This window comes from Pristiophorus japonicus, chromosome 20, assembly GCF_044704955.1.
Source record: "Pristiophorus japonicus isolate sPriJap1 chromosome 20, sPriJap1.hap1, whole genome shotgun sequence".
Taxonomy (NCBI): domain Eukaryota; kingdom Metazoa; phylum Chordata; class Chondrichthyes; family Pristiophoridae; genus Pristiophorus; species Pristiophorus japonicus.
This window is the reverse complement of record NC_091996.1, coordinates 90,944,876-91,087,888: the sequence shown is the minus strand read 5'-3', so window position 1 is coordinate 91,087,888 and position 143,013 is coordinate 90,944,876. Positions and strand designations below refer to the sequence as shown.

At 51.5% G+C, this 143,013-nt stretch overlaps 3 protein-coding genes across 5 annotated transcripts in view; all 3 read left to right on the top strand.

Annotated features, from left to right (window-relative positions):
- The first annotated feature begins 32,472 nt into the window (after positions 1-32,472).
- alox12 (arachidonate 12-lipoxygenase) lies at positions 32,473-99,965 on the top strand. The gene is made up of 14 exons (XM_070863146.1): positions 32,473-32,783; positions 61,362-61,560; positions 65,042-65,123; positions 72,365-72,487; positions 75,172-75,278; positions 78,630-78,799; positions 80,222-80,365; positions 82,902-83,105; positions 85,905-85,991; positions 87,787-87,956; positions 89,876-89,997; positions 92,474-92,574; positions 95,229-95,399; positions 99,130-99,965. Exons 1-14 carry the CDS (start codon positions 32,634-32,636, stop codon positions 99,307-99,309), a joined length of 2,010 nt encoding a protein of 669 aa, XP_070719247.1. The 5' UTR covers positions 32,473-32,633; the 3' UTR covers positions 99,310-99,965.
- An 8,938-nt stretch (positions 99,966-108,903) lies between these two features.
- rnaseka (ribonuclease, RNase K a) lies at positions 108,904-119,541 on the top strand. The gene is made up of 3 exons (XM_070863512.1): positions 108,904-109,047; positions 116,614-116,693; positions 119,076-119,541. The coding sequence occupies exons 1-3, from the start codon at positions 108,970-108,972 to the stop codon at positions 119,218-119,220; spliced, it is 303 nt and encodes a 100-aa protein (XP_070719613.1). The 5' UTR covers positions 108,904-108,969; the 3' UTR covers positions 119,221-119,541.
- Positions 119,542-140,360: 20,819 nt separating this feature from the next.
- Positions 140,361-143,013, top strand: part of LOC139232675 (chromatin complexes subunit BAP18-like) — a 19,005-nt gene continuing 16,352 nt past the window's right edge. The window contains exon 1 of one of the 3 annotated variants that reach the window (XM_070863144.1): positions 140,361-140,846. In XM_070863144.1, coding sequence (XP_070719245.1) covers positions 140,826-140,846 — 21 coding nt within the window. In that variant the 5' untranslated portion in view covers positions 140,361-140,825. The remainder of the gene's footprint in view (positions 140,847-143,013) is intronic. The other 2 variants (XM_070863143.1, XM_070863145.1) reach the window with 2 other exon arrangements.

Here is a 143,013-nt window from a genome sequence, read left to right as displayed (position 1 = left end):
TGTGGGTCTGGAGTCACATATCGGCCAGACCGGGTAAGGGCAGCAGATTTCCTTCCCTGAAGGGCATCAGTGAACAGTTGGGTTGTTACAACAATCCATCATTCATAAGCAGTTCCTCAGAATCGAGGAAGACTTGCTTCCTCTCTAAAAGTGAGTTCTCAGGTGGCTGAACAGTCCAATACAGGAATTACAGTCTCTGTCACAGGTGGGACAGACAGTGGTTGAGGGAAGGGGAGGGTGGGACTGGTTTGCCGCACGCTCCTTCCGCTGCCTGCGCTTGCTTTCTGCACGCTCTCGGCGACGAGACTTGTCATGTATGTAACCTTTATGTAACAACACTGTAATACTGTATATACGTAAAAAATGCATACCTTGACCACAGGGGGGTGAACTTGTGGGAGACACTCCTCACCTGGTCACCCAGGTATGTAAAGGGAGGTCCCATGCAGGGTCATCACTTTTTGGTCCTGTGAATAAAGGTTCAGGTCACGGAGTGACCTTGTCCATAGAATGTGCCTCGTGTGGATGTGTGGTATTGTGTACGGACTTTACATTGGCGACGAGAAACGGGAATCAACGACCCACGAGAATGGCCACCGGCAGCACAGGTGAACGGTACTGTGTTGGTGAGGATTTCATTGAGAGGCTCCAGCAGAGTTTTGTCACGAAAGACTGGCTGGGAGACGCAGTGGCCGACAAGCGAAGGGCTCATCTGCTGAGCAGCTGTGGACCTAAGACTTACGCGCTCATGAAAGACCTGCTCGCACCTGAGAAGCTGGTGGACAAAACCTTCGAAGAGCTCAGCAAACTAATCGGTGAGCACCTCAAACCGGCGAGCAGCGTACACATGGCCCGACACAGATTCTATACACACCGACGTCGGGAAGGACAGAGCATACCGGATTTCGTTGCGGACTTCCGGCGTTGGCCAGCCTCTGTAAGTTCACAGATGCCTGCAGGAGGGAGATGTTAAGGGATTTCTTTATTGAGGGCATTGGTCATGCTGGGATTTTCAGAAAGCTAATTGAGACCAAGGACTTGACCTTGGAAGCGGCGGCGTTGCTGGCTCAGACTTTTATGGCGGGGGAGGAGGAAACCAAAATAATATACGCGCGCAACTCTGCCTCCAACTGGATCAGGGGGCATTCTTTGAACTGAATTTGCAAATAACACAAACAGTGCATTCAGGGCATGAGCAAGTGGGAGTTGTAGTCTCTGTAACCTCTCGCATGCTGGTCTACAGCCTCGCCGCTCTCTATCTCTGTAACCTACCCCAGCCCTACACCCTCCCTATCTCTGCAACCTCCTCCAACCCCTACACCCTTCCCTATCTCTGTAACCTCCTCCGGCCCCTAACCCCTCCCTATCTCTGTAACCTTCTCCATCCCCTACACCCTCCCTATCTCTGCAACCTCCTCCAGCCCCTAACCCATCCCTATCTCTGTAACCTTCTCCATCCCCTACACCCTCCCTATCTCTGCAACCTCCTCCAGCCCCTAACCCCTCCCTATCTCTGTAACCTTCTCCATCCCCTACAGCCCTCCCCATCTCTGTAACCTCCTCCAGCCCCTACACCCCTCCCTATCTCTGTAACCTTCTCCATCCCCTACACCCCTCCCTATCTCTGTAACTTTCTCCAACCCCTACAACCCTCCCTATCTCTGTAACCTCCTCCAGCCCCTACAGCCCTCCCTATCTCTGCAACCTCCTCCAGCCCCTACACCCCTCCCTATCTCTGTACCCTCCTCCAGCCCTACACCCCTCCCTATCTCTGTAACGTTCTCCATCCTCTACACACCTCCCTATCTCTGTAACTCCCTGCAGCCCCTACACCCCTCCATATCTCTGTAACCTCCTCCAGCCCCTACACCCCTCCCTATCTCTGTAACTTCCTCCAGCCCCACAACCCTCCCTATCTCTGTAACCTTCTCCAGCCCTACAACCCTCCCTATCTCTGTAACCTCCTCCAGCTCTACAACCCTCCCTATCTCTGTAACCCCCTCCAGCCCCTAGACCCCTCCCTATCTCTGTAACCTCCTCCAGCCCCCACAACCCCCCCCCCTGAGATCTCTGCGTTCCTCCAATTCCGCCCTCTTGAGCATCCCTGATTTTAATCGCTCCAACATCGGTGGCCGTGCCTTCAGCTGCCTGGGTCCCAAGCTCTGGAACGTCCTGCCTAAACCTCACCACTCCTTCAAGATGCTCCTTTGACCAAGCTTTTAGTCACCGGCCGTAACTTCTTCTTATGTGGCTCAGTTTATGTTATGAATGCAATAAAGGTACAAACTGAGTATTGTTTAACTGAACAAGGTAGAACTTTGCTCTGCTTTAGTACGGCCCAAAGTGCCTGACTCACAAAATGGCTGGCCTTTTATACCAGAGCAGTTAGAATCAGGGGAAGTCATAACGGGGAACAAAGTAATGGCAGACCAATTGAACAAGTACTTTGGTTCGGTATTCACTGAGGAGGACACAAACAACCTTCCGGATATAAAAGGGGTCAGAGGGTCTAGTAAGGAGGAGGAACTGAGGGAAATCTTTATTAGTCGGGAAATTGTGTTGGGGAAATTGATGGGATTGAAGGCCGATAAATCCCCAGGGCCTGATGGACTGCATCCCAGAGTACTTAAGGAGGTGGCCTTGGAAATAGCCGATGCATTGATAGTCATTTTCCAACATTCCATTGACTCTGGATCAGTTCCTATCCAGTGGAGGGTAGCCAATGTAACCCCACTTTTAAAAAAAGGAGGGAAAGAGAAAACAGGGAATTATAGACCGGTCAGCCTGACCTCAGTAGTGGGTAAAATGATGGAATCAATTATTAAGGATGTCATAGCAGCGCATTTGGAAAAAGGTGACATGATAGGTCCAAGTCAGCATGGATTTGTGAAAGGGAAATCATGCTTGACAAATCTTCTGGAATTTTTTGAGGATGTTTCCAGTAAAGTGGACAAGGGAGAACCAGTTGATGTGGTATATTTGGACTTTCAGAAGGCTTTCGACAAGGTCCCACACAAGAGATTAATGTGCAAAATTAAAGCACATGGGATTGAGGGTAGTGTGCTGACGTGGATTGAGAACTGGTTGTCAGACAAGAAGCAAAGAGTAGGAGTAAATGGGTACTTTTCTGAATGGCAGGCAATGACTAGTGGGGTACCGCAAGGTTCTGTGCTGGGGCCCCAGCTGTTTACATTGTACATTAATGATTTAGATGAGGGGATTAAATGTAGTATCTCCAAATTTGCGGATGACACTAAGTTGGGTGGCAGTGTGAGCTGCGAGGAGGATGTTATGAGGCTGCAGAGTGACTTGGATAGGTTAGGTGAGTGGGCAAATGCATGGCAGATGAAGTATAATGTGGATAAATGTGAGGTTATCCACTTTGGTGGTAAAAACAGAGAGACAGACTATTATCTGTATGGTGACAGATTAGGAAAAGGGGAGGTGCAGCGAGACCTGGGTGTCATGGTACATCAGTCATTGAAGTTTGGCATGCAGGTACAGCAGGCGGTTAAGAAAGCAAATGGCATGTTGGCCTTCATAGCGAGGGGATTTGAGTACAGGGGCAGGGAGGTGTTGCTACAGTTGTACAGGGCCTTGGTGAGGCCACACCTGGAGTATTGTGTACAGTTTTGGTGTCCTAACTTGAGGAAGGACATTCTTGCTATTGAGGGAGTGCAGCGAAGATTCACCAGACTGATTCCCGGGATGGTGGGACTGACATATCAAGAAAGACTGGATCAACTGGGCTTGTATTCACTGGAGATCAGAAGAATGAGAGGGGATCTCATAGAAACGTTTAAAATTCTGATGGGTTTAGACAGGTTAGATGCAGGAAGAATGTTCCCAATGTTGGGGAAGTCCAGAACCAGGGGTCACAGTCTAAGGATAAGGGATAAGCCATTTAGGACCGAGATGAGGAGAAACTTCTTCACCCAGAGAGTGGTGAACCTGTGGAGTTCTCTACCATAGAAAGTAGTTGAGGCCAATTCACTTAATATATTCAAAAGGGAGTTAGATGAAGTCCTTACTACTAGGGGGAATCAAGGAGTATGGCGAGAAAGCAGGAATGGGGTACTGAAGTTGCATGTTCAGCCATGAACTCATTGAATGGCGGTGCAGGCTAGAAGGGCTGAATGGCCTACTCCTGCACTTATTTTCTATGTCTATGTTTCTATGTAACACCATGTGCGTGCTGCTCAGTGGCTCCAACAATGACACCATCTGGTGGCTACAACAGCATGTACATACATGACAATACCCTTCTTCTGAGATCTTATCGCAGTCTTTCACAGGTTGAGACGGTCCGGTGCTTTGCGCTCCCGTGTTGACCGTCTCAGTTCGATTCTGGCCTTCGGTGAATGTGCGGAGTCTGTTGTGGCTGGTGGCTGGATGACTGACTTGTTGGGGTGGTACAGGCCATATCAGGAATTGCAAGTCCATTTTTATTGAACAAGTCCGTGATGGAAATTCCTGGTTCACTGATGAACCTTGAGTCCACTGAAGGTTGCTGATAGGTTGGTTGGTCATCGGCGGTTTCTTCGTCCGACTGCTCTGGCTCGTCTGTCTGCCTCAGCTTTGTTTGATCCATGTGTTTCCTGCAAGTTTGCCCATTCTTGAGCTTATTAACAAATACTCTGTTGCCCTCCTCGGCCAAGACCATACCAGCGATCCATTTGGGACCCTGACCTTAATTCAACACATATACAGGTTCATTAACAGAAATCTTGCGTGACACAGTTGCGTGATCGTGGTACTCTTGTTGACTCTGTTTTCTGTATTCAACATGATTACTTAAATCCGGGTGTAGAAGAGATAACTTGGTATTAAGACCTCTTTTCATCATGAGTTCAGCAGGCGAGACCCCTGTGAGTGTGTGGGGTCTTGTCCTGTAACCCAACAGTATGCAGGACAAGCGGGTCTGCAGTGACCCTTGGGTTACTCTCCTCATGCTTTGCTTGATAATTTGTACTGCACATTCTGCTTGGCCGTTGGACGCAGACTTGAACGGTGCTGACCTTACATGTTTTATGCCGTTAAGTTTTACAAACTCCTGAAACTCCTGACAGGTGAAGCACGACCCATTGTCGCTCACCACTATGTCAGGCAGACCATGTGTCGCGAACATGACATTGAGATTCTCTATGGTTGCAGTGAACGAACTGGGTGACGTGATTATCCATTCTATCCACTTCGAATAAGTATCAACCACCACTAAAAACATCTTGTCCAGGAAGGGACCTGCAAAATCTACATGGATCATGGACCAAGGTTTGGATGGTCATGACCACCTGGGCAGGATCTGAACCAATGTCCTAGAGGGAGAGTTTGCTAGTGCTCTTGGGGAGGAGTTAAACTAATATGGCAGGGGGATGGGAACCAATGCAGGGAGACAGAGGGAAACAAAAAGGAGACAAAAGCAAAAGACAGAAAGGAGATGAGTAAAAGTGGAGGGCAGAGAAACCCAAGGCAAAAAACAAAAAGGGCCACTGAATATAAAGGGGCTGCAGGAGGGGTCAAAACTAAAAATCATGGTTTAAAAACTAGTATTAAAACACTCTACCTAAACACATGCAGCATTCGAAATAAAGTCAATGAGTTGATGGCACAAATCATTACAAATGGGTATGATTTGGTGGCCATTACAGAAATGTGGTTGCAGGGTGGCCAAGACTGGGAATTAAACATACAGGGGTATCTGACGATTCGGAAAGATAGGCAGGAAGGGAAGGGAGGTGGGGTAGCTCTGTTAATAAGGGATGATATCAGGGCAGTTGTGAGAGACGATATTGGCTCTAATGAACAAAATGTTGAATCATTGTGGGTGGAGATTAGAGATAGTAAGGGGAAAAAGTCACTGGTGGGTGTAGTTTATAGGCCCTCAAATAATAACTTCACGGTGGGGAGGGCAATAATCAAGGGAATAATGGAGGCATGTGAAAAAGGAGCGGCAGTAAACATGGGGGATTTTAACCTACAAATCGATTGGTCAAATCAAATCGCACGGGGTAGCCTGGAGGAGGAATTCATAGAATGCATACGGGATTGTTTCTTAGAACAGTATGTAACAGAACCGACAAGGGAGCAAGCTATCTTAGATCTGGTCCTGTGTAATGAGGCAGGAATAATAAACGATCTCCTAGTAAAAGATCCTCTCGGAATGAGTGATCACAGTATGGTTGAATTTGTAATACAGATTGAGAGTGAGGAAGTAGCGTCTCAAATGAGCGTACTATGCTTAAACAAAGGGGACTACAGTGGGATGAGGGCAGAGTTGGCTAAAGTAGACTGGAAACACAGACTAAACGGTGGCACAATTGAGGAACAGTGGAGGACTTTTAAGGAGCTCTTTCATAGTGCTCAACAAAAATATATTCCAGTGAAAAAGATGGGTGGTAAGAGAAGGGATAACCAGCCGTGGATAACAAGGAAATAAAGGAGAGTATCAAATTAAAAACTAATGCGTATAAGGTGGCCAAGGTTAGTGGGAAAATAGAAGATTGGGAAAATTTTAAACGACAGCAAAGAATGACTAAGAAAGCAATAAAGAAAGGAAAGATAGATTACGAAGGTAAACTTGCGCAAAACATAAAAACGGATAGTAAAAGCTTTTACAGATATATAAAACGGAAAAGAGTGACTAAAGTAAATGTTGGTCCCTTAGAAGATGAGAAGGGGGATTTAATAATGGGAAATGTGGAAATGGCTGAAACCTTAAACAATTATTTTGCTTCGGTCTTCATTGTGAAAGACACAAAAACCATGCTAAAAATTGCTGGTCACAGGAATGTGGGAAGGGAGGACCTTGAGATAATCACTATCACTAGGAGGGTAGTGCTGGACAGGCTAATGGGACTCAAGGTAGACAAGTCCCCTGGTCCTGATGAAATGCATTCCAGGGTATTAAAAGAGATGGCGGAAGTTATAGCAGATGCATTCATTATAATCTACCAAAAGTCTCTGGACTCTGGGGAGGTACCAGCGGATTGGAAAACAGTTAATTTAACGCCTCTGTTTAAAAAGGGGGGCAGACAAAAGGCAGGTAACTATAGACCAGTTAGTTTAACATCTGTAGTGGGGAAAATGCTTGAAACTATCATTAAGGAAGAAATAGCGGGACATCTAGATAGGAATAGTGCAATCAAGCAGACGCAGCATGGATTCATGAAGAGGAAATCATGTTTAACTAATTTACTGGAATTCTTTGAGGATATAACAAGCATGGTGGATAGAGGTGTACCGATGGATGTGGTGTATTTAGATTTTCAAAAGGCATTCGATAAGGTGCCACACAAAAGGTTACTGCAGAAGATAAGGGTACGCGGAATCAGAGGCAATGTATTAGCATGGATAGAGAATTGGCTGCCGAACAGAAAGCAGAGAGTCGGGATAAATGGGTCCTTTTCCGGTTGGAAATTGGTGGTTAGTGGTGTGCCACAGGGATCGGTGCTGGGACCACAACTGTTTACAATATACATAGATGATCTGGAAGAGGGGACAGAGTGTAATGTAACAAAATTTGCAGATGACACAAAGATTAGTGGGAAAGCGGGTTGTGTAGAGGACACAGAGAGGCTGCAAAGAGATTTAGATAGGTTAAGCGAATGGGCTAAGGTTTGGCAGATGGAATACAATGTCGGAAAGTGTGAGGTCATCCACCTTGGGAAAAAAAACAGTCAAAGGAAATATTATTTGTATGGGGAGAAATTACAACATGCTGCGGTGCAGAGGGACCTGGGGGTCCTTGTGCATGAATCCCAAAAAGTTAATTTGCAGGTGCAGTAGGTAATCAGGAAGCGAATGGAATGTTGGCCTTCATTGTGAGAGGGATGGAGTACAAAAGCAGGGAGGTCCTTCTGCAACTGTATAGGGTATTGGTGAGGCCGCACCTGGAGTATTGCGTGCAGTTTTGGTCACCTTACTTAAGGAAGGATATACTAGCTTCGGAGGGGGTACAGAGACGATTCACGAGGCTGATTCCGGACATGAGGGGGTTACCTTATGATGATAGATTGAGTAGACTGGGTCTTTACTCGTTGGAGTTCATAAGAACATAAGAATTAGGAACAGGAGTCGGCCATCTAGCCCCTCGAGCCTGCTCCGCCATTCAATAAGATCATGGCTTCAGAAGGATGAGGGGTGATCTTATAGAAACATTTAAAATCATGAAAGAGATAGACAAGATAGAGGCAGAGAGGTTGTTTCCACTGGTCGGGGAGACTAGAACTGGGGGGCACAACCTCAAAATACGGGGGAGCCAATTTAAAACCGAGTTGAGAAGGAATTTCTTCTCCCAGAGGGTTGTGAATCTGTGGAATTCTCTGCCCAGGGAAGCAGTTGAGGCTAGCTCATTGAATGTATTCAAGTCACAGATAGATAGATTTTTAACCAATGAGGGAATTAAGGGTTACGGGGAGCGGGCGGGTAAGTGGAGCTGAGTCCACGGCCAGATCAGCAATGATCTTGTTGAATGGCGGAGCAGGCTCGAGGGGCTAGATGGCCTACTCCTGTTCCTAATTCTTATGTTCTTATGAAACAATCCCGTATGCATTCTATGAATTCCTCCTCCAGGCTACCCCGTGCGATTTGATTTGACCAATCGATATGTAGGTTAAAATCCCCCATGATTATTGTCGTTCCTTTTTCCTCCATTATTCCCTTGATTATTGCCCTCCTCACCGTGAAGTTATTATTTGGGGGCCTATAAACTACACCCACCAGTGACTTTTTCCCCTTACTATCTCTAATCTCCACCCACAATGATTCAACATTTTGTTCATTAGAGCCAATATCGTCTCTCACAACTGCCCTGATATCATCCTTTATTAATAGAGCTACCCCACCTCCTTTCCCTTCTTGTCTATCTTTCCGAATCGTCAGATACCCCTATATGTTTAATTCCCAGTCTTGGCACCCTGCAACCACGTTTCTGTAATGGCCACCAAATCATACCCATTTGTAATGGTTTGTGCCGTCAACTCATTGACTTTATTTCGAATGCTGCGTGCATTTAGGTAGAGTGTTTTAATACTAGTTTTTAAACCATGATTTTTAGTTTTGACCCCTCCTGCAGCCCCTTTATATTCAGTGGCCCTTTTTGTTTTTTGCCTTGGGTTTCTCTGCCCTCACTTTTACTCATCTCCTTTCTGTCTTTTGCTTTTGTCTCCTTTTTGTTTCCCTCTGTCTCCCTGCATTGGTTCCCATCCCCCTGCCATATTAGTTTAACTCCTCCCCAAGAGCACTAGCAAACTCTCCCTCTAGGACATTGGTTCAGGTCCTGCCCAGGTGGTCATGACCATCCAAACCTTGGTCCATGATCCATGTAGATTTTGCAGGTCCCTTCCTGGACAAGATGTTTTTAGTGGTGGTGGATACTTATTCGAAGTGGATAGAATGGATAATCACGTCACCCAGTTCGTTCACTGCAACCATAGAGAATCTCAATGTCATGTTCGCGACACATGGTCTGCCTGACATAGTGGTGAGCGACAATGGGTCGTGCTTCACCTGTCAGGAGTTTCAGGAGTTTGTAAAACTTAACGGCATAAAACATGTAAGGTCAGCACCGTTCAAGTCTGCGTCCAACGGCCAAGCAGAATGTGCAGTACAAATTATCAAGCAAAGCATGAGGAGAGTAACCCAAGGGTCACTGCAGACCCGCTTGTCCTGCATACTGTTGGGTTACAGGACAAGACCCCACACACTCACAGGGGTCTCGCCTGCTGAACTCATGATGAAAAGAGGTCTTAATACCAAGTTATCTCTTGTACACCCGGATTTAAGTAATCATGTTGAATACAGAAAACAGAGTCAACAAGGGTACCACGATCACGCAACTGTGTCACGCAAGATTTCTGTTAATGAACCTGTATATGTGTTGAATTAAGGTCAGGGTCCCAAATGGATCGCTGGTATGGTCTTGGCCGAGGAGGGCAACAGAGTATTTGTTAATAAGCTCAAGAATGGGCAAACTTGCAGGAAACACATGGATCAAACAAAGCTGAGGCAGACAGACGAGCCAGAGCAGTCGGACGAAGAAACCGCCGATGACCAACCAACCTATCAGCAACCTTCAGTGGACTCAAGGGTCATCAGTGAACCAGGAATTTCCATCACGGACTTGTTCAATAAAAATGGACTTGCAATTCCTGATATGGCCTGTACCACCCCAACAAGTCAGTCATCCAGCCACCAGCCACAACAGACTCCGCACATTCACCGAAGGCCAGAATCGAACTGAGACGGTCAACACGGGAGCGTAAAGCACCGGACCGTCTCAACCTGTGAAAGACTGCGATAAGATCTCAGAAGAAGGGTATTGTCATGTATGTACATGCTGTTTGTAGCCACCAGATGGTGTCATTGTTGGAGCCACTGAGCAGCACGCACATGGTGTTACATAGAAACATAGACATAGAAAATAAGTGCAGGAGTAGGCCATTCAGCCCTTCTAGCCTGCACCGCCATTCAATGAGTTCATGGCTGAACATGCAACTTCAGTACCCCATTCCTGCTTTCTCGCCATACTCCTTGATTCCCCCTAGTAGTAAGGACTTCATCTAACTCCCTTTTGAATATATTAAGTGAATTGGCCTCAACTACTTTCTGTGGTAGAGAACTCCACAGGTTCACCACTCTCTGGGTGAAGAAGTTTCTCCTCATCTCGGTCCTAAATGGCTTATCCCTTATCCTTAGACTGTGACCCCTGGTTCTGGACTTCCCCAACATTGGGAACATTCTTCCTGCATCTAACCTGTCTAAACCCATCAGAATTTTAAACGTTTCTATGAGATCCCCTCTCATTCTTCTGATCTCCAGTGAATACAAGCCCAGTTGATCCAGTCTTTCTTGATATGTCAGTCCCACCATCCCGGGAATCAGTCTGGTGAATCTTCGCTGCACTCCCTCAATAGCAAGAATGTCCTTCCTCAAGTTAGGAGACCAAAACTGTACACAATACTCCAGGTGTGGCCTCACCAAGGCCCTGTACAACTGTAGCAACACCTCCCTGCCCCTGTACTCAAATCCCCTTGCTATGAAGGCCAACATGCCATTTGCTTTCTTAACCGCCTGCTGTACCTGCATGCCAACCTTCAATGACTGATGTACCATGACACCCAGGTCTCGCTGCACCTCCCCTTTTCCTAATCTGTCACCATACAGATAATAGTCTGTCTCTCTGTTTTTACCACCAAAGTGGATAACCTCACATTTATCCACATTATACTTCATCTGCCATGCATTTGCCCACTCACCTAACCTATCCAAGTCACTCTGCAGCCTCATAACATCCTCCTCGCAGCTCACACTGCCACCCAACTTAGTGTCATCCGCAAATTTGGAGATACTACATTTAATCCCCTCATCTAAATCATTAATGTACAATGTAAACAGCTGGGGCCCCAGCACAGAACCTTGCGGTACCCCACTAGTCATTGCCTGCCATTCAGAAAAGTACCCATTTACTCCTACTCTTTGCTTCTTGTCTGACAACCAGTTCTCAATCCACGTCAGCACACTACCCTCAATCCCATGTGCTTTAATTTTGCACATTAATCTCTTGTGTGGGACCTTGTCGAAAGCCTTCTGAAAGTCCAAATATACCACATCAACTGGTTCTCCCTTGTCCACTTTACTGGAAACATCCTCAAAAAATTCCAGAAGATTTGTCAAGCATGATTTCCCTTTCACAAATCCATGCTGACTTGGACCTATCATGTCACCTTTTTCCAAATGCGCTGCTATGACATCCTTAATAATTGATTCCATCATTTTACCCATTACTGAGGTCAGGCTGACCGGTCTATAATTCCCTGTTTTCTCTTTCCCTCCTTTTTTTAAAAGTGGGGTTACATTGGCTACCCTCCACTGGATAGGAACTGATCCAGAGTCAATGGAATGTTGGAAAATGACTATCAATGCATCGGCTATTTCCAAGGCCACCTCCTTAAGTACTCTGGGATGCAGTCCATCAGGCCCTGGGGATTTATCGGCCTTCAATCCCATCAATTTCCCCAACACAATTTCCCGACTAATAAAGATTTCCCTCAGTTCCTCCTCCTTACTAGACCCTCTGACCCCTTTTATATCCGGAAGGTTGTTTGTGTCCTCCTTAGTGGATACCGAACCAAAGTACTTGTTCAATTGGTCTGCCATTACTTTGTTCCCCGTTATGACTTCCCCTGATTCTAACTGCTCTGGTATAAAAGGCCAGCCATTTTGTGAGTCAGGCACTTTGGGCCGTACTAAAGCAGAGCAAAGTTCTACCTTGTTCAGTTAAACAATACTCAGTTTGTACCTTTATTGCATTCATAACATAAACTGAGCCACATAAGAAGAAGTTACGGCCGGTGACTAAAAGCTTGGTCAAAGGAGCATCTTGAAGGAGTGGTGAGGTTTAGGCAGGATGCTCCAGAGCTTGGGACCCAGGCAGCTGAAGGCACGGCCACCGATGTTGGAGCGATTAAAATCAGGGATGCTCAAGATGGCGGAATTGGAGGAACGCAGAGATCTCAGGGGGGGGGGGTTGTGGGGGCTGGAGGAGGTTACAGAGATAGGGAGGGGTCTAGGGGCTGGAGGGGGTTACAGAGATAGGGAGGGTTGTAGAGCTGGAGGAGGTTACAGAGATAGGGAGGGTTGTAGGGCTGGAGAAGGTTACAGAGATAGGGAGGGTTGTGGGGCTGGAGGAAGTTACAGAGATAGGGAGGGGTGTAGGGGCTGGAGGAGGTTACAGAGATATGGAGGGGTGTAGGGGCTGCAGGGAGTTACAGAGATAGGGAGGTGTGTAGAGGATGGAGAACGTTACAGAGATAGGGAGGGGTGTAGGGCTGGAGGAGGGTACAGAGATAGGGAGGGGTGTAGGGGCTGGAGGAGGTTACAGAGATAGGGAGGGTTGTAGGGGTTGGAGAAGGTTACAGAGATAGGGAGGGGTGTAGGGGATGGAGAAGGTTACAGAGATAGGGAGGGGTGTAGGGGCTGGAGGAGGTTACAGAGATGGGGAGGGGTGTAGGGGATGGAGAAGGTTACAGAGATAGGGAGGGGTTAGGGGCTGGAGGAGGTTGCAGAGATAGGGAGGGTGTAGGGGATGGAGAAGGTTACAGAGATAGGGATGGGTTAGGGGCTGGAGGAGGTTGCAGAGATAGGGAGGGTGTAGGGGATGGAGAAGGTTACAGAGATAGGGAGGGGTTAGGGGCCGGAGGAGGTTACAGAGATAGGGAAGGGTGTAGGGGTTGGAGGAGGTTGCAGAGATAGGGAGGGTGTAGGGCTGGGGTAGGTTACAGAGATAGAGAGCGGCGAGGCTGTAGACCAGCATGCGAGAGGTTACAGAGACTACAACTCCCACTTGCTCATGCCCTGAATGCACTGTTTGTGTTATTTGCAAATTCAGTTCAAAGAATGCCCCCTGATCCAGTTGGAGGCAGAGTTGCGCGCGTATATTATCTTGGTTTCCTCCTCCCCCGCCATAAAAGTCTGAGCCAGCAACGCCGCCGCTTCCAAGGTCAAGTCCTTGGTCTCAATTAGCTTTCTGAAAATCCCAGCATGACCAATGCCCTCAATAAAGAAATCCCTTAACATCTCCCTCCTGCAGGCATCTGTGAACTTACAGAGGCTGGCCAACGCCGGAAGTCCGCAACGAAATCCGGTATGCTCTGTCCTTCCCGACGTCGGTGTGTATAGAATCTGTGTCGGGCCATGTGTACGCTGCTCGCCGGTTTGAGGTGCTCACCGATTAGTTTGCTGAGCTCTTCGAAGGTTTTGTCCACCAGCTTCTCAGGTGCGAGCAGGTCTTTCATGAGCGCGTAAGTCTTAGGTCCACAGCTGCTCAGCAGATGAGCCCTTCGCTTGTCGGCCACTGCGTCTCCCAGCCAGTCTTTCGTGACAAAACTCTGCTGGAGCCTCTCAATGAAATCCTCACCAACACAGTACCGTTCACCTGTGCTGCCGGTGGCCATTCTCGTGGGTCGTTGATTCCCGTTTCTCGTCGCCAATGTAAAGTCCGTACACAATACCACACATCCACACGAGGCACATTCTATGGACAAGGTCACTCCGTGACCTGAACCTTTATTCGCAGGACCAAAAAGTGATGACCCTGCGTGGGACCTCCCTTTACATACCTGGGTGACCAGGTGAGGAGTGTCTCCCACAAGTTCACCCCCCTGTGGTCAAGGTATGCATTTTTTACGTATATACAGTATTACAGTGTTGTTACATAAAGGTTACATACATGACAAGTCTCGTCGCCGAGAGCGTGCAGAAAGCAAGCGCAGGCAGCGGAAGGAGCGTGCGGCAAACCAGTCCCACCCTCCCCTTCCCTCAACCACTGTCTGTCCCACCTGTGACAGAGACTGTAATTCCTGTATTGGACTGTTCAGCCACCTGAGAACTCACTTTTAGAGAGGAAGCAAGTCTTCCTCGATTCTGAGGAACTGCTTATGAATGATGGATTGTTGTAACAACCCAACTGTTCACTGATGCCCTTCAGGGAAGGAAATCTGCTGCCCTTACCCGGTCTGGCCGATATGTGACTCCAGACCCACAGCAATGTGGTTGACTCTTAACTGCCCCTCTGAAATGGCCCAGCGAGACACTCAGTTGTACCGAACCGCTGCGACAAAGTCAGCGCTGTGTGGGAGCACCTTCACCACACGGGACTGCAGCGATTCAAGAAGGCGGCTCACCACCACCTTCTCAAGGGGCAATTAGGGGATGGGCAATAAATGCCAGCGATGCCCGCATCCCGTGAATGAATTTTTAAAAAGCTATTTTGTGTCCTCTCCAGTGTTCGTGGCCAATATTTATCTCCCAATCAACGTCACTCAAAACCAGACATGACCTGGCTCATTATCACATTGCCGTTTGTGGGAGCTTGCTGTGCGCAATTTAGCTGCTGCGTTTCCTACCTCACAACAGCGACTTCAAAAAGTACCTTCCTTGGCTGTAAAGCGCTTTGGGACGTCCTGAGGTTGGAATAGACGTTACATAAATTATTTTTTCTGTTTTACCCAAGGCTGGGACCCCCCCCCCCCTGCACCCCCCAGCATTGATGTCTCCTTTTCGCAAGCCCACCGAGAGAGTGGGGGGGGTGCTGGGGAGTAGGACCCCCTAGGGGCGGCCGGACTCTTTTAAATATGTGAGGTGCTTTTTTTATTTATTGTGCTGTGTTTCGGTGTTTTAGGGGGTTATACGATAATGAGGGGGCTCGTCAAGGTGGGTGCAGAGAGGATATTTCCACTCATTGGGGAAACTAAAACTAGGGGACATAGTCTCAGAATAAGGGGCCGTCCATTTAAAACTGAGATGAGGAGGAATCTCTTCTCTCAGAGGGTTGTAAATCTGTGGAATTCTCCGCCCCAGAGAGCTGTGGAGGCTGGGTCATTGAATATATTTAAGGCTGAGATAGACAAGAATTATGAGCGATAAGGGAGTCAAGGGTTATGGGGAGCGGGCAGGGAAGTGGAGCTGAGGCCAAGATCAGATCAGCCATGATCGTATTGAATGGCGGAGCAGGCTCGAGGGGCCGAATGGCTGACTCCTGCTCCTATTTCTTAAGTTCTTATTCTCATTGATCGAGCTCCCCAGTCTTCTTCGCAATAGTGGCTGCGGGATCCTTTACCTCCATCCGAGAGGGCAGTTGGGGCCTCGATTTAACGTCTCATCTGAAAGACGGCACCTCCGACAGTGCGGCGTTCCCTCAGCGCTGCGAGAGTCAGCCTAGATTTTTGTGCTCGAGTCCCTGGAGTGGGACTCGAACCCACGACCTTCTGACTCAGAGGCGAGAGTGCTGCCCATTATTATCAATGAGAATACTAGATGGTCCAGGCCCAAGTGACTCCGACATAGACGTCTGTCCATGGAAGACAGATCCCCGTGCGCTACGCATTGAATGAAGACCTTCGACCGGAAGCCTACGCTTCTCCGGGACCATCAGGTAGTTTCGTAGATATTTTTTCGGGTGGGAGGCATTCGTAAGAAGGAAGCCTCCAACTGCAATTTCCTCCCCCTGTTAAATCTTGAGGCTGGTACTGTTAGTGGTGGTTTTCAGGGGGTCAGCTTTCCCTTCTGACCTTATATGAGCGGTTCCGAATCGCTCCCACACCCTTGGTTCTAGACACTGGAATTATGAAGGGACTGTGACAGACTTGGACAGTCAATCGGTTTCAAGGTAGGAAGCAGGTATGGCTTTATTGTGCCTAAAAAGAAGTAATAACACACACACAATATTAATACCAATACACACTGAGGGGTACAACACATTGAATACAATGTCAAATTACAGCCTGTGGGGAAAAGAATACAGCTTAAACTCTAAATGGGGTAAAAAGGAGAACGCAGATACATTTACACAAGTTATCCCAGCCTCCCCCCTCCCAATTCCCCGAACTAACTAAGTTCTAGCTCTGGGGGGGGTTCAGGGTCTGTGCTCACCAATCCCCTTTTTGACAGTTCCAACTCTGGGGTTCGCCTTAGCTGTCCCTGGGGTTCGCGTTAGTTGTCCACGTTCTGCAGTCTGTACCCCTTGGTAGCGTAGGACCGGCTTGTAGAGTGGAAAAATCTTCGCTTTTTCTTCGGTTTTGTCGGGTTGGCTCCGGTTGACTGCTTGATCGGGTCGCGGTGGTCCTGAAACGTTCCGATAGTCGTTTTGCAAACCTGTTTGCTGTCGTGGTGCTGTCCTTCTGGGTTTTGGAGATTCCTTTCGCCCATGTTTCGGGGTCCCACTTTTCGAGGCTGGTGCAGAACTTATGCAACGAGACTGCTAACTTAATAGTGTCTCTAGAGACACACCTGACTGCCCGAACAGGCCTTCAATTATACTAAAACAGGCTTCCTTATCTTTGCGCCAAATCAGTTCTTGGGCTTTGTTTAAACTGTTCTGTCCATTGTGCTTGACTGGGTAATTTGATTATCGCTTAGGGGGTGAATTAGTGTTGCATAGTTCCCCAGACAGTCTGGGATCCTTAATACACGAATTTGCTTCACAGAGGTTACCCCCACCTCCTGTATTCGGTTATTCTTTTTCGCAGCCAAAATGTTGTAGAATCTTAAAATTGATATGCTCCTTCCCCGAGATGTTTAGGGGATCTCAGGCTTCTGTAATTTAGGTCCATTTTGAAATCTCGTTTCAAAAAGTCCAAACACTGAGGGGGGGGTCTCCATGAACGCATCCCCCTTTATCCCCTGTAGGCTTCATCTGCCCCTTGAAACTCATTTTAAAAGTCCAGGAAGGGATTCTTCTCCTCTGCAGGGGGAAAAGTACCAGGAATCTTTGCGAAATATTGGTAAATTCTACAGTACGATGAGTAACAAATAGTTTGACTCCATTGAAGTATCTGCATAAAGGCACGTTGTCAGTGCTGCGTGATACATAGGGTTCAATAGTACTGAGGTGCACCAACTACCTATTCCCCATATGGCAAGGCCACAGTGGGATTTGAAAATAAGGAAGAGGCTTTTAAAATTGAGAAAAAAACCTGGCATTTATATAGCGCCTTTCACAACCACTGGACGTCTCAAAGCGCTTCACAGCCAATTAAGTACTTTTTGGTGTGCAGTCACTGTTGTAATGTAGGAAACGCGGCAGCCAATTTGCTCACAGCAATCAACAATGTGATAACGACCAGATAATGTTTTTAGTGATGCTGTTTGAGGGGTAATCGCTGGAGAAATACGATGTCTCTGCAAGATCCTGCAAATCCCCTGGGAGGACATTGTCATGTATGTACATTCTGTTTGTAGCCACCAGATGGCGTCATTGTTGGAGGCCACTGAGCAGCGCGCACATGGTGATGCTCTGGTATAAAAGGCCAGCCTTTTGGAGAGTCAGGCACTTTGGGCCTAAATAAAGCGGAGTCAAGGTTGTACATTGCTTGGTTAAACAGTACTCAGTTTGAACCTTTATTGCAAACATAACAGACGGACACACCAACCTCGATCAGGCCAACATCCCCAGCATCGAAGCACTGACCACACTCGAGCAGCTCCGCTGGGCGGGCCACATTGTCCCGCATGCCCGACACGAGACTCCCAAAGCAAGCGCTCTACTCGGAACTCCTACACGGCAAGCGAACCCCAGGTGGGCAGAGGAAACGTTACAAGGACCACCCTCAAAACCTCCCTGATAAAGTGCAACACCCCCACCGACACCTGGGAGTCCCTGGCCAAAGACCAGTCCGCCCTAAGTGGAGGAAGTGCATCCGGGAGGGCGCTGAGCACCTCGAGTCTCGTCGCCGAGAGCGTGCAGAAAGCAAGCGCAGGCAGCGGAAGGAGCGTGCGGCAAACCAGTCCCACCCTCCCTTTCCTTCAACCACTGTCTGTCCCACCTGTGACAGAGACTGTAATTCCCATATTGGACTGTTAAGTCACCTGAGAACTCACATTTAGAGTGGAAGCAAGTCTTCCTCGACTTTGAGGGACTGCCTCTGATGATGAAATATTGTCCAGGATAACTCCCCCTACTCTTCTTCGAACTAGTGCCTTGGGATCTTTTACCTCCACCTGGGAGGGCAGTCAGGGACCTCGGTTTAACATCTCATCCAAAAGACGGCACCTCCGACAGTGCGGGGCTCCCTCAGCACTGCACTGGGAGTGTCAGCCTAGATCTTTGTGCTCGAGTCTCTGGAGTGGGACTTGAACCCACGACCTTCTGACAGGCGATAATGCTGCCCACTGAGACATGGCCGACGCTGTTTTGAGGCGTTGTTGGACCAGGTCAGCAAGCACAGGGGTGATATGCGGGCGGGACTTGGCGTCAGTTAAGATATGGGCAGTAGAGTTCTGGATGAGCTCTTGTTTGTCGAAGATTGTGCTCGGAAGCACCCCCAAACCAGTGACCTCTAGCACCTAGGTCATCATCATCGGAGACAGTCCCGCAGTCCCTCAGTATCGAAGAAGACTCTGAAAGTGAGTTGTCAGGTGGCTGAACAGTCCAATATGGGAACCACAGTCTCTGTCACAGGTGGGACAGACAGTGGTTGAGGGAAGGGGAGGGTGGGACTGGTTTGCCGCACGCTCCTTCCGCTGCCTGCGCTTGCTTTCCGCGTGCTCTCGGCGACGAGACTCGAGGTGCTCAGCGCCCTCCTCTATGGCTCAGAGACGTGGGCCGTGTGCAGTCAACACCTCAAATCGCTGGAGAGAAATACCACCAACGATGTCTCCGCAAGATCCTGCAAATTCCCCTGGGAGGACCGCCTAGAAGGACAAGGGCAGCAGGCGCATGGGAACACCACCCCCTCCACGTTCCCCTCCGAGTCACACACACCGTCCCGACTTGGAAATATATCGGCCGTTCCTTCATCGTCGCTGGGTCACAATCCTGGAACTCCCTCCCTAACAGCATTGTGGGAGCACCTTCACCACACGGGACTGCAGCGGTTCAAGAAGGCGGCTCACCACCACCTTCTCGAGGGGCGATTAGGGGATGGGCAATAAATGCCGGCCTTGCCAGCGACACCCACATCCCAGGAACAAATATTAAACAAAAGTATCTTTATAAGCAAAATATTTTAATTGCAGGAAATGAGAAAGCGGATCCATATAAGGGCATCTTATCTCACCAGCCGATAGCTTTCTTGTGGTAAGGAGTGGCAGCAGTCTTGTTTAAGCATTAATCTTTAAGCATTCCAGTTAGAAAGCCCCAGCAAAGTCGATTGAACGCTGGAATGCCTGCAGGCAGAGAAAGATTGCCGTGGTCAATCAGTGCAACTCCGTACCTGGACCAACCTGTCCCACAGCCACGGAGGAATGGATGACTGACCAATCCCTTAAGGACAACCCAGGTCAATAGTTGTGGGGGTTGGTGCTGCCGTCCATGTTGGCAATAGGAAGCGAAAGCTAAAACCCAGTGCTACCTTAAAGAGAGAATCTCGCCTCACCGGAATTAACACGTGGCCGGTTACACGCAGAAATTTCACAGTCAGAGTAAAGAAAACACGTGATATGCCCATCGGCTTTGACAGTTTTGGGGCAGGAATGGTGGCGGGGCAAGATCTCGCCGCAAGATCCTGACAATCCCCCCCGGAGGACAGACGTTAGCGTCCTCGACCAGGCCAACATCCCCGGCATCGAAGCACTGACCACACTCGACCAGCTCCGCTGGGCAGGGCCACATTGTCCGCATGCCCCAGACACGAGACTCCCCAAAGCAAGCACTCTACTCGGAGCTCCTTCACGGCAAGCGAGCCCCAGGTGGGCAGAGGAAACGTTTCAAGGGACCACCCTCAAAGCCTCCCTGATAAAGTGCGGCATCCCCACCGGCGCCTGGGAGTCCCTGGGCCAAAGACCAGTCCGCCCTCAGTGGAGGAAGTGCATCCGGGAGGGCGCTGAGCACCTCGAGTCTCGTCGCCGAGAGCGTGCAGAAAGCAGGCAGCGGAAGGAGCGTGCGGTAAACCAGTCCCACCCTCCCCTTCCCTCAACCACTGTCTGTCCCACCTGTGACCGGGACTGTAGTTCCTGTATTGGACTGTTCAGTCATCTGAGAACTCACTTTTAGAGTGGAAGCAAGTCTTCCTCGATCCCGAGGGACTGCCTCTGATGATGGTCTCGGGGCGGTAATGGTGGCAGGGCGGTAAAGTTAGCGCCCGGGAACAGTTTGCGCCTCAGTGGGTGAGTTTGGGCAGCTGGGCCCTGAGTCAGGGGGGGCGCAGGGCTAAGGGAGGCGTTGTGCACCTCTCTCGGGGCGATAGCGCGGGAAGCTCCCGAGCAAAAGAGCCGGGCCGGGAGCGCTCCCAGAGGGCGAAAAAAAACATTCCCACGACACAGCCCCACGCCACCACAACCATAAATCACGATAAGGATTAAAAGACCAACCGATCGCCCTTACCTCAGGAGTCCGTCGCTCACCTCTCCGCTGTCGGGATGGTGGGCCCGCCCCGATTTCCCAGGCGGTCGCTGCGGGGCGGGCGGGAGACAAAACTGCCGCCCGGTGTCGCCACCAGGGGGCGTTGCACACACACTGGGCGGTGCTGCTGCGCGCCGCGGCTAAACCCAACCCCGAGGATCGCCGCGGGGCGCTGGAGGCGGACCTCCCGCCCGGAAGACCTCACCCCCCCCGCCATTGCCGCCGCTCCGGGGCGTAAAACAGTCGGGGGGGGCGGAGAGGAGCCGGAAATCCAGCCCTCGATCATTTGTACCATGTTCCACAATGCGAGGGATTTTCTCTGGGCCGGCCTCTCACTCTCGCGATTCACATCATGTTTATTTGCTCGGTGTCAACCTAGGCTCAGTGGTGACCACGTTCACTCGCCTCCAGGTCAGACAGTCCCGTGGCTTCATAGTCCCCCCTCCAGAGACCTGAACACTTAATGCAGGGGCAGTGCTGAGGGAGTGCCGCACTGTCGGAGGTGCCGTCTTTCGGATGAGACGTTAAACCGAGGACCCGTCTGCTCTCTCGGGTGGACGTATAAGATCCCGCGGCACTACTTCGAAGAAGAGCAGGGGGAGTTAACGTGAGCCAACATTTATGGCCGCCTTTACTGGCAACAGAAACATGCTCTGATTGGGTCCGCTTGATCACATGACCTGATTGCTGATTGGTCCCCTTGGAGGATAAGTCACACCCAGCAGTTTCTCCAGAATGTGTTATTAGAACCGCCCTGCCTACGTAACCAGTGACTTTGCAAAGTGTAATTCGAGCCATTCTGACTGCTGACTCCGGCATGGAGAGAGCTCACTCTCACAGGTTATGACCACAGCCCAAGTTCCTGCCCCATTCCCCAGCCCAAGATCCTGACCTTAACCCCCGCTGCGCCACAGATGCTGCATTGTGTGTGGGTCACGGATTGTTAACAGGTTTGTTGGGTATGAATAGTGACGGTGACATGACTTCCGGGTTTCAACAACAATGTCCCTTGTCACACACAAACCAAGCTTTCAGAGCCATCGGGTGTGGGTGTAATGGGGGTCGGAAGAACGTGATCCATCTTCCCTGAGTTCTCTCTCTCTCTCCTCCAATACCCTCTACCAGTCTCCCTCCCCCTCCCCAGTCTCTCTCTCTCTCCCCTGTCTCTCTCTCTCTCCCCTGTCTCTCTCTCTCTCTCCAGTCTCTCTCTCTCTCTCTCCAGTCTCTCCCTCCCCAGTCTCTCTCTCTCTCTCCAGTCTCTCTCTCTCTCTCTCCCCTCCCCAGTCTCTCTCTCTCCCTGCCCAGTCTCTCTCTCTCTCTCTCTTTCTCTCCATCTGTAATCTCTTCCAGGCCTACAACTCCCGAGATGTCTGTGCTCCTCTAATTCTGCCCTCTTGAGCATCCCTGATTATAATCGCCCCACCATCGGTGGCCGTGCCTTCTGTTGTCTGGGCCCCAAGCTCTGGCACTCCCTCCCTATACCTCTCTACCTCTCTTTCCTCCTTCAAGACGCTCTTTAAAATCCACCTCCGACGACAACGCCTTTATGTCGTCCCAGTCACATCTGATTTTCTCCAACCAGAACCAGTTCTTGCCGAGCAGCATTGGATCATTGCCTGGAACAATCCATAGCGGTAACTCGTGAACCGCACCGTTGTCCGACACATTAATTTGTGCACTGCGAATCACCTTTATCAGTTCTTTGGTATACGTGCACAGCTTGGCGTTAACAGGGCTCAGCCTGGACCTCACAGTTGTAGTGTCTCACAGCTTGTTAAATGCCCTCTTGTTCATGATCGATTGACTCACCCGTGTCCAGTTCCATCGATACCGGTAAACTTCACGTTAGTCAAAATTGGTTTACTCTTCGTTATGAAGGAGTACAGTCCATACACTTCCTCCTCTGGCATCTCGGATTGCGTATCCGGATCCATGCTAGTCTGACTCTCATCCTCCACGTGGTGTGTCGCAGCTCGCTTGCTCATCTGCGGACACTTGCGCTGGAGCTGCCCCACTCTCGGACAGACTTTGCAACTACATTGCTTAAATCGGCACTGCTGGTGCCGATGATATCCCCCACAACGCCAACATGGAGAAGTCGGATACATTCTCGCTGGCGGACTTTGGGCAGCCACAGGTTTCGCGAACGCAGCCGGATAGGCCCTGCCATGTGCCGCTCTGCCGAACACCGAATCAATCGCATTGACAGTACTTGCTGAGGCTCGGTTCTTCACCGGTATTTGCTTTAAACGTCTGTCCGTCGTCACACATGATTGAGCGATCTGGATGGCCCTTTTTAAATCCAACTCCTCCACCGCCAGAAGTTTGCACAGGATCACCTCGTGGTTGATACGGGTAACAAAGAAGTCCCGCAGCATGTCTGCCAACACCGTCCCGAACTTGCACGGCCCCGCTAGACGTCTCAGGTCGGCAACGAATCCCGCCGCGCTCTGGCCCTCCGATCGAACGCGTGTATCAAACCTGTATCTTGAGCTGATGATGCCGTTTTCTGGCTTGAGGTGCTCCCACACCAATGTACACAACTCCTCGTACGTTTTCTCTGTTGGATCACTAGGCATGAGTAGATTCTTTATCAGACCATTGATTTTTGAACCGCACACAATGAGGAACACGGCCACACGCCAATCTGCATCGACGACCCCTTTCGTTTTGTTGGCCACGAAGTACTGGTTCAAACAGCTCACAGAGTCTGCCCAATCTTCTCCCTCCACGAATCGCTCTAAAAATCCAATACTGCTCATTTTGCAAATAAAGGTTCTTGTATTCTCGTCGGCAAATGTTATGTATGGAATAAAGGTTCAAACTGAGTACTGTTTAATTAAGCAAGGTACAAGCTTGGCTGCTTTATTTAAGCCCAAAGTGCCTGACTCACACAATGGCTGGCCTTTTATACCAGAGCAGCACCATGTGCACGCTGTTCAGTGGCCTCCAACAATGACACCATTTGGTGGCTACAAACAGCATGTACATACATGACAAAACTAAAACTGCACGCAGTACTCCAGGTGTGGCCTCACCAATACCCTGTGTAATTGTAGCAAGACTTCACTGCTTTTATACTCCTTCCCCTTTGCAATAAAGGCCAATATTCCATTGGCCTTCCTGATCACTTGCTGTACCTGCATACTAACCTTTTATGTTTCATGCACAAGTACCCCCAGGTCCCGCTGTACTGCAGCACTTTGCAATCTTTCTCCATTTAAATAATAACTTGCTCTTTGATTGTTTTTTGCCAAAGTGCATGACCTCAGGGGTACTGAAGTTGAATGTTCAGCCATGAACTCATTGAATGGCGGTGCAGGCTAGAAGGGCTGAATGGCCTACTCCTGCACCTATTTTCTATGTTTCTATGTTTCTCACATTATACTCCATCTGCCAAATTTTTGCCCACTCAGTTGAACCACTGCACATGCTATTGAGAAAAGGCAACAACTGGGTGTGGGGCGCATTGCAAGACAGAGCTTTCGAGAAAGCCACCAATCTGCTTTGCTTGAACAAGCTGCTGGTACATTATGACCCATGTAAATGGTTAATTTTGGTCTGTGATGCATCGTTATATGGAATTGGTTGCGTGATACAACAAGCCAATGAGTCAGGGAAACTTCAACCTGTCGTGTATGCATCCAAAAGTTTGTCTAAAGCAGAAAGAGCCTACAGTATGGTAAAAGAAAGAAGCTTTAGCGTGTGTGTACAATGTTAAAAAGATGCATCAATACCTATTCGGAGTGAGGTTTGAATTAGAGACTGATCACAAGCCGCTCATTTTGTTGTTTTCCGAGAGCAAAGGTATCAATACCAATGCTTCATCCAGCATCCAAAGGTTGGGAACTGACATGCTCTGCCTATGATTACGTCATTCGCCACAGATCTGGCACAGAAAATTGTGCCGATGCTTTGAGCCGGTTGCCGTTGCCCACACCGGAGGTGGAAACGCCACAACCGGCAGATTTAATGTTAATCATGGATGCTTTTGAGAGTGAAGGCACCCCGGTCACAGCTCAACAAGTTAAGACCTGGACCAGCCAGGACCCGATATTATCGGTGGTAAAGGGTTGCATCCTCAAAGGGGATTGGTCTGCCATACCTAAGCAAATGTGTGAGAAGGATAAACCGTACATTCATCGCAAGGACGAACTGACTATTCAAGCAGATTGCATATTTTGGGGCAATCGAGTTGCAATGCCTAAGAAAGGGAGAGAGAAGTTTGTGCGTGAGTTACACAACACACATCCTGGTATAGTGATGATGAAGGCCATCGCCAGGTCCCACGTATGGTGGCCAGGAATTGATTCTGAGCTGGAAGCATGTGTGCATCAGTGCAACACCTGCATGCAGCTCAGCAAAGCACCAGCGGAATCGCCGCTGAGTCTGTGGTCATGGCCATCCAAACCTTGGTCCAGGATCCATGTAGATTTTGCAGGTCCCTTCCTGGGCAAGATGTTTTTAGTGGTGGTGGATACTTATTCGAAGTGGATAGAATGGATAATCACGTCATCCAGTTCGTTCACTGCAACCATAGAGAATCTCAATGTCATGTTCGTGACACATGGTCTGCCTGACATATTGGTGAGCGACAATGGGTCGTGCTTCACCTGTCAGGAGTTTCAGGAGTTTGTAAAACTTAATGGCATAAAACATGTAAGGTCAGCACCATTCAAGCCTGCGTCCAACAGGCAAGCAGAACGTGCAGTACAAATGATCAAGCAAAGCATGAGGAGAGTAACCCAAGGGTCACTGCAGACCCGCTTGTATTGCATACTGTTGAGTTACAGGACAAGACCCCACACACTCACAGGATCTCGCCTGCTGAACTCATGATGAAAAGAGGTCTTAATACCAAGTTATCTCTTGTACACCCGGATTTAAGTAATCATGTTGAATACAGAAAACAGAGTCAACAAGGGTACCACCATCGCGCAACTGTGTCACGCGAGATTTCTGTTAATGAACCTGTATATGTGTTGAATTATGGTCAGGGTCCCAAATGGATCGCTGGTACGGTCATGGCCAAGGAGGGCAACAGAGTATTTTTTATTAAGCTCAAGAATGAGCAAACTTGCAGGAAACACATGGATCAAACAAAGCTGAGGCAGACAGACGAGCCAGAGCAGTCGGACGAAGAAACCGCCGATGACCAACCAACCTATCAGCAACCTTCAGTGGACTCAAGGTTCATCAGTGAACCAGGAATTTCCATCAGGGACTTGTTCAATAAAAATGGACTTGCAATTCCTGATATGGCCTGTACCACCCCAACAAGTCAGTCATCCAGCCACCAGCCACAACAGACTCCGCACATTCACCCAAGGCCAGAATCGAACTGAGACGGTCAACACGGGAGCGTAAAGCACCGGACCGTCTCAACCTGTGAAAGACTGCGATAAGATCTCAGAGGAGGGTATTGTCATGTATGTACATACTGTTTGTAGCCACCAGATGGTGTCATTGTTGGAGGCCACTGAGCAGCGCGCACATGGTGCTGCTCTGGTATAAAAGGCCAGGCATTTTGTGAGTCAGGCACTTTGGGACTAACTAAAGCAGAAGCAAGGTTGTACCTTGCTCAGTTAAACAGTACTCAGTTTGAATCTTTATTGCATACATAATTGCACCCATATTTACAAAAGGATATATTTGCTTTGGAGGCAGTTCAGAGAAAGTTCACTAGGTTGATTCCGGGGATGAGAGGGGGTTGACTTATGAGGAAAGGTTGAGTAGGTTGGGCCTCTACTCATTGGAATTCAGAAGAATGAGAGGTGATCTTGTCGAAACGTTTCAGATTATGAGGGGGCTTGACAAGGTGGATGCAGAGAGGATGTTTCCACTGATGGGGGAGACTAGAACTAGGGGGCATAATCTTAGAATAAGGGGCCGCCCATTTAAAACTGAGATGAGGAGGAATTTCTTCTCTCACAGTGTTGTAAATCTCTGGAACTCGCTGCCTCGGAGAGCTGTGGAAGCTGGAACATTGAATAAAGTTAATACAGAGATAGACAGTTTCTTAACCAATAAAGGGATAAGGGGTTATGGGGAGCGGGCGGGGAAGTGGAGCTGAGTCCATGATCGGATCAGTCATGATCATATTAAATGGCGGAGCAAGTTCGAGGGGCCGTATGGCCTACTCCTGCTCCTATTTCTTATGTTCTTATGTACCGCCTCCAAGGCAAGTATATCCTTCCTCAGATAAGGAGACCAAGACTGTGCACAGTACTCCAGGTGTGGTCTCACCAAGGCCCTGTACAATTGTAGCAAGACTGCCTTACTCTTATCCGCCAACCCCCTTGCAATAAAGGCCAACGTGTCATTTGCTTTCCTTATTGCTTGCTGGACCTGCGTGCTAGCTTTCTGTGTTTCTTGCCCAAATCTCTCACCCAAAACTATCGAAGCCTTATAACATTTTTAAACACCTCGTCAGATCACCCCTCAATTTTCTAAACACAAGGGAATAGAAGGCAGGTTTGACTACACTTTGACAACAGTGACTACACTCCGACAAAGTACTTCATTGGCTGTAAAGCCGCTTTGAGACGTCCGGTGACCGTGAAAGGCGCTATATAAATGCAAGTCTTTCTTTGTGCAACCTGTGCCCATAATTTAACCCCTTCAGCCCCGGTATAATTCCGGTGCATCTGCTCTGCACGCACTCCGAGGCCAATATATCCTTCCTCAGGGCCGGGGCCCAGAAGTGTACGCAGTTACTCCAGCGGGCATCCGACCGTGTCTCTCTACAACTGAAGCATCACTTCTCCCCTCCCCAACCCACATTGCATAATTCAGCTCCGCTTGAGATCAAGGGCCCCCCATGTCAATCAAGAGGGTGTCACTCGAGAGCGCCAGTCAAGAGAGGGTGGTCCGACAAGCTGGCAGCCTCCAGTTATCGGGACCCCTCCCCTGTACTTCGGAAAGGACACTGGCTTTCACCTCGACTCTCTCAAAAGCTGTAGGTGATACCAATGTGTGTGTTGACTATTTCGCTATAACACAGAGGTTTGCAACTAACTTATAAGGTTCACGGATTGGTCAGAACAAAGACACAAATGACTGTAATTTAAGGCAAACTAGTTTATTATCAGCACCTTAAGGTTACACACATGTAATGCAAAAGCTGTATTTCTACTGTATTATATTATCCGGTCCCGGGAGTTGATCAGGTTACGCTCCGGTTGGTAGCTTCGAACTCTTAGCCCGAGGTCCCTCTGTCGGATGTTGGTCCCCACTAACCCTGTTTGTAGGGGTCCCAGGTCTCACCCAGTCTGTGGGGGGGTCCCAGGTCTAACCCAGTCTGTGGGGGGTCCCAGGTCTAACCCTGTCTGTGGGGGTCCCAGGTCTAACTCTGTCTGTGGGGGTCCCAGGTTCCCGCTAAACCTGTCTGTGGGGGTCCCAGGTCTAACCCTGTCTGTGGGAGTCCCAGGTTCCTGCTAACCCTGTCTGTGGGGGTCCCAGGTCTAACCCTGTCTGTGGGGGTCCCAGGTTCCCGCTAACCTTGTCTGTGGGGGTCCCAGGTCTACCCTGTCTGTGGGGGTCCCAGGTTCCTGCTAACCCTGTCTGTGGGGGTCCCAGGTCTAACCCTGTCTGTGGTGGTCCCAGGTCTAACCCGTTCTGTGGGGGGGGTCCCAGGTCTCCACTAACCCTGTCTGTGGGGGTCCCAGGTCTAACCCTGTCTGTCGGGGTCCCAGATCTAACCCTGTCTGTCGGGGTCCCAGATCTAACCCTGTCTGTGGGGGTCCCAGGTCTAACCCTGTTTGTGGGGGTCCCAGGTCTAACCCTGTCTGTGGGGGTCCCAGGTCTAACCCTGTCTGTGGGGGTCCTATCTTTCCCCTAGGGTCTTCGATAGCCCCCGGCCTTGCCTGAGATACTGGTGCCTGAGTTATTCTTGTCTTACAGCGGTTATTACATTCCTTGCTTAGGTCTGTTTGTCAACGGTGGCAGATTAATTGCTCAGAATCAGCACAGTTAGGGTGTGGTGTCCTTCCCTCACGTATCTTTTACAAGAACATGCTGTTTAGATAATCTCAGGCTTTAGCCCTTGAAACACACCACCTGATACTGGGTGATAACATTCAATTGCCGAGGTGGCAGTTCCTTAGCTTATTTCCATAGCGTGACTGATCCCAACCAAGCGCATGTTGTGTGAAATGATTAATAGTTATTCCTTATTATCCGTGGCTCAGTGGGCAGCACACTCGTCTCTGAGTCAGAAGGCTGTGGGATTCAGGTCCTACTCCAGGGACTTGAGCACAAAAATCTAGCTGATACTCCCAGTGCAGTGCTGAGGGAGCACCGCACTGTCGGAGGTGCCGTCTTTCAGATGAGACATTAAACCGAGGCCCCGTCTGATCTTTCAGGTGGACGTAAAAGATCCCGCGGCATTATTTCGAAGAAGAGCAGGGGAGTTCTCCCCGGTGTCCTGGGGCCAATATTTATCCCTCAATCAACATCGCTAAAACAGATTATCTGGGTCATTATCACAATGCTGTTTGTGGGAGCTTGCTGTGCGCAAATTGGCTGCCGCGTTTCCCACAGTGACTGCACTCCAAAAAGTACTACATTTGGCTGTAAAGCGCTCCAGGACATGCGGAGGTCGTGAAAGGCGCTATATAAATGCAAGTCTTGCTTTTATTTGGGCTCCCTTGCTGGGTCACATTTGCCCAAGTTTAATTCGCAGAGACGTGGGTCAGCATGTGACACAGGTAGGGCGGTTGGCAAAACTAGCTCACGGACACTTAGCGGGCCCTCGGGGAATAAAAGCTCACGCCAGCGTTACGACCTGGTTGAATCTTAGCTGCCCGCAAGACCATCGGCAGGCCGGGGCCATTGGAGGGAGCAGCGTGCGGCGACATACCACGGCAGGGAGCAGCGCGTGCTGCCGCAGGAGGGCGAGGGCTGACTGCAGCGCGGGCAGGCACAGCGGGAGTGGCGAGGTCGGGGGCCCAGGAGAGGCGCGAGTTCGGAGGTCCAGAAGAGGCGAGGGGTCCAGGGGGCAGCACGGGCCCAGCCCACACTGTGCGATATGTGCGCGCACTGGGTCCGTGCAGCAGAGCAGGTCTCCAGTCGTCCTGGTTAACCCTCGCCACTGGACCAAGACCTAGCTCTGTCAAGCCCCGTGTGGTGGCTGGTGTGCAACGGTCACCCCACGTTAAAAAAATCCACCCACAGGCATCTTCCACCCTTCGGGATGTAGTTCGGGATCTGGAATATTAGGTCCTTCATTGAAACACCTGTGAACTCGTCCCTTTTTGGCGAGGAAGCAAGTCATCCTCGCTTCGAGGGACCGCCTATGATGATGATGATCACTGTCGATTAAACGGAAGCGCCGTGGCAAACGGAATTCAATCCGGAGAAGTGTGAGATAACGGATTTGGGGAGGGCTAACAAGGCAAGGGAATCTCCTCTTCTGAGGCAGTCCCTCGGAGCTAAGGATGACTTGCTCCCACACTAACACCAGTTCTCAGGTGACTGATGGGACCAATGCGGGACCCACAGTCTCTGTCACAGGCGGTGTCTGGGGCAGACGGTGGTTGGAGGGACGGGATGGGTGGGGGTGGGGGGCTTGGGTTGACGTACGCTCCTTCCGCTGTTTGCGCTGGGCTTCCGCGTGCTCCCGGCGAAGAGGCTCGAGGTGTTCGCCGCCTTCCCGGATGCTCCTCCTCCACTTTGAGCGGTCTTGGGCCAGGGATTCCCAAGCGTCGGTGGGGGATGTTGCACTTTGCCAAGGAGGCTTTGAGGGCGTCCTTGAAGCACCTCCTCTGCCCCACCTGGGGTTCACTTGCCGTGTCAGAGCTCTGAGTAGAGCGCTTGTTTTGGGAGTGGAGTATCGGGCATGCGGGCGATGTGGCCCGCCCATCGGAGCTTATCCAGCCTGTCTGTGGGGGGGGGGGGGTCCCAGGTCTCCGCTAACCCTGTCTGTGGGGGTCCCAGGTCTAACCCTGACTGTGGGGGTCCCAGGTCTAACCCTGTCTGTGGGGGTCCCCTGGTCTCCGCTAACCCTGTCTGTGGGGGTCCCAGGTCTAACCCTGTCTGTGGGGGTCCCAGGTCTAACCCTGACTGTGGGGGTCCCAGGTCTAACCCTGTCTGTGGGGGTCCCTGGTCTCCGCTAACCCTGTCTGTGGGGGTCCCAGGTCTAACCCTGTCTGTGGGGGTCCCAGGTCTAACCCTGACTGTGGGGGTCCCAGGTCTAACCCTGTCTGTGGGGGTCCCTGGTCTCCGCTAACCCTGTCTGTGGGGGTCCCAGGTCTAACCCTGTCTGTGGGGGTCCCAGGTCTAACCCTGTCTGTGGGGGTCCCAGGTCTAACCCAGTCTGTGGGGGTCCCAGGTCTCCGCTAACCCAGCCTTCTGACTCAGAGGCGAGTGTGCTGCCCACTGAGCCACGGATAATAAGGAATAACTATTAATCATTTCATACAACATGCGCTTGGCTGGGATCAGTCACGCTATGGAAATAAACTAAGGAACTGCCACCTCGGCAATTGAATGTTATCACCCAGTATCAGGTGGTGTGTTTCAAGGTTAAAGTCTGAGATTGTCTAAACAGCCTGTTCTTGTAACATGTTCAGCATGGTCAATGCTTCGATGCTGGGGATGTTGGCCTGAGCGCGGACACTGACGTTGGTGTGCCTATCCTTCCAATGGCAGTGTTGGTGGTACTTCTCCAGTGCTTTGAGGTGCCCGCTGTACATAGCCCATGTCTCTGAAGCATATAGAACACACATTTGATGGTAGGACACTGAGACGTGTAGAGGAACAAAGGGACTTTGGAGTGCATGTCCACAGATCCCTGAAGTTAGCAGGCCAGGTAGACCAGATGGTTATGAAGACACAAGGAATACTTGCCTTTATTGGCCGAGGCATAGAATAAAAGAGCAGGGAGGGTTATGCTTGAACTGTATAAAACACTGGTTAGGCCACAGCTAGAGTACTGCGTGCAGTTCTGGTCACCGCATTACAGGAAGGATGTGATTGCACAAGAGAGGGGGCAGAGGAGATTTACGAGAATGTTGCCTGGACTGGAGAATTTTAGCGATGAGGAAAGATTGGAGATGGTGGGGTCTGTTTTCTTTGGAACAGAGGAGGCTAAGGGGAGACCTAATTGAGGTGTATAAAATGATGAGGGGCCTGGATAGAGTGGATAGGCCGGACCTGTTTCCCTTAGCAGAGAGTTCAACAACCAGGGGGCATAGATTTGAAGTAATTAGGGGGAGGTTTAGAGGGAATTTGAGGGAAAATGTTTGCACCCAGAGGGCGGTGGGGGTCTGGAACTCACGGCCTGAAAGGGTGGTAGAGGCAGAAACCCTCACCACATTTAAAAAGTACTTGGATGTGCGCCTGAAGTGCCGTAACCTGCAGGGCTACGGACCGAGAGCTGGAAAGTGGGATTGGGCTGGGTGGCTCTTTGTCGGCCGGCGTGGACACGATGGGCCGAATGGCCTCCTTCCGTGCGGTAAATTTCTTCGATTCTGTGCAACTTCCCAGTGAATTTTCCACCACTTTGAGTGGCAGATGGCCTTTTAAACGGGGAAGGCTAATCCTCCAATCCAGGAATTGTGGTGGGTGTCTCATGTTGCAGTACAAAGCAGTGCCTGTCCCAACAGGTACGCAGCTCGCATCAAACCTGGAATCTGTCCAATGGTTGATAGCCCTGCCAATTGAAGCTTTGCCCAGTAATATTATCCAATGCTGGCTGTGTGTGAATTAGCCTCACCCTCTCCCGTGCTGATTCATTCTGGAGCTGCCCGTACTGGGACCAGGAGCTCTTTGCTGCCCTTCTCCACACTGTGTGGAAATGCTCACCTACAGGGTCACAGTGGCCACAGGCACGTCGTACTACTCGGGAACCAACAACTACATCTATGTCACGCTGGTCGGAGAGGGCGGAGCGAGCCAGAGAACAAACCTGGATAAATGGCTACAGAACGACCTGGAGAGGGGAAGTGTAAGTGTGCATCAGATGTGAGTGTGTCTGTGAGTGTGCGTCAGTGAATGTATCCATGAGTGTGTGTGTGTGTGTCTCTGTGTGAGAGAGTGTGTGTGTGCGCGCGTGTGTGTGTGCGCGAGCGAGTGAGTATGTGCGCGCGTGTGTATGTGTGAGCGAGTGAGTGTGTGCGCGCGTGTGTGTGTGTGAGCGAGTGAGTGTGCGCGCGCGTGTATGTGTGCGAGCGAGTGAGTGTGCGCGCGTGTGTGAGTGAGTGAGTGTGTACGGGAGTGTGCGTGTGGGTGAGTGTGTGTTTGAGGATGTGTGAGTGAGTGTGCGCGGGTGTGTGTGTGTGGGTGATTGTGTGTTTGAGCATATGTGAGTGAGTGTGTGCAAGAGTGTGCGTGTGGGTGAGTGTGTGTTTGAGCATGTGTGAGTGAGTGTGTGCAAGAGTGTGCGTGTGGGTGAGTGTGTGTTTGAGCATGTGTGAGTGAGTGTGTGCGGGTGATTGTGTGTTTGAGCATGTGTGAGTGAGTGTGTGAGTGTTGGTGAGTGTGTGTTTGAGCATGTGTGAGTGAGTGTGTGCGGGTGTGTGCGTGTGGGTGAGTGTGTGTTTGAGCATGTGTGAGTGAGTGTGTGCGGGTGTGTGTGTGTGGGTGAGTGTGTGTTTGAGCATGTGTGAGTGAGTGTGTGCGGGTGTGTGTGTGTGGGTGATTGTGTGTTTGAGCGTGTGTGAGTGAGTGTGTGAGTGTGTGTGTGGGTGAGTGTGTGTTTGAGCATGTGTGAGTGAGTGTTCGAGTGTGTGTGTGGGTGAGTGTGTATTTGAGCATGTGTGAGTGAGTGTTCAAATGTGTGTGTGGGTGAGTGTGTGTTTGAGCATGTGTGAGTGAGTGTTCGAGTGTGTGTGTGGGTGAGTGTGTGTTTGAGCGTGTGTGAGTGAGCATGTGTGTATGTGAATGTGCGTGAGTGTGTGTGTGCATGAATGTTTGCGTGAACTTAGTGTGTACGAATGTGTTTACGACAGCATGTGGGTGTGTGTTTGAGCGTGTGTAAATGTGTGTGTGTGCGCGTGAGAGTGTTTGAACTTGTGTGTGAGTAAGTGTGTGAAGTGTGTGGGTGAGTGTATGTTTGAGCATGTGTGCGTGAGAGTGTTTGAGTGTGTGTGAGTGGGTGTGTGCGAGAGTGCGTGTGTAAGCGAGTGTGTGCATGTGCATGAGAGTGTTTGAGTGTGTGTGAGTGAGTGTGTATGCGAGTGGAGCGAGGAGGAGGAGCGGCGAGAAATTGTGGCGGAGATGCGCCAAATGAGGGTACGGGGCCCAGAAGAGGCGAGGGCCCAGGGGCAGCACGGGCCCAGCCCACACTGTGCGATATGTACGCGCACTAGGTCCGTGCAGCAGAGCTGGTCTCCAGTCGTCCTGGTTAACCCTTGCCACTGGACCAAGACCCGGCTCTGTCAAGCCCCGTGTGGTGGCTGGTGTGCAACGGCCAACCCACGTTAAAAAAATCCACCCACAGGCATCTTCCACCCTTCAGGATGTAGTTTGGGATCCGGAATATTTGGTTCTTCATTGAAACACCTGTGAACTTTTTGCCGTGGAAGCAAGTCATCCTCGATTCGGGGGACTGCCTACGATGATGAGGATGATGTGCGTGAGAGTGTTTGAGCGTATGTGAGTGAGTGCATGTGTGTGCGTGTGTAAGTGGGTGTGTGTGTGTGTGTGAGTGTGTCTGTGTGTGTGAGTGTGTGTGTTTGTGTGTTTGTGTAAGTGTGTGTGTGCATAAGTGAGTGTGTGAGTGTGTAAGTGAGTGTGTGTGTAAGTGAATGTGTCTGTGTGTGAATGTGTGTATGTGTGAGTATGTCTGTGTGTGCGTGTGTGTGTGCGTGTATGTGTGTGTAAGTGAGCGTGTGTGTGTGTGTATGTGTAAGTATGTGTGTGTACACGTGAGTGTGAGTGTGTGTGTGTGTACAAGTGAGTGTGAGTGTGTGTGTGTAAGTGTGTGTGTGGTGGCTATACTGTGTGTGAGTGTGTGTAATGATAGCATCTTTAGTACTGAACTTTCAGTCTTGTTCATCTTTCCGCAGCTCAGTGTGGGAGAGGAAAGGGTTACTATGTGGAGCAAACTTGGTGCAATCATACTAATTTAACTAATTTACATGTTTAACTAATTTACTGGAATTCTTTGAGGATATAACGAGCATGGTGGATAGAGGTGTACCGATAGAAACATAGAAAATAGGTGCGGGAGTAGGCCATTCGGCCCTTCTAGCCTGCACCGCCATTCAATGAGTTCATGGCTGAACATGCAACTTCAGTACCCCATTCCTGCTTTCTCGCGATACCCCTTGATTCCCCTAGTAGTAAGGACTACATCTAACTCCTTTTTGAATATATTTAGTGAATTGGCCTCAACAACTTTCTGTGGTAGAGAATTCCACAGGTTCACCACTCTCTGGGTGAAGAAGTTTCTCCTCATCTCGGTCCTAAATGGCTTACCCCTTATCCTTAGACTGTGTCCCCTGGTTCTGGACTTCCCCAACATTGGGAACATTCTTCCTGCATCTAACTTGTCTAAACCCGTCAGAATTTTAAACGTTTCTATGAGGTCCCCTCTCATTCTTCTGAACTCCAGTGAATACAAGCCCAGTTGATCCAGTCTTTCTTGATAGGTCAGTCCCGCCATCCCGGGAATCAGTCTGGTGAACCTTCGCTGCACTCCCTCAATAGCAAGAATGTCCTTCCTCAGGTTAGGAGACCAAAACTGTACACAATACTCCAGGTGTGGCCTCACCAAGGCCCTGTACAATTGTAGCAACACCTCCCTGCCCTTGTACTCAAATCCCCTCGCTATGAAGGCCAACATGCCATTTGCTTTCTTAAGCGCCTGCTGTACCTGCATGCCAACCTTCAATGACTGATGTACCATGACGCCCAGGTCTCTTTGCACCTTCCCTTTTCCTAATCTGTCACCATTCAGATAATAGTTTGTCTCTCTGTTTTTACCACCAAAGTGGATAACCTCACATTTATCCACATTATACTTCATCTGCCATGCATTTGCCCACTCACCTAACCTATCCAAGTCACTCTGCAGCCTCATAGCATCCTCCTCGCAGCTCACACTGCCACCCAACTTAGTGTCATCCGCAAATTTGGAGATACTACATTTAATCCCCTCGTCTAAATCATTAATGTACAGTGTAAACAGCTGGGGCCCCAGCACAGAACCTTGCGGTACCCCACTAGTCACTGCCTGCCATTCTGAAAAGTACCCATTTACTCCTACTCTTTGCTTCCTGTCTGACAACCAGTTCTCAATCCATGTCAGCACACGACCCCCAATCCCATGTGCTTTAACTTTGCACATTAATCTCTTGTGTGGGACCTTGTCGAAAGCCTTCTGAAAGTCCAAATATACCACATCAACTGGTTCTCCCTTGTCCACTCTACTGGAAACATCCTCAAAAAATTCCAGAAGATTTGTCAAGCATGATTTCCCTTTCACAAATCCATGCTGACTTGGACCTATCATATTACCTCTTTCCAAATGCACTGCTATGACATCCTTAATAATTGATTCCATCATTTTACCCACTACCGATGTCAGGCTGAACGGTCTATAATTCCCTGTTTTCTCTCTCCCTCCTTTTTTAAAAAGTGGGGTTACATTGGCTACCCTCCACTACATAGGAACTGATCCAGAGTCAATGGAATGTTGTAAAATGACTGTCAATGCATCCACTATTTCCAAGGCCACCTCCTTAAGTACTCTGGGATGCAGTCCATCAGGCCCTGGGGATTTATCGGCCTTCAATCCCATCAATTTCCCCAACACAATTTCCCGACTAATAAGGATTTCCCTCAGTTCCTCCTCCTTACTAGACCCTCCAACCCCTTTTATATCCGGAAGGTTGTTTGTGTCCTCCTCAGTGAATACCAAACCAAAGTACTTGTTCAATTGGTCCGCCATTTCTTTGTTCCCCGTTATGACTTCCCCTGATTCTGACTGCAGGGGACCTACGTTTGTCTTTACTAACCTTTTTCTCTTTACATATCTATAGAAACTTTTGCAATCCGTCTTAATGTTCCCTGCAAGCTTCTTCTCGTACTCCATTTTCCCTGCCCTAATCAAACCCTTTGTCCTCCTCTGGATAGAGGTGCACTGATGGATGTGGTGTATTTAGATTTCCAAAAGGCATTCGATAAGGTGCCACACAAAAGGTTACTGCAGAAGATAGAGGTACGCGGAGTCAGAGGAAATGTATTAGCATGGATAGAGAATTGGCTGGCGAACAGAAAGCAGAGAGTCGGGATAAATGGGTCCTTTTCGGGTTGGAAATCGGTGGTTAGTGGTGTGCCACAGGGATCGGTGCTGGGACCACAACTGTTTACAATATACATAGATGACCTGGAAGAGGGGACAGAGTGTAGTGCAACAAAATTTGCAGATGACATAGAAACATAGAAACATAGAAAATAGGTGCAGGAGCAGGCCATTCAGCCCTTCTAGCCTGTACCGCCATTCAATGAGTTCATGGCTGAACATGAAACTTCAGTACCCCCTTCCTGCTTTCTCGCCATAACCCTTGATCCCCCGAGTAGTAAGGACTTCATCTAACTCCCTTTTGAATATATTTAGTGAATTGGCCTCAACTACTTTCTGTGGTAGAGAATTCCACAGGTTCACCACTCTCTGGGTGAAGAAGTTTCTCCTCATCTCGGTCCTAAATGGCTTACCCCTTATCCTCAGACTGTGACCCCTGGTTCTGGACTTCCCCAACATTGGGAACATTCTTTCTGCATCTAACCTGTCTAAACCCGTCAGAATTTTAAACGTTTCTATGAGGTCCCCTCTCATTCTTCTGAACTCCAGTGAATACAAGCCCAGTTGATCCAATCTTTCTTGATAGGTCAGTCCCGCCATCCCGGGAATCAGTCTGGTGAACCTTCGCTGCACTCCCTCAATAGCAAGAATGTCCTTCCTCAAGTTAGGAGACCAAAACTGTACACAATACTCCAGGTGTGGCCTCACCAAGGCCCTGTACAACTGTAGCAACACCTCCCTGCCCCTGTATTCAAATCCCCTCGCTATGAAGGCCAACATGCCATTTGCTTTCTTAACCGCCTGCTGTACCTGCATGCTCACCTTCAATGACTGATGTACCATGACACCCAGGTCTCGTTGCACCTTCCCTTTTCCTAATCTGTCACCATTCAGATAATAGTCTGTCTCTCTGTTTTTACCACCAAAGTGGATAACCTCACATTTATCCACATTATACTTCATCTGCCATGCATTTGCCCACTCACCTAACCTATCCAAGTCACTAAGATTAGTGGGAAAGCGGGTTGTGTAGAGGACTCAGAGAGGCTGCAAGGAGATTTGGATAGGTTAAGCGAATGGGTTAAGGTTTGGCAGATGGAATACAATGTCGGAAAGTGTGAGGTCATCCACCTTGGGGAAAAAAACAGTAAAAGGGAATATTATTTGAATGGGGAGAAATTACAACATGCTGCGGTGCAGAGGGACCTGGGGGTCCTTGTGCATGAATCCCAAAAAGTTAGTTTGCAGGTGCAGCAGGTAATCAGGAAGGCGAATGGAATGTTGGCCTTCATTGCGAGAGGGATGGAGTACAAAAGCAGGGAGGTCCTGCTGCAACTGTATAAGGTATTGGTAAAGCTGCACCTGGAGTACTGCGTGCAGTTTTGGTCACCTTACTTAAGGAAGGATATACTAGCTTTGGAGGGGTACAGAGACGATTCACTAGGCTGATACCAGAAATGAGGGGGTTAGCTTATGATGATAGATTGAGTAGACTAGGTCTTTACTCGTTGGAGTTCAGAAGGATGAGGGGTGATCTTATAGAAACATTTAAAATCATGAAAGGGATAGACAAGATAGAGGCAGAGAGGTTGTTTCCACTGGTCGGGGAGACTAGAACTAGGGGGCACAGCCTCAAAATACGGAGGAGCCAATTTAAAACCGAGTTGAGAAGGAATTTCTTCTCCCAGAGGGTTGTGAATCTGTGGAATTCTCTGCCCAAGGAAGCAGTTGAGGCTAGCTCTTTGAATGTGTTCAAGTCACAGATAGATAGATTTTTGACCAATAAGGGAATTAGGGTTACGGGGAGAGGGCGGGCAAGTGGAGCTGAGTCCACGGCCAGATCAGCCATGATCTTATTGAATGGCGGAGCAGGCTCGAGGGGCTAGATGGCCTGCTCCTGTTCCTAATTCTTATGTTCTTATACCCTGGGGAGGTGGGAGGGGTGATGAATTATCTTTCCTATCAATGTATAACATGCAGCAGAAGGTATGTCTGTGAAAGTTACCCGTTTGCTAACGGGCTGTTAGTTATGCAGCAATCTCTGTCTTTTAGTTTGATTCCTCCCTGCCGAGTGTTGCTTCCTGGTAACCACAGGGCCGTTGTAAGCCGTATTGTAGTCCTGTTTTGTTACTGTACGGGTGCCAATTTGGCACTGCACTCGGGCATTGCCCGTACCCCGGAGGTGGCTGGGAGCCCGGTTTTTGCCTCATCCGTCGAGAGAGTAGGGGGCAACTCGTGCCAGTCACACCCACCCTGGGCTGGCCGCTTGTCGCAACAGCCGGTGATTGAGTATAATGTGGGAAACTGTGAGGTTAACCACGTTGGTCTGATAAATTTAAAAAATGCAAATAATTATTTCAATGAGGAGAGCCTACAAAGTGCCTGCGGTACAGAGGGACCTGGGAGTCCTTGTGCATGAAACACAAAATTGTTGGTATGCAGGTACAGCAAGTGATCAGGAAGGCAAATGAAATGTTGGCCTTTATTGCAAGGGGGATGGAGTATAAAAGCAGAGAAGTCCTGCTGCAACTGTACAGGGTATTGGTGAGGCCACACCTGGAATACAGTTTTGGTCTCCTTATCTACGAAAGAATATACTTGCTTAGGAGGCAGTTCAGAGAAGGTTCACTCAGTTGATTCCTGAGATGAGGGGGTTGTCATATGAGCAGGTTGAGCAGATTGGGCCGAAACTCATTGGAGTTTAGAAGAATGAGAGGTGGTCTTATTGAAACGTGCAAGATTCTGAGGTGGCTTGACAAGATAGATGCAGAGAGGATGTTTCCCCTCATGGGGGAATCTAGAACTAGGGAGCATAGTTTCAGAATAAGGTGTCGCCCATTTAAAACTGAGATGAGGAGGAATTTCTTCTCTGAGGGTTGTGAATCTTTGGAATTCTCTGCCCCAGAGAGCTGTGGAGGCTGGGTCATTGAATATATTTAAGGCGGAGATAGACAGATTTTTGAGCAATAAAGGAGTGAAGGGTTATGGGGAGCGGGCAGGAAAGTGGAGCTGAGTCCATGATCAGATCAGCCACGATCTTATTGAATGGCGGAGCAGGCTCGAGGGGCCGAATGGCCGACTCCTGCTCCTGTTTCTTCTGTTCTTATTATTATGTTCAGAATAACTCCACAAGACTGTTCCCAATCATTGCCCTCAACAAATCTCTCAAGAATACCAACGGCAGCCATTACCGCGTGAAAGTTCGTGATTTGTAACTCGTCGCCAATTATTATGTTCAGAATAACTCCACAAGACTGTTGTGAGCTCAAACCATTGTGACCTTGGTCTCTTTAATGTAACTCCAAAGTGAGGAGGCAGCCTGGTGGATTGCCTTTTATTCCCGCTTGCCCAGGGTGCACAGGTGACCCTTAGGTCTCCCACAGGTGCGCCCCCTGGTGGCAATCTTACACGTTGGTGAGGTTTGCATATGTAACACTTATGTTGAATGCCCCCTCTCCCTTTGATTGTCATGGCCGCCTTTATCATCAAGATGCAGGAAGAATGTTCCCAATGTTGGGGAAGTCCAGAACCAGGGGTCACAGTCTAAGGATAAGGGGTATGCCATTTAGGACCGAGATGAGGAGAAACTTATTCACCCAGAGAATGGTGAACCTGTGGAATTCTCTACCACAGAAAGTTGTTGAGGCCAATTCACTAAATATATTCATAAAGGAGTTAGATGTAGTCCTTACTACTCGGGGGATCAAGGGGTATGGCGAGAAAGCAGGAATGGGGTACTGAGGTTGCATGTTCAGCCATGAACTCATTGAATGGCGGTGCAGGCTCGAAGGGCCGAATGGCCTACTCCTGCACCTATTTTCTATGTTTCTCGGAATGGGGAGGAAGTGAATCTTCAGCTGTACACAGCCACGGTCTTGTCTCCATCAGGAGTAACTGCCTTCAGCTCTGGAGACTGCAACTCAGGAAGGGTGTATTGACGCTTGACGGAGAAAACGAATGGCAGGGCTGCGGGGGAAAGAGCGGGGGGAGTGGGGCTAACCGGATCACTCTTCGAGCCTGCGCAGATTCGACGAGCCGAGTGGCCTCCTTCTGTGCTATAGTATTCTGTATTGGCCTTGGTATATGCGGTACAGATTTACAGTATGATACACGGTCCGAAAGGGCTTAAATGATGAGGATAGGTTGCGTACATTTGGCTTGTATTCCCTTGAGTTTGGCCGACTGAGGCGTGATCAGACCGCGGTTTTGAAAATGTTAAAAGGATGCAATCGGGCTAGATATGGAGCAACAGTTGCCTCTGGTGCGGGAATCCGGAACAGAGGGGTGTCATCTAAACATTAGAGCCAGGCTGTTTCAGAGTGACATCAGGAAGCCCTTGTTCACACAAAGGGCTGTGGACAACTGGAACCCTCTCCCCTAAAAGGCTGTGTGTCAAGGGATACAGAGGACAATCGGCGTGGTCCCAGCCTGCAAGACCATCGACGAGAGTTCGTAGAGAGATGTGATCGGGGGCCCGGGAGAGGCGAGAGTTCGGGGGTCCAGAAGAGGCGAGGGCCCAGGGGCAGCACGGGCCCAGCCCACACTGTGCGATATGTGGGTCCGTGCAGCAGAGCTGGTCTCCAGTCGTCCTGGTTAACCCTTGCCACTGGACCAAGACCTCGCTCTGTCAAGCCCCGTGTGGTGGCTGGTGTGCAACGGTCACCCCACGTTAAAAAAATCCACCCACAGGCATCTTCCACCCTTCAGGATGTGGTTCGGGATCCGGAATATTAGGTCCTTCATTGGCACACCTGTGAACTCATCCCTTTTCGGCGTGGAAGCAAGTCATCCTCACTTCGAGGGACCGCCTACAATGATGGTGACAGAGGAAAATGGAGTTAAGATACAGTCCTGCCATGATTTAATTGATTGGCGGGAACAGGCTAGAGGGGATGAAGGCCTTTGACTGTGAAATGTTGGAGTGGATCTTTGGTAGAGTGCTTCCTTAAACATTCACTCCCTCCACCACCGGCGCCCCCTGGCTGCAGTGTGCACCATCGACAAGATGCACTGCAGCAACTCGCCAAGGCTTCTTCGGCAGCACCTCCCAAACCCGTGACCTCTACCCCCTAGAAGGACAAGGGTAGCAGGCGCATGGGAACACCACCATCTCCACGTTCCCCCTCCCAGTCACACACCATCCCGACTTGGAAATATATCGGCCGTTCCTTCATCGTCGCTGGGTCACAATCCTGGAACTCCCTCCCTAACAGCACTGTGGGAGCACCGTCACCACACGGACTGCAGCGGTTCAAGAAGGCGGCTCACCACCACCTTCTCAAGGGGCAATTAGGGACGGGCAATAAATGCCGGCCTTGCCAGCGACGCCCACATCCCAAGAATAAACAGGACTTCCATGTGACGTAAGCTCGGCAGGGTTTCAAAGAGTGAATTACAAAGGCCGGTATCTTTATTGCCGGTTGCAGTTTGATCAAACTTGTTTGCGTATCTGGGTGTGCCCTTTCAAATGCTGCATCAACCCAACATCCAAGTGGAGCTAGGGACTTAATGAAAGGGAATGGAGACAAGTTCATTTCTGCACTGATGAGAGACTCCTCAGAGTGGGTACGAGTCCAAAATCGATTCTTCAAAAAAAGTACTCTGAGGTACAAAGACTGCCCCCCACTCTCTTTCACCGCCCGCCCCCTCCCCCGCACTTTCAAGTTGGTCCGAGATCTCTGAGCTCCTCCAATTCCGGCCCCTAGTGCTGCCCCGATTTCGATCACCATGGGTGGCCGTGCCTTCAGCTGCCTGGGCCCCGAGCTCTGGCACTCCCTCTCTAAACCTCTCTGCCTCTCTCTCCTCCTTCAAGACAGGGCAGGTGTGACTGCACTGGAGAGGGGCCAGAGGCGATTTACCAGGAAGTTGCCAGGACTGGAGAATTTTAGCGATGAGGAAAGATCGGATAGGCTGGGCTCTGTTTTCTTTGGAACAGAGGAGGCTGAGGGGAGATCTGATTGAGGTGTGTAAAATGATGAGGGGCCGGGATAGAGTGGGTAGGCAGGACCTGTTTCCCTTGGCAGAGGGGTCAACAACCAGGGGGCAGAGATTTAAAGTAATTGAGGGGAGGTTTAGAGGGGATGTGAGGGGAAATTTGATGGGGGTCTGGGGCAGAACTCACTGCCTGAAAGGGTGGTAGAGGCAGAAACCCTCACCACATTTAAAAAGTACCTGGATGTGCGCCTGAAGTGCCGTAACCTGCAGGGCTACGGACCGAGAGCTGGAAAGTGGGATTAGGCCGGGTGGCTCTTGGTCGGCCGGCGCGGACACGTTGGGCCGAAATGGCCTCATTCTGCGCTGTAAATTTCTATGATTCTATGAAGACGCTCCTTAAAACCTACCTTTTTGACCAAGCTTTTGCCCATCTGTTCCCCCAGTATTTCCTTTTGTGGTTCGGTGTCATCCTGATCTTTGGGCACCCTGTGCGGAGGGGAGCGGGGCAGGTCGGAAGGCCTCTTCGTGGGCCTGCTCCTGGGCCTGGCCAAGGGGGCCATCAGCCGGTCCAGGCAGCGGGCGGTCGAGGGGGTCGTTCAGCCCGACTGCCTGCCTCTCTTCCGCGGTTACATCCGGGCCAGGGTGTCCCTGGAGATGGAGCACACGGTGTCCACCGGTACGCTCGCGGCCTTCTGCGAGAGGTGGGCGCCGGAGAGACTGGAGTGCATCATCACCCTCGGCAACCAAACTCTAATTTGATTCTTGAATGTTAAAAGTTTAATTTGATTAAATTTAGTGGCCTCCTTTAGTAAGAGGAGCACTTGATTTATAGTTTCAACAAAAATAGTGCGGCTCGATGTCAATTTTGGCTTGGTTATGATCTGCTAAAATGCCGAGGGATGGTTTGTGACGTTAAAAGCAGCACATAAAATGTTAGTTCTTTCTTGCTTTAAACTTCTATGCGTCAATTGTGTGATTGACACACTTACAGACACTTACAGGCTGGAAGGAATTCAGGGTTGTTCTTCCTTCCAGCCTAATTATTATATGGATGAACCGTGACCAAGGCTGTGTACAGGAGTGGCCCCTGTACACGGTTGAGTGCCTGGATACCAGCCCCTGCAGCCGCACACAGGCCGACCTATCGAGACATGTTTGACAAAGCCTCCGAGCCAAACGTTAAACAGGCTGAACAGAAACTTACTGTGCGCAGCGAAAAAACCTTCCCGATCCGCCTTCGGGAACATTCTGCTCCCTGTGGGAGCTGTTTAAAGAGAAGACCCACAGTGTACGGCGTCTCAAAGAATCAATTGGTGAAACGCTCTACCCGGCCTTAAACAACAACAAACTGCAATTATATAGCGCCTTTAATGCCCCAAGGAGCCTCGCAGGAGTGATTATCAAACAAACTTTGAGCCACATCAGCTGATATTAGGGGCAGATGATCAAACGCTTAGTCAAAGAGGTAGTGCCTTAAAGGAGGAGAGAGATTTAGAGAGGCGGAGGGGTTTAGGGAGGGAATTCCAGAGCTTGGGGCCCAGGCAGCTGAAGGCACGGCCACCGATGGTGGAGCGATGGAAATCGGGGAATGCTCAAAAGGCCAGAATTGGAGGAGCGCAGAGGTCTCGGAGGGCTGGAGGGACGGAGTGGGGTTATAGAGAAAGGGAAGTGGGGTGAGGCCATGTAGGGATTTGGAAACAAGTCCAGGTTCAATGTCCCGAATCCGGCTGTCCGAAAACTGGACATTTTTGAGGTGGCCAAGGTGGCAACATCGGGCAGTGAGGGACGAGGAAACTGGTAAAATCCGGTAAAAAACGCAGTGCCAAGGGGGCCGCAGGTGGTGAGAATCGGTGGGAATTGGCGGGCTGTGAGGATCGGTGGGAACTGGTGCGTGATAAGGATCGGTGAGGATCGGTGGGCGGTGAGGATCGGTGAGGATCGGTGAGGATCGGTGGGCAGTGAGGATCGGTGAGGATCAGTGGGTGGTGAGGATCGGTGAGCAGTGAGGATCGGTGAGGATCGGTGGGTGGTGAGGATCGGTGAGCAGTGAGGATCGGTGAGGATCGGTGGGTGGTGAGGATCGGTGAGCAGTGAGGATCGGTGAGGATCGGTGGGCGGTGAGGATCGGTGAGGATCGGTGGGTGGTGAGGATCGGTGAGCGGTGAGGATCGGTGAGCGGTGAGGATCGGTGGGCGGTGAGGATCGGTGAGCGGTGAGGATCGGTGAACGGTGAGGATCGGTGAGCAGTGAGGATCGATGAGCGGTGAGGATCGGTGAGCGGTGAGGATCGGTGAGCGGTGAGGATCGGTGAGGATCGGTGGGCGGTGAGGATCGGTGGGCGGTGAGGATCGGTGGGTGGTGAGGATCGGTGGATGGTGAGGATCGGTGGGCGGTGAGGATCGGTGAGCGGTGAGGATCGGTGAATGGTGAGGATCGGTGAGGATCGGTGAGCGGTGAGGATCGGTGGGCGGTGAGGATCGGTGAGCGGTGAGGATCGGTGAGTGGTGAGGATCGGTGAGTGGTGAGGATCGGTGAGGATCGGTGAGCGGTGAGGATCGGTGGGGATCGGTGGGCGGTGAGGATCGGTGAGGATCGGTAGGCGGTGAGGATCGGTGAGCGGTGAGGATCGGTGAGCGGTGAGGATCGGTGAGCAGTGAGGATCGGTGGGCGGTGAGGATCGGTGAGCGGTGATGATCGGTGAGCGGTGAGGATCGGTGGGTGGTGAGGATCGGTGAGGATCAGTGAGGATCGGTGAGCGGTGAGGATCGGTGAGCGGTGAGGATCGGTGAGCGGTGAGGATCGGTGAGCGGTGAGGATCGGTGAGCAGTGAGGATCGGTGGGCGGTGAGGATCGGTGAGGATCGGTAGGCGGTGAGGATCGGTGAGCGGTGAGGATCGGTGAGCGGTGAGGATCGGTGAGCAGTGAGGATCGGTGGGCGGTGAGGATCGGTGAGCGGTGAGGATCGGTGAGCGGTGAGGATCGGTGAGGATCAGTGAGGATCGGTGAGCGGTGAGGATCGGTGAGCGGTGAGGATCGGTGAGCGGTGAGGATCGGTGAGGATCGGTGGGCGGTGAGGATCGGTGGGTGGTGAGGATCGGTGAGGATCAGTGAGGATCGGTGAGCGGTGAGGATCGGTGAGCGGTGAGGATCGGTGGGCGGTGAGGATCGGTGAGGATCGGTGGGCGGTGAGGATCGGTGAGCGGTGAGGATCGGTGGGCGGTGAGGATCGGTGAGCAGTGAGGATCGGTGGGTGGTGAGGATCGGTGAGGATCAGTGAGGATCGGTGAGCGGTGAGGATCGGTGAGGATCGGTGGGCGGTGAGGATCGGTGAGGATCGGTAGGCGGTGAGGATCGGTGAGCGGTGAGGATCGGTGAGCGGTGAGGATCGGTGAGCAGTGAGGATCGGTGGGCGGTGAGGATCGGTGAGCGGTGAGGATCGGTGAGCGGTGAGGATCGGTGAGCGGTGAGGATCGGTGAGCAGTGAGGATCGGTGGGCGGTGAGGATCGGTGAGCAGTGAGGATTGGTGGGCGGTGAGGATCGGTGAGCAGTGAGGATCGGTGAGCGGTGAGGATCGGTGAGGATCGGTGAGGATCGGTGAGGATCGGTGGGTGGTGAGGATCGGTGGGCGGTGAGGATCGGTGAGTGGTGAGGATCGGTGAGCAGTGAGGATCGGTGAGGATCGGTAGGCGGTGAGGATAGGTGAGCGGTGAGGATCGGTGGGCGGTGAGGATCGGTGAGCAGTGAGGATTGGTGGGCGGTGAGGATCGGTGAGCAGTGAGGATCGGTGAGCGGTGAGGATCGGTGAGGATCGGTGGGTGGTGAGGATCGGTGAGGATCGGTGAGGATCGGTGAGGATCGGTGGGTGGTGAGGATCGGTGGGTGGTGAGGATCGGTGGGCGGTGAGGATCGGTGAGCAGTGAGGATCGGTGAGGATCGGTAGGCGGTGAGGATCGGTGAGCGGTGAGGATCGGTGGGCGGTGAGGATCGGTGAGCAGTGAGGATCGGTGAGCGGTGAGGATCGGTGGGCAGTGAGGATCGGTGAGCACTGAGGATCGGTGGGCGGTGAGGATCGGTGGGTGGTGAGGATCGGCGAGGATCGGTGGGCGGTGAGGATCGGTGGGTGGTGAGGATCGGTGGGCGGTGAGGATCGGTGGGCGGTGAGGATCGGTGGGTGGTGAGGATCGGCGAGGATCGGTGGGCGGTGAGGATCGGTGAGCGGTGAGGATCGGTGGGCGGTGAGGATCGGTGAGCAGTGAGGATTGGTGGGTGGTGAGGATCGGCGAGGATCGGTGGGCGGTGAGGATCGGTGGGCGGTGAGGATCGGTGAGCGGTGAGGATTGGTGGGTGGTGAGGATCGGTGAGCGGTGAGGATTGGTGGGTGGTGAGGATCGGCGAGGATCGGTTGGTGGTGAGGATCGGTGAGCGGTGAGGATCGGTGGGCGGTGAGGATTGGTGGGTGGTGAGGATCGGCGAGGATCGGTTGGTGGTGAGGATCGGTGGGCGGTGAGGATCGGTGAGCGGTGAGGATCGGTGGGCGGTGAGGATCGGTGAGCGGTGAGGATCGGTGGGCGGTGAGGATCGGTGGGCGGTGAGGATCGGTGGGCGGTGAGGATCGGTGAGGATCGGTGAGCGGTGAGGATCGGTGAGCGGTGAGGATCGGTGAGGATCGGTGAGCGGTGAGGATCGGTGAGCGGTGAGGATTGGTGGGCGGTGAGGATCGGTGAGCGGTGAGGATCGGTGAGGATCGGTGAGCGGTGAGGATTGGTGGGCGGTGAGGATCGGTGGGCGGTGAGGATCGGTGGGCGGTGAGGATCGGTGAGGATCGGTGAGCGGTGAGGATCGGTGAGCGGTGAGGATCGGTGAGGATCGGTGAGCGGTGAGGATCGGTGAGCGGTGAGGATCGGTGGGCGGTGAGGATCGGTGAGCAGTGGGGATCGGTGAGCGGTGAGGATCGGTGAGCGGTGAGGATCGGTGAGCGGTGAGGATCGGTGAGCAGTGAGGATTGGTGGGTGGTGAGGATCGGCGAGGATCGGTGGGCGGTGAGGATCGGTGAGCGGTGAGGATCGGTGGGCGGTGAGGATCGGTGAGGATCGGTGAGCGGTGAGGATCGGTGGGCAGTGAGGATCGGTGAGCAGTGAGGATTGGTGGGTGGTGAGGATCGGTGGGCGGTGAGGATCGGTGAGCGGTGAGGATCGGTGAGGATCGGTGGGCGGTGAGGATCGGTGAGCGGTGAGGATCGGTGAGCGGTGAGGATCGGTGGGTGGTGAGGATCGGTGAGGATCGGTGGGCGGTGAGGATCGGTGAGCAGTGAGGATCGGTGAGCGGTGAGGATCGGTGAGGATCGGTGGGCGGTGAGGATCGGTGAGCGGTGAGGATCGGTGGGTGGTGAGGATCGGTGAGCGGTGAGGATCGGTGAGCAGTGAGGATTGGTGGGTGGTGAGGATCGGTGAAGATCGGTGGGCGGTGAGGATTGGTGGATGGTGAGGAATGGTGGGTGGTGAGGATTGGTGGGTGGTGAGGATCGGTGAGCGGTGAGGATCGGTGAGCGGTGAGGATCGGTGAGCAGTGAGGATCGGTGGGTGGTGAGGATCGGTGAGCGGTGAGGATCGGTGAGGATCGGTGGGCGGTGAGGATCGGTGAGCGGTGAGGATCGGTGAGCAGTGAGGATCGGCGAGGATCGGTGGGTGGTGAGGATCGGTGTGCGGTGAGGATCGGTGAGCAGTGAGGATCGGTGGGTGGTGAGGATCGGTGAGCGGTGAGGATCGGTGAGGATCGGTGGGCGGTGAGGATCGGTGAGCGGTGAGGATCGGTGAGCAGTGAGGATCGGTGGGTGGTGAGGATCGGTGAGCGGTGAGGATCGGTGAGCAGTGAGGATCGGTGGGTGGTGAGGATCGGTGAGCGGTGAGGATCGGTGAGGATCGGTGGGTGGTGAGGATCGGTGAGCGGTGAGGATCGGTGAGCAGTGAGGATCGGTGGGTGGTGAGGATCGGTGAGCGGTGAGGATCGGTGAGGATCGGTGGGCGGTGAGGATCGGTGAGCGGTGAGGATCGGTGAGCAGTGAGGATCGGCGAGGATCGGTGGGTGGTGAGGATCGGTGAGCGGTGAGGATCGGTGAGCAGTGAGGATCGGTGGGTGGTGAGGATCGGTGAGCGGTGAGGATCGGTGAGGATCGGTGGGCGGTGAGGATCGGTGAGCGGTGAGGATCGGTGAGCGGTGAGGATCGGTGGGTGGTGAGGATCGGTGGGTGGTGAGGATCGGTGAGCGGTGAGGATCGGTGGGCGGTGAGGATCGGTGAGCGGTGAGGATCGGTGGGTGGTGAGGATCGGTGAGCGGTGAGGATCGGTGAGCAGTGAGGATCGGTGGGTGGTGAGGATCGGTGAGCGGTGAGGATCGGTGAGGATCGGTGGGCGGTGAGGATCGGTGAGCGGTGAGGATCGGTGAGCAGTGAGGATCGGCGAGGATCGGTGGGTGGTGAGGATCGGTGAGCGGTGAGGATCGGTGAGCAGTGAGGATCGGTGGGTGGTGAGGATCGGTGAGCGGTGAGGATCGGTGAGGATCGGTGGGCGGTGAGGATCGGTGAGCGGTGAGGATCGGTGAGCGGTGAGGATCGGTGAGGATCGGTGGGCGGTGAGGATCGGTGAGCGGTGAGGATCGGTGAGCGGTGAGGATCGGTGGGTGGTGAGGATCGGTGGGTGGTGAGGATCGGTGAGCGGTGAGGATCGGTGGGCGGTGAGGATCGGTGAGCGGTGAGGATCGGTGGGTGGTGAGGATCGGTGGGTGGTGAGGATCGGTGGGCGGTGAGGATCGGTGAGCGGTGAGGATCGGTGAGCGGTGAGGATCGGTGAGCGGTGAGGATCGGTGAGGATCGGTGGGCAGTGAGGATCGGTGAGGATCGGTGGGCGGTGAGGATCGGTGAGCGGTGAGGATCGGTGAGTGGTGAGGATCGGTGAGTGGTGAGGATCGGTGAGTGGTGAGGATCGGTGAGTGGTGAGGATCGGTGAGCGGTGAGGATCGGTGAGGATCGGTGGGCAGTGAGGATCGGTGAGGATCGGTGAGCGGTGAGGATCGGTGAGCGGTGAGGATCGGTGAGTGGTGAGGATCGGTGGGCGGTGAGGATCGGTGAGGATCGGTGGGCGGTGAGGATCGGTGAGCGGTGAGGATCGGTGAGTGGTGAGGATCGGTGAGCGGTGAGGATCGGTGAGCGGTGAGGATCGGTGAGTGGTGAGGATCGGTGAGCGGTGAGGATCGGTGAGCGGTGAGGATCGGTGAGTGGTGAGGATCGGTGAGCGGTGAGGATCGGTGAGCGGTGAGGATCAGTGAGTGGTGAGGATCGGTGAGCGGTGAGGATCAGTGAGCGGTGAGGATCGGTGAGTGGTGAGGATCGGTGGGCGGTGAGGATCGGTGAGGATCGGTGGGCGGTGAGGATCGGTGAGTGGTGAGGATCGGTGAGAATCAGTGAGGATCGGTGAGCGGTGAGGATCGGTGAGCGGTGAGGATCGGTGAGCGGTGAGGATCGGTGGGCGGTGAGGATCGGTGAGCGGTGAGGATCGGTGGGCGGTGAGGATCGGTGAGCGGTGAGGATCGGTGGGTGGTGAGGATCGGTGAGGATCAGTGAGGATCGGTGAGCGGTGAGGATCGGTGAGGATCGGTGGGCGGTGAGGATCGGTGAGGATCGGTGAGCGGTGAGGATCGGTGAGCGGTGAGGATCGGTGAGCAGTAAGGATCGGTGGGCGGTGAGGATCGGTGAGCGGTGAGGATCGGTGAGCGGTGAGGATCGGTGAGCGGTGAGGATCGGTGAGCAGTGAGGATCGGTGGGCGGTGAGGATCGGTGAGCAGTGAGGATTGGTGGGCGGTGAGGATCGGTGAGCAGTGAGGATCGGTGAGCGGTGAGGATCGGTGAGGATCGGTGAGGATCGGTGAGGATCGGTGGGTGGTGAGGATCGGTGGGCGGTGAGGATCGGTGGGCGGTGAGGATCGGTGAGCAGTGAGGATCGGTGAGGATCGGTAGGCGGTGAGGATAGGTGAGCGGTGAGGATCGGTGGGCGGTGAGGATCGGTGAGCAGTGAGGATTGGTGGGCGGTGAGGATTGGTGAGCAGTGAGGATCGGTGAGCGGTGAGGATCGGTGAGCAGTGAGGATCGGTGAGGATCGGTAGGCGGTGAGGATCGGTGAGCGGTGAGGATCGGTGGGCGGTGAGGATCGGTGAGCAGTGAGGATCGGTGAGCGGTGAGGATCGGTGGGCAGTGAGGATCGGTGAGCAGTGAGGATCGGTGGGCGGTGAGGATCGGTGGGTGGTGAGGATCGGCGAGGATCGGTGGGCGGTGAGGATCGGTGGGTGGTGAGGATCGGTGAGCGGTGAGGATCGGCGAGGATCGGTGGGCGGTGAGGATCGGTGAGCGGTGAGGATCGGTGGGCGGTGAGGATCGGTGAGCGGTGAGGATCGGCGAGGATCGGTGGGCGGTGAGGATCGGTGAGCGGTGAGGATCGGTGGGCGGTGAGGATCGGTGAGCAGTGAGGATTGGTGGGTGGTGAGGATCGGCGAGGATCGGTGGGCGGTGAGGATCGGTGGGCGGTGAGGATCGGTGAGCGGTGAGGATTGGTGGGTGGTGAGGATCGGTGAGCGGTGAGGATTGGTGGGTGGTGAGGATCGGCGAGGATCGGTTGGTGGTGAGGATCGGTGAGCGGTGAGGATCGGTGGGCGGTGAGAATCGGTGGGTGGTGAGGATCGGCGAGGATCGGTGGGCGGTGAGGATCGGTGAGCGGTGAGGATCGGTGGGCGGTGAGGATCGGTGAGCGGTGAGGATCGGTGGGCGGTGAGGATCGGTGGGCGGTGAGGATCGGTGGGCGGTGAGGATCGGTGAGGATCGGTGAGCGGTGAGGATCGGTGAGCGGTGAGGATCGGTGAGGATCGGTGAGCGGTGAGGATCGGTGAGCGGTGAGGATTGGTGGGCGGTGAGGATCGGTGAGCGGTGAGGATCGGTGAGGATCGGTGAGCGGTGAGGATTGGTGGGCGGTGAGGATCGGTGGGCGGTGAGGATCGGTGGGCGGTGAGGATCGGTGAGGATCGGTGAGCGGTGAGGATCGGTGAGCGGTGAGGATCGGTGAGGATCGGTGAGCGGTGAGGATCGGTGAGCGGTGAGGATCGGTGAGCAGTGAGGATCGGTGAGGATCGGTGAGCGGTGAGGATCGGTGAGGATCGGTGAGCGGTGAGGATCGGTGAGGATCGGTGAGCGGTGAGGATCGGTGAGCAGTGAGGATCGGTGAGCGGTGAGGATCGGTGAGCGGTGAGGATCGGTGAGCAGTGAGGATTGGTGGGTGGTGAGGATCGGCGAGGATCGGTGGGCGGTGAGGATCGGTGAGCGGTGAGGATCGGTGAGCGGTGAGGATCGGTGGGTGGTGAGGATCGGTGAGGATCGGTGGGCGGTGAGGATCGGTGAGCGGTGAGGATCGGTGGGTGGTGAGGATCGGTGGGTGGTGAGGATCGGTGAGCGGTGAGGATCGGTGAGCAGTGAGGATTGGTGGGTGGTGAGGATCGGTGAAGATCGGTGGGCGGTGAGGATTGGTGGATGGTGAGGAATGGTGGGTGGTGAGGATTGGTGGGTGGTGAGGATCGGTGAGCAGTGAGGATCGGTGAGCGGTGAGGATCGGTGAGCAGTGAGGATCGGTGGGTGGTGAGGATCGGTGAGCGGTGAGGATCGGTGAGGATCGGTGGGCGGTGAGGATCGGTGAGCGGTGAGGATCGGTGAGCGGTGAGGATCGGTGAGGATCGGTGGGCGGTGAGGATCGGTGAGCGGTGAGGATCGGTGAGCGGTGAGGATCGGTGGGTGGTGAGGATCGGTGGGTGGTGAGGATCGGTGGGCGGTGAGGATCGGTGAGCGGTGAGGATCGGTGAGCGGTGAGGATCGGTGAGGATCGGTGGGCAGTGAGGATCGGTGAGGATCGGTGGGCGGTGAGGATCGGTGAGCGGTTGGGATCGGTGAGTGGTGAGGATCGGTGAGCGGTGAGGATCGGTGAGTGGTGAGGATCGGTGAGTGGTGAGGATCGGTGAGTGGTGAGGATCGGTGAGCGGTGAGGATCGGTGAGGATCGGTGGGCAGTGAGGATCGGTGAGGATCGGTGAGCGGTGAGGATCGGTGAGCGGTGAGGATCGGTGAGCGGTGAGGATCGGTGAGTGGTGAGGATCGGTGGGCGGTGAGGATCGGTGAGGATCGGTGGGCGGTGAGGATCGGTGAGCGGTGAGGATCGGTGAGTGGTGAGGATCGGTGAGCGGTGAGGATCGGTGAGCGGTGAGGATCGGTGAGTGGTGAGGATCGGTGAGCGGTGAGGATCGGTGAGCGGTGAGGATCGGTGAGTGGTGAGGATCGGTGAGCGGTGAGGATCGGTGAGCGGTGAGGATCGGTGAGTGGTGAGGATCGGTGGGCGGTGAGGATCGGTGAGGATCGGTGGGCGGTGAGGATCGGTGAGTGGTGAGGATCGGTGAGCGGTGAGGATCGGTGAGCGGTGAGGATCGGTGAGCGGTGAGGATCGGTGAGTGGTGAGGATCGGTGAGCGGTGAGGATCGGTTAGGATCGGTGGGCAGTGAGGATCGGTGAGGATCGGTGAGCGGTGAGGATCGGTGAGCGGTGAGGATCGGTGGGCGGTGAGGATCGGTGAGCAGTGAGGATCGGTGGGTGGTGAGGATCGGTGAGGATCGGTGAGCGGTGAGGATCGGTGGGTGGTGAGGATCGGTGAGGATCGGTGAGCGGTGAGGATCGGTGAGCGGTGAGGATCGGTGAGCGGTGAGGATCGGTGAGGATCGGTGAGCGGTGAGGATCGGTGGGCGGTGAGGATCGGTGAGGATCGGTGAGCGGTGTGGATCAGTGAGCAGTGAGGATCGGTGGGCGGTGAAGATCGGTGGGCGGTGAGGATTGGTGGATGGTGAGGATTGGTGGGTGGTGAGGATCGGTGGGCGGTGAGGATCGGTGAGCAATAAGGATCGGTGAGCGGTGAGGATCGGTGAGGATCGGTGGGAGGTGAGGATCGGTGAGCGGTGAGGATCGGTGAGCAATGAGGATCGGTGAGCGGTGAGGATCGGTGAGGATCGGTGGGCGGTGAGGATCGGTGAGCGGTGAGGATCGGTGAGCGGTGAGGATCGGTGAGCAGTGAGGATCGGTGGGCGGTGAGGATCGGTGAGGATCGGTGAGCAGTGAGGATCGGTGGGCGGTGAGGATCGGTGAGGATCGGTGGGCGGTGAGGATCGGTGAGCAGTGAGGATCGGTGGGCGGTGAGGATCGGTGAGCGGTGAGGATCGGTGGGCGGTGAGGATTGGTGGGTGGTGAGGATTGGTGGGTGGTGAGGATCGGTGAGCAGTGAGGATCGGTGAGCAGTGAGGATCGGTGAGGATCGGTGGGCGGTGAGGATCGGTGAGCGGTGAGGATCGGTGAGCAGTGAGGATCGGTGGGCGGTGAGGAGCGCCAACAGTGAGATTCGAAACCCGGTAAAATCCTTACACCATCGTGGTCTCGGTCCCGAGGTTGGCGGATTTCAGACGCTGTACCCGTATCACCAACACTTCGCCTTTCTGTGTTACACATGGAATCCTGCACAAACAGGAATTGGTTTGGTCTGTTTGGAAATCTGTGCTTACTTTGTGGCCGGATGTTGTTCCATGGAGCTTAATTTGTAACATAGGAGGACTGACATTTTAAAAGCGTCTTGTGACGTCTCGGAAGCATTTTAGTCTCCAACTGCTTCACATTTATCTACTATAAGTATTAAAGTCTAGTGAACACCATACTCCAGGCACCGCAGTCAAAAGTGTCACACTCCAGGGTGTCACAGTGCTGTGGTCACGGTCCAGGGCGTTATGTATTTGCTCCATGGGCTCTTTGCTTAACACATTGCTTTTAAGAACTAGTTGGTTTATTAGCAAAGGTTTAACAATCACACGACACATTAGCAGTTCATCCACCAGGCTCACAACCAGCTGCCCCACCGTGGATCCCCCGAATCCAACTGGCCGGGGTTTTATTCAGTCTTGTGGACATCACATGACTGGCTAAGCCACTCCGAAGGCAACAGCTCTACAAACCTGTGAGCATGCTCACCAGTGCGTATATTACACAGGGTGTCACACTCCAGGGTGTCACAGTCCTGGCATCACACGCTATTGGTGTCACTCTCTCGGTGTCACACTCTCAGTATCATGCTCTGCGTGTCACGCTCTCGGCGTCACGCTCTTTGTGTCACCGACCCATGAGAGACTCAGCCCCGCTGCCGTTTTGGGTGGGGCAGGCACGACGGCAGGGGCGTGCCAGGGGGAGCGGGCAGGTCGGAAATTGAGGGCCCGACCTGCATGCCAGCACGCGAGGGTGTGCCACATGCTTAGACAGGAGGGTGATTCTCAAGTCACTTTCGAAAGGAATGTTAATTGCACCAGACTTGCCCGCGGGTAAGGATAGTTGCACAAGAGAGCAAAAGTAATTGTTAGCTGTTTGTAAACTACTTAGCTCAATTGAGAAGCTAACTGGTTACCATCGTTGGTGGTATTTCTCCAGCGATTTGAGGTGTCTGCTGTATATGGCCCACGTCTCTGAGCCATACAGGAGGGTGGGTATCCTTACAGCCCTGTAGAACATGAGTTTGGTGCCAAATTTGAGGGCCTGATCTTCGAAAATTCTCTTCCTCATTCGTAATAAGGTGGACGAATTAACTGCACAGGCAGCAATTAACGAATATGATATAATTGGCATTACGGACACATGGCTCCAGGGTGACCAAGGCTGGGAACTCAACAGCCAGGGGTATTCAACATTCAGGAAGGATAGACAGAAAGGAAAAGGAGGTGAGGTGGCGTTGCTGGTTAAAGAGGAAATTAACACAATAGTAAGGAAGGACATTAGCTTGGATGATGTGGAATCAATATGCCTGGAGCTGCAGAATATCAAAGGGCAGAAAACGCTAGTGGGAATTGTGTACAGACCAACAAATAGTAGTAGTGAGGTTGGGGACAGCATCAAACAAGAAATTAGGGACGTGTGCAATAAAGGTACAGCAGTTATCATGAGCGACTTTAAGCTACATATTGACTGGGCTAACCTAACTGGTAGCAATGCGGTGGAGGAGGATTTCCTGCAGTGTATTAGGGATGGTTTTCTCCAACTGGCTCATTTATCCCATTGCTGTTTGTGGGGGCATGCTGCATGCAAATTAGACCGAATTCACGGCTCAGCAACGGACTATTCGGCCCCTGTGGAATTGGATCAACATCAGCAGTTGCAATACCACAGTAGGTCCACTAGGCGGCGCAGTAATCCACTGGGCGGTGCTACATTGCATCACCGGAACACCATGGGCCAGGCTTTCAGCTTCATTGTCGCCGATTTTCCTCGGCGTCGCAGCTGGTTTTTGCCGAGAGTTTGCACGTAAGTTTCTTCCTGGGTATCGCCTACACCTGAAGTCGCCCGCCGGGACCAAACCGCCCGCGTCCAACGGCGAGAACAATCGCCAGGGCCTAAGTTTGGGCTCAACCGCCGACGTCTAGATCGTCGAGAGACCCGCCCTGTAAAAGCTGCAATTAGGCCTAAAACTGTCTTGGGGACGCTTTGTATGTGTTTTTTATTTAATGATCATTTTTTTTCTTTAGCTTTTCCATCCTCCGTAGGCCCAACCACAGCCTCGGCCTAAATTTTTGCACTTACCGTCCATTCCGATAATGACCACCCATTTGGCTAACTTTGCACTTACCAGCCGAGAAAACGGCCCCAAAATGAGCGTGCAAAGGCGATTTTCTTTCCGCCGGGCGGCCATTTCTACACGCCTTTACCCTCAAAATGGAAATTCTCGCCCCGCTTTTTTCACCGAGCGTTAACAATCCTTCTCAGCGGGCAATCGGAGGTTGAGGGCCTTTATGGAAAGTCTGGCTCCATATCCCTCTATTCCTTTCTCCCTCACGTGTTTGTCCAGTTTCCCCTTAAATCCATCGAACCTATTCGCCTCAACCCCTCCCTGTGGCAGCGAGTTCCACATTCTCACAGCTCTGTGGGTAAAGAAGTTTCTCCTGAATTCCCCCATTGGATTTATTGGTGGCCGTCTTATACTGATGGCCTCTAGTTTTTTGGCTCACCCACAAGTGGGGACACCTTCTCTACATCTTCTTTTCCTCTTCTGAGGCAGTCCCCCGGAGCCGAGGATGACTTGCTTCCACGTTGACATGAGTTCGAAGATGACTGAGGGATATACTTGCATTGGAGACAGTTCAGAGAAGGTTCACCAGGTTGATTCCTGAGATGAGGGGGTTGCCTTATGAAGAAAGGTTGAGCAGATTGGGCCTGTACTCATTGGAGTTTAGAAGAATGAGAGGTGATCTTATTGAAACGTAGAAGATACTGAGGGGGCTCGACAGGGTAGATGCAGAGAGGATGTTTCCAATTGGCGGAGCAGGCTCGAGGGGCTAGATGGCCTACTCCTGTTCCTAATTCTTATGTTCTAATTGTGGGGGAATCTAGAACTAGGGGGCATAGAATAAGGGGTTGCTCATTTAAAACTGAGACGAGAAGGAATTTCTTCTCTCAGAGGGTCGTAAATCTGTGGAATTCTCTGCCCCAGAGAGCTGTGGAAGCTGGGTCATTGAATATATTTAAGGCGGAGATAGACAGATTTTGAGCGATAAGGAAGTGAAGGGTTATGGGGAGCGGGCGGGGAAATGGAGCTAAGTCCCTGATCGGATCAGCCATGATCTTATTCAATGGCAGAGCAGGCTCGAGGGGCTGTATGGCCTACTCCTGCTCCGATTTCTTCTGTTCTTATGAGACCAATGCAGACCAGGTTCCGAACTTCATTTTAGAGGGTGGAAATTGGCTGGGCTTGAATTTCTTTTAACGTGGGGTGGCCGTTGCACACCCAGCCGCCACACGGGCTTGACAGAGCTCGGTCTTGGTCCAGTGGCAATGGGGTCAGAGATGACTGGAAAACCAGGCTCTGCCGCATGGGCTTAGCCCATGCAAACACACGCGCGCACACATACACACGGTCATGTTCCTACTGACCTCCTCCCTCTCTCCCTCAGGGCCTCGCTCCCTGGTTTTCAGCGATCGCTGCGTAGGTGGGCCCACCTCCCACCCCCTCCCCCCCCCCCCACCCCGGGCTCCAGTGCGCCACTCTCCATTCACAGGGTCCGCTGCGATTTTCCACGCTCTCTCTCCGTGCTTTGGCCGTTGGTCACCACGCGCGTTCTGGCCTCGTCTCCCGACCTCGCTGCTGGCCTCGTCTTGACGTCCATTCCTTCCGAATTTCGAAGACCTCCATCAGGTCATTCCCCCCCCCCCCCCCCCACACCCCTCACCCCCCCCCCTAATGTTCCCCCTGAGGCCACGCACCCATCGGGGGAGGGAGAGCGGTCAATGCGCAGGCCGCTCACCGGCTGTCTGTCGAGGCAGATAACCCCCGCGCGCGCGCGGACGCACGGCACGGTTAAAGGGACGCCGTATCTCGGGCCGGATTTTCGGGGTCTTTCGGCGACTACGGCAGCGACGCGTGAGATTTACCGTTTGCGCTGCGCCACCGTCTTTAGCCCGGACTGTCGGCCTTTAGGCGCATCGGTAAAGGGGGAGAGGGGGGGGGGGGGGGAGGGGGCGGGGCGTTGGGCACAAAACCGCGCATTTCCCCAAATTTAGCCGGGGGCCGGGAGCGCTGCGAGAGAGGCCTTGGGAGGACGGGGGTGGGGGGGGGCGGAGTAAGCCAAAGTAAATTCCATAAAAACATATACACAAGGTCCTTGTCTATCGACCCGCGGGGGGGGAAAAGTAAAAAAATAAATAAAACCTTTCACTTGCCTTTTTCCACGGGCTTTCATACTTACCACGGCTGGCGGGGCTGCACCGGCAGGTTTGAACCCTGTCGCTGTTCTGGGCGTACGGGTCGAGAGAGCCGTAAGTCTGCCGCAAACACAACCGGCGCCCTTGCGCGTCAGCGCGCCTCGCCTCCCCGGCGGTACGTGGCAGCGCCGCCGCAGAGAGGTGCCCGGGGATCCCGCCCGACCGGGCTTCGCGAACGGCTTTTCTCCGCGGAGGGCCAAGTCGGCTGTGAGGCTGCAGAGCGACTTGGACAGGTTAGGTGAGTGGGCAAATGCGTGGCAGATGAAGTATAATGTGGATAAATGTGAGGTTATCCACTTTGGTGGTAAAAACAGAGAGGCAGACTATTATCTGAATGGTGACAGATTAGGAAAAGGGGAGGTGCAACGAGACCTGGGTGTCATGGTACATCAGTCATTGAAGGTTGGCATGCAGGTACAGCAGGCGGTTAAGAAAGCAAATGGCATGTTGGCCTTCATAGCGAGGGGATTTGAGTACAGGGGCAGGGAGGTGTTGCTACAGTTGTACAGGGCCTTGGTGAGGCCACACCTGGAGTATTGTGTACAGTTTTGGTCTCCTAACTTGAGGAAGGACATTCTTGCTATTGAGGGAGTGCAGCGAAGGTTCACCAGACTGATTCCCGGGATGGCGGGACTGACCTATCAAGAAAGACTGGATCAACTGGGCTTGTATTCACTGGAGTTCAGAAGAATGAGAGGGGACCTCATAGAAACGTTTAAAATTCTGACGGGGTTAGATGCAGGAAGAATGTTCCCAATGTTGGGGAAGTCCAGAACCAGGGGACACAGTCTAAGGATAAGGGGGAAGCCATTTAGGACCGAGATGAGGAGGAATTTCTTCACCCAGAGAGTGGTGAACCTGTGGAATTCTCTACCACAGAAAGTTGTTGAGGCCAATTCACTAAATATATTCAAAAAGGAGTTAGATGAAGTCCTTACTACTAGGGGAATCAAGGGGTATGGTGAGAAAGCAGGAATGGGGTACTGAAGTTGCATGTTCAGCCATGAACTCATTGAATGGTGGTGCAGGCTAGAAGGGCCGAATGGCCTACTCCTGCACCTATTTTCTATGTTTCTATGTTTCTATGAAAACCCAGGCGGGCAACTTCTCGAAAATCCGGCCCGACGAGTGCAAATTATCGTCATCATCAGAGGCAGTCCCTCGGGATCGAGGAAGACTTGCTTTCACTCTAAAAGTGGGTTCTCAGGTGGCTGAACAGTCCAATACAGGAATTACAGCCTCTGTCACAGGTGGGACAGACAGTGGTTGAGGGAAGGGGTGGGCGGGACTGGTTTGCCGCACGCTCCTTCCGCTGCCTGCGCTTGCTTTCTGCACGCTCTCGGCGACGAGACTCGAGGTGCTCAGCGCCCTCCCGGATGCACTTCCTCCACTGAGGGCGGACTGGTCTTTGGCCAGGGGATTCCCAGGTGTCAGTGGGGATGTTGCACTTTATCAGGGAGGCTTTGAGGGTGGTCCTTGTAACGTTTCCTCTGCCCACCTGGGGCTCGCTTGCCGTGAGGAAGTTCCGAGTAGAGCGCTCGCTTTGGGAGTCCCGTGTCGGGCATGCGGACAATGTGTCCCTGCCCAGCGGAGCTGGTCCAGTGTGAAGGAACATTTGTCACACCCGAGTCTTCTCTTTCTTAGAAGGAAAATGAGCCCCAGTCTTTTCTGATAGTTATACCTGTGGAAATTAATAGTAATTATCAGTAATGCCGTCTGACTCTTGTGCTAGTGGGCGTTAGACTGTTCCCTGCATCTTTTGTCATCTTGTTAATATTGAGAATGTCGAGAAATTGTTGAGCGACGTGATCGGGGGCCCAGGAGAGACGCGAGTTCGGGAGCCCAGAAGAGCCGGGGCCCCAGGAGAGGCGAGAGTTCGGGAGCCCAGAAGAGGCGAGAGCCCAGGGGCAGCACAGGACAGCCCACACTGTGCGATATGTGTGCGCGCACTAGGTCCATGCAGCGGAGCTGGTTTCCAGTCGTCCTGGTTAACCCTTGCCACTGGACCAAGACCCAACTCTGTCAAGCCCCGTGTGGTGGCTGGTGTGCAACGGCCACCCCACGTTAAAAAAATCCACCCACAGGCATCTTCCACCCTTCAGGATGTAGTTCGGGATCCGGAATATTAGGTCCTTCATTGAAACACCTGTGAAAAGTCCTTTTTGGTGGCAGCGGGTCATAGAAACATATAAAATAGGTGCAGGAGTAGGCTATTCGGCCCTTCGAGCCTGCACCTCCATTCAATAAGATCATGACTGATCATTCACCTCAGTACCCCTTTCCTGCTTTCTCTCCATACCCTTGATCCCTTTAGCCGTAAGGGCCATATCTAACTCCCTCTTGAATAATAGAATCCTCGATATGATGGACCACCTAAGAAGACCTGTACCTTCTCACTTCTGGTATCATCCTTGTAAATCTGGGGGGTATTTCTCCTGTGCCTTTACATTCTTTTTTTTCTTAACATGTCCTCTGCTTTGATTGGCCAGGTGGACGAATACGACGTCAGCAGTGAGACGGACCTGGGCTCCATCTGGTGGGTGCTGTTGGAGAAAGTCAAGTTCCTCGTGGAGGACGACTGGTTTTGCCGCTATGTCACGGTGCAAACGCCCTCGGGGAAAACACACCACTTCCCCTGCTACAGGTGGCTGAGTGAGAATGTCACCATCTGCATTCGCGAAGGAACAGGTAAGCTTGTGAACGCACAGACTTGCATTTATATAGCGCCTTTCGCGACCACCGGACGCCTCACAGCGCTTTACAGCCAATGAAGTACTTTTTTTGGAGCGTAGTCACTGTTGCAATGTGGGAAACGCCAATTTGCGCACAGCAAGCTCCCACACACAGCGATGTGATAATGGCCCAGATCATTTGTTTCTTTGTAATGTTGATTGAGGGATAAATATTGGCCCCAGGACACCGCGGATAACTCCCCAGCTCTTCTTCAAAATAGTGGCCATGGGATCTTTTACCTCCGTATTTACGAAAGGATACACTTGCTTTGGAGGCAGTTCAGAGAAGGTTCACTAGGTTGATTCTGGGGATGAGGGGGTTGACTTATGAGGAAAGGTTGAGGAGGTTGGGCCTCTACTCATTGGATCCGGAAGAATGAGAGACGATCTTATCGCAACGTATAAGATTATGAGGGGGCTTGACAAGGTGGATGCAGAGAGGATGTTTCCACTGATAGGGGAGACTAGAACTAGAGGGCATAATCTTGGGATAAGGGGCCGCCCATTTAAAATGGAGATAAGGAGGAATTTCTTCTCTCAGAGGGTTGTGAATCTGTGGAATTCGCTGCCTCAGAGAGCTGTGGAGGCTGGGACATTGAATAAGTTTAAGACAGAGATAGACAGTTTCTTAACTGATAAGGGGTTATGGGGAGCGGGCGGGGAAGTGGAGCTGAGTCCATGATTGTATTAAATGGCGGAGCAGGCTCGAGGGGCCATATGGCCTACTCCTGCTTCTTACGTCCACCTGAGAGAGCAGACGGGGCCTTGGTTTAACGTCTCATCCAAAAGACAGCCCCGCCAACAGTGCAGCGCTCCCTCAGCACTGGGAGCATCGGTCTGGATTTATGTACTCAAGTTCCTGGAGTGGGACTTGAACCCACAACCTTCTAATTCAGAGGCGAGGGTGCTATCCACTGAGCCATGGCTGACACTTGCAAACCAGTGTCTCTCTCCCTCTTTTTTAGGCGGTCCCTCATATCGAGGATGACTTGCTTCCACGCCAAAAAGGGATGAGTTCACGGATGTTTCAATGAAGGACCTAATATTCCAGATCCCGAACTACATCCTGAAGGGGTGGAAGATGCCTGTGGGTGGATGTTTTTAACGTGGGGTGTCCGTTGCACACCAGCCACCACACGGGGCTTGACAGAGCTCGGTCTTGGTCCAGTGGCAAGGGTTGACCAAGACGACTGGAGACCAGCTCTGCTGCACGGACCTAGTGGGCGCACACATATCGCACAGCGTGGGGCCCCAGCCTGCAAGGAACCCTCTGCGGCAGGTCTGGGCGATAAAAGGAGCGGAGGTGTGGAGGCATATCACTGCAAAATACTGCGCGAGCCGGTTCGGCGGTGGGGGGGGGAGGGGAGGCGACGCCTCGGAGGAGGACAACTGGATTGGCCGTCAGCAAAATCCAGGTCGCTGATTGGAGCGTGGGCAGGTGCAGCAGAAGCGGCGAGGTTGGGGGCGAAGGAGCGGCGAGAGATTGTAGAGGGATGTGAACGGGGCCTAGGGGAGGCGTGAGTCCGGGGCCCAGGAGAGGCAAGAGCCCAGGGGCAGCACACGCCAGACCAGTGTGGGACTACTTTTATGTCTGTAGTGTACTTATCAATGACTCCACGAGGCAATGTGCTGTACTCAAACTGTAGTGACTTTGGTCCTTTACTCCTCACTCCAGAGTGAGGCACAAGCAGGGTGGCTCCCCTTTTATACAGCTCCTGCCACCAGGGCCGGAAACCCCGGTCTCCACCAGTTGCACCCTCTAGTGGTGCCAGCACGTATATACACAGTGCAAACCTTATCGATAGTACATCAGGTAAACAAGTCTCCATCTTAAGCAACTATACAGTGACTACACATTGCATATATAACAATTACAGACACAACAACTTATGTTTACACAGCGCTTTTTAACTTGGTAAAACATCCCAAGGTGCTTCACAGGGGCGATTATCAAACAGAATTTGACACCGAGCCACATAATCAGGTTAGGGCAAGTTGGTCAAAGAGGTAGGTTTTAAGGAGCAGCTTAAAGGAAGAGAGAGAGGTCGGGAGACAAAAAGGTTTAGGGATGGAATTCCAGAGCTTAGGACGGAGACAGCAGAAGGCACGGCTGCCAGTTGCAGAGCAATTAAAATCGGGGAAGTTTAACAGGCCAGAATTAGAGGAGCGCCGAGATGGCGGAGGGTTTTAGGGTTGGAGGAGGTTACAGAGATAGGGAGGGGTGTGTATTATAGAGAATAGCAGCCCCTGTGTACATTGTAGAGAATAGCAGTCCCTGTGTATATTATAGAGAATAGTGCCCCCCTGTGTATATTATAGAGAATAGCAGCTGTGTATATTATCGAGAATAGCAGCCCCTGTGTATATTATAGAGAATAGTGCCCCCCTGTGTATATTATAGAGAATAGCAGCTGTGTATATTATCGAGAATAGCAGTCCCTGTGTATATTATAGAGAATAGTGCCCCCCTGTGTATATTATGGAGAATAGCAGCCCCTGTGTATATTATAGAGAATATTAGCCCCTGTGTATATTATAGAGAATAGCAGCCCCTGTGTATATTATAGAGAATAGCAGCCCCTGTGTATATTATAGAGAATAGCAGCTCCTGTGTATGTTATAGAGAATAGCAGCCCTTGTGTATATTATAGAGAATAGCAATCCCTCTGTATATTATAGAGAATAATACCTTGTGTGTATATTATAGTGAATAGCAGCCCCTGTGTATATTATAGCGAATAGCAGCCCCTGTGTATATTATAGAGAATAGTGCCCCCCTGTGCATATTATAGAGAATAGCAGCCCCTGTGTATATTATAGAGAATAGTGCCTCCCTGTGTATATTATAGAGAATAGCAGCTGTGTGTATATTATAGAGAATAGCAGTCCCTGTGTATATTATAGAGAATAGCAGCTCCTGTGTATATTATAGAGAATAGCAGCCCTTGTGTAAATTATAGAGAATAGCAATCGCTCTGTATATTATAGAGAATAACACCTTGTGTGTATATTATAGTGAATAGCAGCCCCTGTGTATATTATAGCGAATAGTTGTCCCTGTGTATATTATAGAGAATAGCAGCTCCTGTGTATATTATAGAGAATAGTGCCCCCCTGTGTATATTATAGCGAATAGTTGTCCTTGTGTATATTATAGAGAATAGCAGCTCCTGAGTATATTATAGAGAATAGCAGCCCTTGTGTATATTATAGAGAATAGCAATTCCTCTGTATATTATAGAGAATAGCACCTTGTGTGTATATTATAGTGAATAGCAGCCCCTGTATATATTATAGAGAATAGCGGGCCCTAAATATATACTACTAGCAGTCCCATTTTATAGGGAATAGAGTCCCTGTATATTAATAGCAGTCCCTCTGTATTAACAGCAAGCCCTGTGTACGTTATAACTCGAATAATCCTTTGGTTTTCACAGCCAAGCGACCCTCCGATGACAAGTTAGCCGTACTTCAGTCCCATCGTCAGACGGAACTGGAGGAGAGACAGAAGCTGTACAGGTAATGGTGATCGGTGGGACTGATAGCCTGTGGGATCGTTGGGAACCGGGACAATGATGACCCCCGTCAGTATTTACAGTAACTTGATTCCGGCATCTGCTCGCCTGGTGCTACAGGCGGGAGAGCCCAGTTTCACGTTGTGTCCAGTCCAGACTGATGGGACGGGAATCTCCTCTGTCCGACAAGCACCCCCAGTATCGGGCAGCCTGAACTCAGTGTGTACAAGTCCATCATCATCGTCATCACAGGCAGTCCCTCGAAATCGAGGAAAACTTGCTTCCACTGTAAAAGTGAGTTCTCAGGTGATTGAACAGTCCAATATGGGAATTACAGTCTCTGTCACAGGTGGGACAGACAGTGGTTGAGGGAAAGGGTGGGTGGGGAGTCTGGTTTGCCGCACGCTCCTTCCGCTGCCTGCGCTTGCTTTCTGCACGCTCTCGGCGACGAGACTCGAGGTGCTCAGCGCCCTCCCGGATGCACTTCCTCCACTTAGGGCGGACTGGTCTTTGGCCCAGGGACTCCCAGGTGTCGGTGGGGATGTTGCACTTTATCAGGGAGGCTTTGAGGGTGTCCCTGTAACGTTTCCTCTGCCCATCTGGGGCTCGTTTGCCGTGAAGGAGTTCCGAGTAGAGCGCTTGCTTTGGGAGTCTTGTGCCGGGCATGCGAACAATGTGGCCCGCCCAACGGAGCTGGTCGAGTGTGGTCAGTGCTTCGATGCTGATGATGCTGGCCTGATCGAGGACACTAACGTTGTTGCGTCTGTCCTCCCAGGGGATTTGCAGGATATTGCGGAGACATCGTTGGTGGTATTTCTCCAGCGATTTGAGGTGTCTACTGTACATGGTCCATGTCTCTGAGCCATACAGGAGGGCGGGTATCATTACAGTCTGTAGACCATGAGCTTGGTGATAGATTTAAGGGCCTGGTCTTCGAACACTCTCTTCCACAGCACCAAACGATGGCACAAGTTAACGCTGAGAATCGCTCTGAGAGTCTCCCAATCTAGCCAGTGTTGGGTAACACTTTGGGAGACGGTATCTGAGTAATTTGAGACAAGACGTGTGCTAAGTGTAGCATGCTTGGGAGTGCCTGTGTATATTTTAGAGAATAGCAGCCGCTGTGTATATTATAGAGAATATTAGCCCCTGTGTATATTATAGAGAATAGTGCCCCCCTGTGTATATTATAGAGAATAGCAGCCCCTGTGTATATTATAGAGAATAGCAGCTCCCGTGTATATTATAGAGAATAGCAGCCCCCGTGTATATTATAGGGAATAGCAGCCATCGTGTATATTATAAGAGAATAGCAGCCCCCGTGTATATTATAGAGAATAGTGCCCCCGTGTATATAGCGATAGTGATAGGGGATTCAATTGTAAGGGGAATAGATAGGCGTTTCTGCGGCCGCAACCGAGACTCCAGGATGGTATGTTGCCTCCCTGGTGCAAGGGTCAAGGATGTCTCGGAGCGGGTGCAGGACACTCTAAAAAGGGAGGGAGAACAGCCAGTTGTCGTGGTGCACGTTGGTACCAACGACATAGGTAAAAAAAGGGATGAGGTCCTACGAAATGAAATTAAGGAGCTAGAAGCTAAATTAAAAAGTAGGACCTCAAAAGTAGTAATCTCGGGATTGCTACCAGTGCCACGTGCTAGTCAGAGTAGGAATCGCAGGATAGCTCAGATGAATACGTGGCTTGAGCAATGGTGCAGCAGGGAGGGATTCAAATTCCTGGGGCATTGGAACCGGTTCTGGGGGAGGTGGGACCAGTACAATCCGGACGGTCTGCACCTGGGCAGAATCGGAACCAATGTCCTCGGGGGAGTGTTTGCTAGTGCTGTTGGGGAGGAGTTAAACTAATATGGCAGGGGCATGGGAACCAATGCAGGGAGATAGAGGGAAACAAAAAGGAGGCAAAAGCAAAAGACAGAAAGGAGATGAGGAAAAGTGGAGGGCAGAGAAACCCAAGGCAAAGAACAAAAAGGGCCATTGTACAGCAAAATTCTAAAAGGACAGAGGGTGTTAAAAAAACAAGCCTAAAGGCTTTGTGTCTTAATGCAAGGAGTATCCGCAATAAGGTGGATGAATTAACTGTGCAAATAGATGTTAACAAATATGATGTGATTGGGATTACGGAGACGTGGCTCCAGGATGATCAGGGCTGGGAACTCAACATCCAGGGGTATTCAACATTCAGGAAGGATAGAATAAAAGGAAAAGGAGGTGGGGTAGCATTGCTGGTTAAGGAGGAGATTAAGGCAATAGTTAGGAAGGACATTAGCTTGGATGATGTGGAATCTATATGGGTAGAGCTGCAGAACACCAAAGGGCAAAAAACGTTAGTGGGAGTTGTGTACAGACCTCCAAACAGTAGTAGTGATGTTCGGGAGGGCATCAAACAGGAAATTAGGGGTGCATGCAATAAAGGTGCAGCAGTTATAATGGGTGACTTTAATATGCACATAGATTGGGCTAACCAAACTGGAAGCAATACGGTGGAGGAGGATTTCCTGGAGTGCTAAGGGATGTTTTTTTAGACCAATATGTCGAGGAACCAACTAGGGGGGAGGCCATCTTAGACTGGGTGTTATGTAATGAGAGAGGATTAATTAGCAATCTCGTTGTGCGAGGCCCCTTGGGGAAGAGTGGCCATAATATGGTGGAATTCTGCATTAGGATGGAGAATGAAACAGTTAATTCAGAGACCATGGTCCAGAACTTAAAGAAGGCTAACTTTGAAGGTATGAGGCGTGAATTGGCTGGGATGGATTGGCGAATGATACTTAAGGGGTTGACTGTAGATGGGCAATGGCAGACATTTAGAGACCGCATGGATGAACTACAACAATTGTACATTCCTGTCTGGCATAAAAATAAAAAAGGGAAGGTGGCTCAACCATGGCTATCAAGGGAAATCAGGGATAGTATTAAAGCCAAGGGAAGTGGCATACAAATTGGCCAGAAATAGCAGCGAACCTGGGGACTGGGAGAAATTTAGAACTCAGCAGAGGAGGACAAAGGGTTTGATTAGGGCAGGGAAAATGGAGTATGAGAAGAAGCTTGCAGGGAACATTAAGACGGATTGCAAAACTTTCGATAGATATGTAAAGAGAAAAAAATTAGTAAAAATAAACATAGGTCCCCTGCAGTCAGAATCAGGGGAAGTCATACCGGGGAACAAAGAAATGGCGGACCAATTGAACAAGTATTTTGGTTCGGTATTCACGAAGGAGGACACAAACAACCTTCCGGTTATAAAAGGGGTCGGGGGGTCTAGTAAGGAGGAGGAACTGAGAGAAATCCTTATTAGCCGGGAAATTGTGTTGGGGAAATTGATGGAATTGAAGGCCGATAAATCCCCAGGGCCTGATGGACTGCATCCCAGAATACTTAAGGAGGTGGCCTTGGAAATAGTGGATGCATTGACAGTCATTTTCCAACATTCCATTGACTCTGGATCAGTTCCTATAGAGTGGAGGGTAGCCAATGTAACCCCACTTTTTAAAAAAGGAGGGAGAGAGAAAACAGGGAATTATAGACCGGTCAGCCTGACATCGGTAGTGGGTAAAATGATGGAATCAATTATTAAGGATGTCATAGCAGTGCATTTGGAAAGAGGTGACATGATAGGTCCAAGTCAGCATGGATTTGTGAAAGGGAAATCATGCTTGACAAATCTTCTGGAATTTTTTGAGGATGTTTCCAGTAGAGTGGACAAGGGAGAACCAGTTAATGTGGTATATTTGGACTTTCAGAAGGCGTTCGACAAGGTCCCACACAAGAGATTAATGTGCAAAGTTAGAGCACATGGGATTGGGGGTAGTGTGCTGACATGGATTGAGAACTGGTTGTCAGACAGGAAGCAAAGAGTAGGAGTAAATGGGTACTTTTCAGAATGGCAGGCAGTGACTAGTGGGGTACCACAAGGTTCTGTGCTGGGGCCCCAGCTGTTTACACTGTACATTAATGATTTAGATGAGGGGATTAAATGTAGTATCTCCAAATTTGCAGATGACACTAAGTTGGGTGGCAGTGTGAGCTGCGAGGAGGATGCTGTGAGGCTGCAGAGTGACTTGGATAGATTAGGTGAGTGGGCAAATGCTTGGCAGATGAAGTATAATGTGGATAAATGTGAGGTTATCCACTTTGGTGGTAAAAACAGAGAGACAGACTATTATCTGAATGGTGACAGATTAGGAAAAGGGGAGGTGCAAAGAGACCTGGGTGTCATGGTACATCAGTCATTGAAGGTTGGCATGCAGGTGCAGCAGGCGGTTAAGAAAGCAAATGGCATGTTGGCCTTCATAGCAAGGGGATTTGAGTACAGGGGCAGGGAGGTGTTGCTACAGTTGTACAGGGCCTTGGTGAGGCCACACCTGGAGTATTGTGTACAGTTTTGGTCTCCTAACTGAGGAAGGACATTCTTGCTATTGAGGGAGTGCAGCGAAGGTTCACCAGACTGATTCCCGGGATGGCGGGACTGACCTATCAAGAAAGACTGGATCAACTGGGCTTGTATTCACTGGAGTTCAGAAGAATGAGATGGGACCTCATAGAAACATTTAAAATTCTGACGGGGTTAGACAGGTTAGATGCAGGAAGAATGTTCCCAATGTTGGGGAAGTCCAGAACCAGAGGTCACAGTCTAAGGATAAGGGATAAGCCATTTAGGACCGAGATGCGGAGGAACTTCTTCACCCAGAGAGTGGTGAACCTGTGGAATTCTCTACCACAGAAAGTTGTTGAGGCCAATTCACTAAATATATTCAAAAATGAGTTAGATGAGGTCCTTACTACTCGGGGGATCAAGGGGTATGGCGAGAAAGCAGGAATGGGGTACTGAAGTTGAATGTTCAGCCATGAACTCATTGAATGGCGGTGCAGGCTAGAAATGCCGAATGGCCTACTCCTGCACCTATTTTCTATGTTTCTATGTTTCTAATAGCAGCCCATGTGTATATTATAGAGAATTGCAGCCCCTGTGTATATTATAGAGAATAGCAGCTGGTGTGTATATTATAGAGAATCACAACCCCTGTGTATATTATAGAGAATCGCAACCCCTGTGTATATTATAGAGACTCACAACCCCTGTGTATATTGTCGAGAATAGCAGCCCCTGTGTATATTGTCGAGGTAGGAAGCACTGTGTAAATTGGGAAGAACTGGTGACTTTGGACCTGTGGTTCCCAAAGGTCTCTACTGCTGTGTAATGTATTTGCTTCATGGGATCTTTGCTTAAGAATTCATAGCAACACATTGCTATTAAGAACTAGTTGGTTTATTAACAAAGGTTTAACAATCATACTACACATTACCAGTTCATCCACTATGACCAAGACCCAACTGGCCGGGGTTTTATTGACTCTTGTGAACATCACGTGACTGGCTATGCCACTCACAATGAAACAGCTCTACAACTATTTTAAATTGGATGATAAAGCCGAGTGCCCCAATATTAAAGGGACACTAGAACCCACAAATTAACAATAAAACTTTAAACTTAGCAGTTCAAATTAAAATTCTGCTCCCGGGGGCGATGATGCACTCCAGTCCCTCCGGCGCCCGCCTCTCGCGGAAGGCCGCGAGCGTACCGGTGGACACCGCGTGCGCCATCTCCAGGGACACCCCGGCTCGGATGTAACCGTGGAAGAGAGGCAGGCGGTCAGGCTGAACAACCCCCTCGACCGCCCGCTGCCCGGACGGGTTAATGGCTACTTTGGCCATGCCCAGGAGCAGTCCTACGAGGAGGCCTTCGGACCTGCCCGCTCTCTTCCGCACAAGGTGCCCAAAGATCAGGAGTGTGGGACTGAAGTGCAAGCAGAATTTGAGGAGCAGCCCCTTCAAATAATGGAAGAGGGGCTGCAACCTCACACATTTAACATAGACATGGAACACGGACTCCTCCAGACCGCAGAAATTGCTTTTGAGGTAGAGAATTCCAAAGATCCACCACCCTCTGAGTGAAGAAGTTTCTCCTCATCTCCGTCCTAAATGGCCGACCCCTTATCCTGAGACTGTGACCTCTGGTTCTAGACTCCCCAGCCCAGGGGGAAACATCCTCCCTGCACCTACCCTGTCAAGCCCTGTAAGAATTATGTATGTTTCAATGAGATCACCTCTCATTCTTCTAAACTTTAGTGAATATAGGCCTAGTCTACTCAATCTCTCCTCATCGAACAATCCTCCCATCCCAGGAATCAGTCTGGTGAACCTTCGTTGCACTCTCTCTATGGCAAGTATATCCTTCCTTAGGTAAGGAGACCCAAACCGTACACAATACTCCAGGTGTGGTCTCACCAAGGCCCTATATAATTGCAGTAAGACATCTTTACTCTTATACTCAAATCCTTGTACTAAAGGCCAACATACCATTTGCTTTCTTAATTGCTTAGTGTACCTGCATGTTAACTTTCAGTGATTGGTGTACAAGGACAACCAGGTCCCTCTGAACACCAACACTTCCCAATCTCTCACCGTTTAAATAATACTCTGCTTTTCTATTTTTCCTACCGAAGTGGATAATGTCACATTTCTCCACATTATATTCCATTTGCCATGTTCTTGCCCACTCACTTAGCCTGTCCATACCCCCTTAAAGTCTCTTTGCATCCTCAAACAGATCAAATTTTGATGGGACTGGACAGTTTAGATGCAGGAAGAATGTTCCCAATGTTGGGGAAGTCCAGAACCAGGGGTCACAGTCTAAGGATAAGGGGGAAGCCATTTGGGACTGAGATGAGGAGAAACTTCTTCGCCCAGAGAGTGGTGAACCTGTGGAATTCTCTACCACAGAAAGTTGTTGAGGCCAATTCACTAAATATATTCAAAAAGGAGTTAGATGTAGTCCTTACTACTAGGGGAATCAAGGGGTATGGTGAGAAAGCAGGAATGGGGTACTGAAGTTGCATGTTCAGCCATGATCATATTGAATGGCGGTGCAGGCTCAAAGGGCCGAATGGCCTACTCCTGCACCTATTTTCTATGTTTCTATGTTTCCTCACAACTTACAGTCCCACCTAGCTTTGTATCATTCGGGTCGGAGGCAGCGAAGGCCATTCTATGAAGCCCTCCGGGAACATGTCCAACCAGAGTTGCTCACCCGAGGGTGGGAGGAACCATGGCGGTCGTCCCACAGCCCCGCCCCTCAGGATCGCTGGTATTCGGGGGGGGGGGGGGGGAGTAAACGTGCACCCATTGCCCACAGAATGTGCTGACATGGCTTCCTTCATGTACTGTAGGTGGAAGGTCTGGAAACCAGGTGTGACCAAATGCATTGACGCCGAGACAGAGGATGACCTTCACCAAGATGTCAAATTTGATAATGACAAGCGTTTGGACTTTGAGAACTCCTTGCACGTAGCGTGAGTATCATGGTCACGCAGTGCGCCCCCTTCAGGTGGCCGTCAGAATGCAGAAGCAGGGACAACAACAACAACTTGTATTTATATAGCACCGTTAACGTAGTGAAACATCCCAAGGTGCTTCACAGGAGTATTATGCGATAAAAATTTGACACCGAGCCGCATAAGTAGAAATTAGCGCAGGTGACCAAAAGCTTGGTCAAAGAGGTCGGTTTTAAGGAGCGTCTTGAAGGAGGAAAGAGACGCGGAGAGATTTAGGGAGGGAGTTCCAGAGCTTGGGGCCCAGGCAACAGAAGGCACGGCCACCGATGGTGGAGCGATTATAATCAGGGATGGTCAGGAGGGCAGAATTAGAGGAGCACAGATATCTCGGGGGGGGTTGTGAGGCTGGAAGAGATTACAGAGATAGGGAGGGGCGACGGCCATGGAGGGATTTGAAAACAAAGATGAGAATTTTGAAATCGAGGCGTTGCTTAAACGGAAGCCAATGTAGGTCAGCGAGCACAGGGGGTGATGGGTGAGCGGGACTCGGTGCGAGTTAGGACACGGGGCAGTGAGCACAGGGGGTGATGGGTGAGCGGGACTCCGTGCGAGTTAGGACACAGGGTCAGTGAGCACAAGGGATGATGTGGGAGCGGGACTCGGTGCGAGTTAGGACATGGGGCAGCGAGCACAGGGGGTGATGGGGGAGCAGGACTCGGTGCAAGTTAGGACATGGGGCAGCGAGCACAGGGGGTGATGGGTGAGCGGGACTCGGTGCGAGTTAGGACACGGGGTAGTGAACACAGGGGGTGATGGGTGAGCAGGACTCGGTGTGAGTTAGGACAGGGGCAGCCGAGTTTTGGATCACCTCTAGTTTACGTTGTGTAGAATGTGGGAGGCCAGCCAGGAGTGCACTGGAATAGTCAAGTCTAGAGGTAACAATGATGTTACAGGCAGGGAGTGATAAAGAAAGAAAGACTTGCATTTATATAGCGTCTTTCATGACCTCATGACATCCCAAAGCGCTTTACAGCCAATTTTTGAAGTGTAGTCACTGTTGTAATGTGGGAAATGCCAATTTGCACACAGCAAGCTCCCACACACAGCAATGTGATAGTGACCAAATCATCTGTTTTTCATGATGTAAGTTGAGGGATAAATATTGGCCACAGGACACCGGGGAGAACTTCCCTGCTCTTCTTCAAAATAGTGGCAACAGGATCTTTTGCGTCCACCTGAGAGGGCAGACGGGGCCTCGGTTTAACGTCGCATCCGAAAGGCGGCACCTCCGACAGTGCAGCACTCCCTCAGCACTGCTCTGGGTGTGTCAGCCTGGGTTTTGATCTCTAGGGTGGAACTTGAACCCACCGCCTTCTGACGAGCTGCGCATTGAGCCAAGACTGGCACTGTCAAGACCCTGATTTGCCCAAAGGCTTTTGGGGAAACAGCCCAGAATGGCTCAATGGATCCAGGCATGAACTCAGCCATGTGGATGAGGAAGGGCCCAGGTTCAATGGTGGGTTGGCTGACCTCCATCAAAGCGGCACTTGCAGTGCTACGCTTGGCCTCAGCACCCCTTTCCTCGGGAGGGGGTTCACCACTGGTGAGCAGTGAGGAGGAGAGTGATAGACTTCAAGAGGACATAGACAGGCCGGTGGAATAAGCGGACACGTGGCAGATGAAATTTAACGCAGAAAAGTGCACAGTGATACAGTTTGGTAGGAAGAAAGAGGAGAGGTAATATAAACTAAAGGTACAATCCTAAAGGGGGGTGCATGAACAGAGAGACCTGGGCACAAATCGTTGAAGGTGGCAGGGCAAGTTGAGAAAGCCGTTAAAAAAGCTTACGGGATCCTGGGCTTCATAAATAGAGGCACAGAGTACAAAAGCAAGGAGGTTATGATGAAACTGTATAAAACGCTGGTTCGGCCCCAACTGGAGTATTGTGTCCAATTCTGGGCACCACACTTTAGGAAGGATGTGAAGGCCTTAGAGAGGGTGCAGAAACATTTACAAGTAAGATTCCAGGGATGAGGGACTTCAGTTACGGGGATAGACTGGAGAAGCTGGGGTTGTTCTCCTTGGAGCAGAGAAGGTTGAGAGGAGATTTGATCGAGGTGTTCAAAATCATGAGGGGTCTGGGCAGAGTAGATAGAGAGAGACTGTTCCCATTGGTGGAAGGGTCAGGAACCAGAGGGACACAGATTTAAGGCGATTGGCAGAAGAACCAAAGGCGACACGAGGATAAACCTTTTTACGCAGCGAGTGGTTAGGATCTGGAATGCGCTGCCTGAGAGGATGGTGGAGGCAGACTCAGTCGTGGCTTTCCAAAGGGAATTGGATAAGTACCTGAAGGAAAAACAATTTGCGGGGCTATGGGGAAAGGGAGTGGGACTGGCTGAAGTGCTCTTGCAGAGAGCCGGCACAGGCTCGACAGGCCGAATGGCCTCCTTCTGTGCTGTAACCGTTCTGTGATTCCATGATCAGTGCAAGGTATCTAGATGTTGAGCTCTGTGTTGGGTCCTTCTATGGTCAAACAGCCTGACGACTATCTAGCCACACACTTGCAGCCTGGCCATTTTGGGTGAGGTATTGGAGGAAGAGAGACACATGAGGCAAGCATCCTTGGGGACAGGTGGTAAAGTGCCAGGTAGGGTGTAAGATGAGGTGCTGAAGAAGTTAATCACTGTCCGTTTGCTCAGTCTAGGGGAACTTTTCCTGAAGAAGTTTGTGAACATGTTTGGATACACCTGGGATAATCTGGAAAGTTTTCAGAGGATCTTCTGGAGAGTTAAGAGTCCTGTAGGAAGTAAGAGATTGGAATTTGTACAGACTAATGCAACGGGCAAGATTTGGAATTCTACAGACTAACGCAATGGGCGAGATTGGGAATTCTATAGACTAATGCAACGGGCGAGATTGGGAATTCTATAGACTAACTCAATCGCCAGAAATTGGGAATTCTATAAACTAACAAAATGGGCCAGAGATTAGGAATTCTATAGACTAACACAATGGGCCAGAGATTGGGAATTCTATAGACTAACGCAATGGGCCAGAAATTGGGAATTCTATAAACTAACAAAATGGGCCAGAGATTAGGAATTCTATAGACTAACACAATGGGCCAGAGATTGGGAATTCTATAGACTAACTCAATGGGCCAGAAATTGGGAATTCTATAAACTAACAAAATGGGCCAGAGATTAGGAATTCTATAGACTAACACAATGGGCCAGAGATTGGGAATTCTATAGACTAACTCAATGGGCCAGAAATTGGGAATTCTATAAACTAACAAAATGGGCCAGAGATTGGGAATTCTATAGACTAACGCAATGGGCGAGATTTGGAATTCAATGGCCTCAAGTTTCCTTGCGGATTCTACCCTAACTCCGACAGGAGACCAGGGAAACCCGTGTGAGAATTCCAGGGACAATGTCCTCAACCATCTCTGCTCTATGGCCCTCAGTTCCTCTCTTTCTCTCACAACCTATCTTATCTCGCTCTCTATTTTAACAACCCTATCGTTTTATCAAACCTGTCGTTTTATCAAACCTATCGTTTTAGCAACCCTATCATTTTATCAACTATATCATTTTATCAGCCCTATCATTTTATCATGGGTACAGTAGCATACTGGTTATGTTACTGGGCTAGTAATCCAGATGCCTGTGGTAATAATACAAAGACATGAGTTCAAATCCCACCATGGCAACTGTTAATAAAAGAAAATCTGAAATTAAAAAGCCAGTGTCAGTAATGGTGACCGTGAAACTACCGATTGTTGTAAAAACCCATATGATTCACTAATGTCCTTCAGGGAAGGAAATCTGCCGCCCTTACCCGGTCTGGCCGATATGTGACTCCAGACCCACAGCAATGTGGTTGACTCTTAACTGCCCCTCTGAAATGGCCCAGCGAGGCACTCAGTTGTAACAAACCGGTAATGACAAAGTCAGCACTGTGGGAGCACCTTCACCACACAGGACTGCAACGGTTCAAGAAGGAGGCTCACGACCACCTTCTCAAGGGGCAATTAGGGACGGGCAATAAATGCCGACCTTGCCAGTAATGCCTACATTCTGTGAACTTATCAAAAAACAACTAGAGTCATCTCTCTGAACTTTCCTGTCTTGTTCCTCCTAAACTCCAAATCTCCCCACCCTACGGGGTTGATTTATGAAGAAAGGTTGAGCAGGTTGGGCCGATTCTCATTGGATTTTAGAAGAACGAGAGGTGGTCTTGTTGGATTCTGAGGGGGCTCGACAAGGTAGCTGCAGAGAGGATGTTTCCCCTCAAGGGGGAATTTAGAACTAGGGGGCATAGTCTCAGAATAAGGGACCACCCATTTAGAACTGTGATGAGGAGAAATTTCTTCTCTCAGAGGGTTGTAAATCTGTGGAATTCCCTGCCCCAGAGAGCTGTGGAGGCTGGGTCATTGAATATATTTAAGGTGGAGATCGACAGATTTTTGAGTGATAAAGGAGTAAAGGGTTATGGGGAGCGGGCGGGGAAGTGGAGCTGAGTCCCATGATCAGATCAGCCATGATCTTATTGAATGGCGGAGCAGGCTCGAGGGGCCGAATGGCCGATTCCTGCTCCTGTTTCGTATGTTCTTATTTTCTACACACTCTTCCTTCTCCCTGGATCCTCACTCAGTTAAAATCAAGACGCATTGCACCGTCTCCAATGTGTTCTTTCCTAGAATCTCAAACCTCACTGCTCCCTTCATCCTACAATTGACAGGCCTTTGAAACCCAACTTTGGAGTCATCTAACCACGGCCTCATCTTCTCATCAACTATTGTTGACCTCGGTGTCCTAAGAACATCAGAAATAGGAGCAGGAGTCGGCCATTTGGCCCCTTAAGCCTGCTCCGCCATTCAATGAGATCATGGCTGATCTGATCATGGACTCAGCTCCACTTCCCCGCCCGCTCCCCATAATCCTTCACTCCCTCAACGCTCAAAAATCTGTCTATCTCCGCCCTAAATATATTCAATGACCCAGCCTTCACAGCTCTCTGGGGCAGAGAATTCCACAGATTTACAACCCACTGAGAGAAGAAATTCCTCCTCATCTTGGTTTTAAATGGGCGGCCCCTTATTCTGAGACTATGTCCCCTAGTTTTAGTTTCCCCTATCAGTGGAAATATCTTTTCTGCATCCACCTTGTCGAGCCCCCTCATTATCTTATATGTTTCGAAATGATCACCTCTCATTCTGCCGAAATTCCAATTTGTATAGGCACAACCTACTCAACCTTTCCTCATAAGTCAACCCCCTCATCTCCAAAATCAACCGAGTGAACCTTCTCTGAATAGCCTCCAATGCAAGTATACCCTTCCTTAAATACAGAGACCAAAACTGTACGCAGTACTCCAGGTGTGGCCTCACCAATACCCTGTACAGCTGTAGCAGGACTTCTCTGCTTTTATACTCCATCCCCCTTGCAATAAAGGCCAACATTCCATTGGCCTTTCTGATCACTTGCTGTACCTGCATGCTAACTTTTTGTGTTTCATGCACAAGGACCCCCAGGTCCCTCTGTATTCCAGCGCTTTGCAATTCGTTTGTTCTACACTAAGGGTCTTGGCTGTTCACCTGGGCTTCACCAAGAAAGGGAATATGGACGAGCGAGGCCTGGACACAGTAAGAGGACATTGTTGAGAGTGGAGAAGTCTACCAACAATGCCTGTGGCTCCATGAAGCTCCACACAAAATGGCCGACTCTAACCAGTGCTACGCGACAACAGAGATCCCCAGGGGGGCGATTTTAACCCTACTCGCTCAGCAGAAACCTGGCGGGCAGTCAGTCAAAATCGCCCCCCGGCTCTTAACCTGTCCGCAAGCAGCCGCGATCGCAACATCTGCAATTTTAACGGGCTCTCCTGAGCCGGGCAGCAAGGACACCCGCCCAGAGCCAACAGGGTCCTTCTTTACCGTAGGCATGTTGCAACCCGATGAATCATTGAGCCGCGACTGTAATTTTAACTCGGGCCTGAGCGGTGAGTCCACCTGGAGTTAAAATCAGGGGTGGGTGGCTTTATCTCTTCCTTGCATTTGGGGGCCATTTGCCAATTCAGTAGAATGTACTTCTTCTTGAAGGAATATTGCTGCTTTAATGACTTTATTTTTCCCCACTCCTTTCCCGCCCAGACTTTGTGCTGAGTCACTGGAAGGAAGACTGGTTTTTTGGGTACCAGTTCAAAAACGGCAGCAACCCATGCTTGATCGAGAGATGCAAGGAATTGCCAAATAAGTTTCCGGTAACAAATGATATGGTCCACAAGTCACTCGGGGGATCCTCGCTGCAGAAGGAAATGGAGGTTTGTGTGGGACGTCGCGTTTCCGACCTTCCGGCAGTGGCTACACTTGGGGAAATAAAAAGTACTTGATTGGCTGTAAAGCGCTTTGGGATGTCCTGGGGTGGTGAAAGGCGCTACATAAAAGCACAAGTCTTTCCTTTTCTTTACAGTGCCAGCTGTGGCTCAGTGGGTCGCACTCTTGCCTCTGCGTTAGAAGGTAGTGGGTTTGAGTCCCACTCCAGATTTAGGCTGGCACGCCCAGTGCAGTGCTGAGGGAGGGCTGCACTGGCGGAGGGGCCGTCTTTCAGGTGAGACGTTAAACCCAGGCCCCGTCTGCTCTCTCGGGCGGACGTAAAAGATCTGTTTCGGAGACGAATAGGGGAGTTCTGCCTGGTGTCCGTGACCAATATGTCTCTCTCAACCAACATTGCTAAAACAGACCATCTGGTCATTATCACATTGTTGTGTGTGGGATCTTGCTGTGCGCAACTCGGCTGCGGCATTTTCTACATCGCAACAGTGGCTGAGATCGTGAAAGGCACTTTATAAATACAAGTCCTTCTTTTTCGTTCCTACTCTGGACTTATATAGAAACATATAAAGTTAATGGGCAGGAAAAGACAAGCTGGTGCATCAGCCTGGCCAACACCATTATTTATTTAACATCTTTCACATACTCAGGATGTCCCAACGCCCTTCACCGCCAATAAATTTGATTATTATCATCAAAGGACATTGGCAAGACCTAAGTCATCCTCTTGATAGATGCTCCCTCTACACTGTCCCATCAACTACTCCCAGGGCAGGTACAGGGGGTTAGATACAGAGTAAAGCTCCCTCTATACTGTCCCATCAAACACTCCCAGTGCAGGTACAGCACGGGTTAGATTCAGAGTAAAGCTCCCTCTACACTGTCCCATTAAACACTCCCAGGGCAGGTACAGCACGGGGTTAGATACAGAGTAAAGCTCCCTCTACGCTGTCACATCACACACTCCCAGGGCAGGTACAGCATGGGGTTAGATACAGAGTAAAGCTCCCTCTACACTGTCCCATCAAACACTCCCAGGGCAGGTACAGGGGGTTAGATACAGAGTAAAGCTCCCTCTACACTGTCCCATCAAACACTCCCAGGGCAGGTACAGCACGGGGTTAGATACAGAGTAAAGCTCCCTCTACACTGTCCCATCAAACACTCCCAGGGCAAGTATAGCACGGGGTTAGATACAGAGTAAAGCTCCCTCTACACTGTCCCCTCAAACACTCCCAGGGCAGGTAAAGCACGGGGTTAGTTAATTTTATCACCCTGAATACCGATATGCGCAAAGTTCTGTACGAGGATTGCTAAAGGCAAAAATTCATCCGGTCTTCTCCATGTTGGTGAATCCTGCCTCACCCCTGCTCAATGTACAAATGGTCTGGACATTCTGTTGTTCGTTGCAGAAAGGAAACATTTACATCGTGGATTACAAGATCTTGGATGGAGTTCCTGGCAATGTGATTAAAGGAAACCAGCAGTACATAGCAGCACCAATCTGCCTGCTGTACCAGGATCCCGAGAACAAGTTACTGCCCATCGCTATTCAGGTAGGTGGGGGTACGCATTGGGATTCTTAAATGTCATTCCCTTCTCCACCAGGCTCGCCACAGGTGGGCCTCTCTGTATCCTCCACAGTGTCGACCTTCAGGTAAAGGGATAGACAGATAGAAGGACACAGAGCGAGAGAGAGAGAGACACAGAGAGGCAAGAAACACAGAGAGTTAGTGTCATGTATTCAACCAGCATTGTAACCCATGTATAATCTGACCTAAGTTGTACACTGTGAGAACAATGACCACTAGTTGGTGAACTTGTGGGAGACACTCCCAACCTGGACCTTCAGGTATAAAAGGGGAAGCTCCACCCAATTCCAGCATTGAGTGCTAAGGAATAAAGGACAGGTCACAGGCTGACCTTCTCTCAAGCATGGGCCTCGTGTGCATTTATACTGTGTCGTAAGGACGTATCAGTTAGAAAGACTCAGAACGAGAGAGAGAGACACAGAAAAACAAGAAACACCGAGAGTTAGCATGCAGGTACAGCGGGCAATAAGGAAGGCAAATGGCATGCTGTCCTTTATCGCAAGGGGGTTGGAGTATAAGAGTAAGAAGTCTTGCTACATTTGCTGCAGACCTGAGCCTTTAATCTCCTTTTACACGTCCTTCTCCCGCTTTTCCTCTCTGTCCCTCAATGGTCAATATCCAACGTGTTGTAAAATTGTTGTGATGTGCTTTGGGACGATAAATGCGCTATATAATTAAAAGTTATTATTATTATTTGTACAGGGCCTTGGTGAGACCGCACCTGGAGTACTGTGCACCGCTCTGGTCTCCTTATCTAAGGAAGGATATACTTGCCTTGGAGGCGGTATAACAAAGGTTCACTAGATTGATTCCTGGGATGAGGGGGCTGACTTATAATGAGATTGTGTACATTGGGCCCTTACTCTCCGGAGTTTCGAAGAATGAGAGGTGATCTGATTGAAACATACAAGATACTGAGGGGGATTGACAGGGTAGATGCAGGGAGGATGTTTCCCCCCGGGCTGGGGAGTCTAGAACCAGGGGTCACAGTCTCGGGATAAGGGGTCGGCCATTTAGGACTGAGATGAGAAGGAATTTCTTCACTCAGAGGGTGGTGAATCTTTGGAATTCACTGCCCCAGAGGGCTGTGGAGGCTCAGTCTGTGAGTATATTCAAGGCTGAGATCGATAGATTTTTGGATTCTAGGGGGAATCAAGGGATCGGGCGGGAAAGTGGAGTTGAGGTCGAAGATCAGCCGTGATCTTATTGAATGGCGGAGCAGCCTCGAGGGGCCGAATGGCCGACTCCTCCTCCTATTTCTTATGTAGAAAGTGGGACAGATAGATATACCAAGAAATAGAGAGAGAGAGACACCGAGATAGAAAGACAGAGAGAGAGAGATGTACAGAGAAAGAGACAGACGTGCAGAGAGAAAGAGGGACAGGGAGAGCAGGGAGAGAGAGACGGACATACGGAGAAAAAGAAACAGAATTAGATAGGCAGAAAGAGAGAGAGAGGTAAATAGACAGAGAGAGGGAGAGATAGAAATAGAAAGACAGGCAGAGCAGAGAGAGAGAGACAGACAGACATAGGGAGAAAGAGAAACAGAAAGAATTAGATAGAAAGGCAGAGAGAAAGAGAGAGACAAATAGACAGAGAGAGGGAGAGATAGAAATAGAAAGACAGGGAGAGCGAGAGAGACATAGAGAAATAGAGAGAGCAAGAGAGACAGATCGACATACAGGGAGAAAGAGAGGGAGAGAGAAATACTGAGATAGAAAGGCAGGGAGCGAGAGAGACAGACTTGCAAAAAGAGAGAGACTGAGATAGACAGACAGAAGAGAGCGGAGAGAGAGAGAGAGAGAGAGAGACATATACAGAGGGAGAAACAGACAGACAATAGACAGAAAGAGAGAGTGACAGATAGAAAGACACATACGGGGCAGAAAGAAAGAGAGAGAGCGAGAGAGATAGAAAGACACAAAGATAGTGGAGAGGGGGTGGGGGGAGAGAGAAAAAGAAAGACAGACACATACGAGGAGATATATGCAGGCACAGGTCACATAGAGTGAGACAGAGAGAGACAGGGAGAGGGAGCACACACATGACGCAGGGAATGAAAGCAGATGAGAAGAAAAAAACAGGAAAACCGTTCAGAAAACGGAAGGAGGAAAAGAGAGCGGGATAGACAGCTAGAGAAAGAGAGAATGTGTGTGTCAGCACGTTCAGGAAGAGCAAAGATCGACAGGGGGAGGAGGAGAGGGGGAATCTGTCATTCAAATTGTCATGTATCTTACATTATTCTATATAACTGTATCCTAACATGCTATACATGACTGTAATAAGATATGACCTGTAACCACCAGCATACCTTACCACCAGGGGTGCACTTGCAAGAGACAGGTATATAAGGGCAGGTCTCAGGCAAGTGCAGCGTTCCAGAGCTGTGAAATAAAGGTGCAGGCCCAGAGTGACCTTGACTTCACGACATGCCTCGTGTGAACCTGTACTGAGGGGACAGGACTTTACACAAATTCACTTATTTCTCGCACACCAACAGCTCGGCCAAGTCCCGGGAATCAACAATCCCATTTTCCTGCCCTCGGATCCGGAAAACGCCTGGCTCCTGGCAAAGATTTGGGTGCGGAGTTCTGACTTCCAACTTCACCAGATTGTCTACCACCTGTGCGCCACTCACCTGCTGGGGGAGGCCTTCTGCATCGCCACCTTGAGGCAGCTGCCTGCAGTGCACCCCATCTTCAAGGTAAGGTCGGGCCCCGAGACGCCCGTGGGATCCAAGTGCGGTTCCCGCCGGTTTTTTTTTTGTGGAGGCGGTGACACCGGCTGAGCGCTGGTTTTACCGCCGGCCGGAAGGTGCCGCCTCAAACGGTGTCCAAAAAAAAATCCAGTTTTTAACCGTCCGGTTACCGCCGCTACCCCAGAGCTACCTCCGCGCGCGGCCTAGGGAGCGGCAAACGGTGGGGAGATAGGCCGGAATCGTGGTTCTGCCCCGGGTGGGCAAACAGTAGCCAGTTGTGGGCTCGCTAGGACCAAGGGGAGGGACACTCAGGTCGGGTGGTAAACCAAGAGTAGGCCTCCAAATTTCAACGCCTTATCCGGCACTTTTGAAGAAGAATATCCCATCCCCTCGGGTCAGAAAGAAGAAAGACTTGCATTTATATAGCGCCTTTCACGACCACCGGACGTCTCGAAGTGCTTTACAGCCAATGAAGTACTTTTTGGAGTGTAGTCACTGTTGTAATGTGGGAAACGCGGCAGCCAATTTACACACAGCAAACAGCAATTGTGATCCTGACCTAGATAATCCATTTTAGTGATGTTGATTGAGGGTTAAATATTGGCCCCAGGACACCGGGGAGAACTCCCCCTGCTCTTCTTCGAAATAGTGGCCGCGGGATCTTTTACATCCACCTGAGAGAGCAGACGGGGCCTCGGTTTAACGTCTCATCCGAAAGACGGCACCTCTGACAGAGCGGCGCTCCCTCAGTACCGCCCCTCCGACAGTGCGGCGCTCCCTCAGTACCGCCCCTCCGACAGAGCGGCGCTCCTTCAGTACCGCCCCTCCGACAGTGCGCCGCTCCCTCAGTACTGCCCCTCCCCCTCGGTACCGCCCCTCCAACAGTGCGGCGCTCCCTCGGTACCGCGCCTCCGACAGTGCGGCGCTCTCGGTACTGCCCCTCCGACAGTGCGGCGCTCCCTCGGTACCACCCCTCCGACAGTGCGGCGCTCCATCAGTACCGCCCCTCCGACAGTGCGGCGCTCCCTCAGTACCGCCCCTCCGACAGTGCGGCGCTCCCTCGGTACCACCCCTCCGACAGTGCGGCGCTCCATCAGTACCGCCCCTCCGACAGTGCGGCGCTCCATCAGTACCGCCCCTCCGACAGTGCGGCGCTCCCTCAGTACCGCCCCTCCGACAGTGCGGCGCTCCATCAGTACCGCCCCTCCGACAGTGCGGCGCTCCATCAGTACCGCCCCTCCGACAGTGCGGCGCTCCCTCAGTACCGCCCCTCCGACAGTGCGGCGCTCCCTCAGTACCACCCCTCCGACAGTGCGGCGCTCCCTCAGTACCGCCCCTCCGACAGTGCGGCGCTCCCTCGGTACCGCCCCTCCGACAGTACGCCGCTCCCTCAGCACTGCCCCTGCGGCGCTCCCTCAGCACCGCGCCTCCGACAGTACGCCGCTCCCTCAGCACTGCCCCTCCGACAGTGCAGCGCTCCCTCAGCACCGCCCCTCCGACAGTGTGGCGCTCCCTCAGTACTGCCCCTCCGACAGTGCGGCACTCCCTCAGTACCGCCCCTCCGACAGTGCGGCGCTCCCTCAGTACTGCCCCTCCGACAGTGCGGCGCTCCCTCAGTACCGCCCCTCCGACAGTGCGGCGCTCCCTCAGCACCGCCCCTCCGACAGTGCGGCGCTCCCTCAGCGCCGCCCCTCCGACAGTGCGGCGCTCCCTCAGCGCCGCCCCTCCGACAGTGCGGCGCTCCCTCAGCACCGCCCCTCCGACAGTGCGGCGCTCCTTCAGTACCGCCCCTCCGACAGTGCGGCGCTCCCTCAGTACTGCCCCTCCCCCTCGGTACCGCCCCTCCAACAGTGCGGCGCTCCCTCGGTACCGTGCCTCCGACAGTGCGGCGCTCTCGGTACTGCCCCTCCGACAGTGCGGCGCTCCCTCGGTACCACCCCTCCGACAGTGCGCCGCTCCCTCAGTATCGCCCCTCCGACAGTGCGGCGCTCCCTCGGTACCGCCCCTCCGACAGTACGCCGCTCCCTCAGCACTGCCCCTGTGGCGCTCCCTCAGCACCGCGCCTCCGACAGTACGCCGCTCCCTCAGCACTGCCCCTCCGACAGTGCGGCGCTCCCTCAGCACCGCCCCTCCGACAGTGTGGCGCTCCCTCAGTACTGCCCCTCCGACAGTGCGGCGCTCCCTCAGTACCGCCCCTCCGACAGTGCGGCGCTCCCTCAGCGCCGCCCCTCCGACAGTGCGGCGCTCCCTCAGCACCGCCCCTCCGACAGTGCGGCGCTCCCTCAGCGCCGCCCCTCCGACAGTGCGGCGCTCCCTCAGCGCCGCCCCTCCGACAGTGCGGCGCTCCCTCAGCACCGCCCCTCCGACAGTGCGGCGCTCCCTCAGCGCCGCCCCTCCGACAGTGCGGCGCTCCCTCAGCACCGCCCCTCCGACAGTGCGGCGCTCCCTCAGTACCGCCCCTCCGACATTGCGGCACTCTCTCAGCACTGCCCCTCCGACAGTGTGGCGCTCCCTCAGCACTGCCCCTCCGACAGTGCGGCGCTCCCTCAGTACCGCCCCTCCGACAGTGCGGTGCTCCCTCAGCACTGCACTGGGAGTGTCAGTCTGGATTTATGTCCCTGGAGCGGGACTTGAACCCACAACCTTCTGGCTCAGAGGCGAGTGTGTTGCCCACTGAGCCACGGCTGTCACAGCCAGAGGGAGACTTGAGTTGTGAGGAAAGATTGCAGTTATAAAAGTGGTCCGCGAAGTTGCTCTGGATTAAGCTGACCTCATGATTCTTCCTTGGCTCTTGGCTGTTTTCAGCTCCTCACTCCCCACACGCGTTACACGCTGGAGATAAACACCCGGGCCAGAAGCGACCTCCTGGGCAAGAATGGCGTCATCGCCAGAGTAAGTCACTCCTTTTCCTCTTCTGTAGAATGTATGGAGTACCCTTTGATTTTCCCTTTAACTTAGGGTAAGAGAATTGGAATCTGACACTAAGTATGGTGGCAGAAATAATCGAAAAGCAAATTATAATTTAAATGGAGAAAAATTGCCGTGTGCTGCAGTACAGAGGGACCTGGGGGTCCTTGTGCATGAAACACAAAAGGTGAGTATGCAGGTACAACAAGTGATCAGGAAGGCCAATGGAATCTTGGCCTTTATTGCAAAGGTGGGATAGAGTATAAAAGCAGAGACGTCCTGCTACAACCGTACAGGGTATTGGTGAGGCCACACCTGGAGTTAGATATGGCCCTTACGGCTAAGGGGATCAAGGGGTATGGAGAGAAAGCAGGAAAGGGGTACTGAAGTTGCATGATCAGCCTTGATCTTATTGAATGGCGGTGCAGGCTCGAAGGGCCAAATGGCCTACTCCTGCACCTATTTTCTATGTTTCTATGTACTGCGTGCAGTTTGGCCTCCGTATTTAAGAACATAAGAACATAAGAAATAGGAACAGGAGTAGGCCATATGGTCCCTCGAGACTGCCTCGCCATTCAATAAGATCATGGCTGATCTGATCACGATTATCTGATCATCCCCATAAGGAAGGATATACTTGCATTGGAGGCAGTTCAGAGAAGGTTCACTCGGTTGATTGCGGGGATGAGGGGGTTGACTTATGAGGATCGGTTGAGCAAGTTGGGCCTCTACTCATTGGAGTTCAAAAGAATGAGAGATGATCTTATTGAAACTTACACGATAATAGGGGAGCTCGACAAGGTGGATGCAGTGAGGATGTTTCCACCGATAGGGGAAACTAAAACTAGGGGACATAGTCTCAGAGTAAGGGGCAGCCCATTTAAAACAGAGATGAGGAGAAATTTCTTCTCTGAAAGGGTTGTGAATCTGTGGAATTCTCTGTGTTGTATATGTATATACCCTGTACACTCAATGTACAGTTACAAAAGACCAATGAGTATATCTTCACACTGTATACACTATGCCTGTACCACTAGAGGGTGTAACTGGTGGAGACCTAGGGGTCACCGGTACACGACAGGTAACCAGGTATAAAAGGGAGCTCATCTTACTGTACCCTCATTCAGGAGCTGCAATAAATGGACTAAGGTCACAAGAGTTCAAATATAATACCTTACCTCATGGAGTCATTACTAGAGTGCTTACAGACATAATATAACACTCTGCCCCAGAGAGCTGTGGAGGCTGGGTCATTGAATATACTTAAGGCGGAGATAGACAGATTTTTGAGCGATAAGGGAGTGAAGGATTATGGGGAGCGGGCAGGGAAGTGGAGCTGAGTCCATGATCAGGTCAGCCATGATCTTATTGAATGGCGGAGCAGGCTCAAGGGGCCGAATGGCCGACTCCTGCTCCTATTTCTGATGTTCTTATGAACCTATTATTGTGTTTGACCATGGCGGCCGTTGGTGTGGCAAGGTCACCAACAGGTCGCCCGGCACCCCCTCTTGGGTTTACGCATGTGCGGGCAACAAAAGTTGTCCGATCTACTGCCTAATAAAACGGTGAGCGCCGATAGCCTCACCATTGGTCCTGTCGGAAAACCCGCGCCATTATTGTCTAGCGACAGTCCAATGCCACAAGCCATCCACAACTTAAAAGGAAAGCCTAAACCTTAATCACGTGAGATTATATCAAATCCTAATCCTCTGTGCACGTGTACACGCGAGTAGGGTCTCTATCTTACACTATTCTTTTCCCTTCCACTTCCGTTCTCAAGGTAGTTGCCTCGGGAGGATCTGGTCAGTTTGTGATTGCACAGAGAGCGTTTCAGTCGTTCACCTACAGGGCCATGTGTCTGCCAGATAACCTGATGGCACGTGGGCTCGAGGGGTTGAAAGAATACTATTACCAAGAGGACGGCCTCAAGCTCTGGTTTGCAATAAACAAGTAAGTTCCTTCCAAGACTCGGGTAGATGGAATATTTCTTAATTTGGGATGTTTATATGGCAAGGCCGGCATTTATTGCCCGTCCCAAACTGCCCCTTGAGAAGGTGGTGGTGTTGCCGCCTTCTTGAACCGCTGCAGTCCCGTGTGGTGAAGGTGCTCCCACACAGTGCTGTTAGGGAGGGAGTTCCAGGATTGTGACCCAGCGACGATGAAGGAACGGCCGATATATTTCCAAGTCGGGATGGTGTGTGACTGGGAGGGGAACGTGGAGGTGGTGGTATTCCCATGCACCTGCTGCCCTTGTCCTTCTAGGGGGTAGAGGTCGCGGGTTTGGGAGGTGCTGCCGAAGAAGCCTTGGCGAGTTCTGACACTCCCAGTGCAGTGCTGAGGGGTTAAATGGCCCATTCCTGTTCGTCCAGCTCTACCAGGGCGGTGCAAAGTGCTGAAGAGCCGGGGGGGTCGAGGGGGGGGCAGCGGGGGGATGGGGGAGGGGGACTTTTTTCTACTTGTGCGGTGAGGAAGAAGAAAGGAAAAGAAAGATCTTGCATTTATATAGCGCCTTTCATGACCATCGGACGTCTCAAAGCACTTTACAGCCAATGAAGTACTTTTTGAAGTGTAGTCACTGTTGTAATGTAGGAAACGCGGCAGCCAATTTGCGCACAGCAAGCTCCCACAAACAGCAATGTGGTAATGATCAGATAACCTGTTTTAGTGATGTTGATTGAGGGATAAATATTTGCCCATTTGCCATGGGACCTTTCACGCCCACCTGAGAGAGCAGACGGGGCCTCGGTTTAATGTCTCATCCGGAAGACGGCACCTCCGACAGTGCGGCACTCCCTCAGTACTGCCCCTCCGACAGTGAAGCGCTTCCTCAGCACTGCCCCTCCGACAGTGCGGCGCTCCCTCAGCACTGCCCCTCCGACAATGCGGCGCTCCCTCAGTACTGTCCCTCCGACAGTGCGGCACTCCCTCAGTACTGCCCCTCCGACAGTGAAGTGCTTCCTCAGTACTGCCTCTCCGACAGTACGGCACTCCCTCAGCACTGCCCCTCCGACAGTGCGGCGCTCCCTCAGTACCACCCCTCCGACAGTGCAGCACTCACTCAGTACTGGCTCTCCGACAGTGCGGCGCTCCCTCAGCACTGCCCCTCCGACAGTGCGGCGCTCCCTCAGCACTGCCCCTCCGACAGCCCGGCGCTCCCTCAGCACTGCACTGGGAGTGTCGGCCTGGATTTACGTGCTCAAGTCTCTGGAGTGGGACTCGAACCCACGACCTTCTGACTCAGAGGCGAGGGTGCTGCCCACTGAGCCACAGGATGCCAGCCCCACAACTTAAATGCCCTTGTGAAACTCATCGTTAGCCATGTGGGTGAGGATGAGGTCTAATAGTACCTATGGAGGGCCTCCCCCTCCCCTCCACCCCAGGAAGGGTCGGTGCTGGGCGAGTGGGAGATAATCGGAGAAAGAAGGAAAGACTTGCATTTCTATAGCGCCTTTCACGACCACCGAAGGTCTCAAAGCGCTTTACAGCTTATGAAGTACTTTTCTGGAGTGTAGTCACTGTTGTAATGTAGGAAACATGGCAGCCAGTATGCGCACAGCAAGCTCCCACAAACAGCAATGCGATAATGACCCAGATAATCTGTTTTTTTGTTATGTTGATTGAGGGATAAATATTGGCCCCAGGACACCGGGGAGAACTCCCCAGCTCATCTTCGAAATAGTGGCCGTGGGATCTTTCACGCCCACCTGAAGGGCAGACGGGGCCTCGGTTTAACGTCTCATCCAAAAGACGGCACCTCCAACAGTGCGGGGCTCCCTCAGCACTGCCCTGGGAGTGTCGGCCTAGATTTCTTTTTGTGCTCAAGTCCCTGGCCGTGGGAGGAAAAATCTAACAGATGTGGCGTTCTCCAGGTACGTCAAAGGCATTGTGGGACTCTACTACAAAAGTGACCAGGACGTGCTCGAGGACATTGAGCTGCAGGCTTGGCTTACGGACCTCGTCCAGGAGGGATTTGCGGACCTGCCAGGAATTGGTAAGGGAAGGCAACTGGTTGAAGAACAGCTAGCAAGAGGAGCGAATGCGTGCAGGTTAGCGAGGCACCGTGTGAACAAGGGGATAGTGAGATCGGCGTGATTTGAGGAGCGGGTTTAGCTCTCCGTCAGTACCTCCGGGGTTAGATGTAGAGGTACTGACGGAGAGCTAAATGTCACCGATGCATCCCCAGGACAGAATGCTGGCTTTTATTGCAAGGGGGATAGAGTATAAAAGCAGGGAAGTCCTGCTACAACTGTACAGGGTGTTGGTGAGGCCACACCTGGAGTACTGCGTGCAGTTTTCCTCTCCGTATTTAAGGAAGGATATACTTGCATTGGAGGCTGTTCAGAGAAGGTTCACTCGGTTGATTCCGGAGATGAAGGGGGTTGACTTATGAAGATAGGTTGGGCCTCTACACATTGGAGTTCAGAAGAACGAGAGGCGATCTTATCGAGACATATAAGATAATGAGGGGGGCTCGACAAGGTGGATGCAGAGAGGATGTTTCCGCTCATAGGGGGAGACTAAAACTAGGGGGCATAGTCTCAGAATAAGGGGCCGCCCATTTAAAACTGAGATGAGGAGGAATTTCTTCTCTCAGTGGGTCATGAATCTTTGGAATTCTCTGCCCCAGAGAGCTGTGGAGGCTGGGTCATTGAATATATTTACGGCGGAGTCAGACACATTTTTGAGCGATAAGGGAGTGAAGGGTTATGGGGAGCGGGCGGGGAAGTGGAGCTGAGTCCATGATCGGATCAGCCAATGATCTTATTGAATGGCGGAGCAGGCTCGAGGGGCCGAATGGCCGACTCCTGCTCCCAGTTCTTATGTATTCAGGCTCCTGTGTGAAGCATGGCCATTTGGGCGAGGTATTGGAGAACGGCCAATGCATGTGGAACAAGAGGTATAGGCAGCATGTATCTCTGGGGGAGGGCAAAGGTTTGAATATGTATTTGCCAGACCAAAAAAAAAACGAATGGGAATTTAACAGTATCCCTTCTCTTTGGCAATCCCTCGAAGTAAGGTACAAACAGAAGCATTAGTGTTAAGTATCGAACAACTCCACGAGGCTAAGTACGGTGAGCTAGTTCAGGCATGACCTTACTCCAGTTTATTTATTCTCAAAGTGAGAATTCAACATGGCTGCCAACATGGCTTGCACGTGTCTGCCAGTGACCATTAGGACTCCGACAGTTGCGCCCTCCGGTGGCAGGTCAAACCCAATTAACATACATAGCAGTCAGTCCTCCGATTAATCCAACGGTTCAAATAAATAACAGGAACTTGTATTTATATAGCGCCTTTTACATAGTTAAAACGAACCAAGGCGCTTCACAGGAGTGATTATTTGACACCGAGCCACATAAGGAGATATTAGGACAGGTGACCAAAAGCTTGGAGGGAGGGAGGGAGCGAGAGACAGAAAGAAAGAGAGACAGAAAGAAACAGAGACAGAAAGAATGAGAGACGGAAAGAAAGAAAGAAAGGCTTGCATTTATATAGCGCCTTTCACGACCACCGGACGTCTCAAAGCGCTTTACAGCCAATGAAGTGTAGTCGCTGTTGTAACGTAGGAAAGAGGTAGATGTTAAGGAGCGTCTTAAAGGAGGACGGAGCGGCGAAGAGGCTTAGGGAGGGAATTCCAGAGCTTGGGGCGGCCGAAGGCACGGCCGCCAATGGTGGGGCGATTAAAATCGGGAATGGGCAGGAGGTCAGAATTGGAGGGGCGCAGAGATCGCGGGGCGATGGGGGAAGGCCCAATGGCAAAGGGAAAACAATTCTGTGCGATATAAACTGTCCCGCGCCAAGTCCAAATGCCGGTTATTTTTTGCCAGCCTATCAATAACTTGGCTACTCGTTGCCGCAACATCCCGGTGAGCATTCGGACACGGCAACCCGACTAATGGGTTTCCACATCGCGGAACTCACGCACTCTGGTAGAATGTGCGCTGTTTACGTGTTCTGTCGCGTGATCTCATGCCTGCTTTTAAAAGGAGTGGTTCTTGTTTATAAAAAGAAGCTACAAATTTCAGAGTGAGGCGAGGCGTTTGAACTCGTTTTCACTTGCGGGCAAGCCCAGAGCCAAAGGGCCCCTAAATATAAGACAGTCACTAATAAATCCAGTGGGAATGCAGGAAAAACGTCTCGACCCAGAGAGGGGTGAGAATGCGGAACTCGCTGCCACAGGGAGGGGTTGAGGCGAATAGTATCGATGCATTTAAGGGGGAGGCTGGATAAACACATGAGGGAGAAGGGAATAGAGGGTTATGCTGATGAGGTGAGACAAAGGGGGCTCGTGTGGAGCATAAACATCGGCACGGACCTGTTTCTGTAAATTCGATGTAGTTCTAAATAACAAAGAAAACGCAAACCAAAAGGATTTGCGCCAACTGGGTCCCTTAAGAGAGGCCCTCATGTCTCCTCCGATTCGATCGTCGTTGCATCTCGTCTAACGTAGCTTTATGTCGTTTCAGAAATCCCAGTGACTTTTCGCTCCAGAGAGGAGGTGATCAAGTTCCTCACCATGGTTATCTTCACATGCTCCGCTCAACATGCTGCAGTGAATAACGGGCAGGTAACGGCTTTCGAGGGAGGGCAGAGGGATGAGGAGGGGGCAGGGAGGAGCGGAGGGGTAGGAGGGAGGAGAGGACGAGGGAGGGGGGAGGGGGAAGGGAGTGGCGAAGGTGGGAGGAGAAGGGGAAGGAGGGAGGGGAGGAGATGGGGGAGGGAGTGGGGGAAGGAGAGAAGGAGCGAGGGGAGGAAAGAGGGAGGGAGGGGAGAAGGGGTGGGGGAGGGGAGGAACGAGGGGATGAGGAGAGGAGATGGAGGGAGTGGGAAATGAGGGGAGGGGAGGGGGGGGGAGGAGAAAGGGAGGGAGAGAAGAAGGAGGGAGTGGGGAAGGAGTGTGGGGAGGGAGGAGGAGAAAGGGAGGGAAAGGAGAAGGAGGGGAGGAGAGAAGGAGGGGAGGAGCGAGGGGAGAAGGAGAAAGGGAGGGAAGGGAGAAGGGGCGAGGAAAGGGAAGGAGCGAGGGGCGGGGGGGAGGGGAGGAAAGAGGGAGGGAGGGGAGAAGGAGTGAGGGAGGGGAGGAACGAGGGGATGAGGAGAGGAGATGGAGGGAGTGGGGAAGGAGGGGAGGGGAGAGGGGGGGGAGGAGAAAGGGAGGGAGAGAAGAAGGAGGGAGTGGGGAAGGAGTGAGGGGAGGGAGGAGGAGAAAGGGAGGGAAAGGAGAAGGAGGGGAGGAGAGGAGAGAAGGAGGGGAGAAGGAGAAAGGGTGGGAAGTGAGAAGGGGTGAGGAAAGGGAAGGAGCGAGGGGAGGAGGAGGAGATGGAGGGAGCGGGGATGGAGGGAAGCAGCCAGGGGGGAGGATAAAGGGAGGGGGAAGGGAAGGAGCGGGGGGAAGGAGAAGGGGGGAGGGAGGGGAGGAGGAGGGAGCAGGGAAGGAGATGGGGGGGAGGGAGGGGAGGAGGAGGGAGCAGGGAAGGAAATGGGGGGGAGGGAGGGAGCTTCTCAATCCAACCACCCCAGCACCTCCCACCCCCCACGGTGGGTCTGAATGAAAGCGTTGACTTAACTCCCCCCGCCATTGGCCCTTGTTGGGCAGTACGTTAGCCCAACGTGGAAATGATACAGCATTCCCCAAGGTCCCGGGTTCGAGCCCATGGTCCATGCTGAGCTGTCTGATCCCAGTCTGGAGGTAGGCAGCAGTTTGGGGTGCCTCGATCGCCCTCAGCACCATTACACCAGGGAGGGTGAATCCAGCCAGGGTTAGGACTCTTGGCCACTTGCCGGTGACCCCTGACGGAATTGCGCGGGCTGACGCACAATCAGGCGCGGCTGTGAAGCCCCTCTCCCCACCACCGGTCGAGTAGTCCGTCGATAACTCTGGAGTGGGCGAAGTGCGGGACGGCTTTGGGCACCGGGGGGAGCACAGCCCAGCATGGAGACAATGGGTTTCCGCTTTCCCGGGTCCTGTAGCAACGTCTGGGCACGGAGGGCGGAGCAAAAAAAAGGTGGATGCCCTTGTGGGTATGTGCGTCTCCGCTCCGTCCAGTCTCACCCCGTGCTTCACCCAGGCACCAATCAGAGAGAGGGTGAGAGTGAGGTGAGGGTGGGTGGGTGAGGGGAGGGTGAGGATGAGGGAGGGTGAGGGTGAGGGAGGGTGAGATGAGATGTGGGGGAGGTGAGGTGAGGGGTAGTTGAGGGAGGGAGTGTGAGAGGGCTGAGGGGTGGGTGAGGGAGGATGAGGTGAGGGAGGGAGGATGAGGTGAGGGATGGGAGAGGGGTGAGGGGTGGGAGAGGGTGGATGTGAGGGAGGGACAGTGAGGTGAGGGATGGGAGAGGGGTGAGGGGTGGTTGAGGGAGGGAGGGTAAGGTGAGGGGTGAGTGAGGGGAGGGAGGGCGAGGGAGGGAGGGTGAGGTGAGGCGTGGGTGAGGGGAGGGAGGGTGAGGTGAGGGGTGGGTGAGGTGAGGGAGGGCGAGGTAAGGGGTGGGTGAGGGAGGGAGGGTGAGGTGAGGGGTGGGTGAGGGGAGGGAGGGTGAGGTGAGGGGTGGGTGAGGGAGGGAGGGTGAGGTGAGGGGTGGGCGGGGGGAGGGAGGGTGAGGTGAGGGAGGGAGGGTGAGGTGAGGGGTGGATGAGGGGAGGGAGGGTGAGGTGAGGGGTGGGTGAGGTGAGGGGTGGTTGAGGGAGGGTGAGGTGAGGGGTGGGTGAGGGGTGGGTGAGGGGAGGGAGGGTGAGGTGAGGGGTGGTTGAGGGAGGGAGGGTGAGGTGAGGGGTGGGTGAGGGGAGGGAGGGTGAGGTAAGGAGTGGGGGAGGTGAGGGAGGGTGAGGTAAGGAGTGGGGGAGGTGAGGGAAGGCGGGGTGAGGGGCAGGATCAAGTTGAGGACAAGGGAGGAAGAAGAGGTGGGATGGCGGGGGGGGGGATATCAGACCCTAAGTGCCACTTGTTGGCAGAAAATCCGAGAATCCTATAACACAGAAAGAGGCCACTCAGCCCCTCCTACCCGTGCCGGCTCTCTGAAAGAGCGTCCATTCTCCTAACCGTTGCCATCGGTCGTGTGATGATGTGAGATTGATGCCCTCGAGTTACTGACTCACCGATCAGCGTTTTCCCTCCCAGTTTTACCTCATCAAAATCCCGTATAATTTTGGGCACCCCCCCCCCAGTTAGATTTCTTAGCGCGGTTGCTTTACCCTATGACCCTTGACCTTTCACTCCCTTCTCCTGGCAGTATGACTGGTGCTGCTGGGTGCCAAACAGCCCGTGTACCATGCGGCAGCCACCCCCAGCCGCCAAGGATGACTTCACCATCGAGTACCTCATGGAAAGCTTACCCGACATGAGCCAGTCCGCCATCCAGATGGCTTTCACTTGGCACCTTGGCCGTCCGCTGCCCAACAAGGTGAGGAACCCTCGAGGCGACAAGAAATGGCGTCTCTCAATGGAACCGCTCATGGGCGTATACACACACCGCGTGTACACACACCACGTGTACACACTCCACGTGTACACACATCGCATATACACACTCCGCGTGTACACACTCCACGTGTACACACACCCCGTGTACACACTCCACGTGTACACACTCCACGTGTACACAACCACGTGTACACACACCGCATAGACACACACCGCATATACACACATCGCGTGTACACACTCCACATGTGCACACTCCACATGTACGCATACCGCGTGTACACACTCCACATGCACACACTCCAAATATATATATATATATATATATACACACCACATATATACACACACCTTCTTGGCAACTGAGCAGCTCGCTGGGCCATTAAGAGTCAACCAACTTGCAGTGGGTTTGGAGTCACCTATAGGCCAGACCGGGTAAGGGCGGCAGATTTCCTTCCCTAAAGGACATGAGTGAACCAGATGGGTTTTTACGATAATCTGGTAGATTTGGTTTTACTTACAGGTTTAGTTAAGTAACTGAATTTAAATTCCCCAGCTGCCGTGCAGGGATGTAAACTCACGTCTCTGTCCAGGGTCTGGGTTACTGGTCCAGTGACACAGCCACTGCGCCACCGTATCCTGTTAAATGATACACGCACATAGGAAGGGAGGCTTACATTTATATAGCACCTGTCACGACCACCAGACGTCTCAAAGGACTTTACAGCCAATGAAGTAATTTCTGACGTGTAGTCACTGTTGTAATGTGGGAAACACAGCAGTCTATTTGTGCACAGCAAGCTCCCACACACAGCAATGTGATAATGACCCGATAATCTGTTTTTGAGGGATAAATTTTGGCCCCAGGACAACGGGGTTAACTCCCCTGCTCTTCTTCGAAATAGTGGTCATGGGATTTTTACGTCCACTTGAGAGAGCAGACGGGGCCTCGGTTTAACGTCTCATCTGAAAGATGGCACCTCCGACAGTGCTGCGCTCCCTCAGCACTCCCCTCCGACAGTGCGGCGTTCCCTCAGTACCGCCCCTCCGACAGTGCTGTGCTCCCTCAGTACCGCCCCTCCGACAGTGCGGCGCTCCCTCAGTACCGCCCCTCCGACAGTGCGGCGCTCCCTCAGTACCGCCCCTCCGACAGTGCGGCGCTCTCTCAGTACCGCCCCTCCGACAGTGCGGCGCTCCCTCAGTACTGCCCCTCTGACAGTGCGGCGCTCCCTCAATAGCACCCCTCCGACAGTGCGACGCTCCCTCAGTACCGCCCCTCCGACAGTGCAGCGCTCCCTCAATACTGCCCCTCTGACAGTGCGGCACTCCCTCAGTACGGCGCTCCCTCTGTACTGCCCCTCCGACAGTGCGGTGCTCCCTCTGTACTGCCCCTCCAACAGTGCGGCGCTCCCTCAGTACCGCCCCTCCGACCCTCCCTCAGTACCGCCCCTCCGACAGTGTGGCGCTCCCTCAGTACCGTCCCTCCGACAGCGCGGCGCTCCCTCAGTACCGTCCCTCCGACAGCGCGGCGCTCCCTCAGTACTGCCCCTCCGACAGTGCGGCGCTCCCTAAGCACTGCTCCTCCGATAGTGCGGCACTCCCTCAGTACCGTCCCTCCGACAGCGCGGCGCTCCCTCAGTACTGCCCCTCCAACAGCGCGGCGCTCCCTCAGTACCGTCCCTCCAACAGCGCGGCGCTCCCTCAGTACCGTCCCTCCGACAGCGCGGCGCTCCCTCAGTACTGCCCCTCCGACAGTGCGGCGCTCCCTAAGCACTGCTCCTCCAACAGCGCGGCGCTCCCTCAGTACTGCCCCTCCAACAGCGCGGCGCTCCCTCAGTACCGTCCCTCCAACAGCGCGGCGCTCCCTCAGTACCGTCCCTCCAACAGCGCGGCGCTCCCTCAGTACCGTCCCTCCAACAGCGCGGCGCTCCCTCAGTACCGTCCCTCCAACAGTGCGACGCTCCCTCAGTACCGCCCCTCCGACAGTGTGGCGCTCCCTCAGTACCGCCCCTCCGACAGCGCGGCGCTCCCTCAGTACTGCCCCTCTGACAGTGCGGCGCTCCCTCAATACTGCCCCTCTGACAGTGCGGCACTCCCTCAGTACGGCGCTCCCTCAGTACTGCCCCTCTGACAGTGCACCGCTCCCTCAATACTGCCCCTCCGACAGTGTGGCGCTCCCTCAGTACCACCCCTCCGACACTCCCTCAGTACTGCCCCTCCGACAGTGCGGCGCTCCCTCAGTACTGCCCCTCCGACAGTGTGGCGCTCCCTCAGTACCACCCCTCCGACAGTGCGGCGCTCCCTCAGTACTGCCCCTCCGACAGTGCGGCGTTCCCTCAGTACTGCCCCTCCGACAGTGTGGCGCTCCCTCAGTACCGTCCCTCCAACAGCGCGGCGCTCCCTCAGTACCGTCCCTCCAACAGCGCGGCGCTCCCTCAGTACCGTCCCTCCAACAGCGCGGCGCTCCCTCAGTACCGTCCCTCCAACAGTGCGACGCTCCCTCAGTACCGCCCCTCCGACAGTGTGGCGCTCCCTCAGTACCGCCCCTCCGACAGCGCGGCGCTCCCTCAGTACTGCCCCTCTGACAGTGCGGCGCTCCCTCAATACTGCCCCTCTGACAGTGCGGCACTCCCTCAGTACGGCGCTCCCTCAGTACTGCCCCTCTGACAGTGCACCGCTCCCTCAATACTGCCCCTCCGACAGTGTGGCGCTCCCTCAGTACCACCCCTCCGACACTCCCTCAGTACTGCCCCTCCGACAGTGCGGCGCTCCCTCAGTACTGCCCCTCCGACAGTGTGGCGCTCCCTCAGTACCACCCCTCCGACAGTGCGGCGCTCCCTAAGCACCGCCCCTCCGACAGTGCGCCGTTCCCTCAGCACTGCCCCTCCGACAGTGCGGCGTTCCCTCAGTACTGCCCCTCCGACAGTGCGGCGCTCCCTCAGTACCACCCCTCCGACAGTGCGGCGCTCCCTCAGCACTGCCCCTCCGACAGTGCGGCGCTCCCTCAGTACCGCCCCTCCGACAGTGCGGCGCTCCCTCAGTACCGCCCCTCCGACAGTGCGGCGCTCCCTCTGCACCGCCCCTCCGACAGTGCGGGGCTCCCTCAGCACCGCCCCTCCGACAGTGCGGCGCTCCCTAAGCACCACCCCTCCGACAGTGCGGCGTTCCCTCAGTACTGCCCCTCCGACAGCGCGGCGCTCCCTCAGCTCCTGCCCCTCCGACAGTGTGGCGTTCCCTCAGTACTGCCCCTCCGACAGCGCGGCGCTCCCTCAGCACCGCCCCTCCGACAGTGCGGCGTTCCCTCAGCACCGCCCCTCCGACAGTGCGGCGTTCCCTCAGCACCGCCCCTCCGACAGTGCGGCGTTCCCTCAGTACTGCCCCTCTGACAGCGCGGCGCTCCCTCAGCACTGCCCCTCCGACAGTGTGGCGTTCCCTCAGTACTGCACCTCCGACAGTGCGACGCTCCCTCAGTACTGCACTGGGAGTGTCAGCCTAGATTTGAGCTCAAGTCCCTGGAGTGGGACTCGAGCCCACAACCTTCTAACTCCGAGGCGAGAACGAGAGTGCTACCCACTGAGCCACAGCTGACACGTGCAAGTACAAAGCGGAGGGTCCTTTGACTGATGCTGGAGCAGTGCGGTTTATCAAACACTGAAGCATCGGGGGTTGGGAAGTGTTTGATTAACCAGATCCATCCAATGTCTCTTCAGCTGCTGCTGAGCCACTTTGAGGAGGAATACTTCACCGAGGAAGGCGCCAAGGAAGTCATTGCGGAGTTTCAGGAGGAGCTGAAACAGATTGAGAAGCAGATCCGGGAGCGGAACGAGGGCCTGGCCCTCAAGTACCAGTACCTGCAGCCTTCCAACGTTGAAAACAGCATCAGCATCTGAGCAGGGTGGAGGTGGCTTGGCACCACTCACTGGGGCCTTCACTGCATCGCCTGGCAACCCAACGAGCAACTCTTCACACACACACACACCAACATCAGGAGCAATAGTGTACACGTCCCATCCCCCGGGGCTACAGGGAAAGGACGAGGGCGGTGTGGGAGGGGGGGGCGGGGGGTGGGTTGGGACTAGCTGAGGCGCTCTCGCAGAGAGCCGGCACGGGCTCGACGGGCCGAATGGCCTCCTTCTGTGCGGTAACCCCCCCCCCCCTACGGTTCTATAGCCAACACCACCTGAAGATAAAGGACGCGAGCCAAAAGTCCCGATCTTTCAAAACGGCCTCAGCGTTTCGAACACACAACGATGGCTGCACTTCACGGCCTTTGCACAGCGGTTTTGGCGAGGTTTGTGATCAGACGATATGGAATCGTGACGTCTTTCCACTATCAATCAGGAAATCAATCCCCTATACTTACAGAACAATAAGTGTTAATGTGACCTAATGCACAGATACTTCAGTGATTTTTTTTTCAGTACGATTAACATGGACTTAGAAGGTATCTGTGCAAGAAATGTTGATTTAAGTATACCATTGACTGTGATTTACCACTCTCTTTGCTTTCTGCACTCTTGATCATCAATAAAGTACAGAATTAGAACTGTTGTTGTCTCTGACTGAAGGTGATGTGAAACTGTGGCCCTCCCGATACCACAAATCCTGTAATATGCCTTTATAAATCACCTCCGCTGGAGTACTGTGTCCAATTTTGGGCACTGCACTGCAGGAAGGCAGTCAAGGCCTTAGAGGGGGTGCGGAGGAGATTTACTTGCATGGCACCAGGGGGCGAGCGACTTTAGTTGTGTGGGGGGGACTTGGAGAAACTGGGGTTTTTCCCCTCCGAGCAGGGGAAGAATTAATCGAGGTGTTCAAAGTTAAATAGGGCTATTGATAGAGTAGATCGAAAGAACCTGTTTCCACTGGCAGAGGGGCGGGGGACGGGGGTAGGGGCCGATAACCAGAGGGGACACAGATTTAAGATCACTGGCAAAAGAACCAGAGGGGGCAGACGAGGAGAATGTTTTTACGCAGCGAGTTGTTGTGATCGGGAACGCGCTGCCTGAAAGGGCGGTGGGAGCAGATTCAATCGTAACTTTCAAACGGGGAATTGGATCAATACTCGAAAAGGAAAGATTTGAAGGGCTCTGGGGGTGGGAGGGAGTGCAACTAATCGGATAGCTCCGCACAATAATTTTATTAAACTGACCTATTCAGTTGATTTTTTTAATACATTTGAAATGTCTTTCTGATGGTTTTCGGTCGCAGGTTTATCCCTGAATTAAAAGCCCAAGACTTAGATTTTGCTTGTTTCCCAGTCCCTGGGTGGAGAGAGACAGACTACAACTCCCAGAGTGCACCAGTGTCCCCCTGGAAGACCACAACTCCCAGAGTGCACCATCATCATAGGCAGTCCCTCGTATCGAGGATGACTTGCTTCCACGCCAAAAAGGGATGAGTTCACAGGTGTTTCAATGAAGGACCTAATATTCCAGATCCCGAACTACATCCTGAAGGGTGGAAGATGCCTGTGGGTGGATTTTTTTAACGTGGGGTGGCCGTTGCACACCAGCCACCACACGGGCTTGACAGAGTGAGGTCTTGGTCCAGTGGCAAGAGTTAGCCAAGACGATTGGAGACCTGCTCTGTTGCACGGATCTACTGCACACACATATCGCAGTCTGATAGTCTGCATCCCAGAGTACTTAAGGAGGTAGCCCGAGAAATAGTGGATGCATTGGTGATCATTTTCCAACAGTCTATCGACCCTGGATCGGTTTCTATGGACTGGAGGATAGCTAATGTAACACCACTTTTTAAGAAAGGAGGGAGAGAGAAAATGGGTAATTATAGACCGGTTAGCCTGACATCAGTAGTGGGGAAAATGTTGGAATCAATTATTAAAGTTGAAATAGCAACGCATTTGGAAAGCAGTGACAGGATCGGTCCAAGTCAGCATAGATTTACGAGCTGGACGGAGAAGGAAGCGCTGCAAAAAGGAGAGCGGTCCTCCTCACAGTCTGCGGGGCACCGGCCTGCAGCCTCATGAAGAATCTTCTGGCTCTGGTGAAACCCACAGATAAGTCGTATGAGGAACTGTGTACACTGGTTCGGGAGCATCTTAACCCGACGGAGAGCGTGCTGATGGCGAGGTATCGGTTCTACACGTGCCAGCGATCTGAAGGTCAGGAAGTGGCGAGCTACGTTGCCGAGCTAAGGCGACTTGCAGGACAATGTGAGTTTGATGGCTACCTGGAGCAAATGCTCAGAGACTTTTTTATACTGGGCATTGGCCACGAGACCATCCAACGAAAACTTTGACTGTCGAGACACCGACCCTCAGTAAGGCCATTGCGATAGTACAGGCGTTTATGTCCACCAGTGATAACACCAAACAAATCTCTCAGCACACAAGTGCTTGCAATGTTCATAAATTAACTGGAACTGTGTTTGCGAGCAGAAATGTACAGGGCAGAACCCACGAGTCTGCAACTGCCAGCAGGTCTCAGGTGACCCAGATGACTCAGGGTCCCCAACAAAGGATGAATGCAAGGCAATTCACACCTTGTTGGCGTTGTGGAGGCTTCCATTCAGCCTATTCATGCCGCTTCAAAGGGTATATTTGCAAGAGCTGTGGAACAATGGGGCACCTCCAACAAGCTTGCAGATGAGCTGCAAGCTCTGCAAAACCTGCTAACCACCACGTGGCAGAGGAAGATCGGTCCATGGTGGATCAAAGCAATTTCGAGCCACAGAGAAAGGAGGCAGATGCTGAAGTACAGGGGGTGCACACATTTTCGACGAAATGTCCACCTATAATGCTAAATGTAAAATTGAATGGCTTACCCGTAGCCATGGAACTGCACACTGGCGCTAGCCAATCCATCATGAGTAAAAAGATGTTTGAGAGACTGTGGTGCAACAAGGCATTCAGACCAGCCCTGAGCCCCATCCACACAAAACTGAGAACGTACACCAAAGAGCTTATCACTGCCCTGGGCAGCGCCATGGTCAAGGTCACCTACGAGGGCACGGTGCACGAACAGCCACTCTGCATTGTCCCGGGCGATGGCCCCACACTGCTTGGAAGGAGCTGGCTGGGCAAAATCTGCTGGAACTGGGATGATATCCGAGCGCTATCACATGTTGATGAGGCCTCATGTACCCAGGTTCTTAATAAATTTCCTTCCCTTTTTGAGCCAGGCATTGGAAACTTTTCCGGGGCGAAGGTGCGGATCCACTTGGTCCCAGAGACATGACCCATTCACCACAAGGCGCGAGCGGTACCTCACATGATGAGGGAGAGAGTGAAAATCGAACTGGACAGGCTACAATGCGAGGGAATCATCTCCCCAGTGGAATTCAGCGAGTGGGCCAGCCCAATTGTTCCAGTACTCAAAAGTGATGGCACGGTCAGGATTTGCGGCAATTATAAAGTAACTATTAATCGTTTCTCGCTACAGGACCAATACCCGCTACCTAAGGCAGACGACCTATTTGCGACGCTGGCATGAGGCAAGACGTTCACCAAGCTCGACCTGACTTTGGCCTACATGACGTAGGAGCTGGAGGAGTCTACGAAGGGCCTCACCTGCATCAACACGCATAAGGGATTGTTCATCTACAACAGATGCCAGAGAAACATGGAGAGCCTACTCAAGTTGGTACCACAAATGGTGGTCTTCCAGGACGACATATTGGTCACGGGTCAGGATACCGCCGAGCACCTACAAAACCTGGAGGAGGTCCTCCAGCGACTGGATCGCGTAGGGCTGCGGCTGAAGAGGTTGAAATGCGTCTTCATGGCAACAGAAGGGGAGTATTTGGGGAGAAAGATCGCGGTGGACGGCATTCGGTCCACAGACGCAAAGACAGAGGCTATCAGGAACACGCCCAGGCACAGAACATTACGGAGCTGCGGTCGTTCCTGTGACTCCTCAACTATTTTGGTAACTTCCTACCGGGGTTAAGCACCCTTATAGAGCCCCTATATGTGTTATTGCGCAAAGGTGAGAACTGGGTATGGGGAAAAAAACAAGTAATTGCTTTTGAGAAAGCCAGAAACATTTTATGCTCCAACAAGCTGCTTGTATTGTATAACCCGTGTAAAAGACTTGTGCTAGCATGTGATGCGTCATCGTACGGAGTCGGGTGTGTACTACAACAAGCTAACGTTGCGGGGAAGTTGCAACCTGTCGCCTATGCTTCCAGGAGCTTGTCTAAGGCCTAGAGGGTCTACAGCATGATTGAGAAAGAGGCATTAGCGTGTGTGTTCGGGGTAAAGAAAATGCATCAGTACCTGTTTGGCCTCAAATTTGAGCTGGAAACTGATCACAAGCCCCTCATATCCCTGTTCGCTGAAAACAAGGGGATAAGTACTAATGCCTCAGCCCGCATATAAAGGTGGGCACTTGCGCTATCAGCGTATAACTATACCATCCGCCACAGGCCAGGTACCGAGAACTGTGCGGATGCTCTGTCGGCTACCATTGCCCACCACGGGGGTGGAAATGGCGCAGCCTGCAAACTTGTTGATGGTGGCGCAGCCCGCAGACTTGTTGATGGTCATGGAAGCGTTTGAAAATGATAAATCACCTGTCACGGCCCGCCAGATTAGGACTTGGACCAGCCAAGATCCTCTGCTGTCCCTAGTAAAAAACTGTGTACTGCATGGGAGCTGGGCCAGCATCCCCGTTGAAATGCAAGAGACCATCAAGCCGTTCCAGCGGCGAAAGGATGAGCTGTCCATTCAGGCAGACTGCCTGTTGTGGGGTAACCGCGTAGTGCTACCCAAAAAGGGCAGTGAGACGTTCATCTCAGATCTCCACAGCACACACCCGGCTATAGTAATGATGAAAGCGATAGCCAGATCCCATGTGTGGTGGCCCGATATCGACTCTGACTTAGAGTCCTGTGTATGACAATGCAGCGTATTTGCTCAGTTGAGCAACGTGCCCAGAGAACCACCACTAAGTTTGTGGTCCTGGCCCTCCAGACCATGGTCGAGGATCCATGTCGACTATGCGGGCCTGTTTCTTGGTAAAATGTTCCTGGTGGTGGTGGATGCTTTTTCAAACCGGATTGAACGTGAAATAATGTCAGAAAGCACCGCCACCGCCACCATTGAAAGCCTGAGGGCCATGTTTGCCACCCACGGCCTGCCTGACATACTGGTCAGTGACAACAGTCCATGTTTCACCAGTGCCGAATTTAAAGAATTCATGACCCGCAATGGGATCAAACATGTCACCTTGGTCCCGTTTAAACCAGCCTCCAATGGGCAGGCAGAGAGGGCAGTACAAACCATCAAACAGAGCCTTAAAGGAGTCACAGAAGGCTCACTCCAAACCCGCCTGTCCTGAGTACTGCTAACCAATGCACGAGATCCCACTCGCTCACAGGGGTGCCCCTGGCTGAGCTACTCATGAAAAGGACACTTAAAACCAGACTCTCGCTGGTTCACCCCAACATGCATGATCAGGTTGAGAGCAGGCAGCAGCAACAAAATGTAAACGATGGTCGCGCCACTGTGTCATGGGAAATTGATCTGAATGACCCTGTGTATGTGCTAAACTATGGACATGGTCCCAAGTGGATCGCAGGCACGGTGATAGCTAAAGAAGGGAGTAGGGTGTTTGTAGTCAAACTAGACAATGGACAAATTTGCAGAAAGCACCTGGACCAAACGGGGCTGCGGTTCAGAGTCTGCCCTGAACAACCCACAGCAGACACCACCTTTTTTGAGCCCACAACACACACCCAAAGGATCAACGACACCACCCCGGACCAGGAAATCGAACCCATCACGCCCAACAGCCCAGCAAGGCCAGGCTCACCCAGCAGCCCTGCAGGGCCAACAGCACGCCAGCCCAGCGAGGGCACAGCCAACACACCAGAACAGACATTTGTACCGAGGCGGTCCACCAGGGAAAGAAAGGCTCCCGACCGCCTCACCTTGTAAATAGTTTTCACTTTTACTTTGGGCGGGCAGGTGATGTTATGTATCTGTAAAGCATGCACTCCCATATTCTGCCACCAGGGAGCTCATCCCCTGAAGTCCCAAGGGATCCCAGCATCCCTTGGGAGCACTGTATATAAGCCGGCCCCTAAGGCCTGTTCCTCACTCTGGAGTGTCTTATTAAAGACTGAGGTCACTGTTGCTTTAACCTCCCTGTGTGCAGTCTCATCTGTGTTAGGAACACAATATTATCATCATCATAGGCAGTCCCTCGGAATCGAGGAAGACTTGCTTCCACTCTAAAAATGAGTTCTTAGGTGGCTGAACAGTCCAATACGAGAACCACAGTCCCTGTCACAGGTGGGACAGATAGTCATTGAGGGAAGGGGTGGGTGGGACTGGTTTGCCGTACGCTCCATCCGCTGCCTGCGCTTGCTTTCTGCACGCTCTCGGCGACGAGACTCGAGGTGCTCAGCGCCCTCCCGGATGCAGTTCCTCCACTTAGGGCGGACTGGTCTTTGGCCCAGGGACTCCCAGGTGTCGGTGGGGATGTTGCACTTTATCAGGGAGGCTTTGAGGGTATCTTTGTAATGTTTCCTCTGCCCACCTTTGGCTCGCTTGCCGTGAAGGAGTTCCGAGTAGAGCGCTTGCTTTGGGGGCTCAACAAGTTGGATGCAGAGAGGATATTTCCACTCATAGGGGAAACTAAAACTAGGGGGCATAGTCTCATAATAAGGGACCACCAATTTAAACTGAGATGAGGAGAAATTTCTTCTCTCAGAGGGTTGTAAATCTGTGGAATTCTCTGCCCTCGAGAGCTGTGCAGGCTGGGTCATTGAATATATTTAAGGCGGAGATCGACAGATTTTTGAGCGATAAGGGAGTAAAGGTTTATGGTGAGCGGGCAGGGAAGTGGAGCGGAGCATGATCAGATCAGCCCTGATCTTATTGGATGGCAGAGCAGGCTCGAGGGGCCGAATGGCCGACTCCTGCTCCTATTTCTTATGTTCTTAAGAGTGAAAAAAATTCTCCTTACCTCAATCTTACTTGGCCGACCCTTTATCCTGAGACTGTGACCCCTGGTTCTAGACTCTCCAGTCCGGGGGGAAACATCCTCCCTGCATCTACCCTGTCAATCCCCCTCAGAATCTTAGATGTTTCAATGAGATCACCTCTCATTTTTCTAAACTCCAGAGAGTATAGGCCCAACCTGCTCAGTCTTTCCTCATAGGACAGCGTTCTCATCCCAGGGATCAGTGTGGTGAACCTTCGTTGCACCGCCTCCACGGCAAGTATATCCTTCCTCAGTGTGGACTCAATAGTGATATGTGTGTGCACTGGGTCCGTGCAGCAGAGCAGGTCTCCAGTCGTCTTGGTTAACCCTTGCCACTGGACCAAGACCTAGCTCTGTCAAGCCCGTGTGGTGGCTGGTGTGCAACGGCCACCCCACGTTAAAAAAATCCACCCACAGGCATCTTCCACCCTTCAGGATGTAGTTTGGGATCTGGAATATTAGGTCCTTCATTGAAAAACCCGTGGCGTGGAAGCAAGTCATCCTCGATACGAGGGATCGCCTAAGAGAGAGAGAGAGAGAGCCACTGGTCTGTGAGTGTCAGCTGTGGCTCAGTGGGTAGCACCCTCGCCTCTGAGTCAGACGGTTGTGGGTTCAAGTCGAACTTCAGCATGTAAATCCAGGCTGACACTCCCAGTGCACTGCTGAGGGAGCGCCACACTGTCGGAGGCTCCGTCTTTCGGATGAGACGTTAAACCGAGGCCCCGTCTGTCCTCTCAGGTGGATATAAGAAGCTAGGAGTAAGCCATACAGCCCCTTGAGCCTGCTCTACCATTTGATCCGATCATGGACTCAGGTCCACTTCTCTACCCACTCCCCATAAGCCCTTATTGTTTAAGAAACTGTCTATCTCTGTCTTAAATTTATTCAATGTCCTGGCCTCCACAGCTCTCTGAGGCAGTGAATTCCACAGATTTACAACCCTCTGAGAGAAGAAATTCCTCCTCATCTCAGTTTTAAATGGTGTCCCCTTATTCTGATTATGCCCTCTAGTTCTAGTCTCCCCCCATCATCTTGTCCAGCACCCCCTCAGAATCTTACACGTTTCAATAAGATCAACCACTCATTCTTCTAAACTCCAATGAGTATCGGCCCAACCTGCTCATATGATAACCCCTTCATCTCAGGAATCAACCGAGTGAACCTTCTCTTAGATGTGGCGCTTACGGCAAAAGGGATCGAGGGGTATGAAGAGAAAGCAGGAATAGGGTACTGAAGTTGCATAATCAGCCATGATCATATTGAATGATGGTGCAGGCTCGAAGGGCCGAATAGCCTACTCCTGCACCGATTTTCTGTGTTTCTATGTTTCTCTGAACTGTCTCCAATGCGATATGTGCGTGCACGAGGTCCGTGCAGCAGAGCAGGTCTCCAGTCGTCCTGGTTAACCCTTGCCACTGGCCCAAGACCTAGCTCTGTCAAGCCCGTGTGGTGGCTGGTGTGCAACAGTCACCCCACGTTAAAAAAATCCACGCATAGGCATCTTCCGCCCTTCAATTGGAGTTCAGAATCTGGAGTATTAGGTCCTTCATTGAAACACCTGTGAACTCATCCCTTTTTGGCGTGGAAGCAAGTCATCCTCGACTCGAGGGACTGCCTATGATGATGATCCTTCCTCAGATCAGTGGAGCAAAACTGTGCACAGTACTCCTGGTGTAATCTCACCAAGACCCTGTACAATTGTAGCAAGACTTCTTATACTCCAACTCCACTTGCAATAAAGCCCCTTTATCACTTACTGTTAGACTGAAAACAGACCACAATTTTTCGCAAAGGAAAAGACAGATCTCACCAAAAAAACACAGGACAACAGATTATGCACAGAATTCTGTTTCACTGTGGTAAAATCTTGAAGAGAGATAGGAAAATATGTTTCTTGAATCAATTGGAACTCATCAACATGTTCTTCCTATGAAGAGAAGGCGGGAGTGGGGTACTGAAGTTGCATGATCAGCCATGATCATATTGAATGGTGGTGCAGACTCGAAGGGCCGAATGTCCTCCTCCTGCACCTAGTTTCCATGTTTCTATGTTTCCTGTGAGCTCTAGAAATTTGGTCTATTGACAATAATTATTTAATTTAAAAAAATGAACAGAGCAAATATAACTAATATTAAAATGAAATAAGCATGCTTATTAAAAAAAAAGTAAAGAATCCCATCCCCTTCCCTTTTACAAAGCCTCAGCTTCCCAAACCCACCATTCACCCTTTAAATATCACATGACAGCTTCCTGGATCATGTGATTCAGGCTAGGACTGTACCACTTTGCAGGCAGGGAGGGGGAAGAGTGGCCCAATGCAACATCAATTCAGGCGGGGAAATGAGGTTTCTTGAAGAAAATAATTGATATGCAAAGGAGTGCTATTGTGAATAGATTCAATGGGAGCTGTGTTGGTGAGGGAGAGTGGCTTTGTTGTTGTTGTGTGTGTGTTCTTGCTGGTGAATCTCCCCCCCCCCTTCTCCTGTGTCAGTGGGTGGCGCCAGGGGTGATACATTTCACAATCAGCTGGAGCTTGTAGCAATTTCAATCCAGGAAGTAGCAGTGGGACTGGAACTGTGGCTGGGTAACTGAGAGATGGCGTCTTTGCTGTGTTGTGGACCCAAGCTGGCAGCCTGTGGCATTGTCCTCAGCATTTGGGGAGTGATCATGCTGGTGAGTCCATTGCACACTCCACCCACCACATTGTGGGAGGGAACTGACTTTAGGATGGGCCCCAGTCCTGTGTCAATTTAACTTCTTCCCCCCCCCCTCTGCCTTACCTTGTCCCCTACTGACCTCACCATTTTGGTCTTTTCCCTGCAAGGGTCTGGGTAACCACAAACTGATGGCTTAGAAGCCAAACCCAGAGGCAATCTGCCCCGATCGGGGACGTAATGGCGAGGGCCCAGGGGCAGCACGGGCCAGCCCACGCTGCGATATGTGTGTGCACGCGCGCGCGCACGCATGCTAGGTCCGTGCAGCAGAGCTGGTATCCAGCGGTCTTGGTTAACCCTTGCTGCTGGACCGAGACCTAGCTCTGTCAAGCCCGTGTGGTGACTGGTGTGTAACGGTCGCCACACTTTTTAAAAAAAAAATCCTTCAACATGTAGTTTAGGACCTGGAATATTAGGCCCTTCATTGCAACACCTGTGAACTCAACCCTTTTTTGACATGTAAGCAAGTTATCCTCGCTACGAGGGACTGTGTAGTAGTAGGAGGAGGAGGAGGAGGAGGAGGAGGAGGATGATGATTGGTCATAAACGAGATTGAAATAACAAACCTCATACAGGCCAAATCGGATAAAATTCTTACAGGGCTTGACAGGGTAGATGCAGGGAGGATGTTTTCCCCCCGTGCTGGGGAGTCTAGAACCAGGGGTCACACAGTCTCAGGATAAGGGGTTGGCCATTTAGGACTGAGATGAGGAGAAATTTCTTCACTCAGACGGTGGTGAATCTTTGGAATTCTCTGCCCCAGAGGGCAGTGGAGGCTCAGTCTTTGAGTATATTCAAGGCTGAGATCGATAGATTTTTTTTGCATATTAAGTAAATCAAGGGATATGGGGATGGTGTAGAAAAGTGGAGTTGAGGTGAAGCTTAGCCATGATCTTGTTGAATGGTGGAGCAGGCTCAAAGGGCTGAATGGCCAACTCCTAATCCTTATGTTCTTAAATCGACCTCCTGATTGCCCAGGATTTTAAGGTCGATTTGTCCTGTGGCTTTTCAGTGTTGTTTCCCCTGATTTATTTCCATTATTGGTGCGATTTAAGAACTGTGTGAAATTTGAGGGAGCTAGGGTAGCTAGTGTGTCTGATGCGAATAGAACTGTTAGTGCCTAAACCTACCAAATGCCAGGTTTGATCAATTATTGGGGGTTAATCGAGTTCTGTACCACAAACTGTACACTATATGTCATTAAATAGTGGATTGTAAAATTCTTACCAGCCCGAGATAGACTTCTTTTAACATCAGTAAATTAGGGGTTAAAAAATATTATATAATGTTGATTTATAAATATATGTGGGCTAAGAGTAATTATGTAATGAATTAGTTGACTTTACTGAAATGGGGACTAATCATAGTATGTTATATAATTGGGGAATATAGAAACATAGAAAATGGGTGCAGGAGTAGGCCCTTCGAGCCTGCACCACTATTCAATAAGATCATGGTTGATCATGCAACTTCAGTACCCCATTCCTGCTTTCTCTCCATACCCTTTGATCCCTTTAGCCATATGGACCGCATCTAACTCCATTTTGAATATATCCAACGAACTGGCCTCAACAACTTTCTGTTGTAGAGAATTCCACATGCTCTCAACTCTCCTCATCTCGGTCCTAAATGGCTTACCCCTTCTCTTTAGACTGCGACCCCTGGTTCTGGACTTCCCCCAACATCAGGAACATTCTTCCTGCATCTAACCTGTCCAATCCCGTCAGAATTTTATTTGTTTCGATGAGATCCCCTCTCATTCTTCTAAATTCCATTGAATACAAGCCTAGTCGATCCAATCTTTCTTCATATGTCAATCCTGCCATCCCGGGAATCAGTCTGGTGAACCTTCGCTGCACTCCCTCAATAGCAAGCACATCCTTCCTCAGATTAGGAGACCAAAACTGGTCTCACCAAAGCCTTGTACAACTGCAGTAAGACCTCCCTGCTCCTATACTCAGAAAATGAATATTAAACATAGTAAATGTAATGAGGATCGGGTAATTCTATTAATGGTGATTATACATATGGGTAGCATGTGGTATATTAGGGAATGTGGGCTATATCGTGTGTGTGTGTGTGTGTGTGTGTGTGTGTGTGTGTGTGTCACAGGGGAGTGTTGCTTGTTACTATACATCGAGCTTGCTGGATGTGGGAGGTGTTCCTGTCCTGGGTGAGGTGGGCGCAAATTGGGAGCCAAGTAGTGAATCCAAATGTACCTCGTTGGCTGTGAAGGGCTTCGGGAATTCCTGAGGCAGTGACGGTCATATAAATGCAAGTTTGTTCTTTCCCTTTCCGTGCCGATGGGATCCGCTCCCAATCGTGCCGACCGCCCTCTGGTGCCTTTCTCCCCTCCTATCCCCCTTCTGTGCATTGGTCAGCTGTTCGACTGTGGAGGCTGTCGCAGCTAAGCCCAATCCTGCCTTTGGCTCGTGTCTACACCTGCTGGTTGGGTGGAGGATGAGCAGGACTGGCTGGTCCTTTTCCTACCCCAATTGCTGCCCTCCACTGCCGCTTACCAGGCCTCTCCTGAATAAAGCCGCTAAATCGTTCTTCTGCTGGCGTGCCCAGCTGACACTCCCTGAATATAACAACAACTTGCCTTTATATAGCACCTTTTTTAATGTTGCAAAACGTCCAAAGGTGCCTCGCAGGAGCGATTACCAAACAAACTTTGACAGCGAGCCACAGAAGGAGATATTAGGGGACGGGTGACCAAAAGCTTGGTCATAGAGGCAGTTTTAAGGAGCGTCTTGAAGGAAGGGCAAGGGAGAGGTGGCGAGATTTTGGGAGGGAGTTCCAGGGCTTGGGGGCCCAGGCAGCTGAAGGCACGGCCGCCAATGGTGGAGCGATGAAAATCGGGGGATGCTCAACCGGCAGAATTGGAGGTGCGCAGAGATCTTGGAGGGTTGTATGGCTGGAAAAGGAAGACTTGCATTTATATAGCGCCTTTCACGACTACCTGGACGTCTCAAAGCGCTTTACAGTCAATGAAGTACTTTTGCAGTGTAACCACTGTTGTAATGTGGAAAGCGCGGCAGCCAATTTGCGCACAGCAAGCTCCCACACACAGCAATGTGATAATGACCCAGATAATCTGTTTTGGTGATGTTGATTTGAGGGATAAAATATTGGCCCCAGGACACCGGGAATAACTCCCCTGCTCTACTTCGAAATAGTGGCCGTGGGACCTTTTTTATGGAATCTCTGGAGGAGATTAGAGATAGGGAGCGTGGAGGGATTTGAACATGAGGATGAGAATTATAAAAATGAGGTGTTGCCGGACTGGGTGCAGTGTAGGTCAGCGAGCACATTGAGCATTAGGCAATATCTGTGGAGGCGTGGGGGGAAATAGGTTAACGTTTCAGGTCAGTGACCCTTTTGAGACCTGGGGGTCCTTGTGCATGAAACACAAAAAGTTAGTATGCAGGTACAGCAAGTGATCAGAAAGGCCAATGGAATGTTGGCCTTTATTGCAAGGGGGATAGAGTATAAAAGCAGGGAAGTCCTGCTACAACTGTACAGGGTATTGGTGAGGCCACACCTGGAGCACTGCGTACAGTTTTGGTCTCCATATTTAAGGAAGGATATACTTGCATTGGAGGCTATTCAGAGAAGGTTCACTAGGTTTGTTCTGGAGATGAGGGGGTTGACTTATGAGGAAAGGTTGAGTAGGTTGGACCTATACAAATTGGAGTTCAGAAGAATGAGAGGTGATCTTATTGAAACTTGTAAGATGATGAGGAGGCTCGACAAGGTGGATGCAGAGAGGATATTTCCACCGATAGGGGAAACTAAAACTAGGGGACATAGTCTCAGAATAAGGGGCTGTCCATTTAAAACTGAGATGAGGAGGAATTTCTGAGGGTTGTAAATCTGTGGAATTCTCTGCCCCAGAGAGCTGTGGAGGCTGGGTCATTGAATATATTTAAGGTGGAGTTGGACAGATTTTTGAGCAATTTTAAAGGGTTATGGGGAGCGGGCAGGGAAATGGAGCTGAGTCCATGATCAGATCAGCCATGATTGTATTGAATGGCGGAGCAGGTTCGAGGGGCCAAATGGCCTACTCCTGCTCCTAGTTCTTGTGTTCTTGTATTCCCCTGTCCTAATATCTCCTTCCTTGGCTTGGTGTCAATTTCTTTTTCTAATTTGCTCTACTGTGAAGTTTCTTTCGTCTCTCTCCAGAGAAAGAGTTCCTCTTTAATGTTAGTTTCTGTTCTTCATTCTTAATGTTCCTCAAGCCTGTGTTTAGTCCCGGCCGGGCCTGTGTGGGATCAAATCTGGGCAAGGATTAACACAAGAAGATAAGAAATAGGAGCAGGAGCAGGCCATACGGCCCCTCGAGCCTGCTCCGCCATTTAATAAGATCATGGACTCAGCTCCACTTCCCTGTCCGCTCCCCTTATCCCCTTATCGGTTAAGAAACTGTCTATTTCTGTCTTTAAATTTATTCAATGTCCCAGCTTCCACAGCTCTCTGAGGCAGCGAATTCCACAGATTTACAACCCTCAGAGAGAAGAAATTCCTCCTCATCTCAGTTTTAAATGGGCGGCCCCTTATTCTAAGATCATGCCCCCTAGTTCTAGTCTCCCCCCATCAGTGGAAACATCCTCTCTGCATTCACCTTGTCAAGCCCCCTCTATAATCTTGTACGTTTTCGATAAGATCACCTCTCATTCTTCCACATCTTCCTGTTCAGCCTGGTTCACCACCCCCCCCCCTCCCCCCCCCCCCACACATTCACTGATAATACTCTTGTGTGTTTACTGTAAAGTCCCTGCCTGCCCAGGCTGGCTTCGACTACCCTTCCAACAGCAGGGGGCACCTTGTCGCTCAGAGTCTGGCAACTTCACCTCGGAGGACAACCTGCTCCCCGCCCAGCACCCGCCCGATCCTTCAATCCAAACCGTAAGAGGCCAACGCGACACAAAACAGTGTCAGCACTTCAAAAGGACTTCATTGGCTGTGTTGCGTATGTATATACCCTGTACGCTCAATGTACAGTTACATAAGACCAATGAGTGTATCTTTACACTGTATACAATATGCCTGTACCACCAGAGGGTGCAACTGGTGGAGACCTAGAGGTCACCTGCACACCGCAGGTAACCAAGTATAAAAGGGAGCTCACCTTACTGTAACCCCATTCAGGAGCTGCAATAAATGGACTAAGGTCACAACAGTTCAAGTGCAATATCTTGCCTCGTGGAGTCATTACTAGAGTACTTGCAGACACCACAATTGGCGACGAGGATGGGATGTCCACACGAAAAATGACTAAACCTTGGCAACTTTCAACAATTCTCTGATGGGGAAGATTGGGATGCCTCTGTGGAAAGGCTCGAACACTGCCTTCATCGCGAACGACCTGGCTGGAGTCACACCGACCTGGCTGGCTGATAAGTGCCGGGCCATCCTGCTCAGCAGTTGTGGGCCCCACCGTCCATGGCCTTGTCGGGGACTTGCTAGCCCCAGAGAAGACGACAACGGAAACGTTCGCCGAGCTCGTAAAGCTGACACAGGAACAGCTCAAGCTGAAAGAGAGCATCCTCCCAGCCAGACACCGGTTCTACACACACCGAAGGCGAAGAAATCTCAAAATATGCTGCGGACCTGAGATGATTGGCTGCACCGTGTGATTTTGGCGACCGCTGTTTTGTTTTGTTTTGGGATGTCCTGAGGTTTATTTCACGCTCTCGCTCTCACGCGCTCTTTCTCTCTCTCTCTCTCTCTCTCTCTCGCTCGCTGGCTCTCTCTCTCGCACTGTGTCTGTCTCTCTCTCTCTCTCTCTCTCTCTCTCTCTCTCTCTCGCTGTGTCGCGCTCTCTCTCTCTCTCCTCTCTCTCTCTCTCTCTCTCTCCTCTCTCTCTCTCTCTCTCTCTCTCGCTGTGTCTCTCTCTCGCTGTGTGTCTCTCTCTCTCTCTCTCTCTCTCTCTCTCTCTCGCTGTGTCTCTCTCTCTCTCTCGCTGTGTCTCTCTCTCTCTCTCTCTCTCTCTCTCTCTCTCTCTCGCTGTGTCTCTCTCTCTCTCTCTCTCTCTCTCTCTCTCTCGCTGTGTCTCTCTCTCTCTCTCTCTCTCTCTCTCTCTCTCGCTGTGTCTGTCTCTCTCTCTCTCTCTCTCGCTGTGTCTGTCTCTCTCTCTCTCTCTCTCTCTCTCTCTCTTTCCCCCCCCCCCCCATATAGATCCAAGTCTTTCTTTCCTTTAATGGCAGAGCAGGCTCTGGCAGCCATAGGGTCTACTCCTGCTCGTGGTTCTTATGTGGACCACTGTCTGATCTCGGTGGAGATGCCAGCTTGATATGTAGACAGTTTGTTGCCCTACCCTCCGGTCTACCTCTTGTTTTCCCTTGCTCCACCCCCCACAAGCAGAATGTCGGGGGTGGAGGGCTGGCCGGGCCAGGGGCAGCTGAGGAGGGGGTGTGGGGAGGGGAGGGGGGCTGGTTTGTGTGTGCATTAAACCCCAGGGATTTTTATGTAGGTGCCATGAGGGGGGGGGGGGAAACCTTTTTTATGCAACAAGTGGTTAGGATCTGGAATGCCCTGCTGGATAGGGTGGTGGAAACAGATTCAATTGTAGCCTTCAAAAGGGAATGAGATAAATACTTGGAGAAAAAATTGTAGGGTTATGGGGAAAGAGTGGGGGGAGTGGGACTGACTGAATCGCTTTTCAAAAGAGCAGGTGCAGACTGGATGGGCCGAATGGCGGCCTCCTGTGCTGTATTAGTCTATGGTTCTAAGTATTTTTATTCGTTCCTGGCATGTGGGTGTCGCTGGCAAGGCCGGCATTTATTGCCCGTCCCTAATTGCCCCTTGAGAAGGTGGTGGTGAGCCGCCTTCTTGAGCCGCTGCAGTCCCGTGTGGTGAAGGTGCTCCCACAGTGCTGTTAGGGAGGGAGTTCCAGGATTGTGACCCAGCGACGATGAAGGAACGGCCGATATATTTCCGAGTCGGGATGGTGTGTGACTGGGAGGGGAACGTGGAGGTGGTGGTGTTCCCATGCGCCTGCTGCCCTTGTCCTTCTAGGGGGTAGAGGTGGCGGGTTTGGGAGGTGCTGCCGAAGAGGCCTTGGCGAGTTGCTGCAGTGCATCTTGTCGATGGTACACACTGCAGCCAGGGGGCGCCGGTGGTGGAGGGAGTGAGTGTTGAAGGTGGTGGGTAGCGTGGCCCATCAAGCGGGCTGCTGGGTTATGAAGAAGGGGCGGGGTGGTGATGGGACTAATTGGATCGTTCTTCGAAAGAGTCGGAACAGACGTGATGGGCCGAATGGCGGCCTCCTGTGCTGGTTTTCTTAAATGTTGTTGATAAGATGGTGCGGTCCATGGCCGGGGGGCGGGTGTTTAAGATGGTACTGTCCATGTGGGCGGGTTAAGATGGAGCTGTCCATGGGGGTGCGGGGGGGGGGTTTAAAATGGTACTGTCCACGAGGTGGGTGTTTAAGATGGTGCGGTCTATGGGGTTGGGACTGTTTTGCTGTGCTGTCTGAGCCGACCGGTTAACGGGGTCTGTGTTTTTCACCGCCGTATTCTAGGTCCTTCTGGGGATCTTCTTTAATATCCACTCGGCCGTTCTGATCGAAGATGTTCCGTTCACCGAGGAGGACTTTCACGAGTAAGTGTGGGGTGGGGCAGTTGGAGGGGGTGGGGCAGGGGGAGGGGAGGGGCGGGGTGGCAAGATTCTGGGCAGGATTGGGCTTGACTGAGGCACCCCATGGCCGAATAGTCTGCTGATTAGTTGTTGGGACTCAATTGTGAATTTTATGGGCAGGTACCTGAAGGTATGGGGGCGGAGGTGAAGGGGGGTGGGGGGGGGGGGGTGACAGATTGGAATGATGCACGGTTACAAAAAGCAATCAGAAAGGCTGATGCCATGTTAGCCTGTATCTCAAAGGGGCAGAAGTTCTCCTACGGTTATATAAAGCTCGGGTCAGACCCCGATCGGGAGTAACTGGGTCCCGTTCTGGGCCCCGCCCCTCAGGGAGGATATATCGGCGAGGGGGAGGGGGGGAGGGGGAGAGGGGGAGGGGGAGGGGGAGGGGGAGGGGGAGGGGGAGGGGGAGAGGAGCGCAGATTCCCCCGAATGGTACGGGGGCTAACGGGGTTAAATTACCAGGACCGGTTGTGCAGACTGGGCTTGCGTTCGGAATCGAGGTGTTTAGGATGATTTAAAGGATTCGACTGGGTGGATCGAGAGAAACTATCTCCTTTTTGGTGAGGGTGTGACTCTAAAATTAGAGCCAGGCTGTTCGGGGCTGATGTCAGGAAGCACTTCTTCACACAAAGGGGGGTGGAATCTGGAACTCTCTTTCCCCCCCCCTCCACCCCCTAAAATGCTATTGAGGCTGGAGGGTCAATTGGAGCTTTCAAGACTGAGATCAATTGATTTTTGTTCTGCGAGAGTATCCATAACAACAATAATAATTTGTATTTATATAGCCCCTTTTACGTAGTAAAACGTTCCAAGGTGCTTCACAGGCGTGTTGCAAGACCCCCAAAAAAAGTTATTTGACACCACGCCAGTTAAGAAGAAATTAGTGCAGGTGACCAAAAGCTGGGTCAAAGAGGTCGGTTTTAAGGAGTGTCTTGAAGGAGGAGAGAGAGACGGAGCGGTTTAGGGAGGGAGTTCCAGAGCTTGGGGCCCAGGCAACAGAAGGCACAGCCACCGATGGTGGAGCGATTTACAATCAGGGATGCTCAAGAGGGCAGAATTAGAGGAGCGCAGATATCTCTGGGTGGGGTTGTGGGGCTGGAGGAGATTAGAGATTGGCGAGGGCCATGGAGGGATTTGTAATGAAGGGATACAGAACCAAGGCGGGTAAGCCACGATTTAACGGAATGGCGGAACAGGCTCGAGGGGGCTTCATGGCCACCCTGTGTTTCCTTATGTTTTGGTGGAGTGTGGGGGCGGTGGGAGGGGGAGAAGGGGAAGAGATTTGTAATATAGCGTCACCTAGTGGACTACTGCTCCACCTGGTGGACTACTGTGGTAATGCAGCCACAGATTAGGAAAAGTAGGGGTGCAACGAGACCTGGGTGTCATGGTACATCAGTCATTGAAAGTAGGCATGCAGGTACAGCAGGCGGTGAAGAAGGCAAATGGCATGTTGGCCTTCATAGCGAGAGGATTTGAGTATAGGAGCAGGGAGGTCTTGCTGCAGTTGTACAGGGCCTTGGTCAGGCCTCACCTGGAATATTGTGTTCAGTTTTGGTCTCCTAATCTGAGGAAGGACATTCTTGCTATTGAAGGAGTGCAGCGAAGGTTCACCAGACTGATTCCTGGGATGGCAGGACTGACATATGAAGAAGGACTGGATTGACTAGGCTTATATTCACTGAAATTTAGAAGAATGAGAGGGGACCTCATAGAAACATAAAATTCTGACGGGATTGGACAGGTTAGATGCAGGAAGAATGTTCCCGATGTTGGGGAAGTCCAGAACCAGAGGTCACAGTCTAAGGATAAGGGGTAAGCCATTTAGGACCGAGATGAGGAGAAACTTCCTCACTCAGAGAATTGTGAACCTGTGGAATTCTCTACCACAGAGAGTTGTTGAGGCCAGTTCATTGGATATATTCAAAAGGGAGATAGATGTGGCCCTTACGGCTAAAGGGATCAAGGGGTATGGAGAGAAAGCAGGAATGGGGTACTGAGGTTGCAAAACTGATCAGCTATGATATTGAATGGCGGTGCAGGCTCGAAGGGCCGAATGGCCTACTCCTGCACCTAGCTTCTATGACTGTAAATACAATAAAAGGGTCATATGACTAGGTCACTTGACCAGTTCCTGAGTTGACGCCATCTTGTAATTATGTGTGTGTTTGTGATGTCGTAGAGAAGATATCACTGGGAGGAATACTGAACGGGGAGGGGAGGGGAGGGGAGGGGAGGGGAGGGGAGAGTTGAGTTGCGGGGCGACGCGATGTTCAAGTTAGAGCTCGCTAGTTCTGTGTTTTAACCAGTTGTTTGCTGTTTGCATCCCTCCCCCTCCCACAGTCAAACTCCCCCGCAGCGAATCTACCGGCTCTACGAGCAAGTCAGCTATAACTGCTTCATCGCGGCCGGGATTTATATTGTTCTGGGCGGCTTCTCCTTCTGCCAGATCCGTCTCAACAAACGCAAGGAGTACATGGTGCGTTAGCCCGCCGACTTATCTATTTAACCCCGCTGCCCTCCCCATTTGGCCACCGCTGTTAACCTTTTTAAATAAAGTTGTGTGAGCGTGCGTGTTTTTTTTTTCCCTCTCAATTTGATTAAAAATTGTACTTGAAATTTAAATATGACTTGGAGCGGGGTGGTGGGGTGGGGGGGGAGGGGGAGATGGAGAGATGGAGAAGTGCAGTGGGGAAACCAAGCGGTGTTAAAATAAATTTAATGAGCTGTTTTTTTTTTGGTGATCTCTTGTGTGAGGATTGGGGATGGAATTGGAATGTGGGGTGCCCCCTTGGCAAGAGATTGTCCCTCCCTCCCTCCCTCCCTCTGCCATCTACTGATGTCCCCTCTAATTCCACGTTTGCCTAAAATGGCCGTCCGTAGGCCATGGCAGACTGGTTGGTGTTGAAAGCCCAAACGTAGGGCGTTGGGGGTTGGCCAATAAAAGACAATGGGTAGTGTTTGGGCCTAACCTCTTATGGACCACGGTAGTTGTCGTCCCTCTTTTTCCCCCATCCCCTCCACAATTTGTAAAGACTTTTGCCACTGGGTGGTTCTGACACTTTTTTTTTGTAGAGGGTGGGGGGGGGGGTGAGGCTCTCGCTCTCGCTCTCAAAGAAGAAGAAAGTCGGGGAATGGGAGCAACCATCTGGCTTTCAAGTCCCATTTCTGTGGCCTTCTCTCAGTCACTGTGCACTCGTTGCCACGGAGACGGGCCTGCTTGGAGTTGGGCAGAGAGCCCACAGGCCCGATCGGACCCAAACGGATGCGGCAGAGGAATTCCCGCTCTTTCCCGCCCCCTTTTTCCCGAGGATTCAAAGCAGCCTCGTGGCCGGTGGGGAAGGAAGGGAGGGAGGGATGGAGCAGGAGGGGAGAGGGATGGTGGCTTGAATTTATTTCGTGCTGAAAATTGAACGCCTCTTTTTTAAAAAAACTTTTACAGAAATAAAATGAGGGACAGGGCGGGGAGAGAAGACTGACTGACTAACCTTCCCGTGGGAACCAAACGTTATCCGTCCTGTGTCTTGTCCGGAGCACAGGCCTTGTGGCCCACTCCCTCTCATGCCCAGCCACATGCTCCTCTCTCTCTCTCTCTCTCTCTCTCTCTCTCTTTCTCTTCCTCCCCCCCCCCCCCCCCCCCCCCCCCTCAATTATTGGGAGGTTCCCGTTTCCTTTCCAATCCCATTCCTTCACGGCCAACTCCTCTAAGCGACTGGTCCACCAATGTTGATGTAGGGCCCTCATGAGTCCCGAGGCAGTATCTGTGTACGAGAAACTATAGGTGTTTTTATTTTGTCTTTTTTTTTACATCTATAAATTGATGCATAGTTTTGTGTCTTGATGTTAATGGTGTGGAAAACACCACCTCTTCCTTCACAAATGTAAATGATCCATTATTTGGAATCTAGAGAAATGCAATAAAATGGATGAAATTCGATGTTCTTTTCGGTTCGGCTGTTTGTTTTTTTTTTGTTACCTGTTTTGACTTCAAAATAAATTGGGATCTTATCAGAATTGGGAACAGGAGTAGGCCAATACGGCCCCTCGAGCCTGCTCCTCCATTCAATCAGATCAGGGCTGATCATCGACCTCAACTCCACTTTCCCGCTCGATTTCCCCATATCCCTCGATTTCCCCTGGACTCCAAAAATCTGTCGATCTCCATCTTGAATATACTCAACGACTGAGACCTCTGGAACAGAGAATTCCAAAGATTTCTCCTCATCTGGGTCCCAAATGGCCAACCCCTTGTTCTGAGACTGTGACCCCCTGGTTCTAGACACCCCAGCCCCACCCCACCCCAGACATCCTTCTTGTCAAGCCCCTTAAGAATTTTATACATTTTGATGAATCACACCTCCGTCTTCTCAACTCGATAGGCCCAGTCCACTCGATCTCTCCTCATGTGACAATCCCCCCATCCCAGGAATCAGTCTGGTGAACCTTCATTGCGCTCCCTCTAAGGGAAGCATATTATTCCTCGGGTAAGGAGACCAAAACTGTACACAGTACTCCAGGTGCAGTCTCACCAGGGCCCTGTATAATTGCAGTAAGACGTCTTAACTCTTATACTCATATCCTTTTGTAATAAAAGTCAACATGCTAATTGCTTGCTGTTCATAAGGACACTAAAAATCGGCCATTCGGCCCCTCGAGCCTGCTCCACCATTCAATAAGATCTTGGCTGACCTGATCATAGACTCCGCTCCACTTCCCCGCCCGCTCCCCATAACCCTTCACTCCCTTATCGCTCAAAAATCTGTCTATCTCCGCTTTAAATATATTCAATGACCCAGCCTCCACAGCTCTCCGGGGCAGAGAATTCCACAGATTTACAACCCTCTGAGAGAAGAAATTTCTCCTCATCTCAGTTTTAAATGGGAGGCCCCTTATTCTAAGACCATGTCCCCCTAGTTTTAGTTTCCCCTATGAGTGGAAATATCCCCTCTGCATCCACCTTGTCGAGCCCCCTCATTATCTTACAAGTTTCAATAAGATCACCTCATTCTTCTGAACTCCAATGTGTATAGGCTCAACCTATCCTCATAAGTCAATGCCCTCATCTCTGGAGGATGTGATGTACCCATTCATTCTTCACAGAGCAGTTCTTATGAAATCATACAGCACAGAAGGAGGCCATTCGGCCCATCGTTATTATCATCGTGCCTGTGCTAGCTCTTTTGAAAGAGCTACCCAATTAGTCCCACTCCCCTGCTCTATTTCCCCATTTCAACAGTGACTACACTCCAAAAGTATTTTATTGGCTTTGAGACGTCCGGTGGTTGTGCAAGGCGCTATATAAATGCAAGTCTTTCTGTCGCTTGCAACTGTTTTCTCTTCAAGTATATATCCAGCTCCATTTTGAAAGTTACTATTGAATCTGCTTGCACTGCTCTTTCAGGCAGCGCGTTCCAGATCACAACAAGCAAAATCTCCTCCCGCCCGTCGATTTATTTTTGTTGTTGTAGTCGCCAATTGTCTTCAATCCGTGCCCCCTGGCTACCGACCCTCCTGGCAGTGGGAACACTTTCTCCCCATCCGCTCTGCAAAAACCCCTCGTAACCCCCTTATTTCAACCAATCACAAATTTCTGCCCCAAAGACATCTGCCGGCCTGATCTGCGAGATGTTTGGCGCAGGAGAGGCCACACTTTCTGGTGTGGCACGACAGACGTTATTGTGTATGTAGGCACCTGTGAAATGACTCCACGAGGCAGGGTGTGGTACTTAGACTGTGCAGGCTGTAGTCCTTTATTTGCAGCTCCTTGAGTGAAGACACAAAGCTGTGAGCTTCCTTTTGCACTGGGCTACCTGCAGTGCGCAGGTAACCCTTGGGTCTCCAGCAGCAGCACCCCCTGGTGTACAGGTAAGGTGTGTACAGTACAACGGTACATTCAGTGTTACAGACATCATACAATAATACAAGCTGCATACATAACAGACATAATACTAGATAGAATCATCATTGTCGGAATCGAGGAAGACTTGTTTCCACTCCTGAAGTGATTTCTTTGGTGGCTGAACAGTCCAATACGAGAGCCACAGTCCCTGTCACAGGTGGGACAGACAGTGGTTGAAGGAAAGGGTGGGTGGGACTGGTTTGCCGCACGCTCCTTCCGTTGCCTGCGCTTGCTTTCTGCACGCTCTCGGCGATGAGACTCGAGGTGCTCAGCGCCCTCCCGGATGCACTTCCTCCACTTAGGGCGGATTGGTCTTTGGCCAGGGACTCCCAGGTGTCGGTGGGGATGTCGCACTTTATCAGGGAGGCTTTGAGGGTGGTCCCTTGTAACGTTTCCTCTGCCCACCTTTGGCTCGTTTGCCAAACTAGATAAAATAAGTGTGCGCTCACTCTTTACAGGGTATGGTAGCATAGTGGTTATGTTACCGGACTAGTAATCCAGAGACCGGGACTGATAACATAGAAACATAGAAAATAGGTGCAGGAGTAGGCCATTCAGCCTATCAAGCCTACACCGCCATTCAATAAGATCATGGCTGATCATTCACCTCAGTACCCCTTTCCTGCTTTCTCTCCATACCCCTTGATCCCTTTAGCCGTAAGGGCCATATCTAACTCCCTCTTGAATATATCCAGTGAACTGGCATCAACAACTCTCTGCGGCAGGGAATTCCACAGGTTAACAACTCTCTGAGTGAAGAAGTTTCTCCTCATCTCAGTCCGAAATGGCCTACCCCTTATCCTAAGACTATGTCCCCTGGTTCTGGACTTCCCCAACATCGGGAACATTCTTCCCGCATCTAACCTGTCCAATCCCGTCAGAATCTTATATGTTTCTATGAGATCCCCTCTCATCCTTCTAAACTCCAGTGAATAAAGGCCCAGTTGATCCAGTCTTTCTTGATAGGTCAGTCCCACCATCCCGGGAATCAGTCTGGTGAACCTTCGCTGCACTCAATAGCAAGAATGTCCTTCCTCAAGTTAGGAGACCAAAACTGTACACAATACTCCAGGTGTGGCCTCACCGAGGCCCTGTACAACTGTAGCAACACCTCCCTGCCCCTGTACTCAAATCCCCTCGCTATGAAGGCCAACATGCCATTTGCCTTCTTCACTGCCTGCTGTACCTGCATGCCAACCTTCAGTGACTGATGTACCATGACACCCAGGTCTCGTTGCACCTCCCCTTTTCCTAATCTGTCACCATTCAGATAATAGTCTGTCTCTCTGTTTTTACCACCAAAGTGGATAACCTCACATTTATCCACATTATACTGCATCTGCCATGCATTTGCCCACTCACCTAACCTGTCCAAGTCACCTTGCAGCCTCTTAGCATCGTCCTCACAGCTCACACTGCCACCCAGTTTAGTGTCATCTGCAAACTTGGAGATACGACATTCAATTCCTTCATCTAAATCATTAATGTATATTGTAAAGAGCTGGGGTCCCAGCACTGAGTCCTGCGGCACTCCACTAGTCACTGCCTGCCATTCTGAAAAGGACCCCTTTATCCCGACTCTCTGCTTCCTATCTGCTAACCAGTTCCCTATCCACGTCAGTACATTACCCCCAATACCATGTGCTTTGATTTTGCACAACAATCTCTTGTGCGGGACCTTGTCAAAAGCCTTCTGAAAGTCCAAATACACCACATCCACTGGTTCTCCCTTGATCTCTCTGCTAGTTACATCCTCAAAAAATTCCAGAAGATTCGTCAAGCATGATTTCCCTTTCATAAATCCATGCTGACTTGATCCGATCCTGTCACTGCTTTCCAAATGCGCTGCCATTTCATCCTTCATGATCGATTCCAACATTTTCCCCACTACTGATGTCAAGCTAACCGGTCTATAATTACCTGTTTTCTCTCTCCCTCCTTTTTTTAAAAAGTGGTGTTACATTAACTACGCTCCAGTCCATGGGAACTGATCCAGAGTCGATAGACTGTTCGGAAAATGATCACCATTTCCTCCTTCTCACTAGACCCACTGTCCCCTAGAACCTTCGGAAGGTTATTTGTATCTTCCTTCACAAAGACAGAACTGAAGTATTGGTTCAATTGGTCTGCCATTTCTTTGTTCCCCATTATAATTTCACCTGAATCCGACTGCAAGGGACCTACGTTTGTCTTTACTAATCTTTTTCTCTTCACATATTTATCGAAGCTTTTGCAGTCAGTTTTTATATTCCCTGCAAGCTTCCTCTCGTACTCTATTTTCCCCCTCTTAATTAAACCCTTAGTCCTCCTCTATTGAATTCTAAATTTCTCCCAGTCCTTAGGTTTGTTGCTTTTTCTAGCCAATTTATATGCCTCTTCCTTGGCTTTAACACTATCCTTAATTTCCTTTGTTAGCCATGGTTGAGCCACCTTCCCAGTTTTATTTTTACTCCAGACAGGGATGTACAATTGCTGAAGTTCATCAATGCGATCTTTAAATGTTTACCATTGCTTATCCACCGTCAACCCTTTTAGTATTGTTTGCCAATCTATTCTAGCCAATTCACGCCTCATACCGTCGAAGTTACCTTTCCTTAAGTTCAGGACCCTAGTTTCCGAATTAACTTTGTCACTCTCCATCTTAATAAGGAACTCTACCATATTATGGTCACTTTCCCCCAAGGGGCCTCGCACAACAAGATTGCTAATTAGTCCCTTCTCATTACACAATACCCAGTCTAGGATGGCCAGCTCCCTGGTTGGTTCCTCGACATATTGGTCTAGAAAACCACCCCTAATATACTCCAGGAAATCCTCCTCCACCGCATTGCTACCAGTTTGGTTAGCCCAATCAATGTGTAGATTAAAGTCACCCATGATTACTGCTGTACCTTTATTGCACACATCCCTTATTTCTTGTTTGATGCTGTCCCCAACCTCACTACTACTGTTTGGTGGTCTATACACAACACCCACTAGCATTTTCTGCCTTTTGGAATTCCGCAGCTCCACCCATACCGATTCCACATCATCCAGGCTAATGTCGTTCCTTACAATTGCATTGATTTCATCTTTAACCAGCAACGCCACCCCACCTCCTTTTCCTTTCTGTCTATCCTTCCGAAATGTTGAATACCCCTGGATGTTGAGTTCCCAGCCTTGGTCACCCTGGAGCCATGTCTCATATCCGTTAATTACATCATATCCGTTAACTGCTATCTGCGCAGCTAATTCGTCCACCTTATTCCGAATACTCCTCGTATTGAGGCACAGAGCCTTCAGGCTTGTTTTTTTAACACACTTTGCCCCTTTAGAATTTTTCTGTAATGTGGCCCTTTTTGTTTTTTGGCTTGGGTTTCTCTGCCCTCCACTTTTACTGTTCTCCTTTCTATCTTTTGCTTCTGCCTCCCTGCATAGGTTCCCATACATCTGCCATATTAGTTTAACTCCTCCCCAACAGCACTAGCAAATACTCCCCCTAGGACATTGGTTCCGGTCCTGCCCAGGTGCAGACAGTCCGGTTTGTACTGGTCCCACCTCCCCCAGAACCGGTTCCAATGTCCCAGGAATTTGAATCCCTCCCTTCTGCACCATTCCTCAAGCCATGTATTCATCTGAGCTATCCTGCGATTCCTACTCTGACTAGCACGTGGCACTGGTAGCAATCCTGAGATTACTACTTTTGAGGTCCTACTTTTTAATTTAGCTCCTAGCTCCCTAAATTCGTCTCGTAGGACCTCATCCCGTTTTTTACCTGTATCGTTGGTACCTATATGCACCACGACAACTGGCTGTTCACCCTCCCTTTTCACAATGTCCTGCACCCACTCCGAGACATCCTTGACCCTTGCACCAGGGAGGCAACATACCATCCTGGAGTCTCGGTTGCGGCCACAGAAATGCCTATCTACTCCCCTTACAATTGAATCCCCTATCACTATCGCTCTCCCACTCTTTTTCCTGCCCTCCTGTGCAGCAGAGCCACCCACGGTGCCATGAACTTGGCTGCTGCTGCCCTCCCCTGATGAGTCATCCCCCTCAACAGTACCCAAAGCAGTGTATCTGTTTTGCAGGGGGATGACCGCAGGGGATCCCTGCACTACCTTCCTTGCACTGCTCTTCCTGTTGGCCTTCCATTCCCTATCTGGCTGTGTACCCTTTACCTGCGGTAAGACCAACTCACTAAACGTGCTATTCACGTCATTCTCAGCATCGTGGATGCTCCAGAGTGAATCCACCCGCAGCTCCAGTGCCGCAACGCGGTTCGTCAGGAGCTGGAGGCGGATACACTTCCCGCACACGTAGTCGTCCAGTGTCCCTGAGTTCCCACATGGTACAGGAGGAGCATATCACGTGTCCGAGCTCTCCTGTCATGAATTAACCCTTAGATACACTTAAATTGGCAACAACAATGCTAAATGTTACTCACTGATAAAGAAAAGAAAAAAGAAAAACTACTTACCAATCACCAGCCAATCACTTACCCCCTTAGCTGTGACATCACCTTTCTATTTCTTTCTACTTCTTTTTTGCCTTCTTCCTGTAGCTGCACAAGCTGGGCCTTTATAGGCCTCTCGCTGATCCCCGGACTCACGCCTCAGCGACGCAGCTCCCGACTGTTGAACTCGCGGCCTATATCCAATGAACTGGCATCAACAACTCTCTGCGGCAGGGAATTCCACAGGTTAACAACTCTCTGAGTGAAGAAGTTTCTCCTCATCTCAGTCCTAAATGGCCTACCCCTTATCCTAAGACTGTGTCCCCTGGTTCTGGACTTCCCCAACATCGGGAACATTCTTCCTGCATCTAACCTGTCCCGTCCCGTCAGAATCTTATACGTTTCTATGAGATCCCCTCTCATCCTTCTAAACTCCAGTGTATAAAGGTCCAGTCGATTCAGTCTCTCCTCATATGTCAGTCCAGCCATCCCTGGAATCAGTCTGGTGAACCTTCGCTGCACTTCCTCAATAGCAGGAATGTCCTTCCTCAGATTCGAAGACCAAAACTGTACACAATATTCCAGGTGAGTCCTCACCAAGGCCCTGTACAATTGCAGTAAGACCTCCCTGCTCCTATACTCAAATCCCCTAGCTATGAAGGCCAACATGCCATTTGCCTTCTTCACCACCTGCTGTACCTGCATGCCAACTTTCAATGACTGATGAACCATGACACCCAGGTCTCGTTGCACCTCCCCTTTTCCTAATCTGCCGCCATTCAGATAATATTCTGCCTTCGTGTTTTTGCCACCAAAGTGGATAAGCTCACATTTATCCACATTATACTGCATCTGCCATGCATTTGCCCACTCATCTAACCTGTCCAAGTCACCCTGCAGCCTCTTAGCATCCTCCTCACAGCTCACACCGCCACCCAGTTTGGTGTCCAGAGACGAGAGTTCAAATCCCACCATAAACTGTGGAATTTAGATTCAGTTAAATTAATAAATCTGGAATTAAAAAGCTAGTATCAGTAATGGTTATTGTTGGACAGCTGTCTTGCTCTTTTCACTTCGTTGCTTTAAACATCGAATTACACACACACACTCAGTTGTAATAACGGCAGAATCGGGTCTTTTATTTAAACATTCATACTATACATCATCATAGGCGGTCCCTCGAACGAGGATGACTTGCTTCCACGAGAGTTCACAGATGTTTCAATGAAGGACCCGATGTTCCAGTCCTGAACTCCAATTGAGGGGGTGGAAGATGCCTGTGGGTGGATTTTTTTAACGTGGGGTGACCGTTGCACACCAGCCACCACACGGGCTTGACAGAGCTGGGTCTTGGTCCAGTGGCGAGGGTTAACCAGGACGACTGGAGACCAGCTCTGCTGCACGGACCCAGTGCGCGCACATATCACAGGGTGGGCTGGGCCCGTGCTGCCCCTGGGCCCTCGGCTCATACTAGACAAACCCAGTATGAATGCTACTGAGACACAAACACTTCACAAGCCAACTTTCTGTTTGTTCTAATATCCAGTGACTGCTTGTGAAGCACACACCTTCCGAATGTCCAGTGTCTCAAACAGCCTTCTCTCTCATCTATACACTAAAAAAGCCTTTGAACCCTCGTTTCCTTGCGTAGTACATACAGATAATTAACATACAAACGATGCCATGAATTACTGTACACAAACCAGGTTGTTTGCTCGCACAGTAACAAATGGTACTTTCAAATAATTAACTTACAGACGATGTCCTGAATTACTGTACATCATCATCATAGACAGTCCCTCGGAATCGAGGAAGACTTGCTTCCACTCTTAAAATGAGTCCTTAGGTGGCTGAACAGTCCAATACGAGAACCACAGTCCCTGTCACAGGTGGGACAGACAGTGGTTGAAGGAAAGGGTGGGTGGGACTGGTTTGCCGCACGCTCCTTCCGCTGCCTGCGCTTGCTTTCTGCACGCTCTCGGCGACGAGACTCGAGGTGCTCGGCGCCCTCCCGGATGCACTTCCTCCACTTAGGGCGGACTTATCTTTGGGCCGGGGACTCCCAGGTGTCGGTGGGGATGTTGTTGCACTTTATCAGGGAGGCTTTGAGGGTGGTCCTTGTAACGTTTCCGCTGCCCACCTTTGGCTCGTTTGCCGTGAAGGAATTCCGAGTAGAGCGCTTGCTTTGGGAGTCTCGTGTCTGGCATGCGAACTATGTGGTTTGCCCAGTGGAGCTGATCAAGTGTGGTCAAATAGTTAACATACAGATAAATTACTAGCTACTCATTATCCTGAAGTCAAGTCTCACTACAATAAATCAAACCCCACCATGAAGTACTGTAAACACAGGTGATCAGATAAACACATTTCAATGGCTAAATGGCTCCATATCGTGTAGCAGCCTGTTTCGATCCAAACCTTCAACGTTTGGCCCCTTCGATTTCTCCAGTCTGCGCCCGAGCATTTCAGAAATATGAACTTTCACTCTTACAGTGACTATGAAACTACCGGATTGTCGTAAGAACCCATCTGGTTCACTAATGTCCTTCAGGGAAGGAAATCTGCCGCCCTTACCCGGTCTGGCCGGTATGTGACTCCAGACCCACAGCAGTGTGGTTGACTCTTAACTGCCCTTCTGAAATGGCCCAGCGAGACAATCAGCATAAGCAAGTGCTCTACTCGGAGCTCCCTCAAGGCAACCGTTACAAGGACCACCCTCAAAGCCTCCCTGATACAGTGCGACATCCCCACCGACACCTGGGAATCCCTGGCCAAAGACCAGTCCGCCCTCAGTGGAGGAAGTGCATCCGGGAGGGCGCTGAGCACCTCAAGTCTCGTCGCCGAGAGCATGCAGAAAGCAAGCGCAGGCAGCGGAAGGAGCGTGCGGCAAACCAGTCCCACCCACCCCTTCCCTCAACCACTGTCTGTCCCACCTGTGACAGAGTCTGTGGCTCTCGTATTGGACTGTTCAGCCACCAAAGAACTCACTTTTAGAGTGGAAGCAAGTCTTCCTCGGTTCCGAGGGGCTGCCTGTGATGATGATGATAAGGTGATTCACTCGGGACGGGCAATAAATGTGGGCCTTGCTGGTGACGCCCACATCCCAGGAATTAATTTAAATTAAAAAAAAAATACTCTTGTAACTCAGGCAAGCAATTTGTGCGTAGGCCTATCAAACAGGAAATGATAAGAATGACCAGTTGTGTTCTAGTGGTGTTGAGTGAGGGATAAATGCTAGCCAGAACATATAGAAACATAGAAACATGGAAAATAGGTGCAGGAGTAGGCCATTCGGCCCTTCTAGCCTGCACCGCCATTCAATGAGTTCATGGCTGAACATGCAACTTCAGTACCCCATTCCTGCTTTCTCACCATACCCCTTGATCCCCCGAGTAGTAAGGACTTCATCTAACTCCCTTTTGAATATATTTAGTGAATTGGCCTCAACTACTTTCTGTGGTAGAGAATTCCACAGGTTCACCACTCTCTGGGTGAAGAAGTTTCTCCTCATCTCGGTCCTAAATGGCTTACCCCTTATCCTTAGACTGTGACCCCTGGTTCTGGACTTCCCCAACATTGGGAACATTCTTCCTGCATCCAACCTGTCTAAACCCGTCAGAATTTTAAACGTTTCTATGAGGTCCCCTCTGATTCTTCTGAACTCCAGTGAATACAAGCCCAGTTGATCCAGTCTTTCTTGATAGGTCAGTCCCACCATCCCGGGAATCAGTCTGGTGAACCTTCGCTGCACTCCCTCAATAGCAAGAATGTCCTTCCTCAAGTTAGGAGACCAAAACTGTACACAATACTCCAGGTGTGGCCTCACCGAGGCCCTGTACAACTGTAGCAACACCTCCCTACCCCTGTACTCAAATCCCCTTGGTATGAAGGCCAACATGCCATTTGCCTTCGTCACCGCCTGCTGTACCTGCATGCCAACCTTCAATGACTGATGTATCATGACACCCAGGTCTCGTTGCACCTCCCCTTTTCCTAATCTGTCACCATTCAGATAATAGTCTGTCTCTCTGTTTTTACCACCAAAAATGGATAACCTCACATTTATCCACATTATACTGCATCTGCCATGCATTTGCCCACTCACCTAACCGTCCAAGTCACCCTGCAGCCTCTTAGCGTCCTCCTCACAGCTCACACCGCCACCCAGTTTAGTGTCATCTGCAAACTTGGAGATATTACATTCAATTCCTTCATCTAAATCATTAATGTATATTGTAAAGAGCTGGGGTCCCAGCACTGAGTCCTGCGGCACTCCACTAGTCACTGACTGCCATTCTGAAAAGGACCCCTTTATCCCGACTCTCTGCTTCCTATCTGCTAACCAGTTCCCTATCCACGTCAGTACATTACCCGCAATACCATGTGCTTTGATTTTGCACAACAATCTCTTGTGCGGGACCTTGTCAAAAGCCTTCTGAAAGTCCAAATACACCACATCCATTGGTTCTCCCTTGACCTCTCTGCGAGTTACATCCTCAAATAATTCCAGAAGATTCGTCAAGCATGATTTCCCTTTCATAAATCCATGGTGACTTGATCCGATCCTGTCACTGCTTTCCAAATGCGCTGCCATTTCATCCTTCATGATCGATTCCAACATTTTCCCCACTACTGATGTCAAGCTAACCGGTCTATAATTACCTGTTTTCTCTCTCCCTCCTTTTTTAAAAAGTGGTGTTACATTAGCTACCCTCCAGTCCATGGAAATTGATCCAGAGTCGATAGGCTGTTCGGAAAATGATCACCAATGCATCCACTATTTCTAGGGCCACTTCCTTGAGCACTCTGGGATGCAGACTATCAGGCCCCGGGGATTTATCAACCTTCAATCCCATCAATTTCCCTAACACAATTTCCTGCCTAATAAGGATATCCTTCAGTTCCTCCTTCTCACTAGACCCACTGTCCCCTAGAACCTTCGGAAGGTTATTTGTATCTTCCTTCACAAAGACAGAACTGAAGTATTGGTTCAATTGGTCTGCCATTTCTTTGTTCCCCATTATAATTTCACCTGAATCCGACTGCAAGGGACCTACGTTTGTCTTCACTAATCTTTTTCTCTTCACATATTTATAGAAGCTTTTGCAGTCAGTTTTTATATTCCCTGCAAGCTTCCTCTCGTACTCTATTTTCCCCCTCTTAATTAAACCCTTAGTCTTCCTCTATTGAATTCTAAATTTCTCCCAGTCCTTAGGTTTGTTGCTTTTTCTAGCCAATTTATATGCCTCTTCCTTGGCTTTAACACTATCCTTAATTTCCTTTGTTAGCCATGGTTGAGCCACCTTCCCAGTTTTATTTTTACTCCAGACAGGGATGAACAATTGCTGAAGTTCATCAATGCGATCTTTAAATGTTTGCCATTGCTTATTCACCGTCAACCCTTTTAGTATTGTTTGCCAGTCTATTCTAGCCAATTCACGCCTCATACCGTCGAAGTTACCTTTCCTTAAGTTCAGGACCCTAGTTTCCGAATTAACTTTGTCACTCTCCATCTTAATAAGGAACTCTACCATATTATGGTCACTTTCCCCCAAGGGGCCTCGCACAACAAGATTGCTAATTAGTCCCTTCTCATTACACAATACCCAGTCTAGGATGGCCAGCTCCCTGGTTGGTTCCTCGACATATTGGTCTAGAAAACCACCCCTAATACACTCCAGGAAATCCTCCTCCACCGCATTGCTACCAGTTTGGTTAGCCCAATCAATGTGTAGATTAAAGTCGCCCATGATTACTGCTGTACCTTTATTGCACACATCCCTTATTTATTGTTTGATGCTGTCCCCAACCTCACTACTACTGTTTGGTGGTCTATACACAACACCCACTAGCGTTTTCTGCCCTTTGGAATTCCGCAGCTCCACCCATACCGATTCCACATCATCCAGGCTAATGTCGTTCCTTACAATTGCATTGATTTCATCTTTAATCAGCAACGCCACCCCACCTCCTTTTCCTTTCTGTCTATCCTTCCTAAATGTTGAATACCCCTGGATGTTGAGTTCCCAGCCTTGGTCACCCTGGAGCCATGTCTCATATCCGTTAATTACATCATATCCGTTAACTGCTATCTGCGCAGCTAATTCGTCCACCTTATTCCGAATACTCATCGTATTGAGGCACAGAGCCTTCAGGCTTGTTTTTTTAACACACTTTGCCCCTTTAGAATTTTTCTGTAATGTGGCCCTTTTTGTTTTTTGGCTTGGGTTTCTCTGCCCTCCACTTTTACTGTTCTCCTTTCTATCTTTTGCTTCTGCCTCCCTGCATAGGTTCCCATACCCCTGCCATATTAGTTTAACTCCTCCCCAACAGCACTAGCAAATACTCCCCCTAGGACATTGGTTCTGGTCCTGCCCAGGTGCAGACCGTCCGGTTTGTACTGGTCCCACCTCCCCCAGTGTCCCAGGAATTTGAATCCCTCCCTTCTGCACCATTCCTCAAGCCATGTATTCATCTGAGCTATCCTGCGATTCCTACTCTGACTAGCACGTGGCAGTGGTAGCAATCCTGAGATTACTACTTTTGAGGTCCTATTTTTTAATTTAGCTCCTAGCTCCCTAAATTCGCCTCGTAGGACCTCATCCCGTTTTTTACCTGTATCGTTGGTACCTATATGCACCACGACAACTGGCTGTTCACCCTCCCTTTTCAGAATGTCCTGCACCCGCTCCGAGACATCCTTGACCCTTGCACCAGGGAGGCAACATACCATCCTGGAGTCTCGGTTGCGGCCACAGAAATGCCTATCTACTCCCCTTACAATTGAATCCCCTATCACTATCGCTCTCCCACTCTTTTTCCTGCCCTCCTGTGCAGCAGAGCCACCCACGGTGCCATGAACTTGGCTGCTGCTGCCCTCCCCTGATGAGTCATCCCCCTCAACAGTACCCAAAGCAGTGTATCTGTTTTGCAGGGGGATGACCGCAGGGGATCCCTGCACTACCTTCCTTGCACTGCTCTTCCTGTTGGCCTTCCATTCCCTATCTGGCTGTGTACCCTTTACCTGCGGTAAGACCAACTCACTAAACGTGCTATTCACGTCATTCTCAGCATCGTGGATGCTCCAGAGTGAATCCACCCGCAGCTCCAGTGCCGCAACGCGGTTCGTCAGGAGCTGGAGGCGGATACACTTCCCGCACACGTAGTCGTCCAGTGGCCCTGAGTTCCCACATGGTACAGGAGGAGCATATCACGTGTCCGAGCTCTCCTGTCATGAATTAACCCTTAGATACACTTAAATTGGCAACAACAATGCTAAATGTTACTCACTGATATAGAAAAGAAAAAAGAAAAACTACTTACCAATCACCAGCCAATCACTTACCCCCTTAGCTGTGACGTCACCTTTCTATTTCTTTCTACTTCTTTTTTGCCTTCTTCCTGTAGCTGCACAAGCTGGGCCTTTATAGGCCTCTCGCTGATCCCCGGACTCACGCCTCAGCGACGCAGCTCCCGACTGTTGAACTCGCGGCCTATATCCAATGAACTGGCATCAACAACTCTCTGCGGCAGGGAATTCCACAGGTTAACAACTCTCTGAGTGAAGAAGTTTCTCCTCATCTCAGTCCTAAATGGCCTACCCCTTATCCTAAGACTGTGTCCCCTGGTTCTGGACTTCCCCAACATCGGGAACATTCTTCCTGCATCTAACCTGTCCCGTCCCGTCAGAATCTTATACGTTTCTATGAGATCCCCTCTCATCCTTCTAAACTCCAGTGTATAAAGGTCCAGTCGATTCAGTCTCTCCTCATATGTCAGTCCAGCCATCCCTGGAATCAGTCTGGTGAACCTTCGCTGCACTTCCTCAATAGCAAGAATGTCCTTCCTCAGATTCGAAGACCAAAACTGTACACAATATTCCAGGTGAGTCCTCACCAAGGCCCTGTACAATTGCAGTAAGACCTCCCTGCTCCTATACTCAAATTCCCTAGCTATGAAGGCCAACATGCCATTTGCCTTCTTCACCGCCTGCTGTACCTGCATGCCAACTTTCAATGACTGATGAACCATGACACCCAGGTCTCGTTGCACCTCCCCTTTTCCTAATCTGCCGCCATTCAGATAATATTCTGCCTTCGTGTTTTTGCCACCAAAGTGGATAAGCTCACATTTATCCACATTATACTGCATCTGCCATGCATTTGCCCACTCACCTAACCTGTCCAAGTCACCCTGCAGCCTCTTAGCATCCTCCTCACAGCTCACACCGCCACCCAGTTTGGTGTCCAGAGACGAGAGTTCAAATCCCACCATAAGCTGTGGAATTTACATTCAGTTAATTTAATAAATCTGGAATTAAAAAGCTAGTATCAGTAATGGTGATTGTTGGACAGCTGTCTTGCTTTTTTCACTTCGTTGCTTTAAACATCGAATTACACACACACACTCAGTTGTAATAACGGCAGAATCGGGTCTTTTATTTAAACATTCATACTATACATCATCATAGGCGGTCCCTCGAACGAGGATGACTTGCTTCCACGAGAGTTCACAGATGTTTCAATGAAGGACCCGATGTTCCAGTCCTGAACTCCAATTGAGGGGGTGGAAGATGCCTGTGGGTGGATGTTTTTAACGTGGGGTGACCGTTGCACACCAGCCACCACACGGGCTTGACAGAGCGAGGTCTTGGTCCAGTGGCGAGGGTTAACCAGGACGACTGGAGACCAGCTCTGCTGCACGGACCCAGTGCACGCACATATCACAGGGTGGGCTGGGCCCGTGCTGCCCCTGGGCCCTCGGCTCATACTAGACAAACCCAGTATGAATGCTACTGAGACACAAACACTTCACAAGCCAACTTTCTGTTTGTTCCAATTTCCAGTGACTGCTTGTGAAGCACACACCTTCCGAATGTCCAGTGTCTCAAACAGCCTTCTCTCTCATCTATACACTAAAAAAGCCTTTGAACCCTCGTTTCCTTGCGTAGTACATACAGATAATTAACATACAAACGATGCCATGAATTACTGTACACAAACCAGGTTGTTTGCTCGCACAGTAACAAATGGTACTTTCAAATAATTAACTTACAGACGATGTCCTGAATTACTGTACATCATCATCATAGACAGTCCCTCGGAATCGAGGAAGACTTGCTTCCACTCTTAAAATGAGTCCTTAGGTGGCTGAACAGTCCAATACGAGAACCACAGTCCCTGTCACAGGTGGGACAGACAGTGGTTGAAGGAAAGGGAGGGTGGGACTGGTTTGCCGCACGCTCCTTCCGCTGCCTGCGCTTGCTTTCTGCACGCTCTCGGCGACGAGACTCGAGGTGCTCGGCGCCCTCCCGGATGCACTTCCTCCACTTAGGGCGGACTTATCTTTGGCCCAGGGACTCCCAGGTGTCGGTGGGGATGTTGTTGCACTTTATCAGGGAGGCTTTGAGGGTGGTCCTTGTAACGTTTCCGCTGCCCACCTTTGGCTCGTTTGCCGTGAAGGAATTCCGAGTAGAGCGCTTGCTTTGGGAGTCTCGTGTCTGGCATGCGAACTATGTGGTTTGCCCAGTGGAGCTGATCAAGTGTGGTCAAATAGTTAACATACAGATAAATTACTAGCTACTCATTATCCTGAAGTCAAGTCTCACTACAATAAATCAAACCCCACCATGAAGTACTGTAAACACAGGTGATCAGATAAACACATTTCAATGGCTAAATGGCTCCATATCGTGTAGCAGCCTGTTTCGATCCAAACCTTCAACGTTTGGCCCCTTCGATTTCTCCAGTCTGCGCCCGAGCATTTCAGAAATATGAACTTTCACTCTTACAGTGACTATGAAACTACCGGATTGTCGTAAGAACCCATCTGGTTCACTAATGTCCTTCAGGGAAGGAAATCTGCCGCCCTTACCCGGTCTGGCCGGTATGTGACTCCAGACCCACAGCAGTGTGGTTGACTCTTAACTGCCCTTCTGAAATGGCCCAGCGAGACAATCAGCATAAGCAAGTGCTCTACTCGGAGCTCCCTCAAGGCAACCGTTACAAGGACCACCCTCAAAGCCTCCCTGATACAGTGCGACATCCCCACCGACACCTGGGAATCCCTGGCCAAAGACCAGTCCGCCCTCAGTGGAGGAAGTGCATCCGGGAGGGCGCTGAGCACCTCAAGTCTCGTCGCCGAGAGCATGCAGAAAGCAAGCGCAGGCAGCGGAAGGAGCGTGCGGCAAACCAGTCCCACCCACCCCTTCCCTCAATCACTGTCTGTCCCACCTGTGACAGAGTCTGTGGCTCTCGTATTGGACTGTTCAGCCACCAAAGAACTCACTTTTAGAGTGGAAGCAAGTCTTCCTCGGTTCCGAGGGGCTGCCTGTGATGATGATGATAAGGTGATTCACTCGGGACGGGCAATAAATGTGGGCCTTGCTGGTGACGCCCACATCCCAGGAATTAATTTAAATTAAAAAAAAAACTCTTGTAACTCAGGCAAGCAATTTGTGCGTAGGCCTATCAAACAGGAAATGATAAGAATGACCAGTTGTGTTCTAGTGGTGTTGAGTGAGGGATAAATGCTAGCCAGAACATATAGAAACATAGAAACATGGAAAATAGGTGCAGGAGTAGGCCATTCGGCCCTTCTAGCCTGCACCGCCATTCAATGAGTTCATGGCTGAACATGCAACTTCAGTACCCCATTCCTGCTTTCTCGCCATACCCCTTGATCCCCCTAGTAGTAAGGACTTCATCTAACTCCCTTTTGAATATATTTAGTGAATTGGCCTCAACTACTTTCTGTGGTAGAGAATTCCACAGGTTCACCACTCTCTGGGTGAAGAAGTTTCTCCTCATCTCGGTCCTAAATGGCTTACCCCTTATCCTTAGACTGTGACCCCTGGTTCTGGACTTCCCCAACATTGGGAACATTCTTCCTGCATCCAACCTGTCTAAACCCGTCAGAATTTTAAACGTTTCTATGAGGTCCCCTCTCATTCTTCTGAACTCCAGTGAATACAAGCCCAGTTGATCCAGTCTTTTTTGATAGGTCAGTCCCACCATCCCGGGAATCAGTCTGGTGAACCTTCGCTGCACTCCCTCAATAGCAGGAATGTCCTTCCTCAAGTTAGGAGACCAAAACTGTACACAATACTCCAGGTGTGGCCTCACCAAGGCCCTGTACAACTGTAGCAACACCTCCCTGCCCCTGTACTCAAATCCCCTCGCTATGAAGGCCAACATGCCATTTGCTTTCTTAACCGCCTGCTGTACCTGCATGCCAACCTTCAATGTCAAAGACAGTGAAGAAAAGACTATTTGGCCCACCCAACCTGTCCCACACAACTTATGATACCCCTGTGCATGCCGCCCCACCCGAAACCACGTGATCTCCTGGATCCGTAGAAAGAAAGACCTGGATTTATATAGCGTCCTTACCGGACGAACCAAAGCGCTTTACAGCCAATGAAGTACTTTTGGAGTGTTGTCACTGTTGTAATGTAGGAGAGATTTTTGGGCTATCGGGGAATCAAGGGATACGGGGAACGGGCAGGAAATTGGCGATGAGGCTGAAGACCAGCCATGATCTTGAATGGCAGAGCGGGCTCAAGGGGCCGAATTACAAGAGGATTGGAAAATATGAATAAAGAACCCTTACTGCAATTATACAGGGCCTTGGGTAGGGGAGGGGGGGCTGTGTGGGGGTGGAAATGCGTACAGTTTAGGTCTCCTTACCTAAGAAAGTATATACCTGTATTCGTCATAGGCAATCCCTCGAAATCGAGGAAGACTTGCTTCCACTCTAAAAGTGAGTTCTCAGGTGACTGAACAGTCCAATATGGGAATTACAGTCTCTGTCACAGGTGGGACAGACAGTGGTTGAAGGAAAGGGTGGGAGGGGAGTCTGGATTGCCGCACGCTCTGTCCGCTGCCTGCGCTTGCTTTCTGCACGCTCTCGGCGACGAGACTCGAGGTGCTCAGCGCCCTCCCGGATGCCCTTCCTCCACTTAGGGCGGACTGGTCTTTGGCCCAGGGTCTCCCAGGTGTCAGTGGGGATGTTGCATGTTATCAAGGAGGCTTTGAGGGTGTCCCTTGTAACGTTTCCTCTGCCCACCTGGGGCTCGCTTGCCGTGTAGGAGTTCCGAGTAGAGCGCTTGCTTTGGGAGCCCCATGTCGGGCATGCGGACAATGTGGTCAGCGCTTCGAAGCCGGGGATGTTAATGGTGGTGCAACCAATGTTCGCTAGATTGATCCCTGGGATGAGAGGGCTGTCCTATGAGGAGAGATTGAGTAGAATTGGGCCTATCCTCACTGGAGTTTAGAAGAATGAGAGGTGATCTCATTGAAACATATAACATTCTTCGAGGGCTTGACAGGATAGGTGCTGAGAGGTTGTTTCCGCCGGGCTGGGGAGTCTAGAATCAGGAAGCACAGTCTCAGGATAAGGGGTCGGCCATTTAGGACTGAGATGAGAAATAATTTCTTCAGAGGGTGGTGAATCTTTGGAATTCTCTACCCCAGAGGGCTGTGGAGGCTCAGTCGTTCAGCATAGTTGAGGCTGCGATCGGTCAATTTTTGGATTCTCGGGGGAATCAAGGGATATGGGGATCGGGCGGGAATGTAGAGTTGAGGTGGAAGATCGGCTGTGATCTTGCTGAATGGTGGAGCGGGCTCGAGGGGCCGAATGGCCGACTCCTGCTCCTAATTCTTATGTCTGGGACTAATTGGATCGCTCTTGCAGAGAGCTGGCGCAAGCATGACGGGCTGAATGGCTTCCTTCTGCGCTGTAATATTCTATTCTATGATTCTATATACAATTATATAAGTCGTAGCTAGCCGTATATATATATATCTACACATGTATATAGGTGCCAATATTGAATTGAACTTTGACACTGCGGCCTGTTGGCCACTTCAAGCCCTGCCTGCCCCTACCGGCCTCCCGGCGTCAGGTGGCGCTGCCGCCCTTGTCCAGAGGGGGCGGAGTCAGCAGCGTTTGATTGGCATCCGCAAGTGGCCAATCCAGCCCCGCTGTCAATCAACACGATCCTCTCCTTCCATTGGGGCCCAGTCGCCGATCCCTCGCTGTCGTGCCTCCTCCAGCCAGCGCGGGACAGAGGCGGGGTTTGCCGATTGAATGACGGGCGTTTCAGCCAATCAAGAAGGAGACGCGGGAGAGGCCATCCAATGGGCAGGAGACGGGGAGGACACGGACGACGAAGAGCGCGAGGGCGGGTTGCAATCTGTGAGCGGCGTGCGGCGCGGCCAATCAAACGCGGAGGACGTGAGGGGGGCGGCCCAATCAGACGGGGCCGGGGTTGAGGCGGGAGGCGGTTGCCGTGGGAGACGCGGCCTAGTCCAGGGCTGGCGAGCCTGGGGCTGGTTGTTGAGCTGCTGGAGGAGGTGGTGGGGGGGGAAGGACAGAAAACAAGACCCTGCTGCCTCTGCTCATTGGCAACAATAAATCCCGGCCAATTGCACCAGGAGGGGATTAAATATTGCATATATATAAAAAAATAAATGTAAATATACATAAGCTGCATTTTGGGTACCCACAGGCTGCAAAAACCTTGTGGGAAGTTTAGTAATTAAATAAATAAATACCCACTTGCAGCATTGAGCTTCAATTTTGTCATCAATTAACTTAAGCCGTCGTCGGAGGAATTGGCCCCCGTTTGGGATTGAGGTCCGCGACGACTTGTTTCCGAATCCGCCTGGCTCGCTCGCCCGCCCGCGGGAGACTTCGCTTCCGCCCCGCCTGCGTGGGTCAGAAGGGACCGCCCGCCCGCCCGCCCGCCCTCAGGATGACCTCGGCGTCGACCAAGGTAAAGCAGCCGGCGTTTTCGCAAACATTTTTTTTTTCTTTCAGACTTGGCCGTAACCCCAGAGAGGTCAGGGGTCAAAGGGTCGGAGCGGGAGCCGTATCTGCCGCAGCTCGGTGGGCGGCACGCTGTGTGACCGGCAACTGTTTTGGTGTTAAAAACCACAAATCAGGAAAATAAACCAATGGACGTAAAGCAAATCCAATTAAAATTCGGTTGCCGGGGGGGTGTGCCGATGCACTCCAGTCCCTCTGGCGCCCACCCTCTTCGCGGAAGGCTGCGAGCTTACCGGTCCCGCCCAGCTGCCCGCCTCTCTTCCGTGGTTACGCCCGAGCCAGGGTGTCCCTGGAGATGGAGCGCGCGGTGTCCACCGGTACGCTCGCGGCCTTCCGCGAGAGGTGGGCGCCGGAGGGACTGGAGTGCATCATCACCCCCGGCAACCAAATTTTAATTTGATCTGTTTTACGTCCAAAGTTTAATCGGATTTAGTGCCCCCCCCCCCCCACCCTGTTTATAAAGGGGCACTTGATTTATAGTTTTACACTAAAATAGCTGTAGGTCCCGTGTCGGACTCCTCGGTCACCTGAGAACTCACTTTTAGAGTGGAAGTAAGTCACCTTCGACTCCGAGGGACTGCCCTATCATGATGGGTAGCACTCTCGCCTCGGTGAGTCGGAAGGCGATGGGTCTTGAGCACATAAATCCAGGCCGACACGCCCAGTGCAGTGCTGAGGGAGCGCCGCGCTGTCGGAGGTGCCGTCTTTCGGATGAGATGTTAAACCAAAGCGCCCCCGTCTGCCCCCTCAGGTGGACGTAAAAGATCCCACGGCCACTATTTCGAAGAAGAGCAGGGGAGTTATCTCCGGTGTTCCTGGGGCCAATATTTATCCCTCAATCGACATAACACAAAAAAAACAGATTATCTGAGTCATTACCACATTTGTGGGAGCTGGCTGTGCACAAATTGGCTGCTGCGTTTTCCACATTACAACAGTGACTACACTTCAAAAGTACTTCATTGGCTGTAAAACGCTGTGTCTGTGATTCCCCCACACACAGCGATGGGACGTGGGTCTGTGTCTGTGATTCCCCCACACACAGCGATAGGATGTAGGTCTGTGTCTGTGATTCCCCCACACACAGCAATGGGACGTGGGTCTGTGTCTGTGATTCCCCCACACACATCGATGGGATGTAGGTCTGTGTCTGTGATTCCCCCACACACAGCGATGGGATGTAGGTCTGTGTCTGTGATTCCCCCACACACAGCGATGGGACGTGGGTCTGTGTCTGTGATTCCCCCACACACAGCGATGGGACCTGTGTCTGTGATTTCCCCACACACAGCGATGGGACGTGGGTCTGTGTCTGTGATTTCCCCACACACACACAGTGATGGTACGTGGGTCTGTACCAGCCACCACATGGGCTTGACAGAGCTAGGTCTTGGTCCAGTGGCAAGGGTTAACCAGGACGACTGGAGACCCACACACACACAGTGATGGTACGTGGGTCTGTGTCTGTGATTCCCCCACACGCAGCGATGGGTCTCTGCAGTAGCCAATAGGTGAGCAGATGTTCCCCTCAGAAAGGGAGCACCTCCCATGAGTCCTAAGGTTTATCGGGGCCCTTTCAGTGGCCCTGTGGAACCTTTGATGGACATTCCCTTTTAGCAGAGATCCTTCCTCGCCTCTTGCTGGAGGGAGCGGCACAGAATCCCGGCTCTGAATGTCAGGAGACTGTGACTGAAAGCCAGAGACACCTGGAACAGTGAGCCTGCTTTGGGCCACAGGTCGGGGGAGGAAGAGAAAGCAGTGGGGAGGGATGGAGGGCGGGAAGGAGCGGAGAAAGGGGAGTAGGAGGAAGCGGTGGGGAGGGAGTGGAGGGGGAGGAAGAAGTGATAGGGAGGGGGAGGAGGAAGCGGTGAGGGGGTGGGGAGGGGCAGAGGAGGGGGAGGAAGCGGTGGCGAGGGTTGGAGGGTGATGGAGAGTCGGAGGGGAGGGGAGTGGGAGGCAGTTGACAATGGCCCCGGGTTATCATCATAGGCAGTCCCTCGAAGCGAGAATGACTTGCTTCCACACCAAAAAGGGATGAGTTCACAGGTGTTTCAATGAAGGACCTAATATTCCGGATCCCGAATTACATCCTGAAGGGTGGAAGATGCCTGTGC

Coding starts and splice junctions, on each gene's coding strand:
- alox12 (XM_070863146.1), top strand. CDS start 32,634: ATGCTCACCTACAGGGTCACAGTGGCCACAGGCACGTCGTACTACTCG. Junction 78,800..80,221: donor CGCTGCAGAAGGAAATGGAG/GTTTGTGTGGGA, acceptor TGTTCGTTGCAG/AAAGGAAACATTTACATCGT. Junction 83,106..85,904: donor CAGTGCACCCCATCTTCAAG/GTAAGGTCGGGC, acceptor GGCTGTTTTCAG/CTCCTCACTCCCCACACGCG.
- rnaseka (XM_070863512.1), top strand. CDS start 108,970: ATGGCGTCTTTGCTGTGTTGTGGACCCAAGCTGGCAGCCTGTGGCATT. Junction 109,048..116,613: donor TTTGGGGAGTGATCATGCTG/GTGAGTCCATTG, acceptor GCCGTATTCTAG/GTCCTTCTGGGGATCTTCTT. Junction 116,694..119,075: donor ACCGAGGAGGACTTTCACGA/GTAAGTGTGGGG, acceptor CCCCTCCCACAG/TCAAACTCCCCCGCAGCGAA.